General features: G+C 37.5%; 4 protein-coding genes and 1 long non-coding RNA gene across 5 annotated transcripts in view; 3 read left to right on the top strand and 2 right to left on the bottom strand.

Annotated features, from left to right (window-relative positions):
• The window catches only part of LOC139710694 (alpha-2,8-sialyltransferase 8B-like), an 8,170-nt gene extending 3,897 nt beyond the window's left edge, over positions 1–4,273 (top strand). The window contains exons 2-4 of the mRNA XM_071622617.1: positions 17–113; positions 424–957; positions 3,488–4,273. Of these exons, the coding sequence (XP_071478718.1) occupies positions 17–113; positions 424–957; positions 3,488–3,782 (926 nt within the window). The 3' untranslated portion in view covers positions 3,783–4,273. The remainder of the gene's footprint in view (positions 1–16; positions 114–423; positions 958–3,487) is intronic.
• Positions 4,274–6,712: 2,439 nt separating this feature from the next.
• LOC139711081 (uncharacterized) lies at positions 6,713–11,928 on the top strand. Its single transcript, XR_011709495.1, has 3 exons — positions 6,713–6,793; positions 7,101–7,232; positions 8,071–11,928. It is a non-coding gene; the product is annotated as an uncharacterized lncRNA (long non-coding RNA).
• Positions 11,929–40,871: 28,943 nt separating this feature from the next.
• LOC139710705 (signal recognition particle receptor subunit beta-like) lies at positions 40,872–55,651 on the top strand. Its single transcript, XM_071622628.1, has 5 exons — positions 40,872–40,998; positions 47,649–47,743; positions 48,909–49,069; positions 50,425–50,616; positions 54,287–55,651. The coding sequence occupies exons 1-5, from the start codon at positions 40,872–40,874 to the stop codon at positions 54,501–54,503; spliced, it is 792 nt and encodes a 263-aa protein (XP_071478729.1). The 3' UTR covers positions 54,504–55,651.
• A 10,929-nt stretch (positions 55,652–66,580) lies between these two features.
• Positions 66,581–100,057, bottom strand: LOC139710717 (solute carrier family 12 member 9-like). Its single transcript, XM_071622639.1, has 12 exons — positions 99,369–100,057; positions 81,271–81,405; positions 79,842–79,976; positions 79,042–79,344; positions 77,634–77,741; positions 76,327–76,438; positions 75,217–75,374; positions 73,689–73,774; positions 71,068–71,192; positions 70,041–70,233; positions 68,662–68,986; positions 66,581–67,484 (listed from the first exon to the last, which is right to left on the bottom strand). Exons 1-12 carry the CDS (start codon positions 99,697–99,699, stop codon positions 66,640–66,642), a joined length of 2,856 nt encoding a protein of 951 aa, XP_071478740.1. The 5' UTR covers positions 99,700–100,057; the 3' UTR covers positions 66,581–66,639.
• Positions 100,058–109,184: 9,127 nt separating this feature from the next.
• LOC139710728 (carotenoid-cleaving dioxygenase, mitochondrial-like) lies at positions 109,185–127,040 on the bottom strand. Its single transcript, XM_071622648.1, has 8 exons — positions 126,893–127,040; positions 117,037–117,440; positions 116,229–116,373; positions 114,197–114,705; positions 111,263–111,371; positions 110,521–110,621; positions 109,793–109,904; positions 109,185–109,503 (listed from the first exon to the last, which is right to left on the bottom strand). The coding sequence occupies exons 1-8, from the start codon at positions 126,975–126,977 to the stop codon at positions 109,355–109,357; spliced, it is 1,614 nt and encodes a 537-aa protein (XP_071478749.1). The 5' UTR covers positions 126,978–127,040; the 3' UTR covers positions 109,185–109,354.
• Positions 127,041–144,179: the final 17,139 nt, after the last annotated feature.

Here is a 144,179-nt window from a genome sequence, read left to right on the forward strand (position 1 = left end):
AACATGTTTGGTCCAGATCGTGGTCCTGTGGCATCAAGGCAATTACAGACGACGGCAGCAACAAATACTAGTACACGTATATCATCCATGACGAAGGACTTTATTGAGGCAAGGTAAAACTCATCACTTGAATTGCGTGTGATTGTCCTACGGCATCCTCTTTAAATGCTGTGCAACAGTGCAAGTAAATCATAACAACAATTAATTGTTTAATAATAACCACACAACTTTAACTGAAGCTATTCAGGTGGTCCAAGAATACCATTCTCTTCATTACATTTCGCTGTTCAAATGCAATGCATATAGGCCCTACCTAGTTCCATCAACATTGGTGATTGACTTGTAGTCTTCGAAAATATGAGTCAACGATATGTATCAACATTATTATTCGATTTTTTTGTTCTCTCTCTCGTTCCACCAAAGGAAAAAGTTGACCCGCAAGAAGATCATCAAGATATTTCTCCCTGGAATACGGCCGAGTGAAATGAAAATAACCAAGTCTCTGACTGCCTTGGCGCGGAACAAGCAGACCAGGTCGATCCCGCTGGTAGATTCCTGCGCACTCGTGGGAAATAGCGGCATTCTATCGAATAGCAGTTGTGGTGACGCCATCGACATGGCGGATCTAGTTCTGCGAATGAACCTCGCTCCCGCGGGAGGGGAATACGCTCGTGATGTTGGATCAAAGACTAATGTAACAACGATTAACGGCGAACAGAGCAGAGCGATATTCGCGTGTGCTATGGATTACACGAATACGTCAGTCGACAACGTGACGGACGATTGTCGATGTCTGTTGAAACTCATGCAGCGTCAAAATAACACTATAATTTGGTGCATAAAAGGTTTTGCGCTGATGAAATTCATCAAGACAGGACTGCAGTTCTACGTGAAGTATCACGACCTGAAAGTTCTGTTTGCCTTCAGTCCGGCTAGTCCAATTGGTCCAACAGGAATGTGTGTATATTTGCTTTTTTTTCACAGTAAAACCATTCGTGGCATACTTTTCTTTCTCGTTTTTTTATTCATTTAGATGTTTATTGTCTCCTGACAGATTGCCGTCCAATTGCTTGTTAACATGGGATAAAGTATACCCCGCTCTGAACAAATTTTCAAGAACAAAATTCGAGACATACTTCTTCTTTCTCAGTCATTAATTTCTTTGAAAAAGAAATGCTTTGTATGCCATCAATGTTACAAAAATAATACTTCTACTTGAGATCGCTTCGCCTGTAGACTAATGATATAAAAATATATTAAAATGTTTATTGTAAGACCGTTTCGTTGGTCCAAGATTGACATACTTCGTGTTTCGCATTCTTTGTCGGTATCTTTGTTTCATGGCTCATCATGGACTTTGCTCTTCGCTGATATTGTCTTGTTTTGTTTTTGTCTTTTGGTTGATTTTTTTATACCCCCACCGACACTTTGTGTATATGGGAGTATACAGGAATCACTCTGAGGTCGGGCGGTTGGGCGGTCGGGCGGTCGGGAGGTCGAGCTATCGGTCCGTTGCAAAAAATTGTGGATCGAACTACTCTCTTATCTTTTTGAGGAATTAACCCTAATTTGGCATATGTGACCGCTATCAAAGAAAATATGGAAGACCACTTTTTCGTCAGTATTCCATAATGCGTTGCCATGGTAGCGGCAAATTTATCAAGAAATCTTACAAAATGTTGTGGAGAAAACTACTCTCCGTTTTATAGTAATTCACTTGAAATGTGGGATATACGATCAACTGATCAATGTAATGTGTAGTTGTGCAAGACGTCTGTATTTTGTGCGTGAATAAATCTGTTGCCATATTCTTATGGCAACGACAGTTTTTTATACCAATCATACAAAAATATGTGGATTGGCCTAACTCCCTGAGTTTTTGAATTTTGGCACATGTGACCACTACAGTATGAAGATGTGCACAAAACATCTTCTGTCGATGTTGAACAACGCGTTGCCATTGGATGGTAACATCATTTTTTCACTAAAAATGCATATGAAAATATTGTGGATTCAGCTAACTCCCACAATCTTTGAGCATTATACTTTGAAATTTTGCACATGTGATGGTTATGGTACGTTGATATGCAAACTTAATCTTTCGTCACTGTTGAGCAATGCGTTGCCATGGTAACAGCATAGTTTGAATGAAATTCATACAAAATATTGTGGATTCAGTCAACTCCCTTAGTCTTTGGCCGCGTTTATAAGATTTTGCGTGCCTATTATCACTGTTTTGAAACATTGATTCGAAACACTGATTTGAAACACGGTTTTGTCAGGAGAGCATAAGATTTTTTCCCCGAGCGTGTCGGGGCTCTCGCTCAGACTGTGCCATTGCGCAACTCACTCTGCGCAGTTTGTTCCTCAGCAAAAGGTCAAACAGGGCGCGCGCAAGGCATTGTGACGTCATTTAAACAGTGTTTGAAATCGCGGTTGCGTTTATAAGATTTTTGAAACACTGTTTCTACAGAAACACTGTTTTGAAACGCACTATTTTGTGCGTTTCCAAACAATGTTTCGAAACACTGTTTCAAATCACGGTTAGCGTTTATAAGATTTTTTTTTTTCTTGCTAGAAACACTGTTTGGCCAGAAATAGTGTTTCAAAACATTGTTTCTGGCCAGAAGAAAAATCTTATAAACGCACCCGAGCATTTGGCTCTAAATTTGGCACATGTGACCGCTACAGTACGTAGATGTGCAAACTTAATCTTTCGTCACTGTTGGACAGTGTATTGCCATGGTAACAGCATTTTTTCACTAAAAAGCATACAAAATATATTGTGGATTTAGCAAATTCCCTCCGTCTTTCAGCATATAGATTGAAATTTGGCACATGTGACCACTATCAGGGACTATGGTACAGAGATGTGCAAACTTAGTCTTTTGTCATTGTTGAATAATGCGTTGCCATAGTGACAGCATATTTTGATTGAAATCATACAAAAATGCTGTGGATTCAGTTAACTCCCTTAATCTTCGAGCATTTAGCTTGAAATGTGGCACATATGACCGCAATAGTACATGTATTTGCAATTTTTTTCTTCCATCATTGTTGAACAATGTATTGCCATGGTAACATCATGTTTTGAGTGAAAATCATGAAAAAAATACTGTGGATTCTGTCAACTCCCTCAGTCTTTGAGCATTTGACTTTAAATTTGGCACATGTGACGGCTATGATGTATAGTTGTGCAAACTTCATTTTTGTTATTGTCAAACACTGTGTTGCTATGGCAACAACCTTTTTTTCAATAAAAATCATAAAAATTGATGATTTATTTATCTTACTCAGGTTTAGAGCACTTGAATTGAGATATGGCACATGTGACTAGGACCCTATCAGTGAGCAAAATATACATTTATTCAGTGTTGAACAATACATTTCTATGGTAACTTTTTTTTTCTCAATGAAAAGCATACAAAGTAATGATATTGTATGTAATAATAAGTAGTTCTAGTTTTTTTGCTGTTGTTGTTGTTAGGTGGATGAAAGTCCGACATGCAACGACGGGCGCAGCGTTGTACCTTGCAGCTACCACATTTTGCCGAAGGATAACGCTGTACGGGTTCTATCCTCGCTACGTCGACCCCACGAATCGGACACTTCGATATCATTACTACGACAACGCATTCGTGAACTATTCGAAGAGCGCACACTCTTTCAACAAGGAGTTCGAGGTGTTGAAGTCGCTCGAAGATGACGGTCACTTGAAGATCATCAACGATTGTGCAGGAAGGTGGGACAAGCGTGACTACCGCAGACTACTTGGTGTATGAACTGAAAAGGATTAAAATCACACATAATATGTATTTGTATATTTCATTGTTACACAACTTATTTCTAATCGGAACATTCATTTATGAATATTCCTCTTTTGTTGTTATCTTTGTGGTAATGGGTGCGTTAGGAAGTACTTTTATATTTTTGACTTAAGCCATCATAGTTTGATTTCAATTTTTCAATTTCAATTTCAATTTTATTTTCGTATTTCTCGATGAAGAATACATGATATAACAAAATATGATAATACAGAATGTCCAGCTTGGATACACATAAAGAAATAGGAATACAAACATAATACATAGCGGTCGATGTGTCATTTTCAATCAAAGTAAAGGATGCAAAGAGAAATACGATGGAACCTATTAAAAAGCAAAGCTTGTTGAGTGTAGGTCCCAACAAAAGCCTAGTGTGGGGTACAGGATGAGGAGCACGGGAAAAATTAAAGACCGAAAGTAAGGATAAACAAAAGAGAATGACTATTAATATTCGGGGGTACAGAAGATTCTTCTCACATATATATTATATTAATATATTATTATTAATATTATATATTATATTATATACTCTCTTAATTTCTAGGACTTAAATTTTAAATCTTTCTTACGACTTAAAATATTTTAAGTCTTTAAGACTTATTTTAGGTGGCTTCGATTAAAAGTTGAGTGTCGAAGCTGTTCGCAATCTAAATCTAACAAGGACTTAAACTTTCAGCCAATCAGATGACTTGTAAATGACGTCATGCGTTATCTTGAACCGCCTAAAACCGGAATTGGCGCTGGCCGTCACTTTGCTTCATGCGATGCAAGATAGCGTAGTCATACACACACATTCAGTGCACAATATGTACATTGTACATGTACTATAGTACTTGTACCTACCATCGACCATTGATTTGCAAACAAACGCTATTGACTCGAACAGTTGAGTTGGTCTTGAAGGCAGAAGTCATGCAGGCCGGAGTTTTTTAAGGGCATAATCTGACGGAAGCTTGACCAAGTTGCTTAAAGGTGAGCATATTACTGTATGAATGCTTAAGAATGTGTTTGATAACTCTGGGACTCAGTAGCCAAAGATAAAAGATGTTAAGATGTGCACTAACCGCCCTACATTTTTGGCGAGTTTGAGCCTTGCCGCTCTATACAGCGCTGTCCATCCCTGAAGCGCCAGTGCTAACGTTAGCTGTTCATGGCTAATGTGTCTATCCAAACATTGTAACAAGTTACATGTAGGCTAACGTTATACTAGTATTGTGGGGGCTCTATTTCGGTGAAACTGCAAGTACAAGTGTAATAATACAGGGACTCTTATACAGCGCCCATTCTACCTAATGATTTACGATGTTGGTGTCTTGACTGAAAGGTAAAGCTATGGGCATAACACAGGCTACTGTAGCGTAGGCCTAACTGTCGTCTATGTATTAAACACTGAGTAACAGTAACAAGTTAGTGTCAGTTCACCCCTTCCTACACTCTTGTAAGGTTTAATTTATCAGTTTCTACGTAGAAAGGCACAGTTCTAGGCCTTATCATGCCCCACTATGCTGTGATAAAATGTAGGGCATATGCTGTTAGATGGGTTTTATTTTTAACGTTGTGTTTAGGCAGGGAGGTGCTCCCTGGTTTAGGCCACCAATAGTACGTAGACCCTATGGGCGCTACAATAGAACTGCGACCAGCCCAAACACGAAGCCCCCTGTGTGATGAGCGCCCCAGGGTTTAGGGCGCCAATGTTGCAATGCCAGTGCAGTGGCGTCAAGCTCTGAACTGTAAAAACTTCTATCGCATGGGCCATATTGGCTGACATCACCAATTTCCATTGACTCCCATATTAAAATAGGGGGTCTACAATAAATAAACAGTTTCTGTTCCATTGCATGACTAGGTCTCTACTGAGTCTGATGTCACAATAAACAATTACCTTTGGCGTGTGCACTCAACACTCTTACAATGTACTATCAAGCGTGCATCATGTCACTCATTTTACTGGAATAATCAACTTCAATGCTACAAGTGTACTTGCACTCGGCTGCGTACATGTGTATGTAATGTGAATGTGCTACTGATTTGCATTCCATGAAAATACTTCTACTATTATTACTACCACTCAGTAGTAGGCCTGGACACCTAGGCCTTATGGTTGCCATTTCTGCACTGAATTCAAGACTCTTTCTTGAACTAGTAAGTCTGTTAGTGTTATTGTTGAAGGCGTTGTATGAAACAAATAATGTATGGGATTAACTCGTGCAGTGGAACAAGATTTCGCACCTGGATAAAGGTATTCTACTCCAGTCTTTCTCTTTGTAGCATAATCAATGTGGTGATCTGTGTTTGAGTAGAAGGATCTAGACTTAAAAATTCTACATATCTACACTTCTGGCTGAGATGTATGCATTAAGCATCACATACACCCGTGAGAGAATGTAGTGAAGTTTTACAATATATGAGGCCTTTTTTTTTATTTTTTACTTTTAATATTTTTTAAGATAAAGGGAATGCAAATTATCTGTTATTTGTATAATTTGTACTCCAAGGAGTACTCTGTCAGGACTATCCCTTCTTGGTGTTTAGATATGCAAGACATCCCTGGTATTTCTAAAAATTGATTTTAACAATAACATCTGAAACAAAAATCAGAGATATCGGTCTCATTTTTTCCTCCAGCATGAAATACAACCCTCGAGACCAATAAGAAATAATTAATTACATAAAAATCTAGAAATGTGGCTATGGCGACCGTTTATACCCCCGAAGCATATTTGTTTTCTTCCTTTTTTTTTTGTCATGCGTTTCTGTTTTTCATTTTCCACTTCCTTATCACTGATATTTCACAGTTTTTGTGTTTATTTTCAGATCAATGCGAACTTTGCCCAGTTGTACCGAGAAAAGTGCAGGAGATGGTGAACAGATGGGGGCCATTTTACGTCAATAGAATCTTGCACTTGCCAAGCGAAACCACCCTTAGTTGCGAGACATCGTAAGAAGATGTGAAGACATGGATGGAGACAGTAAGTCCTTCCGCCAATCCTCATAGATCTTGTGGCATTGATTATATTTTAATTACTGGAACAATTTCTGTCCAAAGTGTAAGAGTAAAACTTACTCATTTGTTTATGCTTCATTGCTATTACACCTTTCAGGAAAGTGAATGTGTACGATTTTGCTCTTCATAGACTGATATTGATAATAAGTCGAAAACGTACTGAATGTTAGGGATTGTCAGAGCTGATACAATACGTCATATCTAATATGTTAAAGAGAATGGGTGAAATACTTAAAGTTGAAAAAAAAATTGTATTGTGTTCCATTCTATAGGAATTTTGTGGAATGTCACTACTTGCAGCGATGCTTCACAGACCCAACATCCCCATGTAGAAGAAAGGGAGAGGACCTCTCGTGCTCCCGAGGGATGCCCAGCAGTACATGGTGCAGAATGACTATGTGCCTGTAAGTACAGTATATGCTTAATGTTTATAGACTTGAAATCAGTTTATGATCAAATCATTGAGCTTCCAATTTTGAGAATTATCAATATGCATGTTTCATTGGGCTTTTAAGTACCAGCTCATGTTTAGAGAAGAATATTTGAGCTTCGTATCTTACAAAGCAAGACTCGTGTAGAATCTGCATGTACTCAGTAACAGGTAGAATTTAAAAATCTGAATTTCTCATGCTGTCGTGAGAAATGCAAAGTTTTCTTCTCTGATATATCAGTGTTTTTGAAGCGATTCTTCTCAAACAAACTTTAGAACATTCAGCAATGAGTATTGTGTAGGGGTATCTACCGTGTTTTGACAGTTTTCTTTTAAATTCATTAAATTACGGATTAAAAATGCATGCTGACTTCTATTGATTTGTAATAATATGTACATCAAATATCTTATGAGTCTGGAACATGTAAATATCAAGTAGGCCCCACCCCGATGATGGCAAAAAGTAATCTGATTTCTGGGAATTTTTTTCAAGGCTTTGAGGTTTACCAGATGAGACAAAATGTTTTAAAATAATATGTTCCGAAATATATCAGAAATATTTACTTGTACATCACAAACTAAAAGTTATGTGATGAATATGTTATTAGTACATTGTATTTAAGATCAATATGTAAAATTATATTTTAATATTTTTTCCCTCCAGAGTGCCCTCTCACTGAGAACTTAACTTCCCTCTATGTGATGCAAAGTTTATTTGATAATAATTGTAGCCTTTGTCATTTGCTCAAACGATTCAAGTGAAATTTAGTTCGAAATATCAGTAGTGCTATACATGTTTAATCTCTTTTCAGGTAGGAACCAATGTTCATGGCATTGCTGATGCAGAGACTCCAACCCCAGCCCCAAGCATCTTCTGATCTGGAGATTCTCCCACCTGAAAGCCCTAGCAAACGGGAAACGCCAAGTTGATCCGCGCGAAACGTATACATCACGAGCGAGAAGCGCGAAGTTCAGTGATGCTAAAGATGCCACCTTCAGCCAGCCCTGCTTAGTCAGATAAGGGAGTGACTAGACGTACATCCAGTATTTTCTCATCCTGGACAAGACCATACTAAGTCCAGGCTGGAGATGACCGGAAGCAAGAATTTGACAGACTCTTTAAAGCCCACTGTGTCTTCATCGTCAAATATGCTTGGGTGCTTGAAGCATTCTTTGATTTTGTGGCGGCATATTCATGTACTGCTACAATCCCAAGTGAGGGCTTCGTTCTGGGCATTAGCCACGAACTTCAAGAACACGTCAGTGTATGATGCTAGTAAGATTTTCCGACATTGTGCCACAAACCCATGCACACAAGAAGCATATCTGACTTGCCCTGATGTGCAGCAAAGTTTTCTTAATTTTCGGTGAATTCTTAAATCAAAGTAACACAGGTAAAATGCTGCAATGTTTCCTTTGAAGATACTATCATGCATAATGTTTGACTCATGGATATTGAGTTATGTTATGTGTGCCTCACTTTTCCATTTATATTGAGCTACAAATCCATGCACACAAGAAGCATGTCTGTCATGCCCTGGTTGTAGTAAAGTTTCCTTGTAATTTTTTTTGTGTGCATTTTTAAATGAAAATAACACAATAAGGAAAGTTAATGCCGCAATGTTTCCTTTAGAGGTGCTATCATGTATGTGTGTGCCTCACTTTTGCATTTGCATTGCTACGTGAACATTTAAACAATATTTCAAGTTTTTATACATGTCCAGTTTCAATTTATTTATTGTTCATCTTTGGCTTGTTTTCTGTATATTATGTCTGGTTGATGATGAAAAAAAAAAGTAATGCCAGATCCGCATTGATTTAAATTGAAAGAAGAAAGTTTAAGTTCCCCTGAACACTTTTGTAATTATTCAACGATTACCTAATTTTCATCACTCCCACAGTGTTGTTGAGCCATTGTCCATCACATTTATTGAGCGCTGATTTGTTGCTATTTTCATTATGACGTTGTGGCTAAACACTTTAATATGAAACTCTCTATTTATAAAGAAATAAACTTTGGTTTTCCAGCCAAAGTATGTGCTTGAACCCACGAGGAAGGATAGATTCAGCGCAGATGGGCACCTTAAACAAATTTAGAGCATTTGACTTGAAATTTGGCACACATGACCACTATGGTATATAGATATGGAAACAATGTGGTGAGCAATGCGTTGCCATGGTAACAGCTTTTTTTAAACCAAAAAACATACAAAAATATTGTGGATTCAGCTAACTTCCTTTAGTCTTCGAGCATTTAGCTAGAAATTTGGCACAAAAGACCACTGTGGTATGTAGATGTGTAAACGTATTCTTTCGTAAGTGTCGATCAATGTGTTGCCATGGTAACGGCATATTTTGAATGAAAATCATACAAAAATATTGTGGATTCAGTTAACTCCCTCACTCTTTGAGTAATTGGCTTGACATTTGACACATGCAACAACTTTAGCATATAGATGTGCAAACTTAATCTTTCATCAATGGTGAACAATGCGTTGCCATGGTAACAGCATCTTTTCACTAAAATGCATACAAAGATATTGTGGATTCATGTAACAACCTCAGTCTTTGAGCATTTAGCTTGAAATTTGGCACACCTGACCACTATGGTACGTACATGTGCAAACTTAACCTTTCGTCATTGTTGATCATTGTGTTGCCATGGTAACAACATAGTTTGAATGAAAATCATACAAAAATATTTTGGATTCAGGTAACTCCCTCAGTCTTTGAGCATTTGGCTTGAAATTTGGCACATGCAACCATTGTAGTTCAGAAATATGCAAACTTCATATTTCATCATTGTTAAACAATGTGTTGCCATGGTAACGGTGCATTTTCAATGAAAATCATACAAACATTTCGATTCTCCTGTCTCTGTTTAGAGCATTTTGGCTTCAAATTTGGCACATGTTACCTCTACATTACCTAGATGTGCAAAAAATCTTTTGTCAGTGTGGAAAATGTGTTGCCATGGTAACAGTATATTTTGCATGAAAATGATACACTAATGTGAATTCAACTAAACCCCTCACCCTTTTAGCATTTAGCTTGAAATTTGGCACATATGACGGCTATGATATAGGGCCTATAGTTGTGCAAACTTCATTTTTTTCTTAATGTCCAACATTGTGTTGCCATGGTTACACAATTTTTAGTAAAAACCATAGAAATCGTCAGTTTATTTATCTTGCTCACTCAGTTTTTGAGCACTTGATTTGAGAGGTGGAACAGTGCATTGCCATGGTAATTTTTTTCTTTATTAAAAAGTAAGAAAAAATAATCCTGGTTGAGCTAATTCCCTCAATTGTGGGTGGGGGTATATTAATCACAATGAGTGATAATTCTAGTTAAAAATTCAGATTGCATCACTTCAACATAGTGCTTTGTTACGAGATATGACATCAAAGTAATTAAGAAACTAGTGGTCCATCTCACTTGAACAGTCTCTTGAGATGGTTCCCTGTCATCAGTTGAGATGGATTCTTAAATATCAATAGATTAAGCAGGAATTTGTATATTCTTTTGTCAAACATTTTGTCTACCAAAATGCAGTATGGAAATGTACTTATGTAAATCCATTTCAGACAATCGATATTCAAGGAATTTTAGAAGTAAGTTTAGAATGTTAATTGTTATTTGAGCTTCTTAATGTTTTAAGGTGAATTTACTTCAGAGTTTACATAGATCTTGCTCCCTATTGTTGTATGTAATACAGTTTGGATTCAATTGTAAATTTTCCCTACGGAATAGTGGAAAAATTAGGGAAGTCTGGTAAGAAATAAGGAAATGTAACACGTTTTCAGAAAACATTTCTTGACTAGTCCGTATGAATATGCAAATACATGCAGGTGAAAAGTGTAAAAATATTTTGAAGGAATGACATCATCAATTCCCTCATTTGGACGTTCATAAAGACTGGACAAGATCTGTTTTCTGGAAATGTGTGAAATTGAAAAGAGGCATATCTTCCTTATTTCGTAGCTGATTTTCATAGTCTTTACACCATTCTGTGTAGGGAAATTTCTTCTCTTTTCTAATTTGATTACACTAATTTTGGCCTTTACTTCCCTCTTGATTAAATTTATACTATGCATCATTCCAAAAAATCAAATAATTCTTTAAATTGCATGCATGGGACGTACAAAGCGTGTAAATCTAAACGTCAACTTAATGGAGGCTGTATTGTTTATTACACAGCATCATTTCTAAAATTTAAGTTATTAGAATTTTTATTTAATCTTATATTTGTTCATAGTTTCCATCTTACGACTTAACGATGCTCACCAGGGAAAGAAATACATAAAATGAAAGTGAATCGAGTCGTATGGAGTCATCTTGCAAGATTTAAAAAAACAAGTGAAAAAAAGTAATCTATTTGGCAATGAAGGTTCCAGTCGTCTAGTAACTTGTTTACAGAACACAGTGAAAGAAGCATCAGTAACATGAATGTGAAGATGTGACCATCTGAGACTATTGCAAAATATGCTCTGTTTTCATCATGTCGTATTTCATTTTTTCTGGAGCCTACATGTGTATGACAATCATCTGTATATTTTGTAACTTATCGATGTTTGTGAAAAATGCATCAGTTTGATTTTGTTAAAATAAATAGACCTTTACATGTGAAGAAAGTGCATCAATTGGCTGTCATTTTCAGTAGTCTGAGTTTAAATCCATGATGGATTCATTTGAAATAAATCCAAGGAAGGCTTAAAATAAGTCTTTCGTCGTTTAAATCCAAGCTGGATTTATTTTAAAAACAAGTCTAAGAAAGATTTAAATGTAATCTAATAAGACTTAAAAAATAAATCCTATAGACTTGAAATTTAAGTCGAACATAGACTTAAATTTTTAAATCCTACCTAAGACTTACTTTTAAGTCCTAAGGTTTTGTCTGTATTTACAGTCCGCTAGGACTTAAAAAAATAAATCCTTAGGACTTAAAAATAAATCCTAGAAATTAAGAGAGTATGTATGTGTGTGATATGAGAACAAGTAACCACATGCTGCACACTATAGCAGTTGCTCTAATAGCAATTTTGACATGGGAGTGATGTTGTGAATACGACATACTGTTAGGGTTTAAACATTCCGGCTTCCGTAGACACGGGGAAAGATTCGAAAAATGGAAAACATGAACAATTGCAATTCCTATATGTGATATACCAGCCAGCTGCAATGCCGCATGAAAAAAAAGGAAAGAAAGAAAGAAGGGGAAACTATGGACGCTATGCGACACGACCAAAGGTCTTACTAGAAGTGGAAGGAAAAACACCGATGGGCAGGAATTTGAGAGAGCATGTAACTAAATGTATATATGCATATTAGTCTGTTCATATGGCAACAACCGAGTAGTATAACAGAACAGCCATGAGCATAATAAAAAGGAATGTTAGTGTACTTGTGTGTTGTAGTTATTCAATACATGCTGTCTGAGTTTACGCTTAAAGGACGATAATGACAAACAGCTTTTAACTTCTGTTTGGAGATCATTCCAATATTTTGGACCTGTATACATAATTGTGTTTTTAGCAAAAATTGTTCGAGTACGTGGAAGGTGATAAGCGTCACTCTGGCGAGTTGGATAGTGGTGGACAGAATTGTTTCTTATGAACATCTGTAAAAAAACATCAGGAAGATCTTTTGAGGAAAATTTATACATAAAAATACCTAAGTTATAATCAAACAAGTCTATCAATTTAAAATCTTATTTTTCAGAAATAAGGCGTTTGTGTGAGATAAATACCCAGCATGATTAATAGTTCTGATCGCTCGCTTTTGAAGAAGAAAAAGCGAATCCAGCAAGTATTTGGATGCGTTACCCCACGCAAGAATTCCATAGTTAAGATATGGGGAAATCATGGTTGAATATACAATCTGCAAAATATGGTTGGGCAAAAAATGTTTTAGTTTGTTTAGGATTCCTGTGTTTCGTGACAAAATTTTGCTTAAAAAATTAAAATGAGTTTTCCAGGAGAGGTCGCTATCGATGTAAAGTCCTAAAAACTTGGTACTATCTACTCGGGTTAGATTAACATCATTAATCTTAACATCATCAGGAATAACTTGCAGAGAATTGCTAAATAACATATAATGTGTTTTATCAACATTTAATGATAACTTGTTAGCGTAAATCCAGGACTGAACAGATTTCAATTCATTATTCATTATGTTTACAAGGGTAGTGGGATTACGGTGAGACAGAAATAAATTTGTATCATCAGCGAAACAAATAAAAGAAAGAATCTGTGACGAATTTTGGAGATCGTTGATGTACAGGATGAATAAAAATGGGCCAAGAAGAGAACCCTGGGGGACACCGCAAGAAATTGACGTTATACTAGACTCATAACCATTTATGTAAACAAATTGTTTTCTGTTTGTGAGATAGTCTTTAAACCACTCTAAAGCCCTCCCACGGATACCGTAATGGCTTAACTTATAAAGCAAAATGTAATGGTCAATGGTATCGAAAGCCTTCGAAAAATCGAGAAAAACACCGATGGTGTGGGAAGCATTGATTCACTGCATTCCATGATATTTTGGAGCAATGATCAAAAGACTCTATAGCTACTTGTGTAAATATTATTCACTCATAAATTGCGCAATTTTACCACCTTAATCGGGACAAAATGCTTGTTTTAGATATCCTTCAATGTTATTTTATTTTGTAAATATATTGCACAAATGCAGAAACAGTATAGATGAATGAAGTGACGTGAATTTAATCAGGCAATATTACGTAAAAACCTTCCAGATGGAACAAGGTTCGGCGGAATTTGAATTTTATTCTTTCTTACTTTACTAATCTACTCTACAAATTTACTTTTTTAATTTACCGTTCAGCATAAAAAACATCAAATAATGACAATGATAAGCAATCAAGACTAGTATGTACAGAGTAAGATTGAGAATGTAGATATAGATATAGAATACATGATGTATGATTACCTGGAAGGAAAGCAGTCAACAAGGAATTTAAGTTTCCTTAACCCATTCCATACTCAATTCTGAAATACCCATAGACTTAATACGCAGGCCACCAGGTTCCCGTACAAAACTGGTTATAGAGATCAGGCCGACCAAGATAAAGCAGTGAAAAAAAAAAGTATTAGCGGTAATCATTGTCATTTTTTTTTTTGTAAAGAATGAGATGAACTAATATATAGGTACTACAGATGGAAGACCATAACATCATCATCATCAACAACAACAAAAAACATACAGCAATGATACACAAGCATTACATTTACATCACAGAGTCAGTAAATAACAAAGCGAGTTACAATCATTAGAAGAAATAACGCCAGCCACTAATGTTGAGAACTTATGGACGATAATTTTGTATAAAATTCCCCCTATGAATTTTAATTTTTGATATATCAAAAGAGGTAGCTTCACGAATGTCATCTGGTATTGAATTCTACATGAGCGGGCCGTGTTGAAAAAAAAAAAAAACCAGATTTCCAAAATAATGATGTCCTTACTTCTTACTGCATTTCTGGTATGGTATGAGGATGAAAGTGAAATAATGCCGAGAAATATTCGGTAAAAGCTTTCTGTGCCATGCAAACATGAGATTACCTAGTTTGTTTGTTTGGTTGGTTGGTTTTATTTCTTCCTTTCTTCAAATTCACACATAATAAGACAATACATACATTTTGAAATAACATTACACATTAAACATAAGCTATAGGCATCTGTCTTATAAATTCATTCAAAAAACACACACAACTATTTACATGGTACTATTCAATGTATTAGGAGGAGAGCATAACATCACAAAAGAGTTCAGAAGGTGTAACAACTGTAAATTAACTAAATGATGATTGCTTATTCATTCAGAATATGCTATGTAATCACAGTAACCAAACTTTAGAACAAAAAATAAAAGGGGGTTTAAATGAATTGGTTTTAGAGTTGTGTATTTCTAGACGTCGTAATAACAGAAAAACGAGAAGACCGCAATCATAAGCAGCTGCTTGACATGGATTGAGGCCTCGGGGTAAAACTCGAGTTAATATGATTAATATAATAGTTTAAAACACATGTCTACAAAATAGAATCCATAATCAACTCCAAAATATCGCAATAATTTGTTTTTAGTATTTTTTTAAGTGTTATTTTATTTCCAAGAGTCATTGTCCCGAATAATTAACGAACAAACTATTATAAATATTAAACTGTGCTGAAGTATGTGCTGTTCTGTGCGGTGCAGTGCAGGGCGTGTAGTACTGTTTTCTTAATTTAACGCTTGGACATAATAATTAAAAAGTTGGGTTTATTTGAAGTGTATTTGTGTGTCATGTGTGTGTCTGTAACACATTTCTGTTTGTAATATTAGTTTTGAAGTATAATCATTAGTATCATTTTAAAGACTCATGCAGCAAGTTTTGAATCCTAATATATACCTACATTAACTGTTTTTAAGACCTAACATAAAAACCCCAATTTTTTTGTGGTATCATAAGTTATCATATTTCGATAAAAGATAACTTTTCATAAGTGCCTTAAGAGTATAAAATTTAGTGATTGCCTTTATTTGCTCAGGTAGATTATTCTAAACATCTGTTCCATGGTGTCTCATTGACTTTTTAGATATACACGTAATTAGCTTGGGATTGTGGAGGAGATAATCTTTGGAATGTAGAGTTGGGTAAGCGTGGACGCTGGAATTCACGTTGAACACACAGTTAAATGAGGATGGGTGAGTGTTCGATATGGCGATATTTTGTTCATGAAATTTCCGCACTGCAATGTGTGGATACCGTTTATTTTTAGGGTTTCAAATTTACAGAATAACGGTTCAGAGATTGCCAGATAATTGAATTGATGCAAATACGGAGTGCTCTCTTTTGGAGGAAGTGAACTGATTTTTTTTCTTTCTTTTTATTCAAGAGAATATGGCAATCTTATATTGCAGTATGTGATGTATGATAAAAACAGTGCATTGTACAAAATAAGAGACCCTTTTCTAAAACAACAAGAACAACAACTTTATGATAAGATAAAATATTACATTTCTAGATATTTTGATATTTATGTTATTCATAAGTTCATTCCAGGTAAGGTTGGCACCAGTTGTTACGCCTAGAAATTTAGTAGACTTTCTTTTTCTACAAGGGATAACCATTCAATACATAAATTATCTTCCTTATCGGGCAACTGAACATTAGTTTTGTCAATGTTTAAGGATAATTTATTACACTAAACCAAGAAGAAACTTTACGTAATTCGGAATCGAGTGTGCGGATAAGTGTTAGGGGGTCTTCGTATCAGCAGAATATATTTGTATCGTTTTCACACAGAATGTAAGTTAGAATTGGTGAACATTGGTTATATCATAAATATATATAAGAAACAAAAGAGGGCCTAACATAGACCCTTGCGGTACTCAACAACTGATTTCTAATCTCCTGGAGGAACATGAATCAAAGTCTAAATATTGCTCAAGGTTGAATAGATAACCGGTGAACAATAGCAACGGTATTCCTCGAACGCCCTAATGTTTTAATTTTCGAATAAGAATTTTGTGATTAATACATGTAGTATCAAATGCCTAACTCAGTCCATAAAAACTCCAGTAATATGTTTCCTGTTAATAAAGGCTTAAATTAATTTGTCACAAAGTTGAATAATGGCGTAATAAGTAGAATAATTTTTCCTAAATCCGAACTGGTTTGTAATAAGAATCTTATTTTCTGTTAAAAAAAAAGGAAAATAATCTTTTATAAACAATTTTCTCTAAAATTGTTGATATGCTGGGAAGAATATAAATTATTAGGCGATAATTTTTCATTTGTGTTTGATTTCTCTTTTATGGGTGGGAATCCCTTTTACGATTTTCAGCGAGTTTTGGCAGCGGCCTGAATTGAGAAAAATGAAAGTTGAGAATGTGTGCTGGTGGGGGTGCGATGAAATGAATAATCTGTTTAAGAAAATAACACTTAAACCATCGTAACCGAAGGCTTACTGGCTATGCGATCTTTAACGATAGTAACTATTTAATGTAATGAAGTTGGCGAGATTAACAAAGAGAAGTACAAATTGATTCAGAAAAAAATCTGCATAAATTACTATTGGTTTCATTTATAGAAGATGCTAAATTTGGTCCTGTGAATTAACGAAATAAGACTCATTAAAAGAATTTGCAATAACATTTAGGTCGGTAATTTCATATCCATTTCAATAATTTTCGAACAGGTGTTTTGTTGTTGTTCTTTCCAAAAGATCCTTGATTATCTTCCAAATTGAGGTTATATTGGATAAACTGCATGGATTCAATATATTTTGAATGATAAAATTTGCGGGACAATCGGATAATATCGTTAATACATTTCTCTTTTTTTTTAATGTCCATTAAAATCAGCATCTACGCGCGTGTGTAACGCTTTCCTGTAGAAATTATTGCGTGTTTTATTGAGTGCATAATACCCTTGGTAATCCATGGTCTTCGAAGTCTCCTCCTCTTTTTATTCTTACAATTATTATATGAAAAAGAAGCTTATTTTTAAGTAGTCCGTACGAACTGTTTGCATCGGATTCACTGAAAACATCATACCAAGACTCAACTGCCAAATCAGCAATTAATCTATCAGTATTTTGTTTCGTTTCTCATTTAATATCTTTACGTTTTTTATTTGTGCTTATTTCTGATACTATGAATCTTCTGAGAAATAACAAAAATAGAAGGATGGTCAGATACATCAAAATATAAAATACCATTGAACATTTCAGACTCATGAACATTGGAAAATACATTATCGATAAGGGTTTCAGCGGTACTATCCTGATTGCTTTATTGATGTGTACATGTGCATGATGTGAGGAGGAAGACTATACGTAGACAATGTATTCAATAAATTAAAACAGTATCAAATTTAGACGGCAGGATATCAATATTATAATCGCCTATAAGATATATATATATATATATATATATTTATTTATTCAAGATTTCATGCGTGTTCACAAAATAGGAATGCATACAAATGTATGCAAGTACATCTCATATAGCCAAGATAGAATATATACAATAAGTATACATTGATAAGAAGCAGTTACATGATAGTATACAATTCCACTTAGAGAGCTACATTATTCAAGGTAACGAACACGCAAAGGAATTGCAACATAAGCTTAAAGCTTGAAAATCGTTGCAACCCCCGTGCACACAATCTATATGCTTGCAAATAGTTTAAATAATACTTGATAGGAGTTGGGGGGGGGGGTATTTACAAAGAGAGCATGGGAACATGAGGGGGAAAGAAGAAATGCATGTGTGGTGCCTATTTGTCCTGTCGGACATTGACAAGAGAGAGCAAGAAAAAGTTTAAAGTTGTACTGATTAAATTGATTAAATTTCTCATAAATCCCATTCAAATGTCGATTTCAGGGGAAATATATGATCACAGCAAGTTTAATAGTTGATAGTATCCAGGAGTTCAGCGTGAAGCTGATAATAGAATATGTTTGATCGACCTTTTGAAAGTAACTATTTTTTGTAAATTACGAACATGCTGAGGTAGCGCATTCCAGACATCAGGACCGCTATGTCTGACTGATTTATAGGCTAGTGCAGTACCAGGATTCACTGAATGTATATCTGATGCTTGTCTCGTGGGATACGAGTGAACTGCACTGTTAAGTTGAAACATTGTCGAAAAAGAGACAGGTATATAGGTCTTGCTTAGAACGAAACATGAAGAGGGCAGTCTGTAGGAAATGTATATCATCTACTTTGAAACATTTTAATTTCAAGAACAATGGGTCTGCATGTTCTAGGAAATCAGACCCTGTACATATGCGAACAGCTTTCTTTTGCAACAAAAGGATATTATCTGTCAAACTCTTTGACGTTGCCCACAGAATATTACAATACGAAATATAAGGTAAGATAAGAGTGTTTTATAACATCAAAAGCACTTTGTCAGAAACAACAAATTTTTTACTTTATATAATATACCAATATTGCGGGATATCGGTGTAGCGATATGATTGACATGGTCACTCCAATTAAGTTTATCATTAATATATACGCCAAGGAACTTTGTACATGTTTTCCTTTCAATGCGGGTACCATCTAGATTGACATTAATTTGTTGAGCACCTGAGCATTTCCTCCCTTTGAAGTGAATGAAATTAGTCTTCTGCACATTCAGAGATAGTATGTTACTTCTGAACCATGATGTTAGCTTTGGTAATTCTGAATTAATAGTGAGTTCAAGGGTTCGAACATCACGATGAGATAAGAAAACACTGGTATCATCAGCAAATAAGGTGTAGGTCAAGATTGTTGAAACATCACAAATGTCATTTATGTAGATGAGAAATAAAAGTGGGCCTAGAATGGATCCCTGTGGAACACCACATTTCAGATACAGAATGTCAGAATTAACAGAGTTGCAGTGAGTAAACTGTTCATGTTCAAGGTTCATGTTGATTATTTATGTAAGTTGTTGTGTAAAAACGTTGGAGTTATTCACAAATTGAAGTACCTCTTCCCCAAGCCAATATTGCATTCCCTCTATTCAACTCTATTATTACCTTACTTAAATTACGGAATATTGGCCTGGGGTAATTGCTCTAAGACTAAAATCGATTCGTTATTTTTGATTCAGAAAAAGGCCTTGCGGATTATAAATCGTGCACATTTTTTGGATCATACAGATGAATTGTTTGTTTCCAGTAAATTACTAAAAGTTTCTGATTTCTATTTGTATCACGTTGGAATTTTTATGTATAAGTTGAGTATTGGCGATCTTCCTAGTTTATTTTCCTCAATGTTTGTTAAAAACAGTGATATTCATAATTACCCTACAAGACAAAGTGGATCATATCACTTTTCCCCCGTTCGTACAGTTCTAGCCCTTAAGACAATTACTTCTACCGGTCCTTCTTTCTGGAATGAGTTAGATTCTGTTCGGCTGCAATCAAGTTCTCTAAGTTCCTTTAAGCAAAATCTAAAAGCCAATTTTTTAAAATCTTATGTATAGTTACTTGCTGTGACCATTTTGATATATCTGTTCTTATTCTCAATGATGTCTCGCTCGGGTGTCTTTATTTGACTTCATTTGATCACATTTCTTTGACTAATAGTGCAATTTTATGGAGCATTGAATCCCTGAGTTTTACCTTGACCATCATAAACTATTTCGTACATTCTGTAGAGTTTATTATTATCTCGACATACCGATTTTCGCTTGTGTTTCGTCATCTTTCGTAATTAGCATGTTGTACTAAACGCTTATATTGTTTCTTTGGAACCTACATTCTACAAGCATTGCTTTTTAGTAGGTTCCTCATATTTACACATCATTTTATCACATGTCCTTATACATTTGTGAAATTATGTCTAAAATTGAATGTTGTGTTATACATACTTTACTCCGAAATCAAATGGAATATGGAACTTGAATTAAAAAAAAAAAAAAAAACTGTCTTCTCATTGACAAGTAGCTAGAAAACCACTGATAAGCCACACCCCTTACACCATAGTGACAGAGCTTAGACAGGAGGATCGAATGGTCAAGTGTGTCAAATGCCTTACTAAGATCCATAAACACACCAATAACATGCTCACGTGCAGCTAGAGCACTAGAGACACAATCATAAAATTTCAAAAGGGCATGGTCAGTTGAATGAGACCTCCGAAATCCATACTGTTCAGGATTTAGAGAGTTATGTTTCTCCAAGAAATCATAGAGCCTGTTATATACAATTCTCTCTAAGATTTTAGAAAAGGCAGGTAAAATTAAAATTGGTCTGTAATTCGAGATTAACATTCTGTCATCTTTTTTGTGGATAGGGATTACTTTGGCTAACTTAAATGAGGAAGGAAATACTCCAGTCACCAGAGAGAGATTACAAATATGAACAAATAGGGTGATGATTGGGCCAATGATTTGTTTCAATAAATATGTACTTATTTCATCATGTCCACAAGAGTGACTAGATTTGAATGCAGTAACTATTTCAAGAATTTCAATGCAGTCAGTAGGCTGCAAGAAGACTGAAAATTCTGAAGGGCCTTTCAGATATTCCCTAAAATTCAAGCAATTCCTATCAATCTTTTTAGCCTGGTGAGGTCCAACATTTGCAAAATAGGTATTGAAAGAGTTTGCAACGTCATCAGGAGAAGTAATTTCTTGTAAATTTTCTAAGATTTTCTCTGGGGCAGAAGTATTGCCATGATTGCCTAAAACGCCCTTTATGACCCTCCAAGTGGAGGCAATGTTGCCTGTAGTTTTTTCAAATTGTGTAGAGTAAAACAGTTTACTAGAGGATCGAATAATTGATGTTAATCTATTCCGATATTTTTTGTATTTTTCAATGTTTTCCAGAGATGGTTTCTTTATACTTCTTTTATAGAGCATTTTTACGTGTCAATACATTTAAAATAATATTATTTAAATTTTTCTAAAAACCAATCTATTGAGCTGTGTGTGTGAGGGGGGGGGGATATACAAACCATTTCAATGTAATGCTTATAGTAAAAAGCTGATGCTTATATCTGTCCTACAGCGTCAAATTCTTTTGTGTGTTTAAAACATTGGAAAGTGTGAGATAAATAAGTTGAGTTGATTATTTCTATTGCACATTATTGTCAGTGAAAAACTCTGTCAAGATTATGTATTTGCAGCACATCCCCAAACAGAAAGACCCTATTATTCTAAGAATGAAGCAATAACTGCATTATCTTTTAAAAAACAACCGTGGGTAAAGACTTAATTCGAAAGGAAACATGCCAATATTTTTATTGAAATCTTTTTGCATTTATATCTATGCGATCTTTCCAGATCAATCTATTATCAATCGTTGATCTTTAAAATATCCACAATACCTCATATTCAATCATGCTAAATGAGAAGTTGCATCCTTTAAATCAATACTTCTCTTGGGGAATATCATAAAATATGTTTAATTTGTATTAACTGGTAATAAATTCATTCATATATTACCATTCATTTTTTTCGTTTCCATTTCCATTCTTATCTAATTTGTATTATGCATACAGTATGTATATACCTTAAAAAGTACAATATGTTATTACTCATGATCACATGTATTTTGTTCATTTACATTTTTGAATTATTACAAATATGTTCTGCTAATGAATTGTATATGATTTTCCCTGTTTATTTAACGGAAATTAAGATAAAGTTGAAATATACATACAACTGTATGTATGTACATATATATGTACTGTATATAAATATAAATATAAATAAATGAATATATATATATATATATATATATGTTGATAAGGTAGTCCACGTGTTGGCAAGATAAAAAGATAAGTAACAAAGCTGCAACAAAGTTCATGCTGTATTCACCAACGGTTTATTTCTTCACACAAATTTTCGGGCGTCTCGCCGCCCTTTCTCAAGTGTTGATACTGAGAGAACAATAACAAAATTAAGCCATAACAATATATTGCAACCGTGTTACTAATGCGTTAAAGCGCGCATCCTTAGTAACACGGTTGCAATATATTGTTATGGCTTAATTTTGTTATTGTTCTCTCAGTATCAACACTTGAGAAAGGGCGGCGAGACGCCCGAAAATTTGTGTGAAGAAATAAACCGTTGGTGAATACAGCATGAACTTTGTTGCAGCTTTGTTACTTATATATATATATATATATATATATATATATTTATATATATATATATATCATATATATATGTTTGTGTGTGTGTGTGTGTGTGTGTGTGTGTGGATAGGATAATGCCCTGATCTAATCTTCAAAATCCCCCAAGCTGACAGAATTAGCGCAGACAATCGTAGCTTCGTAGAGCGTGGAGTGTTGCGATATCAAAACAAACAAGAGAAAGCTTTGTTTCGATTCTTTCACTCGCCATTTTTTGTCACTGCATCTTTGCGACTTTGCGAACAACTCGTTCATCTTGACTGTTTGAAGATAGCTTGAACGGGGCTGTTATCAAGAGAGGAATCTCTTTCTTTGTCGTGAGGTACGCAATATTTGGGCTTGTGCGTGTCCTGTTCTCTTTTTTATGATGATCTGGAAAGGTGTGTTGAGAGTTAAACACTTGTCGCAGTTTTTCGATGGTGGTTATAATTGGCCTTGCAGCACTAACCGGAATCACTTTTAGCAACACATAGTGTGCATTGACTATTAAACAAGGAACATTTTGCCTCATGACTTGTGATTTTCAAAATTTGCAAAATAATCATACCTTGTATTAGTGCCATATTTGTACATAAGACGTTAACGAAAGTGCTAAAGATTGACATGATACTGTAAAGAAATGTCATACAGAGAATAAATAAGATCAAATCTAATGGTCCTATACGTATCAATGAGTAATTATGACCACAGGCAATTAAAGGGCAGTTCCATGGGTGAAGTAGCTCCTGTGATACGCTTATCCTGCAGCATTACTCCTGGAGTGATAAACACATTCTGAAGCTTATTTTCTGATAAAAATATAATTGAAATGTATGTCATGAGAGAATGATAGAAAGGGAAAGAATTCTTTCAAAGGGACTGTACAGTACTGGTTGAGATGAGGATTCAGCTTGTAACATTTTGCGAGATATTCAGAAACCACATTACAAATGTTAAAGAGCATACAATTCTAAGGGGAATAAAAAAAAGTTTATTTAATAAAACTCGGTTTTGAAATGATCGAGATATCAGAAACAAGGTTAGGCAAAGAGATCCTAATAAAAGTCGTGGCCTGTCATTTTGATTAGGATCGCTTTTTGGAAATCTCAGCCAGTTCAAGACCAATTTTCAGCAAATAAACTTTGAATCCTTCTTGAAATACTCTTTCATATTTCATAAGAGGTTTTTCATTATCTCTCTAACACACACACACACACACACACACACACACAAATGTTATAAACCTGTCGTTAGGTCTCTTCTAAAGACTATACGATCGCTTAAATATGAAATAAACAGGACATCTATCAACATAGCTATAATAGAGAGAGAGATGACACAAAGCAATTCCGTCAATATTCCAAACTCTACCATGAAGTCATACATGCAGTGGTATAGGCCTATATGTATATATGAAGTTATAGTCATATCAATGACCTCAATTCATAATTCTCCGACAGTGGCCTCTGATTTCTGAATTCATTACTCGTCATTATATATGTTGCGTGGGACTATGCATGACTACGCAAATACACAAACCTTGATACAAAGAGAGAAAGAGTACAGAAAATAGTGGCGCGTATAGGCAGGCTGTTAATTCAACCAAATAGCAAAAAAACAAAAACAAACAAACAAAAAACAAACAAAACTAACCACCATTGAATGAATGCAGGCAAGTTGATTGTCAGTGTGTTTCGGATGAACAGCAGACACCACCATGTATGCCCATGTACATTTTCTGTACTTCGCAATTCTTTGCAACAATTTGCATATCATTACTTGATTCAATATCGTGAACTACTAATCCCCCACCCAATTTCACATGTTTATGTTATATTGTCGTGTTGTTGTTGTTTTTTGCAAGTCAATTGGGAATATGCCGGCACCCGGAAGAGTTTACAAAGTGATGATCTTGAAGCCCATTTGTTTACGCAAATTATGATAACTCTGAGGGTTTTCTTGGGAACCAGGTTTGTGGGAATTCAAGATGTAATTCGCAGTTAATGAACAATGTGAAATTCAGGAAGCATGGCTTTGCGATTAGAGACTTCATATTCCCCAACTTAAATCACACTGCATGTTATACTTAGATAAATATTATTTTTTGTACTTAAAGCAAATATCCCTGACTTTAATTATACCAAAATAATAAAACAATGTATTCAATAAATTAAAACAGTATCAAATTTAGACGGCAGGATATCAATATTATAATCGCCTATAAGATATATATATATATATATATATATATATATATATATTTATTTATTTATTCAAGATTTCATGCGTGTTCACAAAATAGGAATGCATACAAATGTATGCAAGTACATCTCATATATCCAAGATAGAATATATACAATAAGTATACATTGATAAGAAGCAGTTACATGATAGTATACAATTCCACTAAGAGAGCTACATTATTCAAGGTAACGAACACGCAAAGGAATTGCAACATAAGCTTAAAGCTTGAAAATCGTTGCAACCCCCGTGCACACAATCTATATGCTTGCAAATAGTTTAAATAATACTTGATAGGAGTTGGGGGGGGGGGTATTTACAAAGAGAGCATGGGAACATGAGGGGGAAAGAAGAAATGCATGTGTGGTGCCTATTTGTCCTGTCGGACATTGACAAGAGAGAGCAAGAAAAAGTTTAAAGTTGTACTGATTAAATTGATTAAATTTCTCATAAATCCCATTCAAATGTCGATTTCAGGGGAAATATATGATCACAGCAAGTTTAATAGTTGATAGTATCCAGGAGTTCAGCGTGAAGCTGATAATAGAATATGTTTGATCGACCTTTTGAAAATAACTATTTTTTGTAAATTACGAACATGCTGAGGTAGCGCATTCCAGACATCAGGACCGCTATGTCTGACTGATTTATAGGCTAGTGCAGTACCGGGGTTCACTAAATGTATATCTGATGCTTGTCTCGTGGGATACGAGTGAACTGCACTGTTTAGTTGAAACATTGTCGAAAAAGAGACAGGTATATAGGTCTTGCTTAGAACGAAACATGAAGAGGGCAGTCTGTAGGAAATGTATATCATCTACTTTTAAACATTTTAATTTCAAGAACAATGGGTCTGCATGTTCTAGGAAATCAGACCCTGTACATATGCGAACAGCTTTCTTTTGCAACAAAAGGATATTATCTGTCAAACTCTTTGACGTTGCCCACAGAATATTACAATACGAAATATAAGGTAAGATAAGAGTGTTTTATAACATCAAAAGCACTTTGTCAGAAACAACAAATTTTTTACTTTATATAATATACCAATATTGTGGGATATCGGTGTAGCGATATGATTGACATGGTCACTCCAATTAAGTTTATCATTAATATATACGCCAAGGAACTTTGTACATGTTTTCCTTTCAATGCGGGTACCATCTAGATTGACATTAATTTGTTGAGCACCTGAGCATTTCCTCCCTTTGAAGTGAATGAAATTAGTCTTCTGCACATTCAGAGATAGTATGTTACTTCTGAACCATGATGTTAGCTTTGGTAATTCTGAATTAATAGTGAGTTCAAGGGTTCGAACATCACGATGAGATAAGAAAACACTGGTATCATCAGCAAATAAGGTGTAGGTCAAGATTGTTGAAACATCACAAATGTCATTTATGTAGATGAGAAATAAAAGTGGGCCTAGAATGGATCCCTGTGGAACACCACATTTCAGATACAGAATGTCAGAATTAACAGAGTTGCAGTGAGTAAACTGTTCATGTTCAAGGTTCATGTTGATTATTTATGTAAGTTGTTGTGTAAAAACGTTGGAGTTGAAATTGAAGTACCTCTTCCCCAAGCCAATATTGCATTCCCTCTATTCAACTCTATTATTACCTTACTTAAATTACGGAATATTGGCCTGGGGTAATTGCTCTAAGACTAAAATCGATTCGTTATTTTTGATTCAGAAAAAGGCCTTGCGGATTATAAATCGTGCACATTTTTTGGATCATACAGATGAATTGTTTGTTTCCAGTAAATTACTAAAAGTTTCTGATTTCTATTTGTATCACGTTGGAATTTTTATGTATAAGTTGAGTATTGGCGATCTTCCTAGTTTATTTTCCTCAATGTTTGTTAAAAACAGTGATATTCATAATTACCCTACAAGACAAAGTGGATCATATCACTTTTCCCCCGTTCGTACAGTTCTAGCCCTTAAGACAATTACTTCTACCGGTCCTTCTTTCTGGAATGAGTTAGATTCTGTTCGGCTGCAATCAAGTTCTCTAAGTTCCTTTAAGCAAAATCTAAAAGCCAATTTTTTAAAATCTTATGTATAGTTACTTGCTGTGACCATTTTGATATATATGTTCTCATTCTCAATGATGTCTCGCTCGGGTGTCTTAATTTGACTTCATTTGATCACATTTCTTTGACTAATAGTGCAATTTTATGGAGCATTGAATCCCTGAGTTTTACCTTGACCATCATAAACTATTTCGTACATTCTGTAGAGTTTATTATTATCTCGACATACCGATTTTCGCTTATGTTTCGTCATCTTTCGTAATTAGCATGTTGTACTAAACGCTTATATTGTTTCTTTGGAACCTACATTCTACAAGCATTGCTTTTTAGTAGGTTTCTCATATTTACACATCATTTTATCACATGTCCTTATACATTTGTGAAATTATGTCTAAAATTGAATGTTGTGTTATACATACTTTACTCCGAAATCAAATGGAATATGAAGCCTGAATATGGAATGTGGAATATGGAACTTGAATAAAAAAAAAAAAAAAAAAAAAAAAACTGTCTTCTCATTGACAAGTAGCTAGAAAACCACTGATAAGCCACACCCCTTACACAATAGTGACAGAGCTTAGACAGGAGGATCGAATGGTCAAGTGTGTCAAATGCCTTACTAAGATCCATAAACACACCAATAACATGCTCACGTGCAGCTAGAGCACTAGAGACACAATCATAAAATTTCAAAAGGGCATGGTCAGTTGAATGAGACCTCCGAAATCCATACTGTTCAGGATTTAGAGAGTTATGTTTCTCCAAGAAATCATAGAGCCTGTTATATACAATTCTCTCTAAGATTTTAGAAAAGGCAGGTAAAATGAAAAATTGGTCTGTAATTCGAGATTAACATTCTGTCATCTTTTTTGTGGATAGGGATTACTTTGGCTAACTTAAATGAGGAAGGAAATACTCCAGTCACCAGAGAGAGATTACAAATATGAACAAATAGGGTGATGATTGGGCCAATGATTTGTTTCAATAAATATGTACTTATTTCATCATGTCCACAAGAGTGACTAGATTTGAATGCAGTAACTATTTCAAGAATTTCAATGCAGTCAGTAGGCTGCAAGAAGACTGAAAATTCTGAAGGGCCTTTCAGATATTCCCTAAAATTCAAGCAATTCCTATCAATCTTTTTAGCCTGGTGAGGTCCAACATTTGCAAAATAGGTATTGAAAGAGTTTGCAACGTCATCAGGAGAAGTAATTTCTTGTAAATTTTCTAAGATTTTCTCTGGGGCAGAAGTATTGCCATGATTGCCTAAAACGCCCTTTATGACCCTCCAAGTGGAGGCAATGTTGCCTGTAGTTTTTCCAAATTGTGTAGAGTAAAACAGTTTACTAGAGGATCGAATAATTGATGTTAATCTATTCCGATATTTTTTGTATTTTTCAATGTTTTCCAGAGATGGTTTCTTTATACTTCTTTTATAGAGTATTTTTACGTGTCAATACATTTAAAATAATATTATTTAAATTTTTCTAAAAACCAATCTATTGAGCTGTGTGTGTGAGGGGGGGGGGGGATATACAAACCATTTCAATGTAATGCTTATAGTAAAAAGCTGATGCTTATATCTGTCCTACAGCGTCAAATTCTTTTGTGTGTTTAAAACATTGGAAAGTGTGAGATAAATAAGTTGAGTTGATTATTTCTATTGCACATTATTGTCAGTTAAAAACTCTGTCAAGATTATTTATTTGCAGCACATCCCCAAACAGAAAGACCCTATTATTCTAAGAATGAAGCAATAACTGCATTATCTTTTAAAAAACAACCGTGGGTAAAGACTTAATTCGAAAGGAAACATGCCAATATTTTTATTGAAATCTTTTTGCATTTATATCTAAGCGATCTTTCCAGATCAATCTATTATCAATCGTTGATCTTGAAAATATCCACAATACCTCATATTCAATCATGCTAAATGAGAAGTTGCATCCTTTAAATCAATACTTCTCTTGGGGAATATCATAAAATATGTTTAATTTGTATTAACTGGTAATAAATTCATTCATATATTACCATTCATTTTTTTCGTTTCCATTTCCATTCTTATCTAATTTGTATTATGCATACAGTATGTATATACCTTAAAAAGTACAATATGTTATTACTCATGATCACATGTATTTTGTTCATTTACATTTTTGAATTATTTCAAATATGTTCTGCTAATGAATTGTATATGATTTTCCCTGTTTATTTAACGGAAATTAAGATAAAGTAGAAATATACATACAACTGTATGTATGTACATATATATGTACTGTATATAAATATAAATATAAATAAATGAATATATATATATATATTTATATATATATATATCATATATATATGTTTGTGTGTGTGTGTGTGTGTGTGTGGATAGGATAATGCCCTGATCTAATCTTCAAAATCCCCCAAGCTGACAGAATTAGCGCAGACAATCGTAGCTTCGTAGAGCGTGGAGTGTTGCGATATCAAAACAAACAAGAGAAAGCTTTGTTTCGATTCTTTCACTCGCCATTTTTTGTCACTGCATCTTTGCGACTTTGCGAACAACTCGTTCATCTTGACTGTTTGAAGATAGCTTGAACGGGGCTGTTATCAAGAGAGGAATCTCTTTCTTTGTCGTGAGGTACGCAATATTTGGGCTTGTGCGTGTCCTGTTATCTTTTTTATGATGATCTGGAAAGGTGTGTTGAGAGTTAAACACTTGTCGCAGTTTTTCGATGGTGGTTATAATTGGCCTTGCAGCACTAACCGGAATCACTTTTAGCAACACATAGTGTGCATTGACTATTAAACAAGGAACATTTTGCCTCATGACTTGTGATTTTCAAAATTTGCAAAATAATCATACCTTGTATTAGTGCCATATTTGTACATAAGACGTTAACGAAAGTGCTAAAGATTGACATGATACTGTAAAGAAATGTCATACAGAGAATAAATAAGATCAAATCTAATGGTCCTATACGTATCAATGAGTAATTATGACCACAGGCAATTAAAGGGCAGTTCCATGGGTGAAGTAGCTCCTGTGATACGCTTATCCTGCAGCATTACTCCTTGAGTGATAAACACATTCTGAAGCTTATTTTCTGATAAAAATATAATTGAAATGTATGTCATGAGAGAATGATAGAAAGGGAAAGAATTCTTTCAAAGGGACTGTACAGTACTGGTTGAGATGAGGATTCAGCTTGTAACATTTTGCGAGATATTCAGAAACCACATTACAAATGTTAAAGAGCATACCATTCTAAGGGGAATAAAAAAAAGTTTATTTAATAAAACTCGGTTTTGAAATGATCGAGATATCAGAAACAAGGTTAGGCAAAGAGATCCTAATAAAAGTCGTGGCCTGTCATTTTGATTAGGATCGCTTTTTGGAAATCTCAGCCAGTTCAAGACCAATTTTCAGCAAATAAACTTTGAATCCTTCTTGAAATACTCTTTCATATTTCATAAGAGGTTTTTCATTATCTCTCTAACACACACACACACACACACACAAATGTTATAAACCTGTCGTTAGGTCTCGACTAAAGACTATACGATCACTTAAATATGAAATAAACAGGACATCTATCAACATAGCTATAATAGAGAGAGAGATGACACAAAGCAATTAACCGTCAATATTCCAAACTCTACCATGAAGTCATACATGCAGTGGTATAGGCCTATATGTATATATGAAGTTATAGTCATATCAATGACCTCAATTCATAATTCTCCGACAGTGGCCTCTGATTTCTGAATTCATTACTCGTCATTATATATGTTGCGTGGGACTATGCATGACTACGCAAATACACAAACCTTGATACAAAGAGAGAAAGAGTACAGAAAATAGTGGCGCGTATAGGCAGGCTGTTAATTCAACCAAATAGCAAAAAAAACAAAAACAAACAAACAAAAAACAAACAAAACTAACCACCATTGAATGAATGCAGGCAAGTTGATTGTCAGTGTGTTTCGGATGAACAGCAGACACCACCATGTATGCCCATGTACATTTTCTGTACTTCGCAATTCTTTGCAACAATTTGCATATCATTACTTGATTCAATATCGTGAACTACTAATCCCCCACCCAATTTCACATGTTTATGTTATATTGTCGTGTTGTTGTTGTTTTTTGCAAGTCAATTGGGAATATGCCGGCACCCGGAAGAGTTTACAAAGTGATGATCTTGAAGCCCATTTGTTTACGCAAATTATAATAACTCTGAGGGTTTTCTTGGGAACCAGGTTTGTGGGAATTCAAGATCTAATTCGCAGTTAATGAACAATGTGAAATTCAGGAAGCATGGCTTTGCGATTAGAGACTTCATTTTCCCCAACTTAAATCACACTGCATGTTATACTTAGATAAATGTTATTTTTTGTACTTAAAGCAAATATCCCTGACTTTAATTATACCAAAATAATTATGCACCAAGAGAAAAACTACAGGAAATACAGAGACGCACAAAGTGGTTGTTGATAAACAAACAGCACACAAGGAACCATTGTTATGAATGCAATAAAGTGTATCTTTCTCATTCGATTCAAGGATGAAGTTCTCACCAGCGGAGCAGCAATCACAACACGGATCGTCTATGCTAAATGCAGGAAATCTCCCACCTACATGGCGTATATGGGTTACATTATCAATCACTGTCATGACTAACCGCAGCAGCGACCCCATACGGACACATACGTACCGTAAAGGGGTCGCACAGCAAACCTATCCTGTCACGGAAGCACCTGATATGGCTAAGCATTTACGTGACCAGAGACCAAAATAGAGGGTTTTATACCGAAATTAGTGGCCTTAATCTTAGATAAGATACTTACAATCACGGCAGGCGAAGTCGATTTACAATATGATCTGTTTTGAGAGCCCTGTGAAAGAGTTTATCCGAGGTTTTTATAGTCCTACCGCATTTCGTATTGTAGTATGACTTACACAGCGCATGCCCTAATATGGATAAAACGTAGCACATACTGTAATACGCAGTGTATGCGTGTGGAAAAAAACCGGACGGCTCGCTGAGAACTGAAATGAATATTCATGAGACGTAACAAATAGAATGCATGCTGGGCGATGATTTACTATCGGGCCTACCGGCACTTATTTATTTCGTTTTTAAAGCGCATTTCGAATGTGTGGTTCATTATTTATTTGCAATAAAGGAAGTGCACACATAATGAACATCTGGAGATGTGAAGGATTAAGAAAATAATAGGTGATTTTCATGATAGAGGGTATGTTTTGTTTTGTTTTTATTTTTTCCCCAGTCTGCAGAGGAAATGCCCCAGATGTCTCATCTATGTAGATCAAGTTTCCTTTCACACTGTACATTATAGTTTTATTAAATGTTGTACATTCACAATGGGCTCCACTCACAAGCTCTGCTTCTTGGGGACTCATATTCATGTTTGCTTCATGTTCATTTTCTACTGTGATTTGAATTGAATACACTTCTGTTACATACATGTTTTGTTTATTTCCAATAGTTGAGAATTGTTTGATTATTTATTGAGAGACCTCCCCCCCCCCAAGACTTCTATCGCATGAGAGGAGATCCTTCCTGTCTTTCTTTTTCTGTCAGGCTTGTCATAGATGGAACACGCTTTCTTCTTTGCTGCACATATGCACCATTGACCAAAATGTTGAGAACTTCAGCTTTTATAAGTTTGGCCACCACTGTGAATGGAAGGGCGAACATGGTGAAGTGTTTGTGATGTTAAACTTAAAGACGTTTTGCCAGTGTGACCGCGACTTATGTTTCTCTGTTTGAATTCTAAGAATCAAAGAGCAAGAAGAGTGGTTATAATCTCAGCATCCTTTGTTTTACTGCTTGTTGCCTGCAAGTCTGCATCTTTTTAGAAGTCCCAGATTTTATTCTTGCTTATGTTCATTCAGTAGCATGTAGATTTCAAGTCTGCATATTTTCATGCCTGCTTTTGGCAGCTTGTTCATTTCACATCTGTTTGTTGCCTGCTTTATATAGTAGCAAAGTGATGATGTCACAGTCTTTTGTTATAGCTTGGGTGGAACCAGGGGACCGTTTCATGAAACTTTTTGTCAGTGATTTACACTGACAACTGTTAAAAGCTACTGAAATCCTTGCGTATGATTGGCTGATAGCAAATTTGTCGGTGAAAACCTCCGACGAACTCATTGATGAAACGCCCCCCAGGTGCAAGCATGGTTAGCAACAATAGTAGGGGGGTTCACATGTACACCAATTAGCGGGATACAAATCTCGAGATTTGCATCGCGATCGGTATCTCAAGTTTTTTTGCACGTGTGGACAGAAAAAACCCGACAATTACCGCGATAAGCATCGCGAAGCTAATCCCAAGAAATCTTGCGCTAGTTCATGAATTAGCGGGAAGATTCGCCCCGCGCTGGTATGTGTGAACGGTTGGGATTAGAATCTCGAGTTTTTATATCCCATCATACAATGCGCACATCACAACAGCGAGGCCTCTGCGAAGAGGTCACAACAACAGCGCGCGAACCACACCACTGACGCGCAAACAACAATGGGCAAAGAGAAGTGTGCGCAGGCAGTGATAGAGAAGGGCTCTGTGTGACCCAGTTTGCAGGCTTTGCTGTTATCTTGATTGGCAATTAGCGGGATAATTCTGTACGTGTGAACAGTTGCAAAAAACTCGAGATTCCGAGAGCGATCGTTATCCAGCTAATTTGGAGCATATGGACAGTTGCGAAAATTTCGAGATATGGAGCGCGATCGTCATCCCGCTATTTTGAACGTGTGAACCCGGCTAGTGTTCACAAACTGGGCCAGGTGAAGTTGTTTATAACCAGTTTCCATGGGGATGAATGGCTATGTCATCACATTTTGGTACTCTTTGGACGTGGGTTGAAGTATGCGAGGCTCTTTTCACTTTCTGATGTGGTACAGTGTGTATCTTACCCTAGGGTACTGCTAGAAATTCTCCATCTCGTTGAATTATTTGTTGTTGTTTTTTAGCACTGTACCTTGGGTTGCCAAGAAAATGAGTGAAGTTATTTTAAGTGCTTTCTTCAAGAAGATTGTGTTGTTTTAGTGATCTAATCACAACAGTAATAAATGCTTATTAAAACAGTAGTCTATGCTTAATCAGGTAGTGTCAGAAAGAGTACTTCTTACCTGATAAAGTGGTGTACCCTGTTAACGAAGAGCATGTTTCATTCATGTCACAGATATCACACACTGATTATTCACCTATATGTATCACACTGACAGCATGGTATGTCACTACACAGCCACAACTCATCTAAAAGTCACACAACAACCTTCGCAGATAGCCCTGTTTTATGTAATCGTTCCAAGGAGAAAAACATTAAAAACAAATTATCATGTAATACTGTACCCTGTAAGCTCATTTTATTTTATATTATAATCAATGATACTGCAGAGAAAGATAAGAAATTATGCATCACTCCTTAAACAGATGAAATGAGCTGGCCCAACTTTTTTATTTTCATATTACTCCCTTTATTCACTCAATGCACACTTTTCTATCTAGGATTTGTAGCATAATTTACTGCATCAAGCCTGGAGTCAAGTTTACAATGTCAATTCTGTTCTCTCTTTCACAGAAACATGTCACCTTGATGACGATCGTTTGTGCAATTCTGCAAATGTGTGCCTTAGTTTGGTAAGTCGAAACAAAAAGATTCAGCTTGAACAGTGAATTTGATATATATTTCCAGAGTAGAGCTTAGGAGGATATATATTTGTATGTATTATGAATTCAAAGTACATGCGATATTTAATGGTGTGTGAAATACATCTTGTGAGTTTAAAACATAAAAAAAAAGAATAAAACTGGGACTCAACAGCCAGAGGTAGGAGTACCGTAGTTCTCATCATATGCAAGAACTATTCCATGCTGACAATGAAAAATTTACTGCTATTTTCAACAACCAAAAAGCAAAAAATACCAACAAAAAACAATCATCTATATGATAAATTAATAGCAGTATTATATCATATGAGACTTTGTTTTTTTCAACTTGCCTTAAGAGTGAATTATTGGGAAATAACTTCCATTTTCTCCACATAATCATGAAACATTTGATCGGTGCCTCATACTGAAGCCAGATGTAGAATTTGTATTAGTTCTTTTATTAGTGCTTTTGAGATTTTGGGACCTCCTTGCATAAATAGATTAAAAAGATATAGTTGAACTTATTTATAATGGTACTGATAGTTAAATGTGTCATCAACATAACTATTTTCAAAAGTAATAGTTACATGAAAATCCTGGCAGTTGAATTTCGCAAAGTCATATAAAACTCATCAAGACGACTGTTAGCTCTGACTTTATTCAATCATCAATTACTGACTTAATGATAGAGTGTCTTAGTTTCATATGGTTCATCTTTTGTATATCACTCTGATATACTTAAGTTTGTAACTTTCCTGTGTGCCTAGGTATGTCATGAGCTACATTCCAGGAGGACAGACTGGACTCAAGTTCTTCACAAAAGTGTTCACATCAGTAGCAGGGAAGGCTGTGTCTAAGTCCTTGCCGGTCTGAGAGAAGGAGCCTCTATTACTGAAATGCTTGTCAACTGCATGCATGTATGCTTGGGCTAGACATCTGTATACGGGCACACTGGTGCTATCCATGGAACAACGAGTCTGTAGCTGTAATATGAAAAGCCAACTAGCAACTGGCAGTATGTGTATATGACATCCTTCATGAAATTAATGGGAACAGACCTGAAGTCGAACTTGCATTCTCATGAAGTGTGTTAAAATGAGACTTATTATTATGGATGAAGCTACAAATATCATGTTTTCAGAGAGAACCTACATTGTCCCTTTCATCTTGTAACATGGAGTCTAATTCATAGTGAGAAATGAAATTCTATGCCCATTAATGGGACTGTCTTAAAACCTTTTTAAAGCTCTGCATATAAATTAGAACTAAATTATTATTATTATTTTTTCTGCATTAGTTTAGATGGGTCAGCTGTTTCTCCTTCAGTGTCTTTTGTTAAAGACAGCTGAAACAAATGAAGAGGTCTTTGGCTTTGTTGTATCTTACATTCAATGACAATGTCATTTACCAAATGATGTGATGATTATGAATTTAGTTTTTATACACCAGTTTGTTAGCCAGCCATATATTAAAGCAAGAATGCTCTTCTCAAGTGGCCTTAGAAAGTCCACCAGTAGGAATGCTATTCAGTCTGATGAACAAGGGCACATCAGATGAACCCAAACTGATGCTGTACCCAAACCATCATCAACAAACCAAGTGCTCTCACATGTTCCTAATGTGTACTGCTATCATTTAGCCTGTGTCCTTGGTCAGGAACATTTAATAATCCAGGTTCAGGTTATGGCCAGCTTGCTTGTAAGTGGGTAAACTGTTTCACCTTGGGGCTTCATAGCCCACACTTTGAGGCATTGCCTCTGATCAGATCAGTGCAATCTTTTACCATTGAAAGATTTGCATTTCTTGTCAAGTTGTTTCAATAGTGTTTCCAACGAGGTGATTGATCTCTCTTTTTAGTTTCTTCAGGCCTCCTGCAACATTGATGAATATCGTCTAATGTCTTATGATACCCTGATGGTCCGGATGTATGTAAACTAGCTTTCTAGTCCGTAATGGTAAAACATAATTCACAAAAGGGCTCAAAATTCATCTTCTACTATTTCAAATTTGCTTGCAATACATGTGTATATATCTAAATAGTCTATCAAGAATCTTGTCTGGCTGACAGGATTTGCCAGGATAATGAGTTGTTTTAGAGTACTGTATATTTTGAGATCATAAGTGTAAAATAATTTCTGTCATGTCCACAACTTTTTATCCTATGACATGATGATCGATCGTTCCCTAGCAGTACAGTGCACTCCCGTTATAACGAACACAGTTTTAATGAAATTCCGGTTACAATGAAGTAAAAAATTAAGGCCACAACATTTTCCGCTCTTTGTGGTTTTTTTTATTGTTCAGTTATAATGAAATTTTGATATAACAAAAGAAAACTGCCAGACCCGAGAACTTCATTATAACAGGAGTCCACTGTAGTATTTCCCAACAAGTGGAATGTGATTCACTCTCATGCGATAGAGCAATGGATACTGCTATGGCCTGATTTGTAATCGATCCTCATAAAATATTACGTAGCAGCCACGATCGGATACACTCTGAGATTGCCATACTTTCAGTGTACCTATTTGGCCATTGTTTTGCTTTTTCGACATTACCCAACTGAAATTGTGTTTTCACAGCATTGTATTTCACACATTTGTTATACCTGTGTGTCCATTTTAGAGCAAAGATTTGGCAATTACTGCAGGCATATGGAAACTATGTTCTACCTTTGAATGTACATATTACATGTGTTACACTGTATATATGCAAATATATGTTTGCGTGTATGTGTCTCATGTTCTTGGTTATGTGTTGCATGGTTACAACTGTTACCTGATACTGACTTCTCTGAAGCCATAGTCATACTGAAGTGGTTGGGCAATTCCTCAAATTTATCTTGTTCTTTTCTGGAATACTAGCAACAGTGATAGACATGTTTTATAACAAGCAATTGTTGACCAGGAGACAGCTTATAAAGTCAAGCCTGTCTATATAGTGGCCACCAAAGGGAGACACACAAAAAAGGTGGCTGTTAAAAACAGGTGGCTGCTATAGACAGAGTCTTTCACATGGCTTTTCCCTCATGGGTATTTTTTTTTTAGTGGCCGCATAGGGCAGGTGACCACTATACACAGGCGGCTGCTAAGGCAGGTTTGACTGTAGTTGAAATGATTTGATTGTATGTTTAGATTGGGGAGTTTGGAATGGGCTTCAATGCAGCTGATCATGACATTTAGGGCCATCAATTAACTGATTCACTTTCAAGACTTATGGCTGAACTTGCCTATCAGTTCATTTTGAAGGCCTTCATTATTGAGTATTGAGGAAAATGTTCAAAGAACATTAAACAATATCAACAGTTAACATTTTATCATCCTGCAATTGTCATATGTGTCAGAGGGGACTGAAGATACCAATGTGTGTGAAAGAGTGCAAGTGGATACTGGTACTTTCATAATGTAACAGATTTTATACAGTCCTGTGCATATATGTATATACAAATGCATATATTTGGGTATTCAAGCTTGGGTCTGCCTGAACCGCCATGAGGATCTCCGTGGCCGAGCGGTTTAAGGTGTTGGCGTTCCATGCCAAAGACCCGGGTTCGATTCCCGGCGGAGACCAATTTTTCAACTCTTGCGCTTCTCCGAAAAGGAGGAACAGTAAAAGAAACAATGATGTCAAAAGTACTCACCGATTTCTCCTTCCTTTCTCATATATCACATATGCATATATATATATATATATATATACATATATATATATATATATATATGTATGTATATACATTGTATATGTATATGTATATGTATATATATATGTATATATATATATATATGTGTATATATATATATGTGTGTATATATATATATATATATATATATATATATATATATATATAATCAAAATATGATCAACATAAAGTGTCAAATGTATTGACTTGACAAAGCCCTATGGGCGAAAATTCGTCGAATTTACGTCTCTAAGGTAGTTTTTATATTGACCTACTGTTGTGAATCTATACTTTCTTAGGACTCTGAGCAGAAACTGATTATTGCAGTTATTAATATATATACATATATGTATATATATATATATATACACACGAACACACACACACACACATAATGCTACATGTTTGAAACATTGTACCAAAATTTTTCTTGACTTGATGTGAAGATTTGTGGGAGCATGCAGGAAAATCCAAGAATAGAACTTTTGTGTCACATTTTTGGTCATATTTGTCTCCTGAATGTAGCTATAACATTGATACCCTGCATGTTGTGGAAATTTGATAAGACTCACAAAAGAGAGATACTTTCTGCACAGGTTGATGAATGGTGCTAATATGACCCCTAAAATGAAAGAGATTAATCATGGGGAAGTCTTATCTCAATGACTTGACTGTTTTGGGGTGGGTTTTTTTAATGAAAGTGTTTGTTAAGACAGTCATGATGCATTCATTGTGCCAGTTCAGTGTCATATATGCATATATTGGAATAGGAATGCACATTTCCAGATGTAAGTCGTGCTATGTTTTTTGGTATATTGTGCAAATGCACATGTACCTGTCATGCTGCACATGAATTTCATGGCTTTTCAAGTGCTTTTGAGGTTACAGATCTTGGCCACATACAGTAATGTTAGTTTGTAATTCCCTGTATGTAACTTGAAGCTGTAACACTAAATACCTGGAAACACACACACACACACACACACACACACACACACACACACACACAAAACACCTAATTATACTATTCTGAGAAAAAAAAAGTGTTCTAAAAAACTGCTAAAGAATGACTTCCCATTTGTTTTATTATCCCAAATTTTGAAATAATGCAGAAGAAGAATTGTTATTTCAGAAAATATGAAAAACTCAAGACCTGTTTCACCTATTTTGAGTCCTTGCATAAAATCAAGGCATGCAACTTTTTGTTGTTTTGTGATGGACAGTGACATATATATTACTTTAATTATCAAGAGCAGGTCTGCAAAGAACTGTTTTCTTTGGAGAAAAATGAAATTGGTAATTTTTGTGTGTGTGTGTGTGTGTGTGTGTGTGTGTGTGTGTGTGTGTGTGTGTGTGTGTGTGTACGAACTGAATGAAGAGCTTCTCAACACCTAGATCACACTGAGTTGTCAATTTGCCTTACTCTCGAAACAATCTTATTTGTGTCAGACTTTTCTCCAGTGTTTTGCTGATATATTTTATTCATTTGATTTAATTTATTAATTGTCCATAAAATGGAAAATCTTCATGACTCGAGTGGCTTACATGGTTACTCACGCATAAAATAAACAATTGAAAAATAAGATGCAAGAAGTTGTCAAAACAACACATATCACATAAATACATTATACAAATAGCTAAGAATTCATTCCATCTCAATCCTTGGCGAAAATATTGCACTGGTTGTTTCTATACTTCTCTGATATTTTTGCTTTCATACAAAGCAACACAATATCAGGATAAGCTGTTTGATGACGTAATTTTATCAGGTTCCCGAAGAGTAACGTCAGATAAATTCTATGAAATTTGCTTCTTACGTGGCAGTTGCCAATTCATGACCTCGGGCCCCCCACTTTTTGTGCATCATACAAACGAATACATAAGGTGTCATCACTTTGGGCCCCCACTTTTTTAACCCGGAGGTACGTAAGTGGCACTAGAAAGAAATAGATAGAGATCTTGAAGTGTGAGCGCGGTAATGTAATGTTTTTCCGCTGAAGACCCTTTTTTTTTTTTTTTTTTTTTTGCTTGTCAGCTGAAGAAACCCAGAAGTGGAAGGGGGGAGAGATGAGCTGAGGACCTTTTTTTTTTTTTTTTTTTTTTACATAATATTTTTATTACATTGGCATCGAACAAGCGATCACACAGCAGAGAGAGGGCAACTGGCAGAGGTTGGGGTATTTACGCCCTCTACAGTTCAAGTTTTCTGTTTGGTACACATGGTACAACATGTACGTATAGACTCTTCGATACGTCTATCGTATACGATGTACGTCTAATCAGGGAGGTGAGAGCTCACCTCCCTGGTCTAATAGGTTTCAGGCGTACACGATATATTCGCCAAGATGTCGGCTGCAAGAGCTGTTGACGTGTTACAAGGATATTTTGAAAATGTCACGTCCGAAGTATCCAAGCAGGATCCTATCTACATCGGAGTGGGAATCGCACTGATTGTAATATTTTTAACTTTGAGTAAGTATTTATTTCTTACACATGACTACGTAAATTAATACCGTATGTGTGTACTAAGCGTGACTGCTGCCCAGCTTTAGCTCGCTGAACATGCGTTACAAACACAACGAGGTATGTATGGGGGCATGCACAAATGACTGAACAGTCAGTACGTAAGATGTATACGAATGCCGCATCTACGTGGATTCGATAGTGTTGCATCTGTAGGAATGACCTGACCAGCAGAGAAAGTTCCCCAATTTTGAATGTTGTTGGCAGCTTTTAAGTGCTTGTATCATGTATGATAATATAGAATAATTAAACCAACAAGACACATGTTTGGATTTCAATTAGACTGGTGTTCGACTCTAACGTTAGAGTTCTAAATCTATCTCTTTGTGACTTTGAACACTGTTTTAAAGGTGCATGGTCCCGGTGTTTTTTTAGTCAAATGCGTACACGGGCGCACAGCGCAAGTTTCCTATAGAGACCTACGCTATCGACTCCTCTTTAGCGCTTACGCTTTGGCCCACTTCCCCGAGTCTGAAGAAGTCCGAATCACTGTAGAATCTAGTCAGTGGTCCGATCACAGTTCGGCTCATGATTCGGCTGAGGGGCCGATGACACCTTCAGCAAACTTCTTTTGTGATGTCATAATAAGAAGCACATATGCACACACCCTGGCATTACTACAGACTGCGCGATGTGCAGAGAAGACAACGAAGGCAACGTTACTTAGCAACACCTACGCACTTTAGTATTTACTCTTGATGACAGCTCAACTTCGATAATCTTCGTATCAATGCTAACGGTGATCGGCATTATAATCAACAGCGCCCTCTACACTACCAGGACTATGCACCTTTTAGGCTTTAATGAACTTGCCTTTCATCCACTATTCAATTCAGCTTTATGGGACCAAGGAGGTTCGAGAGATGGAGTTACAACTGACTATAATTATTCAATCAGCTGTCAGTGATGGACAAAAGAATTCCACAGGTGCATTTGTGCCTTTGATGTTAGATGCTTGAAGATTCATTTTTAACGCTAACATAATATCGGGTATATGCTGCTCGTTTAGGCCAAGTAAAAAAAGAAACCAGTTTCTCGTCCTCGCGCGCATCGATTTTGGCCGCCGCATCGATTTTTTTACTATTTACTATTTTCAAAATGGCGCTGAAAATACCAAGAAATTCATAATTCTCGTCCCAACCCGCTCCCCGCCCGCATCGATTTTCAGTTGCCGCATCGACTTTTTTGATATTTACTATTTTTTCGGCCGCCGAAAAAAAAGATCGACAATTCACCTACCAATCGTGACGTCTCATTTCTAATTTTTACGCCTTGCGTCCTGTAGACTGCTGTAGACTGTAGTACAGCTGTAGCTTCTGTGTGTAGTGTGTATGTAATAACGCATGCATTTCACACTGCGAGCTCGGCCGATCGGCAAGAAGGAATGACCCACAAAGCGTCGAACTGCACTGTAGTTGGATGGGCGGCGCGGCGGGCCGGCCTACTGGGCTGTGATGTACAGCGCACTCGGTACGTCGTGAACGCGATAGCGGCAACATTTTTGCGAACAATCGCTGATATTCCACGCATATTTCGCGCGTTGTTCATATTTTTCCCCGTTTCTGATATTTTAAGCGGATGAATTGTACTGTACAAATGCTTGTTAGGATTGTACGGTATCGAGTTTGTGTACATTTTCATGTCATTGTGACTATGTGCATGTGTGTGCAGTGTCAGAAGGTACGGTGCCAGCAGGGAGGTCCACACCTCCCTGGTGCCAGTGCAGTGGCCGTGCCGCACCGTATATCGGCAAAGTGTGCTTGTTTTGTAGCTGTCCAGGGTCCCCATCCCCTGGTCTGTCACGGCGATACATTCTATTTTGAAGAGAAAATGAATGCGCTTTTCCAGCAAATGTAGAATTATTAAATGGGTGTATCTACAAAATAAATAACTTTTCCACGGATTCTGGTTTGTCTCGTATTTCTGCGGGATACAAAACGCTACTTTTCTTCACGATGTAAATTCACGGACACAGCCGTGAGTGGTATCACCTGTAAGATATAGTGTACTGTTATACAATCATTCATCATCCAAATAATGAGTGATTATCAAATGTCTTTTTAGAACATGAAGAAACATCTTTAAACGTTTAATGCTAGAATGCCATATCAGTATCATTTTGACATCCATCTGCAATTGTACAAGCCAGTTTCCAGTTGAATGTGCTACAATTGTACTGTGAAGAACTGCAGATATACATACCAGCTGTGTGGACACAAAAAGTCACAATCACCAATAAATAAAGCAGTGTTTTGAATATCATGGAATTTATTTCAGTCGTACATTTGTTGAATGACATGTTTTATACCTGTTTCAATTAATAGCACAATACATCAGAATTGCAAGTACACTGGTATCAGAAAAGCCATTACAACACTAAATACCAATTAAAGATGGTCATGTTCCCTTGACATCTGTAGTGGAAAGAAAAAGCAAATGTATTTCTGCATGCATGAAGTTTCATTTCAAGTATGGCACATATATCTATTTGTTTGAAAATGCACAGAGTGCAGGCAAGACGTACACTTGGGACCTGGTCCCTCATAACACAGCTACCAGAGTGACATTTCATTTCATAAATTGAATATAGAAAATTGTAAAGCCCTCTCTCGTTACCTTTCTCAGAATTACCGGACGAGAAACACATATTACTTTCATTTTGACGATCCTTGAAAAAATAGTAAGATATCAAATAGTAAGGACCTCCCTCATCGCCTTGCTCAAAAAACCCGGACGAGAAACTACTTTCTTTTTTTAATTGGCCTTATATATCAAATGCAATGAAATTTCACCCAATGATAAAGCATACAAAACAAAAGTCAACTCCATTCGAAAATATGTGCAAAAGTGTAAATTTGAGCTGTATTTTGTGAAAGTGTTTGAAATTCTACCCTCATGGAAAGCCGGTTTTATCACTTTTCTCCTTTTATTTCCGCAAAATGAAACTAATATGGTATCATCTTCAAGTATAGTTCTTTATAAATTAATATGTCAGATTAGCGTACAGACACGTACAGTCGAGTAATTTTGATATCTATTTCAGCAATATTTGAGCAATTTCTATTTGCGCACCCCCGTGCCTTTACCATTGTCTACCACCCATCGTTTGTAAGTAGGGGTAGCGAAAAGTACTTGCCATCACAAAGACATATCTTCCTTGGAAAGTGGCTGGTGATTATGCAATGAGACACGAGTCAATTGTCTTCGCATCTGAGCGGCAGATCCAGTTTGACACATACAGTTAAACTCGCCTAAGTCGACGTTTCATATGTTGAATAATCGCGCAAGTCGATGATTTTAAAAAGTCCCGATTTTTTCCCATTGACTTACGTGTATTAATTCACTCACAAGTCGAATTTTGTAAGTCGAATGCTTGCCTAAATCGATGAAATTCCAAGAACACTTTCATGGAAAAACCACTGAATTCACTGTGCCTAAGTCGAAGAAGATTTTATTGTGTAATAAATCACTGTCAAAATCACGAGACGCCAGTTTTTGTGTACATAATAAGACCTAGCCCGACCAGACGCTGTTAATACGCTGTGCGAATACAGCGTCTGACAAACGAATGGGCACCTTCAAAGTGGGGAACCACAGCACAACTACAAAACTTATGAAAATTTATACGTTCTTTATAAACAATGTACACGTTACCAAACGTTACTCACCTTAAGTGCATGCTTGTATTACAGAAGATTCGTAAGTCCATTGAGAGCCCTCGCGATAAGTCCGTGGAACAAAAAAATGATACTTTCTGGTGGATTCCTGACACCATCGGGGTTCAACGTTGCAGAATTCAAAATGGCGCCTTGATCTCTGCGGAGATATCTTTTGCGTGCGTGCGATGCGCTGCTTGAGTGTTGGTGTTGCAGCACGGTCGACAGCGTGACCTTTTGAAATGGAATGGCCTGGCGTGAAAGACGATGTACCGTTCGCTAACCGTTCACACATGCTGCATATAACCATCATTACCTCCGCCAAGGGGGGGAGGTTATGTTTTCGTTACCGTTGGTTTGTTTGTTAGTTAGTTCGTTTGTTTGTCCATGTGCAAAATAACTCAAAAAGTAGTTGACGGATTGGAATGAAACTTGCAGGAAAGGTTTAGAATGACACAAGTAACAAACGATTAACTTTTGGTAGTGATCCGAGAATTTTTGGGGCATTTATGAAGGATTTTTGATATTTTGGCAGGTAGGGTCAATGAACTTGGGAGTTCAGGCTGCGCGTATTTGAGATTTGCATGCGTGCAATAAAGTGCGTGCTCTAGTTTCTGCCAAGGTAAGACACGCCACACAGCTGAGGGTTTATGACGTAACAAAGCTTCTATATTGGGAAATCGAGCGACTTTCAGCACACAATGCTATAAGTATTGTATAGGTGCAAATCACTGATATCTCTATGGAAAAAAAAAGATCGGCGGTGGAAAGGAGCTGCATGCTTGGCGGAGGTCTGCGCTCTCAGAGTGTTTTTCTAGTTTTAGGTAAGTTGTTAAATTTAAATTTCAATATTGATAGCATAGATATGAAGTCTCATTATTATTTTGTTTGTCAGATGAGTTTGAGGTGACAAAAAAATGATCTAAAGTATCAAAATTCAAAGCGATCGCATGCGATCGTTGAACTCTCTTCGTGTTTGGAGGTCCGCTGGTACAGCCCTGTCGCGATACGTATGTACAGCGACTGGGCTGTGTATAGTTGCATAAGACCCAGACTTCATGACGCTTCTCTCCCTATCTTTCCCCCTCTCTCCTCTTTCGACTCTTGCTAACTTTGGATGGAATGTGGTGTGGGAAAGTTGAGGTCTTTTGTTTTCGCACGCAGCCTCGCTGAAGGAACACTTTTCACACTTGCTCCACTCGCAGTTAAGGCGTTCGTACAGTACACATGCATTCATTTACATGTATTGAGCTTGCAATGTAGCTTGGCATTTGCAGCGCTGTGCAGTGGAGTGGTATGGATGAAGCTGCTGAGTTTTCAAAGCGGAAAGTAGGGGGAAAGTTACGGGCACGGGTAAATCAGAATTACACCTTTACATGCATTTCAAGCCACGGTATGGTAAAGTGGAATCAATCACTGCTCAAATATCGTTCATATTCACTTCCCCAAGGTTTAACAAGGGTGTAAAGTAATCGGACCTGTGCCAATACTAATGCACTGTCCATGCAAAGTTAGCCGCGGCCCTGCCGGGCGACCCGTGCTGCGGCACACCGCTCCAGCTCTCGGCTCCAGAGTAGACAACATACATGTACATTATACATCACAAGATATGTACGTGTGGTGTAACTGTAAGTCGATTTTTTTTTCGACTTTAATACGCACAAGTCAAAAATCGCCTAAGTCGATGTGTTTTGCTCAGTCCCGAGAAGATCGACTTATGCGAGTTTAACTGTACTTCAAATATTTTTGAGTGGCGGCTTCGAGCATGGGATCAAAGCGAATAAAACTGTTGTGACTCCATTTCTCGAACCTCCTTGATGGGACTGATTCGTGCGTGGAGAAGTGAGAGCTGCAGAAAAAAGCAGCGAAAATATTTACTCGGATCAGACCGCTAGGTGCGGCAGCCTTGCATTGAGCGAACCCGCTGGCGCCTGTGTTTCGATGGGTCGCTGTGCATCAGTTGTTTAAAACTTGATTTTTGTAAAAAAGCGCAGACAGAATTTTTTCTTCTTTTCATCATGGAGAGTGGACATGTTTGTGTAACAAAAAATCACTGTGCGAAGTTGCGACAATTTATATGTCAGATTTGAGATGAATGAAAAGTGAACAGGGAGCCTCATGAGTCGCTCTCCTCGGGGGCCTCATGAGGCCTGCGGAGAGCCTTATGAGGCGGAGGGGTGCTCGTGCGGGTGAGCAGACCTCATGAGCGGGTTTCCCAGACTGACATGGCATAGACTCACTATTGCTGTGACCAGCTGGCAATTACAACATGTTGTGAGCATTTTCAGAGTTGAAAATTGGCATAATCCATGTACGTTTAAACTAGCATTGTGACTTCTGTCCTAGATCCATCATGTCAGTACTGAAACCAAACACACTGTCCATCAGTGGGAAAAAAAAAAATCCTGGCTTCATTCAAGTCTGACCACCACCAGAAGTAAAGTTCATTGACCACTCTACGGAGGCATTTCATGAAGCATTTTGACGGACAAAGTTGTCAGACAAATTTGCTTTCAGCCAATCAGATGCAAGAATTTAATTAGCTTTCCTTGTACCAGTTTCTCAGAAAAATATCCAACCAAAACACTTCATTTTCGTGAGTTGCCACTAGCATTCAATGCATATAGTGTAGACAAGAACTTTCATGCATTTTAACTTTGCGAATCTTGGCTCTCGCGAAATTTGCGAAATTAGAATGCACGCAAACATTCCTCATTTTACAATATTGCATGTCACTGTGTTCAGTCAAAGTTACTACCAAGGATATCTAGAAATTATCGATGAAATTGTCAAATAATCCATTGTAATACTTTCGATCATTGTGGCTGAAGTGTGGCCATACCTAGTTTTTACTGTTGATTTGTACAGGAATATGATGTGTGATCTTCATTCTATCTGCTTTCAGAGTCTGAGTTGCTCAACCATTTTTCCTTTTGTTTGTAGTTATCCTCAAGATTTTCTCTGGAGGGAGAAATAACAGACGTTCAATTCTGTTGGTTGGGCTATGTGAGTCTGGCAAGACCATGCTCTTCAGTCGGGTAAGTGAAGTAGATATTACTGACAATCAAATCCTTTGTACACATGGGCATTGCTCAGTATTAAACTGGCATACTTAACTTCCAATATTAGCAGAGCAGAGGAGAGCAGTATCCACTTACTTGCTAATGGAATATGTAGCACTGAGTGAATTTCCAACATAAATGACTGGATATATTAAAATTTTGAAAAAACAACAACAACATATTTGGAGTAACATTGAACATACCCTTACAAAGGGAATGTAAAGAAACAGTTTAGCAATAACTGCATATAAAGATTTGAGCAAGTAAGACAAATTTTTCAGGAAATGACCATGTGAATGTCAGTCAATCATGTTAATGTTCATTTCGTGAGAACATCAAAATACAGTAGCTGTGTCATACATAAAATACTGCTTGTGTATTTAGTCTTTATTAATATCAAGTTTTTTCTCATTTGGCCCTTCAAATGTTAACCTGATGTTAACCCGTTGAGGACAAGCTGATTTTGCTACAACACAGATTTCCCATACACACTTGCCTGAGTATACTCAGGACTAGTCTTCAACAGGTTAAATAGTGAAATGGTAATAAGTTTCCAGTCCGTCTTTGTTTTCTCAAAATCTCGTAAAACAGCTTTGTGAAGTATGTCAGAATTGCTTAATTGCATGAGAATTCCATTTCCCACGAATGCACCTAGCAAATGAAGAAGTTATTCCACAAATGTGCCGTTAGTACAGCCCTTGCTTGACAGCATTCTTTGTTGCATAATCCTGTATGAAGGACCATGTTGCTCAGTGCTGAATGAGAGGTATGACTTTCTAGAGCATGGTAAATCAAGTTTGTAGTGGATTGTGCTGCATCTTTTACACATTAAAGAACATTTTGATGTAAAGATTTGTAAATAACATCATTTCATATTTTCAAAGCAATCTATTTCATCAAATCATGATGCATAGCATTTTTAAAAGTTGTTTTAAACCTGATGTTTCTGGAGTCAGTATTGTTGTTTAGGAATGCTCCTTTCAGTGTAATGTTTGCCAAATTTTGGAAAATTTTCTTCCACCAGTATATATCCACAGCAGTGTATAGAGGGAATTCTTCCTGATATTTCTAGCCTGAAACAGTTTGGTGCAGATTCATCCATGGTTACATTTGGATTTTGTTTATATTGATTGTATTCCAGCTTGTTTACAAAAAATCAGTAGAAAGCTACACATCAATCAAGGAGAATGCAGGCCCTTACCTGGCAATAGGTCAAGGGTCCATGTCCCTAGAAGTCATTGATATACCTGGCAATGAAAGATTGAGGATGCAGTTTTGGAATCGCTTCAAGCACCAAGCCAGGTAAATATATTATTAATTGTGGTATGGATATGACATTCTGATGTTCCATTTTGCCATACATGCCATTCAAATGTTACAAGTTACTTTTTAGCACACTTGAGCCAAAGACTCATGGGAGCTATTATGATCATTCACCACCTGGCATTCATTATCCGTTGTGTGTCATGCTCAGCATAGGGAAGTAATGTTTAATTATACTCTTTATATGCCATGGTGTAAACCCCCTGTGTGCCACATTCTTCTCAGACAGCAGCGTAGTCATGCTTTTGAAAAACATTGTTTTTCAAATCTTTGTAACTTCCATAGATTTTTGTTACAGTGGACATGTAATAAACAAAAAGTTGTAGAGAAACTGCCAAGCTTTGCTTAGATGTAAATTGTGTGACAAAGCTATGATTGTTTTTTTTTTTGTTTTTTTGTTTTTCCAAATGACCAGTAGCTACATTATTGTAGAGCCATGACTTTTGCGCACAAAACAGTGACAGAAACTTAGAATTTACTAGCAAATCCACTAGGGAATACCACTTGATAGTCAATCAACATGTAAAGTGCAAGGTACATTTGACAGGCATGGAATCTTGAGAAACGCTTTCAATGTATCATGGCATTTGGCAAGTTATCGCTCGGTTTGGGCGGGTTTGTGCGTTTGAGCAGAATATGCGAACTTGGCACACTGTTGACCGAGTCAGGCGTGCGAACATGGCACATAAAGAGTTAATACAGTCAAATGAAGAGCATGCTTACTTTGAATTAAGTGAACTAGGTTGGCCGCCACATGTCTGTGTCCTACTACTCCCTTGGGTCTCCTTACTGTTTGCTGGTTGCATCAGATGCCCTTTCCCTGCTTTAGCTCCAACTTGCTCCAGTGGCACTCTTGACACTTGTCAATATCCTCACCTGAACTTCTTGTATGCTACGGTATGTCAAAAGTTGGTTCTCCCAAACCCCTTTCTTCTGCCCTATTTTATATGCTTGACTCCCCAAGTCTTCTTCACATTGGGCTGTTTACTGCCTTCATTTCAGATGAGGCATGCCAAGCAAAACCAAATTAGGGTCAACAAACCTCATACATGTACTGTACTTGCCCTCTATTGACTAAGCCACTTACTGAATCCTAAATTAGAATGAACCTCACATACTTCTCCACCTCCTTATGCTAGTTAGAGTCTGGTCCACACATACTCAGGTGCACCATGCTCATGCAAATTTCTCACCTGAGTTTGTGGCTGCTAGGTCGAATTATGGGCATTATTTGTGTAATTTGCACTCCTTTTCTGTTCTCACTGCTGCCTATTTTGAAGCTATTGCATTCTAACATCTGCTGTTTGTCATTGTTTCTCATGCTGTCATCCCAGGGGTGTTGTCTTCTTGGTGGATAGCTCAAGTATCCAGAAGGAGGTGAAAGAAGTGGCAGAGTATCTCTACTCTTTGCTCAGCGATGAGGCCACTACCAAAAACTCTACACCATTCTTGCTGGCCTGCAACAAACAGGACATTACAATGGCCAAGTCCAGCAAGATCATACGTACACTGCTGGAAAAAGAGATGTAAGTGAAATTGTATCAATGAAACATCAACTGTACAACCTTTTCTCATACATTTTATAATTACCTACCCTCTGCCTTGACCTGTAAAAAGGGGAGGGAAATTGTGAAAAGATGTAGATTTAGCCACCGTCTCATCCTGTAGGAGGAAAAATGGTGATTGCAAAAGGATAATGATATGGAATAATCTATTCCCATATTAGAATGTCAGAAACAACTTGAGGAAGAAGTAGATTTTAGAGCGTTGATGTTAGTTTATATTACCTGAAAGAAGACAGTATTTCACATAGATTCATATGATCACAAAACTTTAAAAAAAAGTGCAAAATGCTGAAATACTAAAACTTCATAAAACTCGAGAAAAAGTAAGAGATTCTTTCAAAAATAAATGAAAGGAAGAAAAGTAATTGCACATGTGATGTCTACTTTAAGTTACCATGTTTGAAATTTTTTTAAACATTGTTTTAAATGCGAGTTTGTGGCAATTTTGTTGAAAGTTTGCTGATTCATGTGATCCCAATACAGGTTTCTCCCTACGCTTCTGAATTGAAGAATGATATACAGTTAAAAACGCCTAAGTCGACATCGCATATGTCGAATGATCGCGCAAGTCGATGATTTTAAAAAGTCCAGATTTTTCCCCATTGACTTACGTGTATTAATTCACTCACAAGTCGAATTTTAAGTCGAATACTCGCTTAAGTCGATGAAATTCCAAGAAAACACTTTCACGGAAAAACCATTGAATTCACCGTGCCTAAGTCGAATAAGATTTTATTGTGTAATAAATGACTGTCAAAATAACGAGACGCCAGTTTTTGTTTACATACAGTATATACCAAAAGAAACTTTGCGTTAATAAACATTAACGTTTCATTAACGCAAGCGGTTTCACCTGAATCGTTAGTAACGCAAACTAACGATCGGGAAAATTAACGTTTGAAGTAACGATGAGTAACAATCCCAAGCGCAAATTAACGATGTTTCATTGACATTAACGATAGGTAACACAAGAACTCACGCGAGATTTTGGTTTCCGTTACTGAGACCTGGTGAAAGGACGACGTAGCCCCTGCCGAGTGTAGCGATCTATGCCTTATATTTAGCGGAGTCTTTCCGCGAATCGAATCACGATTCAGCCTAGATTTCGTGAATAGTTAATTTGCGACCGGGGTCACCAAAAACGCACGCCGGGCCTCCGAAAAAGCCGGATGTTTGCCTTCAGTTTTGGAAATGAACAGCGGTAACAATCGGCTCCATAAGATGCTAGAATAAATGTCAGATGTTTGCTCTTAATTGTGGAAATGAATAACGGTAATTTTCGACTCCGTATAATAGTAAAATAAATGTCGGATGTTTGCTTATACTTTTGGAAATGAATAATGGTAAGATTCAGTTCCGTACGGTGCTGAAATTAATGTCAGATATTTGATTTTGCGTTCGGAAATGAATAAGGATAAGATACGGCTCCGGAAGATGCTGAAATAAATGTCGAATGTTTGCTTTGACGTTCGGATATGAATAATAATGATATTCAACTCCATACGACGATGAAATAAATGCCGGATGTTTACTTTTACGTTCAAAAGTAAATAACAATGACATTCATCTCCGGAAGATGCTAAAGTAAATGTCGAATTATCCCTTTGACGTTCGGAAATGAATTACAATAATAATCAACTTCGTACGATGATAAAATAAATGCCGGATGTTTACTTTTACGTTCGAAAGTAAATAACAATAACATTCAGCTCCGGAAGATGCGAAAGTAAATGTCGAATTATCCCTTAGATGTTCGGAAATGAATAACAGTAATAATCAACTTCGTACAACGATGAGATAAATGTCGGATGTTTGCTTTTACTTTCGAAAGTAAATAGCAATAACATTCGGCTCCAGAAGATGCTAAAATAAATGTCAGATGATTGTTTTTACGTTCGGAAGTGAATACATGTAGCAGTAATATTTTTCTCCATACGATGCTGAATAACTGTCGGATGTTTGCTTTTAAATTTCGAAATGAATAACAGTAACACTTAGCTGCGTTTGATGGTAAAGTTAATGTTTGATATTTGCTTTGACGTTCGGAAATGAATAACAATAGTATTCAACTCCGTCCGATGATAAAATAAATGTCTGATGTTTGCTTTTATGTTCGAAAGTAAATAGCAATAACATTCAGCTCCGGAAGATGCTAAAATAAATGTTGAATATTTGCTTTGGCATTCGGAAATGAATAACAATAGTATTCAACTCAGTACGATGATGAAATAAATGCCGGATGTTCGCTTTTACGTTCGAAAGTAAATGACAATAACATTCAGCTCCGGAAGATGCTAAAATATATGTCGAAAGATCCCTTTGACGTTCTGAAATGAATAACAATAATATTCAACTCCGTATACGATGATGAAATAAATGCCGAATGTTCGCTTTTTTACGTTCGAAAGTAAATAGCATGTAACATTCGGCTCCGGAAGATTCCAAAATGAATGTCAGATGATTGCTTTTACGTTCGGAAGTGAATAGCAGTAACATTCTGCTCTATAATTAAGATGCTAAAACAAATATCAGACATTTGCTATTTAACATTTCGAAATGAATAACAATAACATTCAGCTGCGTTTGATGGTAAAGTAAATGCCGGATGTCTGCCTTGACGTTCGAATATGAAAAACGGTATAACATTCGGCTCCTTACGATGCTGAAATGATTGTCAGATGATTCATTTCACTTTCGGAAGTGGACAACAGTAACATTCGGCTCCTTAACGATCATAAAATAAATGTCGGGTGTTTGCTTTTGAATGTGGAGATCGAATAACAATAATATTCTGCTCCTTACGATGCTGAAATAAGCAACAGATTGTTTCTTTGACATTTGGAAATGATTAACGGTATCATATCGGCTCAGATGATAAAATAAAAAGCGGATGTTTGCTTGCACGTTCGGAAATGAATAAGGATGATATTCAGCTCCGTAAGATCCTAGAATGAATGTCAGTTGCTTGTTTTTACATTTGAATATGATCAATGTGGATAAAGTGTCTTGCTGAAGGGCAAATATCGGGCACACCGCTCCAGCTCTCGGCTCCAGAGTAGACAACATACATGTACATTATACATATGTATGCGTGGTGTAACTGTAAGTCGATTTTTTTTTCGACTTACGCACAAGTCGAAACTCGCCTAAGTCGATGTGTTTTGCTCAGTCCCGAGAAAATCGACTTATGCGAGTTTAACTGTAGTTACGCTGGTTAGAATGACCTGTCATATAGTTTTGATATAAGAATTCTTACTGTTACATTAATAGTGTACCATCGGCTGAAGAGGCATATCCCTCCATTGCAAATTCTCGCAATTGCAACTGAATTTGTTATCAGAAGTCATGTAGTATCAAGCTAGCATGTCTTAAATTTCAGCACAAAGTATCTATCCACCTGACTACCAATAACCAGAAGTTCTGACAGCTTGCCTGGTGATTTCTTTGTTACAGTGATGAAAACTTCTTAGCAAAGCTAGGGGCCAATAGAGAAAAAGTTATGGTCACACTCCACTTTGTGTGTGTGTGTGTGTGTGTGTGTGTGTGTGTGTGTGTGTTTGTGTGTGTGTATGTACATATGTGTGTCCTCCCCTCTCTGTTTATGTCTTGCACTCTCCTTGTTTTTACGTAGGAACACCTTAAGAGTGACTAGGGCAGCAACCTTGTCCAGTACGGATGGCTCTACCAGTGATGCCCAGGCCTTCCTTGGCAAGCAAGGGAAAGACTTTGACTTCTCACACCTGTCCAACACTGTTGACATGGTTGAGTGTAGTGCTAAGGGCACAGGAGGAAGTGAGGACGAGGGTGACTTAAATACTGTCACTGAATGGATTGCTGGTCTCATTTGATGACCACTTGGCAAAGAATGCTTGAATAGCAAAAACAGGACTGATAGCAACACTCTTCCTATTTTATGGATCTATACTGCTTGGTTATATTTTTTCCACATTTAGAATAGTGTTATCAGTTATCACTAGTTCATTTTGAAAGTAGTACCCTGTACTAGTGAATGAATGCAATATAATTTTTTTTTTCTCTCTCTCTTTTGTTAGGAGTGGGGTTTTTGTTTGAAAGAGGAAAATAAAGATGATGCAAGGTTGTGCTGAAGCTCAGCAAGTACATTTATCAAAGTTATAAATGTTCACTGTCAACTGCAGAACGTTTCAACTTAATGTGTTTTTTTTTTCATTTGGTTTCTAGACTGCACTATGACCATTTTCTTGCCCAATGAGCTCTAAAACTAGCATTCATTTGTTGACGAGCTCTTATTCCTCTCTAATGTAAAACTGTTTGTGTTGACACCTCAGAGTTACCAATAGCTCTACATTAGTAAGTACTTAGGGCATTGGCAATGTCTATAAAGTGAGAATGAAGTCTTCTCACAATTTTTGTGATTTAACAATTTTTATTGTAGCTTGTTGACTCTTATACTGGCCTTTAATATGGTAAAGTTACAAGGCAGCTCTCGCAAGTAGGACAGGAACTAATGTAAGAGAACAGTAAGCTGACTGCAAAGTTAATCTATGCTTGTGCACATAACACTGACTCACCGCATCAGCAGTTTTCAGTTTCTTCGGTGATTTTTCTTTTGCACATAGCTCAGTCTGGAAACTGGGCAGAAGCAATATGGTACTCATAAGATTCTGGTATCTATGGAAGTACTGGGCTGGAATTTCACACAAATATCAGTTTGATGAGTAACATTTTTACAAATTGGAAATATTGAGTGTAAGAATTGTGGTTTATGATGACAAACAAGGAAATGAATGGGTTTCAAACCTGAATTGAGAATTCTGATGTTGAGCTGTGTCCATCTGTGGGTAAAAATAATGAGATTATGTACTGTTCATTGTCCTATGCATTGTACAGGGGAACCTCGTTATAAGAGCTGCTTGGAACCACTGAAATTTCCTGTTGTTATATCATGGATTATAAACAAAGATATAAAAGAAAAGGGGCGTGAAAAAGTACCTTGATATATACAGTATCTCATTATTGCGAGGTTCCACAGTATTGGTGTCTGTTTCTTATGAAGTGCAACAATTTTTCAACTCTAAAAAACAAGGAAAAAAATCACATGCCCTGAAAAATGAAAGAAAAGCATATCTGTCGTGATTCACTTCCACACATGTATTGCATCTAGATCAATCTAGCCTCTGTCCAGTATGAAACAAGTGGAGAGACGGAGATGATTGGTTGTACAGCATAGTCAGGCAAACTGTCTGTCCTTAGTTACAGGCTTCCATCCTGAAATGAAAGCTCTCTAATATCTACAGTCTATGAGATCAGTGTATTGTAAATTTTCAACATTTACACAATGGGCTAGAGACAAATATCAGTTTAATGGAGAAGTTAATGGTCAATGCAGTAACTTTAAGACTCTTTATTGCATTGTACTGGAAATTATGTAGTCGTTGTGATTAATGTTGTATGATTTTGTTTTAGTTTTTTGTTTCTTCAGGCAGAGCAAGTAGCTTCAATTTGTCGTATGCGATGACAATACATGAAAAGAGGAATTGAGATTTTAAATGTATGTGCTAATTTCTGAAGCATTAACCTTCATGTATGAAAAATAATGCATTTTAGTTTTATGTTTGACTGGTAAAGAATGTTGATGCAGGATAACATGCTGATTATTGACCAATAGAATTTGCTTATTTGAAACATTCTATGTAATTATTTGTGTTCCCAAGCATGGACTATGCATACCTGGCCTGTACTGTATGTTTGTTTTCTTCCCCCACCATCTGGGTGCAGGATATTTGTGTTGCTGTGAAATAGTTTGTATGAAATTTGTGTTTCTGTCACAGGAGATCAACCGACTTACCCTTGTTCATTTTTGTTTTCTCTAGAAACTTTTGTTGTCGCAGCAGAACAGTGGAGAGTTCCTCCCTTCACCCTTTATTTGTTTGTTTATTTTTGTGGGGTTTTTTTTTGTTTGGTTTTTTTGTAAAAATAAAATATGTTGAAAAGTCATGTGATTGATTTTCGACTTTAAAGTCTGTTTGTAGGTTTGTTTGTTTATTTCATTTCCTGTTGTATTAAAAGTACAAGCGTATGTACTCCAAGGTCTGTTGTAAATGGAGATGTGACAGCAGAATCCTTGTAGCTTTGCCTCAGCAGCGGGAGTATGTGATCTTTAAGGTTATCATTTCATCTGAAAGAAAAAAAAAATGGAAAAAAATGGGGGAAAAAAAAATATATATAATGCTATTTCCAGCCATAAAGGGGAAATGCGGAATAAATGATAGTTTGGGGGATTTTGATAAAAAGGTATGAAAATATTCAGAAAAAATGCAAATATTGCCCTTTTAAAAATATTATGCATTAATATGGGCTCAGTGCAGAATTGAAATGACAAGAGCACAAAATGCATCTTATACCACTTAATTCTGTATGTTAATGAAAAAATACAACTCTTTTTTTCAGAAAAAGCAGATACAGTGTGTACACGTATACATGTACCTTAATTCCCCCAATAACCCGTTTTCTGTGCACATCCAATATACACTGTATACAGTGCACTCCCGTTATAACGAAATGCTCGGGACCGACAATTTTCTTTCGTTATAACGAAATTTCGTTACAACCAAACAAATACAATATATAATGAAAACAAGGAAACCATGTATATATATATATATATATATATATATATATATATATATATATATATATATATATATCGTATTCTATTTGCTGAATACTCATCATACACTGGAAAGCTATGTGAAATGTGATGGGATAACTGTATTACAATAATAAACGCAAGTTCCCCTCAGAAACTGTGCGTGACACAAGGAGCGAACACACAGTGGTGTGAAGCGTTCACCCATGCAGAGACGCTATAAATGCTTGTTTTGCTACGTATTTTCGAAAGCAATTTGCATTTCCTTATAACAGAGCACAATTCTTTTGTTTTTCTTTTGTCTGTGGCGCTCGAAAAAGACTTCGTTATAACGGAAATTTCACTATAACCGTGTTCGTTAGAAGCGAATTTTGTACCATAGACTTTAATGGTGATAATTTTGGGACCAGAAGATTTACTTCGTTATAACTGTGTTTGTTGTAACGGGAGTGCACTGTACACCCCCCCCCCCCTTTTTTTTTTGCATCCCTGCCAATCTCCCTTAAATTGTATTGATGGTACAGTCCTCGATTTAAACACACTATGCCATCTGTGCTGTGCCCTACTGTGGAGTAGTCCTGAGGCCCTTGATCAATGATAAGACTTTGAAAAACATTGTCAAAAGCTTAAGGGGAATCAAAAAATTCCCCTTTGGAAGGAATTCCCCTTAAGATACCTCATTTTCATGTTCCCCCATGGACGCTTTTATACTTATGTAATAAATATCTATATCTATATTTATATCTATATGTATTATATATATATATATATATATATTTTTTTTTTTTTATTCTTTATTTTTTCAACATAAGCCTCGAGGACCTGGGCTTCATTTCACAAAAAAAGTTGCTACAAGACCAACTCTTGCTGCAGTGGCAAGCGTCCTCCTTGATTGGGAGCTGCTACATGAAGTTTCCACACGAAAAAAAAAAAAAAAAAAAAAATTGTAACATATTTTATGAATTGCTTGAAGGTTTGCATGGTGAAGTAAATGAGGGAGAAAGGCTCACGGTGACACCATGTTTATGAAGTCCTTATCCGTATCGTTGTTTGGCAGAAGAAGAGCCTAGAAAGAAGAGAATTGAAGAGGGAAGCGACATATGGGGGTTGCAGAAAACAGAGAGAAGAAGAAAAAAAAAGGAATGAAAGTCTTGTCTCTGCTCGACTTCTCTTTCCTTTGCGGGATTATTCATCCTTTCTCCATTGATTCCGCATTCCATAGTCCACATTGTTTGCCGATTTCGTTCTTCTCTTTGGTTTCATGAATCTTCACTTCTCTCTCCTATCTCCATGATTTTCCAACCTTCAACTTCTCCCTCTTCCTCTTCCCTTCCATTTCATCTTTCTCCTCCTAACAATGTGCGAATGTCTTACTTGATTCTCACTCTATTCTTGATTACCACTCTCTCTGTTTCTTTCACTACCATCTCGGCTAGTGCAACTTCAACTTCTAGCCCATTACTGTCCCCCACTCTTCACTTTTTGCCCTCCTTACAACCCCCATATGTCGCTTCCCTCTTCAATTCTCCTCTTTCTAGGCTCTTCTTCTGCCAAGTATCAATCTGGTTAAAGACTACACACACATGGTGTCACCGCTAACCTTTCTCCCTCATATGTCATGAAATGACACCCCGAACTACTTGCGGTCAACCTTACATGTGATGGAGTGTGGGCGTGTGTGAACGGTGTGTGTTTCTATAGCTTGTTCCTACCACTTAAATTTTCCTACTCTGTGTGAAATCATCAATAATAATGTGAATTCTACACCATCCTTTCATACACAGAGGTTGATACTGCGAGAGATGTGTAGGAGTCAGAGAGTCGGGTGGTTTCTTTCATAATGTTCTTGAAATGGCTCCAAAGGTGAGCTTTACACAGCAATTCATAAACACAGATAGGCAAGGTATAAATACTGCCAGAGTCAAAGACGAGGTCAGCATTGGAAATTTCAATGTTAACACTATACATGTACTATCATCGGCCTGGTTCATGGATAGAATACATGAACATGTAATTGCAGAATACAAACCAATAGTGTAGGCCTACAGGGTAACATTTGAGCACGGCCTGCTCACACACTTAAAATATGTGATTCTTATACATGTACAGGCCCGTCAGTCAACATTGCATTATATTTTGATATTCCACCTCGCGCACTGCAATCACTTTTCGTCATGCATTGCCTTGGAACTTAAAGATAATATGTGACCCTGCACCTCAAAACAAACAAAAAGTCGCCAGACATGAATTTTTAGTTAAGACCATATTCTGAAAGAGCAGACTTTAAGCTTTAAAATGATGTATAACTCAATTCAAATGGACTCTCCTAACCTAACTAAATATTGGAAAGACAGCACAAACTCAGGAAAAGTGTGAACTGAGAAAAGAGGCTCTGAAGTACAGTGTCTATTCAAGCGCTTAATCTTTACCAAACTGTGCTGGCTGTGCGATGAATGGGACAAAAAACAGGAAGTAAACCACCAGAGTAACAACAATGAAGGGATTATCACGTTAAAGTGAAATTAAGCATGCCTCATTAACACATTCTGTCCATAATTAATGCCAACTTTCAAAGCAGTAGCTCTATCCTTTCAAAAGTTATTAGAGTTGGAAGTGAAGAGTGTGGACAAGGTTTTTTCAGAAATGAAAAAGGGATTCAAAGACACACCTAATCACACTATTCTACTAAAAATGTGCGAGATAAACTGCTAAAAAACACACTTTCCTGCCCGTTTTATGATACCAAATTTTAGCATAATGTAAAAGAAGACCCGCTCTTTCAGAAAATATGAAAAAGTCAAGTTCGGCTAGGTTGACCCATTTTACTTATTTTCAGTCCTCGCGCAAAATCAGTGTGTGCGACTTTATGTTCGTTTTGAGGTGCACGGTCACATATAAAGTTTTGGTACCTAAAAAGTTTCCCTGAGTTTCCTTGTCTTAGTTTGTGTTTCTGGTTAAAGTACCTTTCATACAACTAACACTGTGAGACTTACTCGCCCCAAAGTGCTCTCGTGTCTTAGTAATCATGCAATAATGGTTTCGTACAATACGTGTATATTGATTGTCGCGGGTACCGCGTCGAGTCAAACTAACGGCTCGTTCGAATTTTTCAGAGCCCGCTCTGCTCTGGTACGAAACCATTATTGCATGATTACTAAGACATGAGAGCACTTTGGGGCGAGTAAGTCTCACAGTGTTAGTTATATGAAAGGTACTTTAACCTGAAACACAAACTAAGACAAGGAAACTCAGGGAAACTTTTGAGGCACCAAAACTTTATATTATCTTTAACACATTGTCCTTTTCTTTAAAAATGCAAGGTAACAATTTGGAAAAAATCAATTCATTGGGACAGGAGATACAAAAATATACAAATGGATCAGGGAGCTCCCACATCAAATTCAAAGTTCTTATTTTCCAGATTCAAACTGGCATGTACAATTGTATTCCAAATCATATTGTGTTTGTATCATACATGAATCAAAACAATGCAACTTATCATGGAAATGCGAAGTGATGGACCCAAGGGCACCTGAGAAGACTATTTTCACCTAACTAAAATGTATGAAAATAGTTAACCCTAACCATGAAGGGGGAAAAAAAAGAAGAATCACAGTCAACTCGGTTTATATATGATTGAGGTCAACATTATTTCCTAAAGAGGCCACCATGGAAATTTTGATTACTACAATAATCTGATTTTTTTTTTTAAACAAATAAAGTGTAGGATGAAACTGTTGTTTATAAACATACATGTACACTATTATGTACTTTTCAGCAAACAACTTGAATATCAAATGAAGGAAAGATATTATTCAGAGGGGTGAAGGTTCCTGTGCGAGTTTCTTCACTTTGTCTCCCTCTACAAATTAAATTTGTTAAGATCACAACTGCTGATCTGTAAATTAGCAAACATGTCGGAAAAAAGGAACCAGTCAAACCTGTCATCTACTACTTTCTGGGCAGTGACATGTTTGCTAATTTACAGATCAGCAGTTGCAATCTTAACAAAGTTAATTTGTAGAGGGAGACAAAGTGAAGAAACTCGCACCTAAACTTGAATATTCTCTATTTCTATGGTCCTGATGAATGAAACAATTCTATCATAGGGTTCTACACAAAATACAGACAACTTGAATCAATTGAGACAACTTGCATTTTATTTAAAATACATAATTTCCAAGTTATTATACATTATATGTACTAAAACTGAAAGCTTTCATAGCATGAAGAGTAGGATTATGATCAGATTGCCATCTTAGAATTTGCAAATGCTCACTGGAAAACAAAAATATAAAAATAAGAGTTTTGGCAATATAAATAATTACATCGTAAGTAGTGAAACTCCAGCTGAAATTCCTTGGCCATTATCTGTATGTGAACTTAATTTTACATTTGAGGATGTGCGAATGCAACACACATTTTTCTTTCAAAAAGGCTACAGCATACTTTTTTGGCTACTCAAATATAAAACAGTGATACAATATGTCATTCCTAGATAATGGACATGGCTCAATATATTTCATCTTTTTCTCCAAGCTCAAATCAAACAGGGGCTCTGAGGAGCTTGGGGTCAGTGCCATCTTGATGCCAGTTTCCTATCCTAAAAGTGTGTCATAATTGAACTGTAGCAACCTCTTCAGGGCCCTATGAAGAATATTCTGCAAAGCACAACACAATATGGACCAAATACAAAACAAGAAGTCTCAGCATCTCATTTGAGCCTTCAGAGAAGAATGACGACAATTATTTGGCAATTTAAACAATGTCGAGTTATCGTGGGGGTTCTATCACTGCAATTACAGATCGTCTAATGAACATCTCTGCCATAATACACCAATGTGTGTACCAGTGCAGTATCATACTTTCTGCTGGGAGGATTCTGCAAAGCAAAATGGCAGTTACTATGAAAATAAATTCTACCTCTGTTCTCTAAATAGTAAAATACTTGTCTTTAATGCAGTGAATCTTGATACAAATATGTGTTTGTGAATCTATGTGTGTCAAAGTCTCACAATTTTTAAAGTACAAATACCGTAAAAGCTGTTAATATTTTTGCACATGTGGAGGTCACAGACATTTCCGCAAGATGTTGTTGTTCCATTTGATACCAAGGCTACTGTAAATGCACTACTGCCTGTGCGTTCACAGTAATTTTTGTGTTGTTCAACTTGCAGCCCAACACAGAGATTCCCAAAGTTCACAAACTTTAAACCATCGCAACAATCCCTCAAGCTCTTACAGTAGCCTTTTTATCAAAACAGAATGAACATTTATCAAACTATAGCATCAACACCTACAAAAAACAAAAAAGATTAAATTGCACCACTGCACTTCACATGCAGTATAGCTCTTGCATAATCTACTGGCCATGTGCAGTTTACTATGCCGTATAACTTGGCTCTATTGCTTCATTAACATGATACCATGACATAAATGATGAACAGCTCCACCATAAGATTTAGACCAGACCTCCACTACCCTAGTAATTACTCTTTTGTGTGCAAATTGCAGTACAAAAAAGTCCAATAGTGCTTCAATACATTGCACAATGTGATAGATAATCAACTCGAATAGATAAAAATTCCCCAAAGCAGCACAAACACCAGACTTAAATGGATGTTAGTTCATATAAGATGCCCATGCTTGTTAAAGCAGTACTTCCTTTCTTGAACACAAAAATCTGTCAAACACACTGACTCCTGTTGTTGACCCTTACCATACAAACCACAAGAAGACAGAGATATAAAATATTTGTTTAACTATCTCCAGTACCCTCATGATAAAATTGATGTATAACATCGGCCAATAATTTCAAGATATATACTGATGTTCAATCCAAGGACCAAGAAAAAAAAAGTAAAGCAATAGCATTATCTGTATCATGAGACAATGAAATGAAAAGAAATATCCCTCCCCACTTCCTTTTTGTGTTTGCCAAATCTGCCATCATAGAACCCACTCCGAAATACAAAATGTACACTATTGAAATAGCTACCCTGAAGATGCATACTCAAATACATTGTATATGAAATGTTTCACAAAAACGGCACACTCTAGATGTCAGATGTGCAGGAATACGGTAATACCTTGGTAACCATTCTGAGAACTGTTGGTCATCTATCATGGTTACACAGGTCACATCTGCTAGGTCTGTCTGGTCTATTGCTGATACTTTTGAAAAAAAAAAAGGAAAGGTATAAAAGGGAAATCGTGATCAATTTTAGATGAGTCACAAACAGCTCTCCTGTCATAGATTATTACACAACATCTGTCATAGATTTGTCAAGTAAGACTTCTTTCAAATTTTGCAGCGCCCCATTGTATCAGCCTTGATTTTCATCAAAATATCTTTATCATGTTAAGTAATTTTTCTGGCAAGATTCAAAACAAAAATCATTTCTCACAAAATGCAATGGTCTCATTGCATACCTTATTTCTTTGGCTTCATCAAATTTACAATATCAATGTTTCTGTGTAAGAGCAGCCATCAAATCTGTATCTATTTCCCTAAAAGGCTGATGTTTATCTTTAACCCTGTAAAAACACACTCGACATAAAAGCTCAGAGTATTTTCTACATTACATAAGGCATAATAGCAAGAAGGTCTCATCATCGAAGTCAAAAAGGTATGGGAATAACAAAAATAGAAGACATGATACTCAATCCAGCCTTACAGCTCATTCAGCCAGAATTACAGTCATAATATGGGACCACCTCGCACCTCGGACAACAGTCTGGGTTTAAAATTAGGAAAATAGATCTAAAGGCAATAACAAAGGAAAATAGCTGAAGCAGTAGGGCTGAGGTTTTGAATAATTGGTAAACAGCACTCAATAAAGTAATCACAAAGTAATACCCAAAACATAATCATTTCAAAAGAATTTTCATCTACATTGCATACAAATACATGTACATTAGTATATCTCATGCGCATGTTCCCAATGCCCATAATCGTAAAGGTCACTTTAAGACCATGTGCATTGTCTGCGGCTAGTGTTGTCACGTTCAAACAAATACTAGTAATTGAATTGAATTTTACTCTCAGAACAAAATGTATGCATGTCACATATTTTTGAAGTTTCCATCCAGAGTTGTTTGACACACATTACCTGTGTTTGTACAAGGCATGCTTGGGAAGGACAGACAGCCTTTGGAAAAGCTAAATGTACAAAACACTGTAACAACATGACTACTGTCAAGTCTGGCTCACAGTCATTGACTTGACACCATGAAATGAAGATAAAAGTGATCAAAATTCCCCAGTTCAAACAATCACAGAGATTGTGGATCTCTTTTTTGTTTTTGATGTGTATGTGTGTAAAAACTGCAGTACTGTTCTACTTGTGCTCAAAAGCACGTAGCAAAAGATCTACACTATGCATATTTCGATTGCATTGTAGTATTATGATAAACAATTGCTGTATCTTAGAAGACATAAACAACAAAACCTTTAGAGTTTACAACTACACATCCCATAATGTAACATTGCTTGTGAGTATAGTCCAGATCAAAAAGAAGAAAAAAAAAGATTGGATGATTATCTTCAATCATATATTGTTTTGATTCCACAGCAATTTGGTTTTCGGAAAAAATGTTCCACGAGCATGGGTGTCTTGAATTTAGTGAATACTGTCGTTAATGCTATTGATAGTGGCAGGTATTGTATTGGTATATTTTTAGATTTGTCGAAGGCTTTTGATACTATTGACCATTCGATACTCCTGTGTAAGCTTGAGCATTATGGTATTCGTGGAGTAGCTCTAGCTTGGTTTAAAGATTACTTGCAAAATAGACAGCAATGTGTAACGGTAAATGGAGTTAAATCACAGTCGAGGCAAGTAACATGTGGTGTTCCACAGGGCTCAGTCCTAGGCCCTTTATTGTTCCTTATTTATATTAATGACATTATCAATTCATCTAGCTTGTTTACTTATTCGCTTTTTGCAGATGACACTTGCTTACTTGCCCACCACAACTATTTGTTACCCTTAATAAACTCTGTAAATGATGAAATTGGTAATATATTTGAATGGTTTTGTTGTAATAAACTATTATTGAATACTAGCAAATCTCAATATGTTGTATTTAGATTAAGAGGGAAAAGAATCCAAAATGACATTGTTCCACTTGTTATAGGCGGTAACCAGATTGATCGAAGCCAAAATGTACGATTCCTAGGCGTTATAGTCGATGAATATTTATCGTGGAAAGACCACGTCAGTTACGTCTGTACTAAAGTTTCTCGTAGTGTTGGTATCATATCCAAGTTACGTCTCCATTTACCAAAAGAAACCTTAATTACTCTGTATAATGCCATAGTTATGCCTCATTTAATGTACTGTAATGTAGCTTGGGGAAATACTTATAAGACTCATATAGATAAGTTGATTGTTCTTCAGAAAAAAGCTGTAAGGTATATTACAAATTCAAACTTTAGAAGTCCAAGTTTGCCATTGTTTATTCAACTTCATATTTTGCCATTTGAAAAATTAGTTATCTTGAGTTGCTTGATTTTTATGTTTAAGACACAAGGTGATCCGAAATCTTTCATGAAGGATGCGTTTGTGTTAAATTCTACCGTTCATGCTTATAATACGCGTAAAAGTAATCTCATTCATCAACCCTTTGCAAGAACTCAAACTGCCCAAAATTCATTTGTATATGTTTGTATTAGAGAATGGAATAATTTGCCATTGAGAATTAGGTCAGCCTCATCACTATCCAACTTTAAACGTACATGTCGCATTTATCTTGAGGGAAATTTGTAAAACAAGAATGATCAGGGAAGCTGAATTTAAAAGTATAGTAAAATAGAAAGTATCTTTCTGCAATTTCATGTAAATTATATGTGTGTGCATGAGAGTTTTTGTGACACGTGTTTGTATGATTGAATGTGTGTGTGTGCGCGTGTGTGTGTGTGTGTGCTTGTGTTGCATCTGTCCTATGTAAATATGTTACTATTATACTTCTTGTTAATATGTTTAAAACTTTAGTATGTTTTGCTTTGTTTTATATGTTTATGCGGGACCCCTTTTTTTTACAAGCTCTGCTTCTTTTGGGGTCCCAAACCATTCATTATTCTTAATGCTGTATCCTTTTGTAAAATGTCAAATGTTTAATGAATTGGTTAAATAAACTTGAACTTGAACTTGAACTTGAACAAGTCACAAGTGGAAGTCAAATATGCAGTTATAAATATCATTAGCTTAAAATTACGTATTTCGTTCTCAGGAGATGACATTGTTTCATCACAATACTAAGTGAGATATTCAATAAAAAAATTGGACAGGATGCAATGTATAGGATCTTCCATTCTTCCTCAATGAGTCCCATTTATGGCTCACAGAGACACATCATAGAACAGTAGATGTGACTTCACTAAAACCATGAACAAGGACAGTAGGGGGTAGATTCTGTGTTAGTAGATCAAGATGGTGGAGGTAGGTCATGTGGTACTGAGGATCAGCTGGTGGGAGGGGAAGGTAGCAGAAGACAACCGCAGTGGATTTGGTGTAATCAGACACCATCTGGTTGAGAGCCTTCAGGTATTCCTCTGACACTGACATGACGAGACTGGGTGCCACATCACCATTGGGTGTGTGCATCTGGTAAGTGTTCAGAGAGGTGATGTGGTTCCAGGGTACTGTAACAATTTCGGCATAAATGCGCAGGTCACGCAGGAACTTGTTCAGCTTGTTCTTCTTCTTGGTTGTGGACTGGTAGTCTGAGTCCACACAGAGGAAGACCCTCATGCGTGTGTTTCGGTTCCATTTGGGCACCATGTGGAGCACGCAGGCTAGCTGCAGCAGAAAAATACAGGTGGTATCTAGGTATCCAGCTAGCTCAGGTTTCAGGAAGTTGATTGGCCAGACATCGATGTACTTCTTGCCTTGGCTTTTGAGGATGTCATCACGGTCCATGTCTGGAAAGTGTCGAGCTAGGCAAATGTTTTTGTGAAGGCGCACTGCATCACTGATCAGCAGCACATACTGGTCAGCTGACAGGGCTTTGGACTCCTCTAGGGTGCGTAGCTTGGGGAATTGGGCGAGTACATGGCCCATCTCCTGATCTTCGTCGCTGTCTGGTGGTGCAGTGAATCGTAGGCGCCTTGTTGAGTTGGAAGGTTTGTTCTCCTCAAGTGAATTCCTGGGAACACTGTCATCATAAAACCCCATTATGACAGTATTGGGCTTCATACCTGCAAGTTTACAACATGAGAGAAAAGGACTTTGGTAACACCATGGGCACAACAAATCCTAAGGATTCCACATACAAGAGCATGAAAGGAATGACCTCTAGGGCATAGCTATAGTTAGATTCATGCACATAGTGTGTGTGCATGTGTGTGTGTGTGTGTGAAGTATGTATCTCAAATTCAAATTAGGAATGACAGAAGAGGCTCTGTGCTAGTCCAGAGGAAAATGCATACATGTATAAACAAACCAATTGAACTGAACTGAGGAGGACAAACAATCATTAAAATCATAAAACAAACTAAGGCAATTATATAAATTATTGCAGAAAATGGGTCCTGATGAAGATTTTCATCACAATTCAAAATGATATCACCATCATCACTCTGCCATCAGTCATACAGGGTTTATACAAGGGCCTTACTATGAGAAAAACAAACAAAAGAAAATGCATGATGCAAGCAGCAAGAACACATCATCTACATGTACCTAACAAAGGATCAGGAACAATGGGAAGCAATATTTGGGTTTCAAAACTACATCATCATAATCAGTAAGCCACACTACCCTGACAGTGACTCAGCCACCACAGAGAAGACACATGACCACATGTTTTCTCTTATAAACAAAACTTGATACCATCCTGTGGTTAGAGAAGCAAACTATCAAGAAAGAATTAGTGAAGAGAAGGAATCACCCTTTTTATGCTAAATCTCTTCTCACAGTTGCTTGACTATGTATCATCCACACATGAAATGCAATCAGTTTTTTTTTATCACTGTGTGTGTGCGTGTGTGCTCACATGTACATATATAATCCAGTGAATGGAATATGGAAAACACAAACAGAGTGGGCAGAAAGAGGGTTTTGTCATTGTAAGATTGCTGCAGGCCCCTTGGGCAACCCCCTCCCATGTAGGCTCCACCCTAGGTGCCTATCTGGGGGCTTTGGGAGTTTGGGCCCTTTGACCTAAAGGATTTTTTTTTTGCCAAAAACGTAGTTAGTGCATCTACACCTCACATGCCTGGCTAGTATAGGTATCCAAAAAATCCATAGAGCAGTTTTTTCTGAAATCATGACCAAAAAAGACAAACAGACGAATAGACAACTCTGCATCTGGCACCCTTCAGGACAGAGGTATCAAATAACAAAAACAGACAAACCCTCACAGCCAATACATACCTCCTAAACCAGAGATGCGCATTAGGTGTGTGGCACCTTCACGGACACTGGGTGCTAGTGTCAGTTCTACAAAGGCCTTGACCTTCAATGTCTCTACAAGGTAGAGCCAGGCAGGCAGCTCACGTTGAATTGGGTCTGCTGGAAACTCATCCAAGAGACCAGTTTTGACATGGCCCAGGATGTAGAGGCCACTTTTCTTCATATCATTGACAAAGCGGATCAGCTGACTGGAGGCCCGAGGGTTGGAGATCAGCAGCAGCATCTGTGGCCGCCAGAACTTGACATGCTCCTTTCTGATGTCTAGCAGCAACAGGTACTTCCGCACCTGGTAATTATAGGCAAATATTGGGTGGAAGATTTGATATTTAATGACACAAAACATCTTTATTCAAATTATGCATCTAGTTATACATCACAGGTTTTTCTTTTGTCACACTCACAAACAATTCCTGTGGTGAAAAATCATGTAACCAGACACAGCTATAACATAAAAGAGTGTACACTTTCCTGTATTACAGAGTGAAGAAAACCTAATGACATGGCTGCAAATTATCATTCATTGAGGTATTTTATCAATACATCACTCTACATGTCAGAATACTATAACTGTATTAATTATCACACGATATATTCTTTTTCATGTTGTTCACACATGTTTATATCAGTATACTGATATTGGACATTATTCTTTCCAGTGAAAAAAATTGCCCAGGTCTTCAGAAAACTAATAATTTCACTGACTATTCCAAACAGCTATCTATTAACAATAAAAACTGATTTTATCTGCTATTCTTGAACACAATTTGGTGAAAATGTGGAATTTTTTTCAGAATAGTGCTTACACTACTAGCAATTTGAAGAAAAGTATTCATCACTGCATATGCAATACATTTCATATGAATAATATTTCCTGACCTACATTGTAGGACTTGTAAGACAATTCTGCTAGTGGATGAATTTGCAATTGAGAACCACAGAGACGGAATGAGAAATAAGTGTGTCCCTTTTCCAGTGGAAAGTTAATGATTTCCCATCTTGGAGACAAATACAGTGCATTTGTGTTCCAGGGAGGAAATTTTATTTCACAAGTTGTCAATTTGGTGAATATCAGTCCATTTGCGAAACAGGCAGAAACCAAAACACTGCAAATATTCCACACATACAGCACATGGCATCCCATATTATATGCCATAATCTGTAAGATCATGAATTGTACTTCCTGGTATATTAGCAAGTCTTGTTTTCACTTGTAATTCACCTATTTTGTATTATACTAATGTTTAATGTTTTATAATATTGTAGACGTGAGGACTGCTACTATTCTCATATTCCTGAGGCATGATTAGTTTTGATAATTAGATTGTATTCTTTTGTTCTACCTGGTGAAAGATAAGGGCCTGTGAGATGTAGCCCCACTCATTTTCAGGCCCCCAGATGATGATAACCACAAGGAGAAAGAAGAAGAGAACGATAGCGACGAAGGCCCAAAAGGGTTCAATCAGGAACAGCATGATGACACAACCTATCATTCCAATCAGAGCTGTGTGCCAGGAGAAGTACTTGAAAGATGGCCTGCAGTGATGACAAGCAATAAAGGGCAAAGACCGTCATTTACAACAGAAGTGATCATACTGTCAACCTTGCTTAAGCCAAACCAATTTGACTGAAGAAATAGCTTATAAATAAACCACTTATACGTGATTAGAATCAATAAAATATAAAGAGAAGAGGACTTTAAAAGTCCTTCAACTTGGCTGATTATTTGTTTTATGCGATGTTGACTTAAGCAAGGTTGACTATAGTTTCAAATTTGAACCAAGGACATACATCTTGGTATGAACTATGAACATCATTCATGCAATCATTTTACCACACAAACCATTACATACAGAAATATTCTCTATCACATTATGATAACTGATGTGAGCACCTCAGAAGTGTTGGGATGATTGTAATAATGCTTCATTTGGTCTTCAAATAAACATGAAGAGTAAGATTTGAAGTATACATGGTCTGTGTAGGTGTGCCTTTGATATGCAAGAGCATTGTGTATTCATCATTATGGATGTTCTCTGCTATACAAATGTGGTCACAAGCCTTGCAATCAGCCTGCTTTAAACTTTGAATTTTTCTTTTTTTTTCAGATAAAAAATTCGAGTTTCATGCATCTTTCGTTGCTAAATCAGGTAAATTTTAGAAGAATCTTGCATAGTTAATTTGGTTGTTATGGAAATCATATGCAATAGAAACTTATATGCAACATTGGGCATTGTTATGGTCTGCTGCTTTACACCTCATATAAGACACTGTTTTAAAATAGCCGTGCGGGCACAATTTAAATACAGAAGTAAACTGAGCATCTATTAGTCTATAACATGAGTTTTAAAATCACTCATTCCGACCCACCTGAAATTTGGAGCAGAAGCCACATCCAGGGCAAGGCAGGCCAAATTGACACAGGCATACGACAGAAGGAAGAAAACGGACACCAGAGGACCAATGGCATTCAGTTCTCCAATGAATAAAACCATCTGTAGGTGTGCAAGAGTGACATGTCTCAATTACTCAAACATTATATCTTACAAAATTGGGACTAAAAAAAGTTCCACATGTCCTAACTCAAAACAACTGCATGATTCACTAAGGAATTATAGAACGGGTCGAGAAAACTTTGCATTTTCATCCATCGAGAGCTTTGCCTTGGCATCTACTCACCAGACATTATAGGTCACACGATTATTACGATCACTGATGATGGCTACAGTAAACATGCTATAGCACACTCAGGTCACTGCCATAGGTCATTGTGCAAGATGACTGTGGCAGCTCCAGTCAATTTGAACTTTGGTCTGAGGGTGATATAACAGCTCTACTCACAGACTGGAATGCCACAAATACAGTTGTACTAAAAAACATTACATTTTTACACTCTACATTGGAGAGTTTTGCTAGGATTAAACATTTGGATTTGACTATTAAAACTTCTCTGTTCATGAGTTGGAACTTTTGCCAACTCATTCTATGCATAAATATGTCAAAAGGATGGTTCCTTGTATACTCAGGAGTCCATTCAATGCATTTGTTATGGTGTTCAACATGACTTTCTTGACGATCACAATTTTGACATCTGCAACAACACTCAACTTCCTGAGAGTGTTTTATTTAAACTGAAGTGAGAGGAACTGGGCAGTGTTAAACACAAAGACCCAATTTCTCCTGCTGACTTTGAGATCATAAGAGCAAACGGATTACACCATCTGGTGAGGAAGTGATACTTCGGGTATCACACTTTGAGCCATAATGTACCTTGCATGCTTTTAATGATTTACAGGCTGGTAGCATGGTCAGCTAGTTGACTGTCCTCTTGGGTAAAAAACGCATTCCACTAGCATTATAGGGGCCTACATGAGTTTCATTACATTACATTGTCACTCAAAATATACCCCTATCCATAACTCACATAAAACTCCATCATCAACGCTGTAACATAAAATCCACTCGTAAATCACTTATCAAACATATTACACAGAATGAAAAAAAGAAAAGAAAAAAAAAACTAACCCAAAAAAGGAAATGTGGTATAAATCAAAGTTAGCTTCTTCACAATCATGTGTAAGCTTAGATCCCAAAATGGCACGGAAGTGGTGAATGACTGTTTTACTAACCAGGGATATCATTGCACATTGTAAAGAAAGATGATTCAGATTTTCCTCTCCTGGCAGGATAATCAAACACATGTATGAATGTTGGCACTGCTCTCTTATCTCATGAATCACTCTCTTTTATTCTTTCTCCTTGTTCACAGTGCATGACAGCACTCATATGACACTGCATATGTGTAATGATGATGATGCATTAATGACTGTGAAATGGAAAAATACTGCCTCAATGTTCAGCATCTCCCCATAAGTCTTGTGAGATTTTAGGTGATGTTGGAAGTGCCAGTAACATATGTAACCACTTCCCACCTCCCTGATGTGACCCACTACAACAAAAGGATACGAAAGTCGGGGGAGGACAATTTTCTGAAAATGACATGACATTATTCCCTTACTCTTCCACTTTAATTCCATATAACATGACTCCTAAAAGTACTCGGCTGCGGAGATATCAATAATTTTATTAGTGCATGTTGAGTTGTTTAGGAAATCAGCGTTTTGAGAAAACCGCTTTCAAAGTTTTCCTTCCAACGCTATCATGATCAAGGGGAGGCAAGACAGTTTCACCACTTGACAATAGAAGGTATGCTCCTAGCAACCTCCGCGATGTTCATTCAAGCTTAGTGCCAGCGATCTCCGCACAACCAATCAGTAATCAGGATGCCATGCACTGACCAATAAGATCACTCCCTCGTTGCTAGGGGCGGAGTCTAGCTGTGGCGCTAAATTCAAATCTTCAGACATGTTTCTGTTCCGTCGAAAGTCAGAAAATCATGGCCCAGAAAAATATTATTTTCTTGCCTTTCCTTTGATCATTTAGCTTCGAAATTTCGGCAGATGATAGACGATACATTAAACTACAAAATTATGCCAAAAACAGAAATCTGATCATTTTGAACAATTTTGATGGTCCAACTTCAAACTCAATTTTCTTGGCTCAGCTGTCAGTGACTTCAGGATCCTTTTGTTGGAGCAGGTCACATACATCTTTGACGATGTAAAAAAGAAAAAAACAACAACTGCTAAAATGTTATTTCTAGTGAAGCAAGAAAGAACAGATAAGATCTGAAGGAAATATAAAAATACTGGTATATCCATGTGTATACAATTTTTTTTTTCCTCCCACAGTGCAATCAAGAATGTCCTTGGTGGCATTCATTATATATTGGAAAGTGTTTTTTCTTTCTTCATTATTTTATGTGAAGGTAGTAAGATAGCATGCTGTTTCAAAGTAGGTTTCAATTTGATTTAGGATTGATTTTGACTGCATTCCATCTCAGCCTCAGGGTACTAACCCAAAGAGAGAAGAAGCTCACATAAAGTCAATCTCTAGCACTTTACAATGACATAAATAAACATCATCTTTACCTGAACCATGAACCAGCAGACTATCAGAGCTACAATGGGGTTGCCACCCTTGGTCACCCCTCTGGCAATAGGATTGGTGATAGCTCCTGGAGACAAAGGGCATACAAGAGCACATACATGTAAAGGTATCCAGGCACAAATTAAGACAAGTACACTCCAATCACTCTAAATAATAATACATTTTACATTACTTTCATTTAGAAGTAAAAAATATCTGCACTCTACTACCCCTATTTAATCTTGAAATAGCAAGAGATATTTGTAGGAAAATTTTCATCAACAATGACAACAACTATACAAAACAAAGATAGAGATTAGAACAAGAAGAAAACGTATAATGAATGCGTTTTGCCACAATTCACGATGCAATTACAATCTTACCAGTGCATAAATCATAAACAATCTGGTGAGATGATTATATTTTGTTTCTTATGATTCATATGGCTGATGATCAGTGATAGAGATTGGTTTTATGCACAGTAGAGGCTATAGAATTACAGTTGAACCTCTCGTATCTGGACAAGTCGGGACCGGGGCTCATCCGGATAAGGGATTTGGCTGGATATGGGAGACTCAATGCTTTATACATATGCATATACGTACACATGTACTGATGTAGCCCATTGTAGTACCACATGTAGTAATGTGTATACTGCAACCTTTTCATTGTTACATGTGAGAGGACTCAAGCACATAATCTGTCCATGTTCTTGCGATGATTTGGGGATGTTTGGGGATGTTAAGATGTCTGAAGGTAAGCAATTTGGAAGGAAATTTGATGTAATGTATGTTATTCATGTTGGAAGTAATATGTAATTCATGTGTGTTTGTGTAGGAGTTCTCAAGGAGTTGGGAATCCCCCTTTCCTCCCGTAATTATTAAAAAAAAAAAAAAAAAATCACGGCGAGAATGTGTCCGTATAATAGAGAGATCCGGATAAAGGGAGGCCGGATAAGAGAGGTTCAACTGTATTGATGTGTGTGAGTCATATTGAAATGTCCTATAAATCTGACCTGCTTTCATCATTGCAAGTGTCCTTCTCAAATATGGTCTAAAATTACTAACATATGTAGATTTTTATGCTGATTGTTAAGAGGCCGAGCAATATGACACAAGCAGTACTGAAGTCCCCATGCAAAGTTTGCAGCTGAAATGAGTTTCAGTGTTAATTGTTCTCGTGTGAATTTCCTTTACCTTTGGCAACTTTTACACTACCTACTGTACAATGCATAAGGCAAGAGACAGTATTACAGTTAATCTTTAGTACAGTGTAAATTGTCACAATTTTTACATAGAAAAAGAAAATACAAATAACCATAGTACAAATACAATAAAATCTAAAGAAACCATGGCATGCTCAATTTGAAACTGATTGTGGTGAAGACCAAAAGAAACTCTGCCATAGTCAATTTGAAACTGATTGTGGTGAAGACCATAAGAAATAACATAGCAAATTAGAGATACAGATGCTATAAAGCATGACTGGGAAGCTCTTCAGGTAGAAGGAATGGAAGAGAGTAGAACCTACCAAATACCCTGTCCTTAGCCAAGGCTAGGAGAACTCTGGAGCCTCCTATCAGTGTACTCAGTGATGTGGAGAGAGTGGCACAGATGATGCCTACTGCAATCAGAGGTCCACAAACGCTGACATGCTGCAGGAAATTGTAGTCATTCACCAGCAATTCCCTGGTGGTTCAAAGATTAACATATACTTTGTGGATTCATCTCACACATGTATGCATTGTTTATTTTATATAACTGCTGTCTACTTTCATTCTGTTTTGCTTTCAATTGAGTTGTTGTATTCTGGATCACCTGTGTGCAAATATTTCATATTTAATATATGCAGCATATCACACAGAAAGATGACATCCAAATATGTTTCAGATCAATAGATTTGTTTCCCAATCAAAATGTTAGGAAACAGCATAATCCTCTGACTGTACTTAACACTCGTATCACCACTAATATACGCAGCAGATTTCAGTTTGATTACAATATTGAAACAATGCAGCAGCACCACAATGTATTGATAAGACTCCTGATTTTATGAAGGGTCTAGGTTCAAATGTTGGACAAAACGTTTGTCCACCATGTCCCTCTTGACCCATGAGTATACAAAGTGTGAATTGGTACCTGCTGGGGTAATAATAATGACAGGGCACTCTGGTAGAGCAGTGGTAAAAATGAAGAGGTTGTAATAAGACCATTATTGTCATTACCCTTTGATCTATGAAGATATCATTATTGGTTGAATACTGGCAGTATTATAGTGTATGCATGCTATACTTCTATTATGTATGGTAACTACACTAAAACAAGAGTCCAGCATCACATCATGATATCATATGAAGGATGGTAAGTGTAATCATGCATTGTGCAAGCCTCTGTATTGACAATGATTCATGGAGCAATAATGTCACCTTTAAACTTTAAGTTCTGGATATCAAATAATACATAAAGCTCAGTCCAAAAGGCTGATTGTCTTCTGTTCAAACATAAGTATTTGAAGAAGTTCCAAAGTCTATTCAGATGAACAATGATATAAAGATGGCAAAAACATGGTCCATTCTTGTGCATTGCATGCTCACACGGGCCAATCCCTCCTCCACTCGAGATACAAAAGTGGGTGATTTACCTGCTGCAAGAAGCAGCGACAAGAAGGAAGACAATAACATAGATGGCTGCTGTGTAGGCACATCCCCCTAGGGTGCCCAGTGGTATGGCTTTGCCTGGGTTCCTCAACTCACCTAGTGTGTTCAAACAAAATTAGATTACATCATTTACATTTCTGACCATTCAACACAACAAGGCACAAACAATTTTCTACTGCATGACCAAACTAACATAAATATCAGATAGGTGACATACTCTGACACTCACACTGACATACAGAAAGTAAACATATAATATATATGTATCTTTCTTGCAAGATCTTTGCCACTTGGCTGAGCATGATATTTTAGCATGCTACAAAATTCTATTTTCACTACCACTGCTGACAACTATCATCACATCATCGTAGTTAAGATTATCAGTTCAATCATTATTTTTAGTATTATTGTTATTACTATCATTATAGTTTTATCACTATTATTATTTCTATTACTATTATTTATTTCTATTATCATTATCATCATTAGCATTATGATCATTAAAAGTTATATCATGTATTTGGCAAGAGCATACATGTTTCAAAGCGATTCATCAACTTTATACACAAACATCATAAATAAATATTAGACATTAAGACACACTTGGTTGTACAGACACAGCTAATTCATCGTTAATGAAACCTAAAATAAAAGCAGATTATTCAACTTCCTATTGTGTGAGGGTCCTCTTGCATTAGATATGACCTGTGATCAAACTTAAGTCTAATCTGCACAAAAATACAAACATACTGTAATTTATGACGGGGCATCATGCACGATGCAATCTACTAACAATTAATTACAAGTTGTACTTGATTTCAGCAGCTCAACATAGAGAATATCTGTGAGTTTAATAGCCTAATTAGACTAAAATTGCAATTATTTCACGAAGAGGAGTTTTTTGTTTTTTTTGCATATATAGATGCTGGTACTATCAGGATACTGTTAGACAACATTCTTCATTTAACTAGAATGAACAACATCAAAGAAATATTCACAATGCATAGAATCCGCTAATTAGCCACCACTAGCCAATTACACATGTACATGCCATCATATCCTATAGGTGACACTGACAAATTAACAAAAGACATTATGATGTTTTTTGACATTGACCAGGTGAGTCCAAAGGTTCTGTCAAACTCAGGTCGAAGCGCACTGCAAACAGATCCTATCTCAACTTATCTTATTGCATATAATGGACAATTTGTGACTCTCAAGATCATGCAAGTGAGTGCAGATAGGTGCAGAGAATGTTTGTAATGAGAGTAAAGACAGAAACAGCTCTTACCAGACATGTTGGCCCCAGCCATGATACCTGTAATACCATTGAATACAATGGCAAACACAGTCAGGAAGTTCTGCTTTTCACCCGTTGTGTAGTCCCATGTATAATTGTCTTCACAAAGAGATCAAAGGAACATAAAAGAGGCAAGGAAAAATTATGAATGTCAAAGCTCAACAATATACTTCTGAAGTAAGTGACAAAAGTTTGCTGCACATAGTTATCCCAACACATCATGCCTAAACACCTTTTCTTTGAAAGTGACATTGTCAAGCAGGAAAAGGAAATCATTGTTAAATACATTATTCATATGTAATGCAATGTCATAACTTTTTATATTTTCTATGTTGTCTAAATGTTTGAAATTTATTGTGTGACAAAGTCAAATTTCCATGTAATATTTTAAGACAGAATCTGGACAAAAAAAAAGTAAAGAAAAGAAATGAAATAGAACATTCATTTCACTCTAGAGACAAGACTCTCAGTCTTATCACTATCAATAGTTCTCATTCTTTTTTATGTCATCATGATTTCAACCAAGTTTCATCTGATGATAGAATTTGGTTTCAGCATGAACATGATATTGTTCTTCGTTGCCACAAGATATTTTAAATAAAGCTCCATTACAGTGTGTCAAATCTTCCATATTTCACTATAACAATCATTTCCTCTGCCACAAGTGAATGAAATTACAGCAAGCTGATAAGAATTCCAGCTAGTAATGCTTTTTAACAGTCCTGAAGCTGCTTTAACCTCCAAAAGTTTACGATGTGGTGTAACTTAGTACTGTAGGCTGAGTCTCAATAATATATTTTGTTTTATTTTGTTTTCTATCACCAACACCACTCAATGAGAACACACAGAGAACCTTAAAAATAATAACAATAGAACATCTGAATGACTGTCATACTTTTGCTCTGAAATAGTATCAAATGTGTAATCATGACTTTACATGACTTCTTTACAAATGATCCTCACAGTTTAGAATTGGTGGCATTCAAAGCTTATCATACTAGCACAAAACCCCGTACAATCTACACTAGAACAACACATTTTAAAAGGTTGTGTGTCCCTTTTGAAACCCTGAAAAGTAGTTTCCTTCCATAAGCTGATATATTGTCAAGGTAGGTAATTCAGACCTTTCTGCAGAATCACAAAACTGGAAACTTCTTTATGATGGAGAGGAAAATAATACTATATCGATTTCCAGTGAATTCATTAAAATCCTGAAAGAAATCTAGCTGTTGTTTTCAAAGCAAAAGTGGAGCATTTTCGGGTGACATTGGGTTAGTTCTTCATTTCATTCAAAAAAACACTCTGAGATGTATAACTGTAACATTTCATGCACGATGTTGGAAAACATTATTTTGCAACCATGTAAAATGTCATGATGCTTCTTTAAATGGACTCATACCAAAAAGGTTGGCTCTCAGTGTGTCCAGGCTGAGCCCAGTGTAGTTTGCTGTGGAGTTTGGTTCAACAAATCTATTGGATGAAGGCAGAGGAACCTCGAAGGGCTCCCGGACAAAGGCGTTGACGATGATTGTTACAATAGCAGCCATCACAGTCAGGAAGATGATGCCAGTGGTGCGGGCAAACATCTTGGCCCCAATGACACAGACCAGAAAGCAGAACATGAGGATGGCAGAACTGTACAGGAATGTCCACCATCTCTTGTTCTCCCCACCAGTAGGAATGCCATTCTTCACCAGTGAACCTTGGGGGAAGAGCATGCACAATAACACTCACACAATAATAAGCAATAGTTATTAGCGATAGAAAAAAAAAATTGCACTTGTGAGCCATGCAAATTCCTTACCATTTCATCAAGGATGTTTTATAATTCAATAAACCCTCAATAAACCTTCCACATTTAAGAGGAATATAGCTATGAGTTTATGAATTTACCAAATTCGATTAAAGTCATTAGAATCCGTTGTTTGTTTGTTTATTTGTTTGTTGTTGATATTTTTTTTTTTGGGGGGGGGGCATCATACAACCTTAAAACTCCCGGAGAACAGCCTGAGATCCCTAGGATCTAGGATGATTCCATTTAAGTTTAGTTGGAATTTGCACAATTTTTTTTTTAAAAATAAGAACAAATCAAATACAACTATTGCCTGGAACAAGAAAAGGAATGATTATAATAGCTCACTCAAGACTTTGGTTGGGTTGTAAGAATACTGAAAAATTATCTTCTCTTCAGTTGCTCACCTGATTCACCAAAATTGTCCTCCAGAATCTCTGTGAAGGCACTACAGTTGAAGGCACAGGAGAAGACATTAGCCAGGTAGAAGATGAACCCTATGCTCCCTCCAAGTTCTGGACCTAGGGCACGGCTGATCATGACTACAATGTACATTTGGTTGTCAAGGCAATAAACCACATCACACCACTACAAGACAGCACAACAGCTTATTTGTATATCAGTGAATAAAAGCAAATGTAAGATACTTGAATAACCCCTGGAAAGTGTACGTACACATACACACACCCATGCACACAATTATGTAAGTCCAGTATCCACATACATTTCTAAACAAGAGTCAGTGCCTGGACAGTTTTGGACAGAAAATTTCAAAACAGGTGGATTGTACTACAATTACTACAAACAAAATCTTCTCATGACATCAGTATTGAGCAAAGAAATATATGTCACATTGGTGCAACTATCTAGTTTTCATACAATGTTATGTAGTTAAGAATGTATGTCATTCATTGTTTTCATAACACTTGTAGCTGACCTACATGATGTCCAAAGGGCCAACATGAATTCTCCGGCGTATCACATTTCATCAGAGAGAGGAACATCTACGTAGGGTCTTCGAGTCAAAACTCTGATGGAAATAACAACAAAAATGATTTCCCACATATTCGTACATAATTGTAAATTAGATAGATACAATATACATACTAACTGTACATATATAACAAGACCTACACATGTACCAATGTACCAGTACATACATGTATGTACATATGTATGGCTGGTAGACCTTCACAAGATATGTGACAAATTTGCAGTAGATTTCATCGTTAAAGATGAAAGTGCCCCGTACAGATTTCTTTTATTTTCCCTGTATCTCTGTGCATCTTCCATCTTCTTTGGCTGAAGAGATTTCATTTAATAGGCAAACTACACATTGTCATCCCATGATATATATTGTGTAGGTGTTTACTGCACTAGACATCATACATCTTGTTCAAGAACACTTGAATTGTGTTCTCAATCAGGGCTTCAAGTTACTGTAAAAGTGGAAATTTTCATGGTGTTGAAATTTTCGCGCATTTTGCGCAACCAAAACTAGCGCGAAAATAAAAGCACACAAATATTTTTGCCTGCCATATGTTCCAGTAGTTTAGATCCTGATTCCGCGGAATTAAAAACATGCGAAACTCTTCTTATCCCGCTGAGCGTGAAAAATTAGTCGCGAGAAAATATCCACTTTTACAGTACTGTATTACACCTTAATGAAAACACAAGTTAACTCTGCTGTAATTCCTTTGTTTGTACACAGAGTGTTTAATCTTTGGACTTTTCCCATTCTTGTCTTGATAGGAACACACAGTAATCACTTTCACTTTCATCTACTAGTTTTAATGGAAGTTTTTACAAGCTCAATTATTGTGTTGCTAAGGATACAGTAGGCCCCGCCTCCTTCAACAGCTCCATTGGTGGAAATGGCACAGAGTGAAAGAACCGTGAGAAGAACGATGAAGTATCCCAGGGTAAACATACCAATAGTCTCCAACAAACCTGCATGCCCTATGGCAAAACCTGACATTCAGGAAGAAAGAGGGGGAAATAAAAACAACAATTGTAACAATACTTGCATGCCTCATTCAATGCACATATTTCACAAACAAAATATGCAATTATGACGAAATACAGGAAATGTACCATGTAGGAATACGTAGATTGTTGCCACACCACAGATATTGTAGTTGCCTTACACTTACGTAACGATTCTTGATAAGTCTTGGCATGTCTTGAAAGGTTTGGTGTGATGTAAATTAGTACATGACACTTTCATGAAGAAATCTTTTCACTTGATGCCTATAAAAAGAAACTTACTACTAGCACATTTTCATATACCTAAAATATCTGAATATCGAAGTGATACAATGTTTTATTGTGGATTGTTTGATTAGAGCAGCCCTGCCCCCCCCCCCCCCCAACACTTTTGTCAACAAGTTCCTGGTTGTATTTAACCCTCCACAAGCACTTCATTACTTCTGGTAAATGACCAGCCTTGACTTGTTTGTGCTCAGCTACCTAATAAGAGTCCTTGCGTAAATGATGTATAGGCCTACATCTCTACCACAGCAATTCATCATGGCCAGAAAAGCTGCACACTCTGCTTCTCACTTCAAAATTTTATGTACAAAATGTACTATTCACAATGTATGAAATTGGGGTCAGTTTATGCAAGTGGTGCACTACAGTTCAACAACAAAAACACTGAGACTTACAGTGTATTGTTGATGAGTGGTATATGATACGATACGACATAATTAGCTCAAATACCGAGCAGTATCACCTGCAATGTGTATCAATGATGAAAGATAGTAACATAGTGACTGAACAAAGCATTTTATCATAGCACAAGTTTCTCCTGTCAGTTTCACTTCCATTAAACAAACAGCTCACATCCACTCTTTGTTATACTTGGTATATCATCCCCAAGTGTGTCCAAATGGTAAAAAGTCTTGTACATGGCCACAAAACTATGGAAGATTCACGAGTTTCTACATGATGATATCATTCAACATGGTACATGAACTGATGTGTTGGCTCAGTAAGTAGAGCGGCTGCCTCACAATCGGGAGGTCGTGGGTTCGAACCCCGGCCGCGTCATACCAAAAGACGTTAAAAGACGGGAGTTGCTGCTACCTTGTTTGCCGTTCAACAGTTGAAAAGGTTAGAGCAACGTTGATTTGGCACTGCTCAGTGGCTGCCGTGCCCACGATCAATTGGGCAAAAAGAATTTCCATTTTCGGACAATAAAATTTGGAGTTTATATCCAAAACAATTATTATTATTATTATTAAAAGAAATTTCTGCATTCTACTGCAGTAGAATATGTACATTGTATGAAGGCAATGATCTCAAATTGTAGCTTCCTACATGATGAGGGATAATGATTCATTCCTTTGGTATCATACATGTGTGCTGTTTTAGTTAAAGTGCAGTCTGCATGTCCAAAATTGATTTACTACCAATCAGTTTCTTTGGATAGAATTTAATTGAAATACATTGTAGAGAAGACTAGCAAGAAGGACAAGCATTGAGGACACCTAGGTGAATCACGTAGGGACCCAAGTCACATCCACATCAAACAGCCTTGAGCAGAGATTATCAGTTCATCATGGACGATAGAAATTAGAGAGATAACAAAGGTCATAGAACCAGGTTGGCTCAATAAACAATCATATCACTGTTCTTATCACTGTACAGTCATGATGTTTGGCTCAAACAGTGGACAAGTTCCCTAAGATGAGGATGATGTACACACATTTCCTTCTTGGTATGATTCCTTGAACTCTAATCACCAAGTACATATGATTACAATGTCCAGATTTTTTTTTTTTTTTGACCACAGAGAAAGACATCATGTATACAAAAACTTCAGGGAGAAAAAAATTGTAAGCACATTGTACTTGTTCAGTTGCATTTTCATACACTGCCACTTTAATTTTGATTTATAACCGTTTAAATTTGACTCAATTCTGATTTATAACCGTTTAAATTTGACTCAAACCAAATACTGTGTCTAACCTATTATTTTCGTGAGGGTTTAATTTTTGTGAATTTCGCGAATCACATTTTGGAATGCGAATTCAACACCAAGCGAAAATGTCACCATACACTAAGCTAAAAGTGCTCTTATGAAGGCCTCTGTGTCCATTCAAGAAAACAACATCTCGTGAAAATGTCTGTAACCTACAGCTTCTTTTGTGGATATACCACTGTACGTGAAAATAACAGTATACAGCTGTATGTGACCGTGCACCACAAAACGAACAAAAAGTCGCACCCTATGATTTTAAATGAGGACTCAAAAAAGGTGAAACAGGTCAACCAAGTCAATCTTGAGTTCTTTATATTTTCTGAAAGAGCTATTCTTCTTCCACATTATTACTAAGTTTGGGATCATAAAATGAATGGGAAGGTATGTCTTTAGCAGTTTATCTACAACTCTTTTTTGTAGAGTAGTGAGATCAGGATATATGTCTTAGATGCCCCTTTTGATTTCTTGAAAATCCTAATTTGCACACTCTTCACTTTCAACTCTAATAACTTTTGAAAGGATAATACTACCACTTTGAAAGTTGGTATTAATCGTAGACAGAATGTGTTTATGAAGCATACTCAATTTCAGCTTAATCTGATAATCCCTTCATTGTTGTTGCTCCAGTGGTTAACATCCTGTTTTTTGTCCCATTCAGTACACAGCTTGGGCGATTTGGTAAAGATTAAGCGCTTGAATAGGCCCTGTACTTCAGAGCCTCTTTTCTCATTTCACACTTTTCCAGAGTGTGTGCTTTCTTTCCAATATTTAGATAGGTTAGGAGATTCCATTTGAATTGAGTTATACATCATTCTAAAGCTGAGAGTCTGCTCTTTCAGAATCTGCCCTCAACTAAAAATCTATGTCTGGCAATTTCTTGTTGGTTTTGTGATGCAGGGTCACATGTACAGTAAATAGTAGATCTATGACAGGCCTCCAAACTCTGTTTCCAGGCATGAATACTCTTACTGCAAAATGAATTTACTCACTTTGGATTCATTCTCATTTTTAATCATTAGATAATAAGTCTACCAAATGATTCTCTTAGTTTTAACCAAAAGCCTGGAATCCATCTGTCTTAGAAGACATGATTGTTGTACTTAGGGTGACCCATCTGTGATTTCACTGTATATCATAAAATCTATGTGAAGATTGATTACACTGTTGATTGCTGCAGCTTGTTTGCAGAAGACTATGATTCTGCTTTGTGTAAAATGATCTGCCTAATGGGCAAAGTAATCTATCAGATGTATAAAGCAGGGAGTAAAACTGACAAATACAGCTACTAGGCACTCCCTTTTTCAAAGAGAGGAACTGAGATACAGTATAAAAGATGGTAATTCTATACCTACAAAAGTATACCTTATCATATCCCTCTCTCTCGTGTGTGTTTCTGATTTCGTTTTGTTGTTGTTGTCACTGTTTGTTTATTTGTGTTTTCTGGGGTTTTTGTTTTTGCTTTGTTTTTTGTTTGTGTTTTTCTTTTGTTTGTTTGTTTGTAGTTTGTTTGTTGTTGTGTTTTTTGTTTGTTTGTTTGTTTGTTTGTTTTTTTTTGTTTTTTTGTTTTTGGGGGGGAGACTTTTCCACGGCTGGTGCTATGTTTCTGAAAGTGGGGGGGGGGTATTTTTCATTGCATACTTGTAAACTGTACATCATGGCTGAACACCAAAAATTGTCTGAATACAAGTGATTTGGCAACTGGTTTTATGACAAATAAATGAAATCCTAATATCACTGCTGCTTGTATAAAATGAATATATATGCATCTTTCAGTCATAATTAAGCCAGACTGGTTTTTGTCTTCTTTTTTTTTTTGTAAATGTTGTAAGTCCTGCCATTTTCAGACTGAAATGCAGTAGAACTGGGTAGTCCCCACAATGTGGTTCTGAATAAAGATACAAGCAGAATGTACACATGCGACTGCCCAAGGTTGCTGACACACTGAACCCTTGCCCTAAGTGGTAAATGAAGCAGACCAATATCAATATGACTTCTATTGTCTTCTAGTGAACACAGAGTTTCAATGTAAAGAAGAGTCTCTTCTGTTTGTTTGTTTTAGCCCTCACAGATATAAGCCTCATGGAAAAGCTTCATCCAATAGTCCAAGTCTTGAGTTTTAATGGAATCCAAACCCAATAAACAGTGGATAAAGTCAATCTAGAGGTGAAGTTTGAGAACAACAACAACAAATGAATCAGTGTAAATTTGAACACAATTGTGAGCATAACAGTTAATAACTTTTAAAGCAAGTAATTTGGGAGGCTGTGTTCAATTCCCATGGATTACTGCACATCTACACGTAATTGACAATTGCCCTTCATAGATGCAAATTAACACGTAAAATTGCACGGTGTTTTTTAGTAATAGCATGGTTATAGCTATGATAAAAAAACAAGGCAAGTGCCTTAATGTGTCTCGCCCACAAATGTACAACACCTTTTTTTTTTGTTTACAAATGGACCTATGGATCAAAAGTTAGGAGTCATAATTAAATGCACAGTATATTGGGCCATAAAAGTTCATTGACCCCTGCCTGTGATCTTTGACCTTGTGCTGACCATCAACTCCCCAAGGTACATCTACCATCCAAGTTTGGTCACAAATAGACTTACGGATCAAAAGTTATGACCCACAATCAAAATGCACCCTAAAAACATAACATTGGGCCCTAAAAGTTCATTGACCGCTGGCTGTGACCTTTGACCTTGTACTGACCATCAACTCCCCAAGGCACATCTACCATCTAAGTTTGGTCACAAATAGATTTACGGATCAAAAGTTATGGTCCATAAACGAAACACGCCCTAAAAACTTACCATAGGGCCCTAAAAGTTCATTGACCCCTGTCTGTGTCCTTTGACCTTGTGGTGACCATCAACTCCCCAAGGGACATTGTACCACCCAAGTTTAGTCATAAACGGACGTATGGATCAAAAGTTATGACCCATAATCGAAACGTGCACTAAAAACTTAAAGGACAAGTTCACCTTCATAAACATAAGGATTAAGAGAATGCAACAATATTAGTAGAACACATCAGTGAAAGTTTGAGGAAAATTGGACAATCGATGCAAAAGTTATGAATTTTTAAAATTTTTGTGTTGGAACCGCTGGATGAGGAGACTACTACAGCTTGTGAGTCATATGCGTACAACAGTATAAAGAAAATGTAAAAGAAAATTCAACATATTTTCACTTTTTTCGCATAATAAAAGAGCACTTGACTTGCCTCTTTCTAAAGGCAGGGGGAATAATATTACCCATAACATTTGTCGGTAACAAGTCGGGGGAATGTGTACTTTTTTCAAAAGATGGAATTTTCTGAAATTCTCTTTATATCTTCCTTATATTGTTGTACGCATGTGACATCTAAGTTATTCATACATTGCAGTAGTCTTCTCATCCAGCGGTTACTGCACAAAAACTTCAAAAATTCATAACTTTTGAACGGATTGTCTGATTTTCCTCAAACTTTCAATGATGTGTTCTACTAATATTGCTACATTCTCTCAATCCTTATGTTTATGAAGGTGAACTTGTCCTTTAACATTGGGCCCTAAAAGTTCATTGACCCCTGCCTGTGACCTTTGACCTTGTGGTGACCATCAACTCCCCAAGGTACATCATAGTTTGGTCACAAATACACTTACGGATCAAAAGTTATGGCCCATAATCGAAACGCGCCCTAAAAACTTAACATTGGGCCCTAAAAGTTCGTTGACCCCTACCTGTGACCTTTAACCTTGAAGTGACCTTCATACTTTATAAAAGGTACAACTTTGTATGACCACTTTTCCCTCCAAGTTTGATTCAAATTGAAGCCCAGAGTACAGAGTTATTCAAGTTTTTATAGCGTTACGGACAGACGACGGACGGACGGACGGACGAACAGACGCCGCAGGTGATCCCTTAGTCTCCCCTCACCTCTGGTGGGCTCGACAAAAAAACACTGAATAATTGGTGTATGTACACTGTACAATGTACGTCGATGAAGGGCAACCAATAGTTGTCAAATGGTTGCAAGAAAAGCAACTCGACCCAAGTATTATTAATTTGAATCCCCATGGATTGTACATATCACAATGTATGTATTAGATCTCTGTTTCTCTACTTTTCATGTGACCAAGATTGCATCTCCTCTGAAATAATATGGCATGCTCCTCCCCAAAACAAGTATTATCCTTTCGACATACCTAGTATCAAGTTGCACCATGAATGCTTTTCTAAGAAATTAAAATACAAGCTGTATGTGTACTTACAAAATGGATGGATAACACAGTGCAACTTGTTCCTAACTTAATTTTGCCTTCTTGTAATTGCCCAGAAAAAATGACTTTCTCATTTGGAGCAACTATTCTAATGTACAATTTTCATTGAGCATGCGTTTAAACTTTAAGAATCTAATGAATAAGAAGACTTTTAGCAACTGATTGACAAACTGCCCTACATCAATGCAAAATAGCACTGAACTAGTCAGTGTCTTTAGTAGTAGCCATGATAAAAAAATCAAGATGTTTGAATGACTTTTTTTTAAATCATCTACCTTGTAAACACCTTTTTCTCATTGATAAAGAATGATTTAATTGCAAATAAGGAAAGTATGAAATAAGCAATCATTGCTTATGCCAACCAGAATGTGACGTAGTATCGCTCGATGTGCATTGTACATAAAATAAGTTGCAAAGTTACAAAGTGTACATGCAAAGGTGACATCATCAGGCTTCTCCGGAGGAGATTTACCACAAGAGCATCTTACTATTCTTAGCAGACAGCTTACCCAGGTGTCCTCCCGAGGCTACCCTAAGTCTACCCTGGACGGTCTGAGGCAAGATATATACCGTGAGGTTCTCTGGAGGTTATCCAGAGGATGTTCACCATGTTGCCTCTTAACAGATATAAGGTAATGTACGTTCTCTGGGACGTTGTGTCCTTCGGAGACTACCTAGAGTTTTGTGGACTGTTCTTGTGGACAAGGTATGATTTTGTGCACAATGTATCCATGATGTCACAACAATGTTGCAGAGACCCATGGCAACCAACTTGCATCATTGTGGAGACATTGCAGAGATGTCTCCACAACTGAAGATGTCATCGTTGAGTTGCTTTCTTTGTGAGAACGTAAACCATTTTTAGAACTTTTGAGTTGTCCCAAGCTAAGTGTACTGTAAAAGTGGATATTTTCGCGTGACTAATTTTTCGCGCTTGGCCAGGTAAGAAGAGTTTAGCATGTTTTTAATTTCGCGAAATCAAGGCATCAGCTACTGGAACATATGGCACGCAAAAATATTCGCGTGCTTTTATTTTCGCGCTAGCTTCTGGATGCACGAAATCCGTGAAAATTTCAACACCGCAAAAATTCCCACTCTTACAGTACCACGATGTGGCAACATCTCCTCCAGTGAGACAGGCCCTTTCATAATTTTGACTTTGTGTACCAGCATACCAGGGAGCTATTTGGAATTTCAAATTGCAATGCAGTATGAAAATTACATGTGGACATGTCATGATGAAAGCAACGGTACATGTATAAACAGGATGAAACTTATGTCATAAAGAATTTGATAAACATGCCTTCTGACTCTTGTTCTGTCAATCAACCACTAGAAGTGACAGTAGAACAGAAACTAGGTAGATGACATGACCATAAAATATTGCTACATCGCACCGTCCTGAGACTAGCTATCTCCCAACTGATGGACTGAATAGGAAGTTGGTTTAACATACAAATTGTATTCACAAGATTGTTTGCCTACACCAAGACAGGAAGGAGCGTTTGAAGAACTTCCTCATTGTCATTGCAAATGTGTTTTTGCACGAACAGACTACATTATTAGCGGTACAGTGTGCGGAGTGCCTCAAAGAGTGAATGGGACGAAGGGCATTATCCAAGTTGCAACAGATGCTGTACACTGTATATTATTTAAAGCTACAATGTAGGTCCACAATGTACACGTACACTGTGGCCAATCAAGTTGCCAAGTCAATGCATGTATGGCATATGATAATACCATCAAATTGCACATAGTTCGTGTGTATATGTATCAACTTGTTAGTACAAATAACTTCTAAATGTACAATTAGGGGGAAAAAAACATGAAGGGTTGAACCACACCTTTTTCTTGATTTATCATCCAACACAATGACATACCCACTGTAGAATACATTGTAGGAACATGAAAATGTTTATGATATTCATGTTTTCCAACTTGGGCACAACTTTACATCAGAAGGGCAAGTCCAAGATAACGCGCACGTTACGTATGGGACATTCAGAGACTTTTACGACCTGAAAAATAGTGTTAATGGCCTTTGATCATATTGAACTTCATCATGGTGATTGCTATCTAGGAGAAGTATAATCATGTAAAAAATTGAGAAAAATGACCGCGACAATTATATTCTAGAAGAGAAAATATGTGCCGTTACGTATGGGACCAGAAAAATTTTGTTTTTTTTTAACATTTTTTTCAACCTCAAAACTCTCTGAAAGTATATCATTCTACAACTTGTAACTCACTGTGATGAAAGTCACAACACTCAAGATTATCACAGGTAAGTTTCATGTCATTAGGCAAAAAGCTCTAATTACAGGTTCTAATTAAAGACAGACATGACGTATTACGTATGGGACAGTCACGTATGGGACAGTTTGTCCCCCATTCATTTAGTGTGTGAAGAACCATGTTTATGGGTATTTTGCATAATTATTGAAGTAGAATCAGTTGAAACTACTCAAATACTGATCCAGATTGTCAAGGAAACAATATTCCCCAAATATTCACCATCATAATCATATTCAATCATATTTTCATATTTTTATGACCAACCTGGGTATGCATGCCCTTTATCCCCCATTCGTTTAGTGTGTGGAGAAGCATGTTTATGGGTATTTTGCAAAATAATTTTGCAAAATACCCATAAACAAATATTTGCATAATTATTGAGGTGGAATCAGTTGAAATTACTCAAATACTGATACAGATTGACAAGGGAACAATATTCCCCAGATATTTACCATCATAATCACATTCAATCATATCCTATTTATTATTTTTTTATGACCAACCTGAGTATGTATGCCCTATTTTTATCAGGATAGTTACTACTGAAAAATTGAATACCTGGTAGTTTAAAGTGTTTACTTCCATTGATGAAGGGCAGTTTGCCATTTAGTTTCAATAAAAAACAACTTGACACAAGAAATATTAAGTTTAATAAATAAGCAATACCTGCTGCGTGGAACCCCAGTGATCGAGTAGATATATGATGTCTGTCTAGCAGTCAGGTCATTGATTCGAGTCACACCTCAGTATGTATACCCATGAATTTTGTTGTGGCTACTACTGAAAATTGAATAAGGACAATTTGTGTATCACTTGCAATAAAAAAAAAATAATTTTACTTTTTATTTTTTTCTATAGTATATATATCACAACTATTTCAAATTGGATCTCCATCACATAAACTTTGAATTCCTCTAGTCTTAGGATTTTATGCTCTTAAAGGACAAGTTCACCTTCATAAACATAAGGATTGAGAGAATGCAACAATATTAGTAGAACACATCAGTGAAAGTTTGAGGAAAATTGGACAATCGATGCAAATGTTATGAATTTTTTAAATTTTTGTGTTGGAACCGCTGGATGAGGAGACTATTACAGCTTGTGAGTCATATGCGTACAACAGTATAAAGAAAATGTAAAAGAAAATTCAACATATTTTCACTTTTTTCGCATAATAAAAGAGCACTTGACTTGCCTCTTTCTAAAGGCAGGGGGAATAATATTACCAATAACATTTCTCGGTAACGAGTCAGGGGAATGTGTACTTTTTTCAAAAGATGGAATTTTGTGAAATTCTCTTTATATTTTCCTTATATTGTTGTACGCATGTGACATCTAAGTTATTCATACACTGCAGTAGTCTTCTCATCCAGCGGTTACTGCACAAAAACTTCAAAAATTCATAACTTTTGAACGGATTGTCTGATTTTCCTCAAACTTTCAATGATGTGTTCTACTAATAGTGCTACATTCTCTCAATCCTTATGTTTATGAAGGTGAACTTGTCCTTTAAGTAATTCATATAATTGGTTTCTAATCATCTCTTTAAATGTTGAAAACTGAATCCCCATTTCTACAAAAAACTATACCATCCCTTTAATGCTGATTTTTCATTGTGTATTTTGCCATTTTCCCCTCCCCCTTTCTGAAAATTGTTCAGTCAAGTTCATGTATTGTTTCAAGTGTCTATAACTCAAAAAGTAGCTACAATGTTGGGATGCTTTCTTCAGGATGATTGACCATTTGTGTACTGAGAGACCTTCCCAGCTAGCTACATGCATTCACATGCAATATGTATGAGGATGTCCCATACGTAACGCATTTGTCCCATACGTAACATTATTTCAATGCCTAATAAAAAATATTTCTTTTACTTTTTTTTCTTTTTTCTCTGGTATTTAATTTCTCTGAACAATAAACTAGAACTTTCCAAAAGGGCATTAAAATAACCTTAGCAATTTCAGAAAAAACCTAAAAAAATGACCTCATTTTGTTACGTATGGGACATCTCATGATAGGACACGAGCTCATTTGCATAATCATTTGCATAATCCCTAAGTTTTCATACCAAGTTAAACTATGTGATGAACTTTTTATGTCCACATATTAATCAAATATTATTTGCTTTCCTTTGAATTTTATCTAATGAATTTTTATAAATGTCCCATACGTAACGCTGTGTTTCACATATATGCAAATGAAGCCCTTGAAATTTGCATAAATTTACATAATATCATTTTTTCCTCCACGGAAATCTAAACTTCAACTCATAAGCTTCAAAATGATACCAAACATGTCAATATTGAGCAAAGATGAAATTTTGCCTTCTGAGGGGACCTTATCTTGGACTTGCCCAGAAGAGGAAGTTTGTACCAATGTACAGTGTAAAGGTTGAGTATGCTTTAAAAAGACAGTATGATTGTCCTACAATAACTGACAAAAGCCTACAATACCCACCTTAGCAGGCAATATTTCATGGCTAAACACATTCAGTACAACTGTAGAAGGCCAGTCCTCTGCTAATGACGAGACTCAAAGTCCCCACAGATATAATGTTATTTCAATGTAGTTTGTGTAAATTATGATCTGATGCTCTGGCAGCAAAGGCCAGATATTGTTGTAGCGAATAGTGGATAGTGAACATGAAGTGGTCATGAACCCACCTGAATACTCAGGATACCTGACCACCCTTACAAATTTCAAAATAGGTCATGTCCAATTTCACCCCTGGATCTGGGGTCACTTTACGGGGTGACTTTGGACACCACAAAAGTACCAAATGTTTGACGGCTATGCAATGTTTTTTCTTTCTTTTACAGATGAAATAGTTAGTTAGGATGGGGGAGATCATGTAAAAGACGATCTGGGTCAAGAGACTATAGAATCTCTTCAGAAGAAAGCATGAAAGATGCTGTGAAAGCTTGCAAAAATGGAATGTCGATCAGGAAAGCATGCGCAGAATTTTTTTTTGAGGGACTTTGTGTAACAGACTGAACAATTGGCACACAGGCACACAAGATTTCCAGTAGATATTGGTTTTCATTTTGTGAACCTAGGTCCAAGAATTTAAGCAAATATTTCCTGCATTTGGTTTTACTTTTGTGATTCCTAGGGCAAGGAAAACCTTGTATTTCAAATAGACATTGGTTTTAAATTTGTGATATTACTAAACTAGGGCCAATAAAAACCTTATGTTTCCAGTAGACACAATTTTCTTCTTTCTTTCCAAAGGCATTTAAAAAAGAATAAAAATGTGTTATTTTGCAAACATTTCAAACTGACCTAAAGTTACAATGAACAACATTCAAAGAAAATTACAAAATTTTCTTGTAGAACTACATACCCCGGTACTTGAATCTGGCCAACCTCATGTGCACATGCATTTCTTGGGGTAAAACCCAAAATTATTCTTTAAAATGACATGAAAATGATCCATGACCTATCTAAATAGTAGTTCACCTTATTAATATCTGTAGAATTTGACAACTCAATGATGGTACATGTACATTGTACAATACATGTACCTCACTTATCCAGTGTGATCAAAGTTGCTTACTATCCTAATTGCAAGAAAATTCATGCAGTGCCTTGTAAGTAGCATCCTTTTTCATTTTGGTTCTAAACTATAATAAATATTTAAGTTTTTTGAAAATTCAGATTTTCAAATGTAGGGGTATCAGTAATTCTAGTACTAGTATCTTGAAAAAAATTGTGCAAGCAAATATATCTCTGTGAATGCCTCTTTAAAGTGAAATTCTTCAAATGTTCATTACAGCAGAATTTTGCTTCTAAAAACCACCATACACAATGTATAATTCATTAAAGGGATGGTACAGTATTGGTGGAGATGAGAACTGGGCTTTTAACTTTTTGTGAGATACCAAGTAAACACTTATGATTTAGTACAGAGCATACCATTTTAAGAGGAATTCAAAGTTTATTTGATGAAAATCGGGTTTGGGATGACTGAAACATCCAAAAACAAAGTAAAACAAAGCGATCTTGTGTGGGTCCCACACTTTATTAGAATCACACTCTTTTGGATATCTCAGCCATTTCAAAACCAATTTTCATCAAATAGACGTTGAATTCCTCATAGAATTACATGTTCTTTCATGTTTCATAAGAGGTTTCTCATTATCTCACCAAAAAATGCTAGGAACCTGAAATTAGGTCTCAACCAAAACTATACGATCCCTTTAATGTGTATAATTTTGTATTTTGTATTTATTTGCTGGTTGTTATGAAACATTTCAACATGTTAGAGTTGTTCAAACTTTTTAAAAACTTGTTAGTAGTCAAAACTACCTCCATAGGGAGTTTTCCTTGGACACTCAACAATCCTGCAGGGTATATTGACAAGGTGTCTATAGTTGTCCAAAGTTGCCCCGAACCCCAAGGGCACTTTGGACAAACTTTGACCTAAAAAAATTAAGATAAAATAGAATAAACTGAAGAAGTCTCTATATGGCATGATATCCTCTTTATTAGTACTTGTTAACCCCCACATTAACCCCAGAATTCCTTTGTTCTTAATGAAGATTATAAAAATAGTTCAAATTTGTCCAAAGCCACCCCGGTTTACGATAATGCATAATCCTTTCAAACTCACTTCTCCATGACTTCATTCGGCTAGATTCAACCTGTAAAACGTTCAATTAGTAGGCCTACATGTAAATGTAATTTTGCATCACACAATTTTATTCACGTAATCACCTTTGTCTATTAAAGCATACTGCATCAAAAATATTGGTCTTTTATAGTGTTTGCTGCACAATGAACAATACAATATCTACATGTATGTCAGGATAAATACCAATAGAATACATGTACAGTTCATGGATTATGACATGAAATTATATTGCATGCAAAAGATGATAATGTATAATAAATCCATAAAGACATCAAAGTGGCCCCGCAAAGGCTGCAACCTACAATCTCTAGATACAATATATACAAATGTAGATGAAGACAAAGGAAAATCAGACTGCTGTGTTACAAGTAGAATAAAGAGAAGCAAAAGTAATAAAAACCAGTTCTAGGTAGTCAGAGGGGGAATATTCAAATGTAATTGCCCTGTTATGTACGGATTATGACATTTTTGGATTAAATTGGCTCAAAACCTACATGTTCTCACGACGTTTGGACTCCATGTATGGGACCATAAGTATGCATGTACACACATGTCATATGACCGTGCATAAAAAAAAACAAATCAGATTTTTCATGAGGACTCAAAATAGGTGAAATGGGTTAACCTAGTCAATCTTTGTGTTGTTGTTGTTTTTAAAGAGCAATTCTTCTGCTACAAAATATTAAAATTTGGGATCATAAAACAAATGTGATATTTTATGTGATGTTGTTTTTTTTTATAGAACAGTGTAATCCCCCATATTAGTACATTGTATGTCTGAGGCTCGTCAAGTACACTGTACCTCTTTGGTCTGAGAGAACCCTCTTCATTCCTTAATTAAGAACCATGCACTCTTTACACTGTAATAACTTCTGAAGGTAGTTATGCTTTTAAAGTATGCAATAGTCTTGCATAGAATGTGCTCAGTGAGTGTGACAAATTCCAGTTAATTTGATAATCTCTTTATTGAGGATGCTACAGAGTTCTACACTGTATATCCTGTTTTTGTCCCATTCATTGTACAGAGCACTAGGACTGTACTGCAGGGTGAGGTTTTAAGCACTAGAAGAGAACCTTCATTTCAAAGCCTCCTTTCTCAGTAATCACTTCTTTTTTCAGAGGGTGTACTTCCTTTACCTGATCAAGATCAGTTAGTAAAGTCAATTTGAACCGAGTTAAATGCAATTTCAAAACCTAAAGTCTCATCAAGTTAGGAATCTGCCCTTATCTAAACTTCCATGTCTGGCAACTTCTTGCTTGTTTTGTGATGCAGGGTCACATATAATGTATCATTACATTCAGCTGATAATGATTAATTATCATAAAATCATGCATCCATCTCTGTCTGAAAAAAAAAAGAAAAGAAATTATAATAAATGGAATATTAACAATAATAAAGAGACAACAGGAATTTGAAATCTTACAATTTTCCATATAATTATATATGTCCCATCATCAATGCTTGTCTTGTTCTGTAACACAAATGTTACAGGTTATGTAATTAGGTGAGTGGGTTCAAGCATGTCATTGTCACCTTATATTTTAAACCATAAATGATGGTTTGGTTGGTTTTCTAGTATGAACACATAGATGGAATGGCTTTTTTATGTTTTTTTATTGCAAGATTTGTTGGAAGGGGAAAACACATACTAGACAGTTCTAGAGTAGGGGAATAGAGAGACTTACAATTGTACTAGCAAGCACTGTTTAGAGCAACAGCACTAGTCCCAATTTGGGACTCTTTTTCTTTTTATTCGCCCTTTTTCGAGACAGTTCACGCAAAACACTTTACACACCCTGAGCGATGGTACTTGCATGTACACTTTTTGTATTGCTAGTATACACACGACAGTCTATGTGGATTCCTCTGACTCTGTGATAGAGAATAGATCTAGTGCTATTCTTGACACCAAATTAGGGCTCAGACTCAGTAATCTCAACCCAATGAGGACGGGCTGATTTTGCTATAACATGAATTTCCCATAGACACCTGCCCGAGTAATTTTACTTGGGACTAGTTTAACGGGTTAACTAATGTCAGTCCTTCTTACTGCATGTTAGAAATTTGTTTTAAAGACACCTTCTTCTTGAACCTCTATACTGTGCAGCCCTCTTTGCTGAGTATTGCCGTACATCGGAGAGGTCGCGAACCACAAGAACACATGGCATTGGCATTGGGTGCAGTAACACTAACTAAACTAGGTGCAAGTAAAAAGCATCTCCACCCTTAACCTTGGGGCGCTCCTTGTACACAGTTATACTGTGGGAGCGCCCCGAGTTGAAAGAGTGCTGTCACTGAACGTTCGAAGACAAACCCAAATTTTCGCGGCTCTATAAGAACATATTTCACCAGCAAAAGGCTTACTTTTATACTCTACATACATGTACATCTCTTATCTAATTTATACTTGCCATTCACTTGCAAACTTTGAAACTGATCCTATGGTCTTGAAAAGATGTTTTTCTTTGAGCACCATCTACTTTCTCCCCGTTTCTCCTATTGTTTTTTGAAACAACCTTTGCAAAGGAACATAGCGCATTGGCGATATGAATATGCATGAAAGGCGCAATGTTTTTTGCCTTTGGACAGGGCCCTTTCGCTCTCACGCTGTCGCGCTCGGCTGGGATACGTATATTGCTTCTTCAATTGTCCAGAAAGTAATGCAATACAGTGAGAAGGTCTTGTGAAAAGGCTACATTGCACTCCGGTTAGCGCATGTGCCCAGGTTTCAAGTCCGTCAAATGGAGCAGTTGTCATTCTCACAGATTCCTCTTGACCGGATCATTTAAAGTCTTTAATTTTTACAGGAGGAGCAAAACGTTCCACGGCAAGTGTTATTAACAATTGGACCAAATCTGTAAGTATTGAAATTGAAGCAATTTTTAGTACATATGCTGGAATTTATCTGCGATACTACCCCATACCGTGACTCAATATCCTTCCATACACAGCCCAAACGCTTCGTGTTCGGGCTGTGTTTCGCAGTTACTCCAACCTGAAGAGCTAACGAAGGATGAGTGGTGTTAGGCAGCTCTGGAAAGAGTCAATCGATGAAACTGACACCACTGCTGCAGGTAAACCATTCCATAGGCACAGAGAACCCAACCCCAAGCACCTTCTGATCTGAAGATTCTCCCGCCTGAAACCCCTTGCAAACGGGAGACTCCAAATTGATTGCTTATTTTTCAACATACGATGACACTACATGTATTTTTAAGTAAGAAATCATTTCAAGCGCGAGACACAGAGCCAGGGCGGGAGAAATTAAATCTCAAGCGGGAGAACGGGAGATTTTGCAAAATGGGCTTTGGGCGGGAGATCTCCCGTCGAAAGCAGGAGAGTTGGTTGATGAAGACTTCATGGATCCCCTCCTACTGCTGAGGAGAGCGATAATGTCAAAAAGATAAAAGACTCCTCCGGACAGACGGATCTTTCTCACAAAGTTTCTGTCTGGAGAGTTGGAGCCTCTGCAGGCAGATGACGTTGTTGCAGTGTTGTTGTTTGAACTGAAGGTGATGTCCTCTGGTTTGGTCAGAAGAAGGATAAATTTACAACTACAAGAAAGGAAGATCATGTGTTCCCGTTGACCGAAAGATCGGTCTGTATCTGTCCATCAGGGAATGTTCCGCGGAGACTGCGTCTGGCTTCACGGATCCCCTCCGTGTTATTATAAAAGAGTCCTCCCGACAGACGGATCTTTCTGTCTAGTGTTCCCGCAACTGCGCCGTGTAACATAGACACTGACATCACTGTTAGACACTGTTAGACACTGTGTAGTACAGAGTAGAAAATACTTAATTAATGTAAATTTAGGGCTTAACTTCACTTGACAAGGTACATCAGTTCGGGAAACCCACTCACAAGGGGGGCCCCCCCTTATAAGTAACCCCGTCCCCCTTGTAAGTAACCCCCGGGGCACCCCTTATAAGGAGTCTCCACGCTTTTTTGCAATGCAACGCGAAAATGAAAGGACTGCGGCAATTCGCTTGATTATGTCCATAAAGCTTCACAAGTTTCCTAGTTACTCACGAAATTTGAGCAAAATCGGTTTGAGGCATCATATCTAAAATCATGGATTTAAATGCGATGTCAAACGACCCATGCGAATGCTGAAATGCGAGCGATTACTGGCGTGAGTGTCGCCAGGCGCGGCGGCGCGGCAAATGCTTGAGTGCAGACGTGGCGACTGTGTACATGTACCAAGTACTCAGTCGCCACGTCTGCACTCAAGCATTGCCGCGCCGCCGCGCCTGGCGACACTCGCGCCAGTAATCGCTCGCATTTCAGCATTCGCATGGGTCGTTTGACATCGCATTTAAATCCATGATTTTAGATATGATGCCTCAAACCGATTTTGCTCAAATTTCGTGAGCAACTAGGAAACTTGTGAAGCTTTATGGACATAATCAAGCGAATTGCCGCAGTCCTTTCATTTTCGCGTTGCATTGCAAAAAAGCGTGGAGACTCCTTATAAGGGGTGCCCCAGGGGTTACTTATAAGGGGGACGGGGTTACTTATAAGGGGGACGGGTTACTTATAAGGAGGGGCCCCCCTTGTGAGTGGGTTTCCCGAACTGACATAATAACAATTAACATGTATTCTGCAGCTATTCCTAAATTAAGTTTCATGCCTAATCATATGAAATGGGACGGATCGGCGGGATAACCCCGGGCCGGGGCGCTGTAAACCAGGCAGTTATGAGTTAAACTTTAAGTAGTCTAGTTTAGAAAAGTAAATTAATAATTCACTCACCAACACGAAGAAACAGAATTGCGCTGAAGATTGAAAGTACACATGGCATAAAGCAACCGAAAAAGGTCGACAAATTTCGGGCATTATTGGCGGGATTTACAGCAGACACACTTCTATTAAGCTCGTATCGCAAAAGTGGAGTATTCTCGTCTCCTGATATGCCACCACCTCCTCCCCCAGACGTCGGTCGGGTTCCGTTCAATCTCCCGGCGGGGCTTGTTGCGCGACTTTCCATGTTCACAGCTGCCGCTTCGCTTGTCATGTTGTCTGGGCCACCGTCCACACCGTTATGGCATGCATTCTTCTCTAACTGTGAAATAGCATCGGTCATGACCGGAAATTACGCTTTTCGGCTGCTGACCTTTATGGATAACGAAGACAAAATTACAGTTCAAAGTCAGCTGACTGACGCGAAGGCCGGGCCTAAGTTCGTTCGTAACTCTCAGGCTCTCGGTTCTCGGGCTGTGGCATGTGTACACATCACATGAAGTACGAAGTATTGCGCTCGTTGTCGTTGTGGGACAGTCCAGTTCCGATTGTTGTTACATGTTTCGTGTGTTTTCACGATAAAGCTCGTAGCATCGTAATACGAGGTACTACTAGATCTAGGGATAGTGTACCAGCATACGATACACACACACATGCATGCTCGTACGGTCTGAATGAGCACAGGTAATCAACAACAAAACACGAACAGATGTGCTCGTCTACCTCGTGACCACTTCACCTGGCTCAAGAGTGTCACCTGACTAGCTTGGACTACAGCCGCCAAACCTCGAGATGGTGTAGGGTAAGCACTATTTGGGCACCCGTCCCGCTTCATCATGAATATTCATCAGGCAGTAAGATACTGTACTAGTAAATGGCAGAACGCTGGATACGTGCAAAACGTATGGCCGGGAAATGTAAAAATCTCGAAAAATTGCATCAACGGGGAATGTTAAAACGTCTCCCCGGGAGATGGAAAAATGTTCAGTTTTGCCGAGAAATGTAAAAACGCTGCCGGGAAATGAAAAAAATATGTATTTTAACGGTATTACGGATACATGTAGATGATGAATATTCATGATGAAGCGGGACGGGTGCCCAGATAGTGCTTACCTTTATAAACCCGCTCTGGCATCCGCAAAGAGTTTCTATTGAGTTAAGTACAACAGGGCCGGCGCAGTGTTTTCAAAAGTGTGGGGGCCCACTTCCGGGTTTCATGAGCTAACAAGCACTTCCGGGTTTCTTCAGCTGACAAGCAAAAAAAAAAAAAAAAAAAAAAAAGTCCTCAGCTCATTCTCTCCTCTCCCATTTCCAGGTGTTATAAAAAAAGGTCTTCAGAGAAAACACTTAACCTTACCGCCGCCATACTTCAAGATCTCTATCTATTTATATTTTAGTGCCACTTACGTACTTCCGGGTTGAAAAAAGTGTGGGGGCCCAAAGTGATGACACCTTATGTATTCCTTTGTATGGTACACAAAAAGTGTTGGGGCCCGAGCCCCCACGGCCCCCACGGCTGCGCCAGCCCTGTACAAGATGTAGTGAGAAGATCCGAAGCGCTAGCGATAGACGCTAATAAAGAATATCTCTTTGAGAAATCTCCCACTGTCTGCTTCAATCTCTCGAGTTCTTGGTTGCGATTTCCTTGTGCTCTGGAAAAAAAGGTGAGGGGACATGCAGGGCAAATTTACGCACTCATTCCAACGCATATGAATTAGCTCTGAGAGCAGGCAGAGACTCCAACCCCAAGCACCTTCTGATCTGGAGATTCTCCCGCCTGAAACCCCTAGCAAACGGGAGACTCCAACTTGATGTGCGCGAAGCGCGATGTTCCTTGTGGCCGGGGTCCAGCTCTAGGGCACTAGATGTTATCTCGTGCTATCTACACGTGTAAGGCTTGTTTTTTTTCAGCATACAATGACACTAAGTACAATCATTTCAAGCGGGAGAAATTAAATCTCAAGCGGGAGAACAGGAGATTTCGCAAAAATGGGCTTTCGGCGGGGAGATCTCCCGTCAAAAGCGGGAGAGTTGGAGTCTCTGAGCAGTTAGTTGTTGTCGTTTGTTAATTTTTGGTCAGCGATTGGTCAGGTTCGCAGACTATCATGACGGCAAAAAAGTGCAGCATGAAATAGCAAGACGACAAAAAGGACAAAATATGACCCTGATCATGAGCAGCAATTTTCATGCTCATGTTCTCAATAAACCGCCCAGTACAGAAAACATAAGTTTGTTAGTCACCGCATCCAGACGATGGAGTAGCTGAGGGGCAAATAAGGGCCCTGTTTCATAAAGCTGTTCGTAAAGTTACGAACAACTTACGAGCGACTGGTGATCAGTTCTGATGTGCTATACTTATCAGAATTTCCATAATTCAGCACAAGAATTGATCAGCAGTCGCTCGTAAGTCGTTCGTAACTCTACGAACAGCTTTATGAAACACCCCCCAGTTCTGTATAACTTTAATGCCCACAACCAGATATGTTAACCAGGTATAACTATGACAAAAACCGTGTCATATATTAGGTCCGATCTCCTTGGGTCAAACAAGCCCCATGCATGTAATACAAAAGTTTCGGGGCTGATTATACGACTATGCCGCAGTCAAAAATGTTGAAAAGTAAATTATCACTTTTGTCATCAAGTATAGTGACTAAATATGCACATGTAAACCGCTGCTTACGGTAGTCAGATGCTTGATTTAAAGTTATCAAATTTATGAGCAATAAATAATTATTATGTTCTGGAGGCTGCGGGTTAAAATTATCCATCTAACCAACCAAGGAACAGGGAAAGAGCAACATGAAAAAGTCAAAATACACATTTTTTTTCTCTTTCATTTATACCGAAATGAAATAATGAACACAATCAAAATGGAAATTACCACAGGTGTATCTGTATGTAAATAAACTTTCTTTCTTACAGTGAACTGAAATAACAAACACTAACTAAAATAACCAAGATGAATAGGCCTATGATATTAATAAGCGTAATACTTGTGTAAAACTTTGAAAGGGACATACCTCCTTATTTGTAGATTGAATTTAGTTTAAAACAATTGTGAAAAACAAACAAAAAAGTAAAAATTTTGTGAGGTTGCCAAGTTGTCCTGTAATATTGATCATAGTCAAAATAAAAAGTGTGTTGCAAAATCCTGACATCTATATACATGTAATAGTTCAAATCAACTTATTTCCACCATCAACAAAAATAATACATAAAAGTATACCTGTATATCAGTTCATGAAATATTGAGAAATTTGAAACAAAATAAGTGCAGATCCTTAGATACGATACAACATACAGATAATTCTATATCCGGAAAATAAGGCACACTTTACAACAGAAACCAAGAAAAACTGAAGTAAAGGAAAAGAACGATCTACTAAGAAACAAGGTTGAATACACTTTAAATCATCCACTGGAGAGAACAAAAATATTTTTAAAAAATATGCAAAAACGTATATCTAAATTTAGAATAGATATGATATTTGAGATGTTTAGGTTATGATGCTAAAATCATTCATAAAAGTTACTTGTTATAAAGTACAAATACACGCAGACATAGAATAACATGGTAATACATGTATGTGGTACGGACACTGTCCATTTAGCCGTGTGTACCACGAAAATATAGTGACAAAACAACACTACCCACATAGTACACAAACGTTAGCACGCAATCATGGAAATACGTGCCTTTTTTTCCTTTCCTACTGAAAAAAAAACAACGTTCGTGTGTAGATGCTGATGTGGACAAGTCAATATCATACTCGATCATGACAATGTTAAACGTGACCATTATTATTAAGGTGACAAGATTACATCATCATCTATAAAGTTTGGATAGATGATTGTTAGCGATATCAGTATGTTATAGAAACATTCTGAATAATGAACATTCCATAAATAACTTATTTCTTTGTCGAATACTGTGAAAACATTAGATGCTCATTTGTTTTATTCTTTACTGCCGTGCATTTCAAAACATGGAATGGATGTTTTCTTTCTTCATTTATCTGTTTTGCAAAGAAGCTCTGAATTTTTCCTTCTTTGCCACAATAGCTAAAAGAATTGACCAGATACAATAAACGTAATAAATTCAGTGATTATTTACAAGGGTTTAGGTAACGTCAAGCATAACTTGCTTAAGAATTGCATCATCTTATCTATACGGCAAGAGATGTCATAAACTACCTATAATATCAGTTGCAAACTGCTACAATATAAACAAATGCACTATTATATTAATGAGAGGACCTCAATACCTTGACTAAAACTTTTTGACTTTTCGAAACGTGGCCTGGGTTTTATAAAAGTGAGATATAATTAGGTTAAAGACGCGAAGATACTGACACAAACAAACCTACTGCTGACTCCATTACATCGAAATGAGATGACTAGGCGAATTAATGCTGCTGCTGCTGCTGCTGCTAATACTAATAATAATGATAAAAATAATAATGAGAATAATAATGAGAATGATTGTTATTGAATGATTGTTATGATTGTTATATATATATACGTTCACAAGCGCCAAACACCAAACTCGCTAAAACTAGATCTGATATCTTCTTGTATATATATATATATAGATATTATTATATGGCATGATATGATTATTATATGGCAGCATTATGATATAAGAATCTATTTATATTTTTTTGGACATATGATGTTATTCTGATGATGATTTGAGGTTAGATTGGATATTTGTATTGAATTGAATGATTGATTTGTGTATATAAAGGAAATGATTTAGAAGATTGGTAATATGTGAAATTGTATTATGTATTATATGACACATCAGGTTATTCATATGATAATCATTCTGTTGGTAGGTCCTGACGAAGGCCCAATGACGGGCTAAAAGCTTGACAAATAAAAGGGAGACTAAGATGGGGAGCAACGTCCCGCCTCAGTCCAATTCCTTTCAATATGCAACCAACAATGCGGCACCGCGCACGTTCGGGACCCAGGGAACTATCTCTTACATTATACATACATATATATATATATATATATATATATATATATATATATATATATATATATATATATATATATATATATATATAGTGTGATGATGCTGATATTCCTACCGTACGCCTCTGTCATCTTAAGTGAAATTATAGTTGAGACAATGTAGATAACAGAAGATGTCGCATGAAACCGGCAGAGTTGTGAAGCTTTCGACCGTGGTCTCCCTCAGCTTCCTCATCCAGGCAACTCAAACGTCTGCTTAGCAGGATTATTTAGTTTATTTATGATATATGTTTGATAATTTTTATTGTATGATATGTTTGTATGCTACATATACTAACTATATACTCATTTACAGTTATACATTGTTGAATGTGTTGCAAAGTGCCAAAAAATATTGCCAAGTATGTCATGTAACTATTAACTCATGCTAAACTTATATTTAATATATTGTGTTTATGACTTCAGATTTGTTATGCTCAAAAACATATATTTCGTTTCACAAACAGATATCAAAGCTGAGGAAGACCACGGTCGAAAGCTTCACAACTCTGCCGGTTTCATGCGACATCTTCTGTTATCTACATTGTCTCAACTATCTATATATATATATATACAACTGTAAGATGAAAGTGAGAGAGAGAGAGAGAGAGAGAGAGAGAGAGAGAGATAAATAGACAGAATGAGAGAGATAGTCGATTGCAGAATGAGTTATCTTCGTTCAGGCGCCTGCGGCTGTGCACCATTATGATTATACCACCGCTATCACGCGGCGCATGCAGATTATTTACACTTCATACATAGTACATGACGTATTAGCCCTAATGCACTTCCCCTTCACCTTGCCGTAATCACCACGAGCATCATCGTACCACTCTTGCAACAACACGACTGTATTGTCTTCATCACCACCGCCATCATCACCACAAACACCAGCCATCTTCGTGCGCAGTACCAACATCGGTTTCTCATGCCACTCGTCAAACCGACAGAAATAGATTTACAATGGACAAATAACTTCGTATATTTGCCATCGATATTTCCTGGTCAACACCACAATCATCTTCAAGGTATATTATTAGGTAATACTTCATTGTAAAAACGGTATATTCTAATTCTACGTTTGCATGTCACTTGCACGAAATAATATCATGAAATATCAACAGAATACTCTCATTCATCTCTCGCCTGCAGCACAGTTACGCCATCAAAGTAGTTCGAGTGAAAAGAGTGAAATGGAATGACATGAAGACACATGATTGTTTGCAGTACAAAGTGATTTGTATTATATATATCAATTCTTTCTATTTACATTTCTTGTTTCATGAAAAATAAGTTAGTTCAATTCATATGAAATATAGGCTACAACCACCACTGTAGCAGTATTCACGCTTCCAAAACGATAAGAAAGTGGGTGAGGAAATATTTTAGCGACAGGGAAAGAGGGCAGTAATTTGTTATGATCGTCCACACACACAAACAGTCTTATAGCATTCAGTTGTAACATATTATATATATAATTTCTACGAAATTTTGGAACCAAACTAGTCAGCGGTATGGTGTAGCATAAACAGAGTATGCGTATCCTTGAATATTCACTGGCGTTGAATACAGAATCTGAACAATCATTCAACAAGTGAAGAGATTTAGAATACAAGAAAGCATTTCACAATGATAGTCGTGCCAATCAACTTGATAGACAAAACGTCAGAAGCAGCAAAATAACAAATATTTCCCACACTCATATCGCAGCCTGTCCAAACGAAAACTGAATACAGTGAATAACATATTTCATATTCGAATTAACTCGGATAAAATATACAAGACTTTAACACGGCTGCGAATGGTATGCGACAACAGCATTTACGTGCAAATAATTTATGTCTATAATTCATATTCTAGTAATCATATCATAGTACTCTATTACATCATCCATGCGCAGCATGAGAAGTCAAGACGGCAAGGTTTGCATAAATAACATCTTTCATACCTTTCCTGGCAAAAAGCTGATAAATTGAATAAAATAGAGGAAGAAATGTTGATACCCCGCGGAAAAGCGTTCCATACATTTCCTTTAAGTCAGAACTGCAGCGATTATGATATCTTATCCTACATGGTGAGAAATTGCATAATGTGAATCTTGCATAATCCGAATAATGTGGGAATTAAACAAAGAAATGGATCAAACAGTACAATGTAGCGCTGTGTAATTTTAGTTGCATTTGGGTTATGACATGGATTAAACGTGTTTCTCGATGAAGAAAATACATCCATGTTCAATGATATATGTCGTTCTATGTTGTATTGTTCTCCCCTGAAACCACGGATTACACTGAGAATCGGACTTCCCTTGATGTCACTGGGAATACACAATGGTCATGAATACTGGCTCATGAAGTTTGAGCTACTTAAAGACAGAATGCAAGGTACAAATTACACATTAATTTGGGTTTGAGGGAAAGGGGCACGAGGGAAGTTCGAGGCGAATGAAGGCACAAGCAACTACAAAATAAGATCAAGCGCCCTCTCGCGCTTTTCATCAGACAGATGATGAGAGTAAGCATAAATAAAACAATACATACCTGCAAACACACGTGGTGATAAATGTGAGTAAAATTGAATTTACATTTCATTACATCATGAAATCAGTCTAAACTGTGTGATAACGATATTACCAATGTAAGGGAGAACAACTCCTTTGTCAAAATACACAGTCTTTCTTTACATTTGTTGGTCCAAAACTATCACAAATAAAAGCTCCTTGGCAGTACAGTATTACATTGTCACACTCATCATTAGCTATTGGTTGTTTCTTATACTTTTGCGTGTGCTTCATAACACGTACCCGTTACAATGACTCCAACCATTGCAATGACGAATATGAGGGCAACTTAATGAATATCGTTTTGGTTCAGTTGAGTAGTTATAATTGAATACATGAGTGGTATACCCTATTGTTAGTAAACCACTTATTTTGTTCTGTCTTTGATTACCCCGGGTAATTACCAGATATCAATTTTTTTTTTAACCAATATATTAAGCATCACATTGTGAGTTCATTCACAACTTGAATATCTAAACATCTATACACAAATATTGTGTATACCAGCAGCTTAGCTGAATATGATTCTGTGAACAAAGTGGGATAGTCGGCTATGAAAAATTAATGAAACCATATTCCGACACATGGAAATAATCATGAATGCAAGTTAGGCAATTCATCTGAAGAGTAATGGGGAAGAGAAGCATCTGCGAGTAGACATATAACAGTACACCCAATAACCACTGTGAGTGTAATCTGAGATCTATACAGAAATTAACACAAAATTACCAAGAAAAATACATAATTATATTCAAAGTTAAACACACTTTGAGGTAGGGAAATATTTTCGAGTTGCCATCAGCAACAAAACGAAACACATAATGAATACATTTTGACACTTAATACGCCTCCATCCTACGAACCACAGGTAGAGAGAGGCGAGCTCGATTTTGCTTTCTGGCAACAACTCCCATTAAAGGCTCTACGATGTCTGCTCCTTTGATCTCAGCAAAATTTGACTAGGGCGACTTATGATATGCTGGCCTTGATAAGGAGAAACATGCAGAATAGCAGTCATAATAAATACAATAATAGTTTTACAACATCAACAGCTGCATCGTTTTATGGGGCTAATAAATGATGTTACATGGACAATATGTCTTTACGAACTCCAAAGTAGTGTTAATTACATTTTGGAAGTATTCGATTAATGGCATAACTATATTGCACGGAATTGTTTGAAGGAAGAGAACAGGGACAATTCCGTTTAAACTCTTCACTTATACACGTAGTAAAAACAAGCGAGGAATGACATCATCTTGCAAGACTGATTAGGCTTTAAAACGTGAAAAGCTATAGGAGCCTATCTTTTCACATTCAGCTTGGTCTTCTCGCAAGAACATCATAGTTCTTTTCAGTGACTTCGAGGACAATAAATAATGGACGGGCTTTAAGTTTGACTAAAAAGTTACGATCAAATTAAGTAAACGCTTCAACGGTAAAAACAAAACACTCTACTGACGTTATATTGTAATTTCACTCAATTCTATCCTTTCTCGGAGTAACAACCCGATGACCTTACAAACAATGCCCTTAACTAGATAAATTACATTGGAAGACCTTAAAAAGACACACAGTGATGTGAGGCCAATGAAGCTTGTTTTCACACACTAGTTACCAACCCTCAGCACTTGGGGGCAGTAAAATGTCCACGATCTGTTCGTTTGCAGCTATAACAGAACGTAACGAATGTCGGCAGCTCGACATGCAAGATTATACTTAACGAATGTGTTCAGACCTCTTTGTCTGACAGCTCAACAAGTTACATCCCACACAACACGTGGGTTACAGAGGGACACCAGCAGTAACGATGATTTCAGGAGACACATACGATACCTGTATCCACCTTGCCCCGTACAAGTGCCGATCAATGCAGTTTGTAGTCAAGAATGCAGAAGCCATCTCACAGACTGGCTTTTGGCAAACCCGCATAATTTTGTGCATCCATGGATATGCAAGTTTACAGAAGAATCAAACATAAGTCCGTTTGATAGAGGAAGACGACAATAACTTGGCAAATGGTGCTGCATGAGTTATCAAGACGTGATGTCGCACTTAGATGGTTTGATCGTGACCAAAGACCGACATCGATGAGGTCAGAGTGTCTTGGAAAGGTCACGATTATTTGCCGTGGAAAGACTTGAAACTCTATATAAAAATATAACGACGAAATCATGTAATTGGTCACAAAATCGTTTCTTTACTCGATACCGGACCATGGGACCGTTGAGATTTCACGACACACAAGACATCCAGCAATGTTCACACTCCTCCATCACATTCCGAACTTGGCAAGATGCAGTCTAGAATTGATATCTCAGTACATCCGCGACCTCGTGGTCAAGGTGATCAGGTGGTGTACAAATATCAGTCTTGGAGGATTTAAAGTTTTGTGTGTAGAAGAGAGTGGGTGTCAGTGGAAGAAGCCGCCGTGGAAAGTGATTGGACACGTCATTTTCTCAGGAATCTCAGCCCGCGCAACTTCCTCTAGTGTCTTGGCATCAAGGACCAGTAAGAACGCCCTCTGTGTCTCACTGCTGATAACGGTGGACAGTAATACACCTGTTGGCAAAAAAACAGAAACAAAGTCGTAAACTCGTTGATTTCATCATGCAAAATTACGACAATGTTCAATGAATGTTGTCTGTTGCATACCGATTCTGGTAAGTAAACATCACATCTTATCCACATACGTAACATACTAGTATTCGTCATCAAATTGCCCACATGTAAAGACATGCTAATGAAGGTAAAACCAGACAGAACACATCACACATTCACATTCTACACAGACCCATACGCACAGCGAGTATAGTTGATATCTACGTGGACTTTGCTGCTCTACACTTACCATCATCTTCGTCAACGGCGTCCGGCGCTTCGACGAATATTGGTTCGGACGGATAGTGGTTTGGTTTGTGCCAGGACTTGCATGCCTTCGTTCGCATGTTGCACTTTACAATCTGCAAGAAAATGAAGTTTTGTAATATTCAAAATTCTAGATTGGCCTATCAACTTCTTTTCAGAGTATAAAGATGGTAATTTCAGACGAAGACAGTATACAGAATGTGGGTTGGATCTCGTTGCCTTAGCTTACGTTAAAGGGGATGGTTAGTTGCTGATGAGTGGGAATCAGTGGGAATGCTGGGGGATATGGCTAGTTACTGATCAGTGGGAATCAGTGGGAATGCTGGGGGATGATTGTTCCAATCCTTGTGGGATTTATTTAAGAGTACATTATATATCTATTGTTGTGTGAAAATTGTTTGCTTCAGAATGGTCTCATACTTATGTAATGTGCACATTGCTTGAATATGAGACCATTCTGAAGTAATTAAATAAATCCCACAAGGATGGAACAATCATCCCCCAGAATTCCCACTGATTCCCACTGATTAGTAACTAGCCATCCCCTTTAAACGCGTATTGCAAGAAAATTTACTCATAATCTACTGAAGATACTGACATGATCTATTATCATTCGCCTTATCTTTGGGCTAATGTTAGACAGATGGTAGGAATTAGGCATACCATGGGGTGGATTTTTCTAAAAGAAAATATTTACGGGGAAATACTTACTGTGTTCATGAAATCTCCTTTGTGTTTTCCAGATGTGCCATATGCGTAGGTGTAGGGCCTGCCGTTGTTCTTACTGTGGTTTATGCACGGCATATCAATTCCTGTGTTGGTAAATTGCGAGGTAGTGAAAGTCAAATAGTTTTTTTGTCCTTTTGTGAAAATGGTCATGAATACACGAGTGCGAACATAACATTTACATTCATATACATTATCCCTGCGTATAGAATTAATGGACCTTGTTACAGCTGACTTTACGAGTGTAATATCTCAGTCACACGGATGTCGTGCGCAGGGGAAGGGAGGGAGAAATTCATTATGAGGGAGCTTAGGAATTTGTAGAAGTGGATTTCACCGATCTGATGCACACTTTGGATGGAATATTTGGAAAATCTTTAATCCAAAAGGTACCCCCCGAAATATTCAGAGAAATTGTGAATGGCACTCATGGCATCTGTCACCTCTTTACTAAATTTATGGAGGAGGAGCGCTCACCGGCGCTTACAAAACAAACGGCAGTGAATGCACGGTGACAGGTATCACAATAAATGCCAATCGTACTCTCAGAGATATCACTCTCGTGTTAAAATGAGCTGTATCTCTGAAGATTACAGGGCATCAAATTGACTTACAATCATTTATATTCTTCTGTTACAGTATTGAGACTATTTTCCGGAGATCATGATAAAGTATGAATCTGATATATTTGTAGCAATGAGAGACCAAAATCATGTTTTTATCTTACCGATATCAGAGGCCACTTCGTAGGTAAGATCAACCGTGCCATCTGGTTTGAGCATTGCCGAGGCCGAGGTATAGCTCAGAGAAACGAGGTTAGTGCCAACTGGTGTATTCTGTATACAGAAAAGTAAGACGAAAAATTAGTTTCTCCCAGATTCTTTGAGAATAATTTGCTGTAGCTGTCATTTCAACGGTTTACCATCCAAAACATGATCTACTAACTTCACTATGCTGTCAACTAGTACAAAGTTTTAATTTAACTTGAGATATTTTACAGTATCAAAAATATGTTTAAAGTTCAAACGACATTGATGCGCCTGCAATGGAAAACGTACAGTTGCAGTGTACGGAAAATAAATCAATATTACGAAAGTTAAGACACTGGGGCACTCATTATTTTGTGAGGCCATACAACGAATGCTAGTATCATGAGTGATGAATGGAAGGGCGTTGAGGGTAATCACAAAGTTATAGCTATGCGTTATATATAATCAAACACATGTAAGAATCAGAGATGGTAGCGACCCCATTCCTTGACTTTTCACTTCTATTCTGATTTAGCCTCCTCGAACCCGTTCGATACGCCACGTGTAGACAGATCGAACTGTCTGGTCTCGTTAGCTTCTCATTATTTAATGCCGCTTGGGCAAAAGCCATTCAACCCCAAGTGGAGAAAAATGCGTTGGAAAATTCCTCGCGATCGTAAGTGCACGTCTTCCCTTTGTGACTGAAACCTGTCACTTTTGTAATGGAATTCTCGCGCCTTGTCCCAGCTCTAATTGAAAATCGAAAAATCGATGGATTGGGCTGGAGGAATGTCCCATGTGCTCGTCGCTAGAGAGGTTGAAATGGCAGGATATAAAACCTTTACGACAAATGAGGTTCCGACATGTGTTTTGTGCAACACAGCGGAAAGTGTAGGTAGAGTACGAGGGTTTCGTTCCGTGATAATACTATTATGCTTGCATGTAATACTAAAAGCACGCTTTAACAAATTTTGGTCGTTTTTGTTGCTCGTGGCGTATCAATGAATAGTGAGGTGCTATCACACCCTCATTAAAAATTACGATGTTATAGGTTTTTATGTTTATACATAGACCTATATATATTTATATATTTTTATCTACATCTTCAAAACTCAGAATTTCTGTTCAATTGGATTCTCCTACTGTTCTGTTTGCCTTTTACTGAATACTCCCAGATTACTGACCCCGGGCGTCATTGAGGCCAGCTTTCACAAACCATACAATCTACAAAAGTTAACGTCAATCTTGACAAATAAGCGTCATATTTTGTACCCCTCCCCAGCTTCAAGAATATGACTCTGAAGTGCATCTGGTTTTCTAGCCATCCCTTAATATGCTACTAATCATGATGGCTGGTATGCTGTACACATTGCATCTTAATTCTGAATGAAGTTTAAGAAAATATGTGTGATCATACCGTCCAGTTGAACAGTACGTTTCTCTGATTATTTTGTTATAAAGAGCGTCTAGTTGGATAATTTGTCCAAGAATATCAGTTACCAATTTGTACTTTCATAATAATGTATCCTTCTAGACTACTCATGAGGACAAACACACAAACAAATGTAATTGAAAATCCACAAATTTTACATTCCGCATACTCGAACCACAAATTCCTGATAAACATTTACTGTGAGCAAGGACGTAGGACGTATACATTATTACACTGGAAATATACTGAGCCCGGAACATTATTGAATATTGTTGTAAAGCCTCAAGCCTTCTGCAAAGGTCCAAACGTCCGTTGTGATCGTTAATTCCAATAAAACGGTATTGTTCACATCACGGTTAAAATCTTGAGGAGGGGTCCCAGGTCGCATTCAGAACAAATAGTTTAAATAACTCATCTATTGTTAATGTTTTTACCATACCAGTATGTGGTACGAGTTCAATGAAACCGCCAACAATCCCACAGAATCATCTCCAGCGCCCTTTCTATAGCCCATCATATCGATTTGTTGGAGTATGGGTCGATACAAGATCGGATGTGGCAATGGAGGGTGCATTCACAAAATTGTGTCTGCTTGTTCTGTGCTACAAATTGGCGGCAAGTGCGATTGTCCTCATAGCATTCGAACTACACAAAGGGGTTTTGTTTTTGTTTCGTTTTATCTGGTTTTTTTTTTTTTTTTGGTCAGCGCGTGGAGTGGTCCAAGGATTGTCCCGCTGATGTGAAATGTCCCACGTTGCTGTAAAGTTATTGACCCTAGGGAATGGACAAGGACCTGGGAAATCTAAAGAATTTTGCAGAGCGCATTCGATGACTCTTACGTCAAAGTCACTTTCAGCGAGGTTTTCAAATTTTGGCGGTAAATAGACTGAAGGTCTTATGTAATGTTTTGGAAATAAATGAATCAAAACTGCATTCATTAGACAAGAGAACATACGCTTAATTAGAATATTGTTTTTGGGATCGTACAGTTTCGGTTGAGACCTAATTTCAGGTTTCTAACATTTTTTGGTGAAATAATGATAAACCTCTTATGAACTATGAAAGAGCACGTAATTCTATGAGGAATTCAACGTTTATTTGATGAAAATTGGTTTTGAAATGGCTGAGATATCCAAAAAAGAGCGATTCTAATAAAGTGTGGGACCCACACTTTATTAGGATCACTTTGTTTTACTTTGTTTTTGGATGTTTGAGTCATTCCAAACCCGATTTTCATCAAATAAACTTTGAATTCCTCTTAAAATGGTATGCTCTGTACTATATCATATGTGTTTTCTTGGTATTTTGCAAAAAGTTAAAAGCCTAATTCTCATCTCCACCAATACTGTACCACCCTTTTAATCTGTTTCTAAACGTTTGATATCAAGCAAATGAATTCATCAGTCAGAGAATTATGTCATCTGAAAGCATGTAAAACTAAAATTATTAGTCGGAGATTTGTGATATCAGAAGAACTGACCTCATCTATTCTTAAAGGCAAAACGTATCTCCTGACTTCTGTGATGGGGAAATGCCTTTTGCCATCTTGGTCGCCATGTCTCAGGTAGTCGAGGTAAAATTTCTTCAAGAGTTCATCATCGTCATACGAGCATATGTCGAACACTACGTGGTCGTCCTCCTCATACGAATTGATGACATGCATGCCGAAGAGCGGGCCTGCCTCGTACCGCGTCGCCAGTTTCTCACCCGTCTGCTTCTCGACGAGATGGAAAAGTGTCCTTCCCTCGCGGTCGAACTCGAAACACGAGGAAACCGGTTTCCCCAGCATCTGTGACGCCGCAAGACGAGCAACGTTGATGTGCAGTGTCTGCTCTGAAAACACGATGTAGTTGTCGGTCATCCCGAAGCTGTGAAAGTAGGATGGTTTGAGAGGGTTCCGGGCCCGAATGCTGCACAAAAGCTTCGCCGACATCGCCGGGCTAACGGTCGAGCAGGACGTACTGTCTGAATCTTCCGACAACGCTGAATCTGCGAAAATTTATGAAACGAAGAATCATTTATTTTTTTTTCTTTACCTTTCATTTTAAGCGAAGTATGATCTACATTTTATGGCAAGCTTTCACACATGCATTATATCAGAAATTAAAGCATGTAACGTATGTTACATTGGACAAATCCTTACATAAAGATTGAATATGTGTATTAAATGTGTCTGTTGTCGGGTTAGTTCGTGATTCATGTTTGCATTCTGTTACCGCATAGCACGAGTGCGTGGTAAAGTGATACGGCCACAAGGTGACTAGTGCATGCGATGACTGGCGGCACCCCAAGCCGTCCCGCGAAGACCACGACGCCTTCTGTTTGCCTCACTCAACCACAGACTTGTGGAGATCCTAGTTCGATGATTCAGACAGTTCACCTTCGGAGACCCGTCGTCTTGCGGTTACATAACATAGCAAGCTCTGCGTCGTCTAGGGGATCACTAGAGGTATTGTATTTTTACGTCTTTATATTTCACGAATATTCATGTGATTTCAATCGTGAGTTGGCAAGGTTATATATAGGGTGTAGCGTGTTCTGTTTTTCCTTTTTTAAGACTGCAACCCACGAGTGATCCTCTGCGTTCCCTATTTCAGTCTTGATGTACGATTACACATCGCCGTTAAAGTCAGTGTGATATTGGAGACTCAACAGGAATTTAATGATATGTGTTAAACATAAACGACAACAAAAAAAATCAAAAGACTGTGTTTGACCAAAGACTTAGTGGCAACTCTGTCCACGCTGGGCGAGTTCGCAACATCGATGCTTTTTTTTCTGTTTTTGGTTTGTTTGTTTGTTTGTTTGATTTTATTTTTAGTTTCGGGAAAGGAATGAACTTCCGTAATGACAAAGAATGAAATGCTGAGTCTGCGACAAAAAAAAAAACAAAAACCGAACTTTGACTGTCGCACTGTAAGTTTTCATCAGCTTTTACGAGTTTTAGACACTGTTAAAATGTAGAATTAGAGGTGCCTATTCAAGGCCAGCTCTCTGCCCTATCAACCGAGGCGTCCGCCTGTCCCACTAGAGTGCCTATGCTATCCACCCCCTGTTTCCTAGCTTTAGACTGACATTGCCGTGAGTGTTTAATCATACAGTTCAGTCGATTCCATTTTTATCTAGCGACTATTGTCTCAAGGGCAAAATTGTTGCGCACGCTAGTCAATTTCTTCACAAAAAAGAGTGTAGAGTCGATGATGAAACTTGAATCATGGGAGGTTGAATAACCCTATACTATCATAAGTTGAGGCAAAGTCTCCACTATGCTGTTATCATTGTTTGGATTAGTGGGAAAATTTTCTTACGTTGAAACACTTAAAGTCTTACTTCGCTATATGGAATGGCATACATCTTTTGACGGTCTCATCCTAAACTTGAGAATTAATCTCGTCAATGCTTCAGAGTCTTTCATTGCGCTGTGACAAGGCCACAAACAGTAGGCCTAACCATTATTTTGATGAGATATCAAAAGACAGGGGAATTAAGTATGCGCAAACTTATTTACCTACCTGTGTGAGATTTAGGGGAGAATTTGATAACGTTGTAGTAACATCCTGTCAGGTAGGAAGTTCCCATGTTATATGAGCAGCCGTCCCTGTCCGTCTGGGCGTGGACTGAAGCCGTCATCATCCCGAATGTCTGCAGCAAGTCGATCTAAACGAGGGCACGGTTGTAGAGCGAAAAGGGTAAAAAGCAGATCATACACGAGTTAATCACTGGATTACTGGTGCCACATGCCCTTTTTCTCAAATCATAGTATAATTTTCTCTCTTTAAATTTCTTCAGCGATGACTTCAGCACCAGGACGTGATTCAAGGGCGCAACAGCCTTTGAGATGATTAGTGTCGCTACTGTTTTACCATCATCAATAAATAGTTGCAACTATTTAGCTTCCCTTAATCTCCTAATTATACATCAAATCCGTCGTGATCATCATTATGGCGGCCACATCAGCATGTTAGTGATCTTAAAAAAACAAACAACGAACGGTAGGCACTCCTACGAGTGTTCAAGAACATAATAGTTCAAGGGGAAATCATGACAGGTACGATAATGAGGTGCTGTTTTCCCATCATTAAGCAAAAGAAAGCAAGAAAATAACATCAATGTGAGACCACCGCATGCTACAGGATGCGCAGGTGCCGTAACGTTTAAACAAAGATGTTTTGCTGCACGGTATTTTTAGATTCTTTAGTCACTATGAAACAAGTTTTGCTATTATTGGCCTCTTGTTGAAATGCAGATGCCTTTGAAGCCTAGCTGGAAGACAATAGGTCATGAGTGAGACGAAGAGCCTATCAATGGGGCGCCACCTACCGTTTGGTCCTCTGTGCTGAGGTCTTGAAGGTTGATCTTTCTCGGGGTGTAGGTCTCCGTAGCTGTGTAGACCTCATCCCCAAGTTGATACACGTTTATTAGATTATTGTCGGTAACATTGAGCGGTAAAAAGTGCGTAGCGAACCGTTCGAGGACGTTCTTGCATGGGTCGGGAATCCCGACAGTGCCGAATTCGGAGAGGATGATCTTGTTGTATTTCATAGCCTTCTTGTACGCGTTGCTCCGAAGGAATCGATTCTGATACGTCACCTTTCCGTTGTGGAAGGCAAACTTGTGCATTAGTGCCAGTCCATCAAACCAGTGCTGATAGGCCGTATTCCCTACTTCAAAGAGACCTGGTCCAATTCGCACAAGTGAGCCCAGGAGCCAGCCCGGGAGGTTGCCTGTGAAGAACGAGGAAACGCAGAACACCATATCAATCAAAATTCTGATCAAACACACTGCCCTTTGAGCTATAATTACACTGTACATGGCAATAGTCTTTAGCTGTGCTCTAATCTTTATACATAGAAACCGAACAGTTTCTCCTACAATACTTGGCCGGGGCACACAATGTATTAACATAAAAATCCACAAAAACATTTATGACCACTGAGAATTACTAGAAGGTTAAAGAGATGATAAAATTTCCGTTGCCCTGGACGAATTGATTGCAACACATTATCTTTCCGTCGTGAAAAATTGTAGCGCCACACGTTGTTATTTCCTAGGCCTTGTTAACTAGTTTTCATCTGTCTATTGAATCATTTCATATTCAGATTACATATCTTGTCTGTTCCTCTTCAATGAGATTGAAACCATTAGTTAGAGAAGATGTTACTGTACTGACGGTTGGAAGGACATTCTACTTCATACAAACAGCACCTACTATTGATACCAGACCAACAGCCTGTCTGGGTTTAGCAAAGTTTTGAATACCGAAAAAAGAAGAAATGCTGAATGCAGTGTATGATTATGAAACTATTGTGATACATGTGTTACAGCAAAACAGTAGTGATTTTAGGTTGTTTTTCTTTTTTGCATTATTGAGTCGCATTGTATCATAATTTGTTCGGGACACCTGCTGCTTCCAATTCGCGCTGAGCACGAGCTGCTGTTGATACATCACCAGCACCACTAATCCCCGTCTATTATCTATGACGCCTAACAAGATTATGCCCACATGTGTAAGGCTCCTCTTTAGCAGACAGTTGAGGACTTGTAGATTCTGCCTGGGAGTCTCTACCAAAAGAGAACTGCCTGTGTCAGGTGATCTGTCACGGCTAGTTAGCACGCGAGCAAGCGGTCACAATGGTCTCAGATTTATCAAGATATTCGCTCATAATTGTCTTGTCATGAGTTAATCCCACGAATTTGGAAGGATTCTATTTTGGTCAAGGTAAGTTAATGAGCTTACTGGTCCCGTTCTGGTCGAAGTTAAATGAAGGCGCCATCTCATCAGTGACGGAGGTACAGCTCCACAGTCTTTCAATTGCAACAGTGGAGTATCATGTACAACATATACCTCCTCAGATGATGAACGATACCTTGAGATGAACGCAAAATTTAATACCAGCAAATTTTCTGGTTGGGAGTGATGTTTATCAGCAACAATAGAGGAGACCACTCATGTGGCCAATAGGAAATTCCCAATCACTTAAATCGGACAAACAGCTCAGACATCAGTTCTAATTTCTCGTCTCGAATAGCTCCCCACCTGTGTTTCATTAAGAAAACTAGGACAAGTGCACGGCCTAATAATAATTTCCCCACCTCCAAACCAAACTACGGATATCGCCCTCTACGTTTATAATCTCTTCTCACTGAGAGTTGGCCTTTTGCAGCCAACAATGTAAGAAAAAACTGTGTCATATCGTGTATTTAAGACGAAATACAACATGGAACATAATGCAGGAAGTAAAAGTTCCTATCCACTGATGCTACTCTCTGTGACAATCCAGCAAAGAAAAGAGACTTTTGGTCATTGGTTATATCGAAAATATGAGATATATTCACATCATAGTAGCGGTTTGGTGGTTACAGTGAAGGTGCAGTCTTGTCCTTGCCCTGTTCCCGACTCATGCATCCAGACGCGTTATGACGTATCCTGTGTTCCATTATCTTAATGAACTACCATGTACAGAAAGCAACTTGTCAGCACAAATTATTCATGACGATATAATCCGCTGGAGCCGCTGTCTGAGCCTCTCTGTTTAAGAAATGAATGAATATGACATTATGATCTCTACCTAAGTGCCCTTGAAGTGTGTGGGAGGATGAGGCTATACTCGTACAGCAGTTTATAAACGTCGAAAAGTGCTAAATATAGCACAAAGCCTTGCAATTTAACTAAAGATATTATTATACCCCAATGTACACAGGAATATTAGTAGCTGAAATATATCGAATATTTATTTTAAGTATGAGTGTTTCCTCACTTCACATGAACTATTATAAGAACGAGCTCAGAACGAGATAAAGGATAAGCACAGTGAGCCTGTGCTCACTCTCATAACCCGATTTGAGTGGAAGGAGGAAGAGAACGTTAATTGTATCTTAGGAAGGAGACTGAGCAATTAAAACAAGAATCTGCTAGCTTTTCTTCGATCAAAACAGCGCCAGAAATCAGCGTGAAACGAGTCTTGGGGGACCAAACGTAATCTAATTTTCGATCGCGCGTCGAGTAGAATGTATTTGACCACAGCGTGTAAAGCTGCTTGGAACTCGGTTGTTTTGCCTGCTTTCCCAACAAGCTCACATATGGTTTCAGGAAGCAAATCTCGCCTCAAGAGCCCTGTGGTCTGGAAAGTCTTCTCGAAATTGGAAACGGAAGATAACTGTTAACCGTAAATGGAATCGATTGTAACTTAAAAAGCACATTGTAAGCACATTACATCTTATTGTTGATGTTATAATCGTGTTCTACGGTTAGAACAACCGATGAACACGGATATAATATTGTTGCCTCGTGCCTCGTTTATGGGTTTGTTCTATTGCACGTTTGCTCTTCTTTAGTGAGTTTTATTTTCTTGTAAGTTGTGTTTTAGCTGTTGTTGTTGTTGTTGTTGTTGTTTTTTTTTTTTGGGGGGGGGGGGGGGGAAAGTACATCTCTATGAAGAATGCCAATCGACATATTCGAGGAACTTGTGAGGAGGAAACCATCCGTCTTTGCTACCTTTAAACGCCCTGAGTGATGGTGAAATCACATGATTACAATGTAATCACTGAATTTCACTGAATCACATTGTGTGTTTCAATTCTTAGTTTTAGACTCCAAAAGCGATGACATGATTATGAAACAACATTTTGTGATTCACGTATAATATATCATCATGTTAGTACGATGAGATGATGTAGATTATAGCGTGTCTCACGTTTTCATCTTCAAGGAAGATAAAATGAGGCTGGTATTGTCACCTGTTCAGAGATTCGATGTTATCCAATATTTTCTTTTTTAATGATGCAAAGACAAAATTTATACATGTCCTTAGTCAGAAAATGGCTCATGAGTACACCATCAGGGAGACATCATAAACCTCATTGGTTTCCATTTATCAGCTTTTCACAACCTCAAAAACGTTCACGTGCGGTTTTTGTGTATAATTTATGTCTCAAAAGTCAGCCATGATCAAAATTTTCTTTACACTATCGAACCTCTGTTACACATCAATTTTGTGCAATCCATGCTGATTCTCTTACGAGCCACAGAAATGTCGCTTTAAATTCGTCGATTGTGTCTTTTTGATATAAACTGCACAAAAGGCAAGGTTTGATATCTTCATTTCTTTCAATGTCAATCACGCTAACTACTCCAATCCCTCCCTTGTAGGTTTGCTCTCATCGAATTTATTCGCATGACCATAAACGAGCAACTAAAGCTCTCCTCCAAAATGTCTTATGTTCATATATCTGGATTGATTTACTCATAAGGTAACTCGTTTGGCCGAATGAGGGTATCATCTTCCGAAGACCAGACGATGAGACAACACTCATGCTGCTCTCTCTTACGGAGATGATGACACCTCCGCTTTTCAGGGCCTCAGTCGTTCCGTTGCGAGCACCTTAATAGCTTATCCCACCCACAATGCGATCTCATTACCTAATTCCGTCGGATTATCGCCTACAGATCCGTATCTAGGGTAGGAGATTAGAGCGCGGAATCCGGGTACCGCACGGCGAGCTTGAGAATAACCTCAACACCTCGTATTGCAGTGGATTACTTATTTCGTCTTCCCCATCACCTAAAGCTTCCATGCGTCTTGAGAGCCAGCTCTTAACGTGATTAGCGTAACATGGTGCTCATAAAGGATATCGGCTGTGGGAGTATATACTATAGCACATCAGAAAATTGTATAGTAAATTTCTTTTGCAATTTAAACCTGTAGGAGGGGCGTGCTAAATTTGACATGTAATGAACCACTGAAAGGAACAGCCCCAATTAATTGACTGTGGACACAGCAATAATGTTGATGTCCTAAACAAAAAGACCCCCCACATATGACAACTAAACAAGGAAGTTTCACATCTTCACAACTTTTTTTTTTCCTCCTTGTAGTTGTACAAAAACATGGCAGTAACTTCCTGGCATCCTTTGCTCCGGCGTGGGAACGGACTTCTCCAGTGTACAAACCAAACATTTTAGAATGACAGGTACAAGGAAAGGATTTGCTATCATGGACACGAATGTGGTTGACGAGGAGACCTCACATAGTAGAGAGTGACGAACTAGAAAGGAAAGCCACTGTTGTGCGCCAGAAACCGCAGAATCCAGAAGGGCGACATCAGTGGTTTTGGAGAGCCGTCGGGAGGATTTTCCCCACACAGTTTGCGCAGTAGATCCTCAAGGGATCTCATCCTCTTTGCTGACTTCGACGACAGATAAAAACGAAGGAATACTACAGTGCATTGGTCCACACTACTTTGCTGTGAAGACAGAATAAACTTTACACAGGACAGCGAGTCTCACGAAGATGTTTTAAACTTCTTAGTAGAAACAGGCAGATCATTAATACGCCAGTTTACAATATAATAATATATGCAGTCTATATCTGTAGCTCCACCTATATAGTATAATATAGTTGCTCCATGGTATTACTGACAGAAAATTTTGTATTGTGTAGATTTCGATTCCTGGGTCAAAGGACTATACAAATAATTGAGTCACCCTTCATCCGAACGTGTTCCATTTTCAACTAGTTTACCGCATATCTACTGATTTATGTCGAAAACGTACTCCTCGGGTTTTTTTCCTCGTCCATTGCGCATTTGCGATATTGCCTCCCTAACCTTGTCGCGCTTAACCCATATGCATCCGATCCACTGATGATGCTTCATCGAGTCATCAAAGATATATCTGGTTTCTCATCAAGTATACGGGCCGGCGGGCCCCCTGTTTCCACATTGAAACTTTAAGAGGCCTCGTCGGTGCAGGCAACTAATTCTACATGACATTCACCGCAGAGTTATCGCACTTTTTCTCTTCATAACCATTGGCGAGCTACGAAAAAGAAGCGAAGGAATGGAAAAACCTGAACATCGCACACGTTATTAGTGAGTCAATTCTGAGTCATGAAAGAAGCTAACCAGACGGGCACTTCATCAGAAAGGGGATAAAATTTAGAAGCTAAGGACAGAGAGAGAGGGTGTGTATGAGAGAGGGAAAGAAGGGAAGGGGAAGAAGGGAAGGGAAAGAGGGAGAGGGGAGGGGAAGAGAGGGGAGGAGAAGGAGGAGGAGGAAAGGATGATTTTGGATATGGAAATACTGAGAAAACGAAAGTAGAGGATAAAAGTGTGAGAACAAAGAGCTGTCTCTACTGTTTGGTTTGCTCTGGCCAATACAGTGGATGTGGTAACAGACAGCTGGCATCTGCAGTCACAAAACGTGGATAATGTACATTGAGATATGCAGCCATTACGCGTACCTAACATGTCTTAATAAGGAAGAATGAGCACAATTCAAACATACTAGGCCTATGTGTTCTGTTTGTGAAACGAAATGGAAAATACCAGCACACAATCATGAAATTAACAGTACCAAATCAAACTGCTACAAAAAAAAAAAGAGCGCCGAGTATCGTGAAGAAATTAGATTGCAATGACATAGGCCTACGGTGTATTTACGGTAGAGCTCAACATACCACACATAGATTCCTGTCTTGCCTGTCAGGGCGCAGCATCAAACCTATACACACCATTCGAATACGACTCAGAAAACAGCCCTATACGAGCAAGACGCCAAGGCAAGAACTTGACAGTGTATATGTTCTTATAGTGAAACATGAAAAGCGTAATCAAGGAAGATAAGAGTGCCTAGATATCGCAGAGATGAGAACATAGGTCTTGGTATCACCAGGGAGGTGAGTATTGCGTGCTACAGACTGATGTAGATGTAGGCCTTCATGGTTAATGTGGAAAAGAAATCGTGTCGGAGAAATAAGGTATTTGGGCCACAATTTTACGATTTTGTCTCGACTTCTCTTGACCTTTCCTCCTATATGACGGCTTGCTTTAGGATAAAAAGTATAATGGACGTTACACGCAACCTGAAGGCAACGCTTACATAGCATGGTGAAGGTTGCCGGAGAAAAAGACACAAATTGTGGAATTTAGGGCACAATTTAACGGGCCCGTCTCGATTTATATTGCCCAGCTCTCTAGAGGCTTGACAAAAGAGGAGAAAGTCGCGCCTGCGGGTCAGACCACAACGGTTGAATTTCAACAACTTTTGCGATTGTCTTCTTCATTTCTTGCGCTCTACCGTGCGAGAGTGACGGTGTGCCTTTTATATGGGCGTGTCAATTCAAGTGAAAGGGGAATGAGAGCCTCTGACATGGAGGGAGTGGGTTGAAAGGACACATCGTCATGTGAGATAAGCAGGGAGACTGAAAGAACAAAACATACGAAAATAAGGAGATGGCGGGAGAAAAGGTGGGGAAATGGTGAAAGAAAGCCTGAACGAAATCCTAGAATCCTTTGGTTGGGACACTACATAATGGCACTCGGAATACATTAAAGATTTAAAAAAAAGGGAGACGACAGTCCCTGGATTTGACATCCCTTCGCAAATTTCGGCAAATTGGCCGTTCTTGTCGTTGATACAGTTACCCGATGTGCAGACGGGTGGCCTGGCGCACATTACTCCGGGTGGGGCTCGCCGTCATCTCACATCATATCGATGCTGCAGACCAGACAGTGCTTCGGACCCCACCCTCTCTACCACGCGACCCTTTCTCTGTCAGCCACGGGCAGGCCTGGCCATGGGTTTACCAGGGACTGCAGACGTAATTAGTGCCTAGTTTGAGTTTAGCCGATTCTCCAGCACGACCAAGTTATCATTGCTCTATAAAATGTATGGGAAGACGTACGGACCTTCTACAGCAAGACGAACGCTAACACCAGTTCGGATTTAATACTATCATATAATACTTGCTTGACCCTGTTGCCACGTGTTACCACTAATGCAACGATACAATGATTCTTCCCCATAAAGCCCTGGTAGAAACAACGGATCATCCTTGGTCCGAAGTTCAGATGTGAATTTAAGTTTAGATATGTGATGAATAGACACACGGGCAAAATCAATAGCTCTATTGTCTATTTGTCATTCGAATAAATTCCAATGCAGTTCAATGAACGGTAGCATGGCTAGACCTTGAATTGTGTACGAAATCATACGGGACTTGAAAGAGTGAGATAAGACAAGAGCTGGCGATAAGGGTGTATGATAGAGGTCTCTTGCCAGCTGATTTGCCATTCTCCTTCCTTCCATATCTTTTAGCACGCTGGATTCCCAGGGGCTGGTCATCACTTCGCCTTACCTGGTCCTATATTGCGCAAGATCCGATATGCCTGCACTGTTTCTATGGCAGTATCAAGGGGAAAAGACTGGTTGATCAAGATATTTGACACTGGGTAACGAGTGACACGGTATTTAAGTATATAACTTTATGAGCGCATATACGTACAGAGAGAGATAGGTTCGTATATGATACTTCTTTATATACGATCTAATGCTACAAAGTGTTTGACTCAAGTGACTTATGGAAACGTAGCTCAAAGTACACTTTTGACAGATTGAAAACATTGAATTGAGTAACGCTTGCAACCATAGCCATGATAAGGGTGAGTCCTGAATAGTAACAAACTGCTAAGGTTAGCGTTCAGTAATGCCTTATGTATGTGTAGATTTATGCGGGTAACCAAGTGCTGTACAAGGATGGCAAGGGCGTGAGCTACCTTGGGAGCGGCGGACGCGGACGCCGTGCATTCGCGTTAGCTGGGAAGAGTCCCCGCTAACTCGGTACGAGTTTAGCGCGTGGTAGGTTTGGACGGGACGGGGGTGAGTACATGTAATTCGATTTAGTCATTAACTGAGATACGCTGGCCGGCTGGACGCTTGCCAAGCGGTACACGGGCTACTATTGTTGTGTGGGATGTCCCGTACTGTGAAATAAAAAAAAAGTAATTGGAACAAAAGACATTGAACGGGCTTTGAAGTCAGGAAATTTCTTCCCACGTGGAGCTGGCCTCCCTGCTGCAGGCATGCTGTAAATCTTGGGCGTTCTGCATACCAGTACGTATTACAGACTGCAATGATATTCGGATCTTTCCTTTTCCTGAATTGTGTCATCTTTTCTGGACAGTCAGATGTCTGACTTTTTTAAGCGCCTGCACCACTGCAGATCAGACATTGTTTGATTTTCACACCCACCGTCGTTTGCCGGTCGGTGTAGATGAATGAGAATTTGCTGGACAAGGTCGCAATTTAACCGAGACATGGGAAAACGGGGAGGGGGTTAGCCCTGACAGTCACAGAAAGGCAGGGAAAGAGAGAGGAAAAAGTAAAGAAAAGAGGGAGGGGAGAGAGGAAAAGAGGCTCCAGACGACGAGGTTGTATAACTTTCGCGAGAGAAGGGGAAAAAATCACGCGCCTTGTCTGGTGTGGGTTGAATGAATGGCATGGTTTACGAATCAAATGAAATTGAAACGATGACAATGAAGTAATGACCTGGACCCTGTGCCCGAGTGTTGGAAGCTATGGTCCAGCTAAGTAGGCGAAAATGATCCATTTATTAATCATATGGTTAACCGATACCATGATAAAATTGGAACGTGGTAATCTACTTTCTTGGCACACTTAGGTCAAAATCGAGCACCCATTGAATTCTCACAGTATCATTCAAATACCAGCAGCCTCCATCAGTATTCTATCTGCCTGAATGTATAGTTCAACGACTGGAGGTGCACATTTCAAGATTAGTAAGAAGACGGCTGGAGTTATGATTACGCATATAGCAGGTATGCACCCTGGACGACAGTTGTATGCCAGTGTCAAGCAACGCAGAAAAATAGATGGATAGTCATGATGACAAGGGGAATGAGCGTGTCTTCAGAAGACCCTGGAATCGGGAGGGTTCAATGATAAAGCGAGTCTTGTTCTCACGAATCGGTGGATTCCATGCATGATCTGTCACCCAGAGTTGTGACTCTTGGCCCTGGTTGCGAGCATCTCCGCACAATTCCATCCTTTCTACAGCTCTAAACCGAAAGATATGAGATCCTCTTCTCTAATTGATGGAGAAGATAGCATCTGAGCAAAGAGGTTACAATGCCCTCTTTGACACCAACACGACCAGCTCTCTCCTGACCTGCACGGTCAGACTCCGAGCCACTTTTTTTCCTGTTATACATTTAAACCACGTGCATGTAAATCAAACACGGATTGCCGTAAGGATGAATATTATCTGAGGAAGAAATGTATCAGCAAGAGAGAGACAGACAGACACCGAGAGGGAGGGAGGGAGAGAAGTTAAAGAAAGAGAGGGGAGAAAATAGGGGTGGAGTTTTGCACCCTTACCTTTAACTTCTGCTTCAACAGGATCGGGGTATTCCCTTTGAACGGAGTTGAATAGACATCCAAAATTGGGATCCGAATTAGCCATACCGAGCACGTTACTGAAAAATAATTCACGATTAACAAAATAGGGGAGGTGGTAAAGCACAGATTTACACACGGGCTCAGCGAATGAAGCCAGAAAATAAAAAGTGAATGGTGAGGACCCAGTTTTAGTACTGCTGGAGAAGTTCGCGTTGGTGGGTTCCCAATCGTGTATGAGCATTGATCAGCTGGCGTGTCGGATTTTGTACCTTGTCGAGCGCTGCAGTGTCGCGTGCACTACACCCGGCTAGGAATCCCTTATAATACGTTTCATTCTCATGAATGAGTTGTCTCGCTCAAATCCCCTAGGGTATATTGCCCACAGATACACAGACACACACACAGACACACACATGCACTCACACACGTGCTCAACGGCCCACACACACACACGCACGCACACACACACAAACCGTACACCCCTCTCTCTCTCCCTCTCTCCCCCTCTCTCTATATCAGGGCTGTCCACCGGAGGGAAGAAACGCATATGCTCCTATTGAAATAGCGCCTTGGACGTTTAAGGTCATGCCGCCGGTTGCTGAAGTTGCCTCTGATAGGCCAAAACCGTGTGACGTAAACCAACCATACCGCTAACAGTCATGGAAGCTACAGACGGTGTCTACTGAGATGAGATCCCAACATCACACAGCACAGTCAGTCAGTGTAATTCTACCGGGGTATAATACGTCATACTAGATACTAACAAGTGAATGACAGTAGTATGTCAATACAACTCCCCTACAAGTGAATCACCTCAAGCGATTATTCAGTCGTGTCACAATGTTTTCTGTAGTTCTGTGCAGTCTGGAAATGTAGGTGTTCACACCAAATCTAATAGATGTATGAAAAGATGGCAAAGAGCGAAAAAGCACGTAAGTCCAAAGAGCAAATGAAAGAAAAGAAATCAGTCTACACATACAAGCATGAAATGAATAAGAACATACGTCTAACCACACGCACACTCACACACGCACACACACACACACAAACACACACACACACACACACACACACACACACACACACACATCATAAAACGCAATAGGCAATGTACACACACGACATTGATGTCCAATAGGTTGTTCTGTGCCCAAAGTGCAGTCAGTAAGCAGTATACTCGAATCGGACTTCTGCCATCCTTCTCCCCCTTTCCTCTACACGTTGTCTCTCCTTTCACCTGACCTACTTTACCCGCCTTGTTCTCTGTTAAAAGTCAATTTATCTGACGTATTCCTGAGTGAAAACATCCATCTCAGTGTAAGATCCAAAGCAGGTCAGTTTGTAGTGTAAAATCGACACACAGCGGCGAACTTGCCCGTGCCCCCATTCGTTCGCATGGATAAGAATACAAAGTCATCTTCCCACTAAAACCATTTTCTGTTGGAGTCACAGGCAGTGCAATTGCTTCTTCTTCTTCTTCTTCTTCTTCTTCTTCTTCTTCTTCTTCTTTTGTGGAGGGGGGTCTATTTGAATAGAGAGACACTAAGTACCAAGATAAAATAAATTTTGCTGGAATAGAAAATCCGACCAGTATACATGTTTTTTTCTGTCGATGTCACTTGTACATCTCTAACAATGAACTTTGACAATAATGTATTTATTGATGAATCTCACTATTATTTGCCATGGTTATCTCCATTTTCTGAAACAATTACTGTTTCAAGGCCGACTACCAACAATCCAATCATGACAAGATCGAAAGATTAAAGGGAAAGAAGGAGGGGAAGAAAGAAACAAATATATTAAAAAGATCAATGGATTGTCTTAGACCATTTTGTTATCAGACATTAACAATTCATCAAAGAGTGCAGCAAATACTTACCGCTAAAGACAGTAAACCAACGGTCGAATTTGGTGGTAAAACGTTGATGTATAGTCTCTCTTTATAATCGCGTTCGTCCATCGGGTAGAACGTATTCAAATGTATTCCTCCCCTCAAGCCCGTTCCACAAAGAAGATATGTAAATGAAGTGGATACGTTTCTAACGCTTCAAGACTATAAACACACAATGCCCATTGCTTTCATACCTTCTTTCTTTTCCTTTGACTGTTATTCCAAGCAGCAGCTGAGCATTTAGCGCTCAGATTTACCCTGCTCCGCAGACGACAGCCAGGCAGCAAAAAAGGCGGGAAGTTTCACGAAAAGTAAATACGGCTCCACCACTGAGACTCAGGCTTGTTTTTTGTGCAGTCATCGTTTGCTGGTCTCAAAGAAAATGTTGGCACAAATCTATTTACCTTGTAACCGCATATGTTATCATTTGGTTAAAAGGGAAAAATACAAGATTGGGAGACTGTTGTTGTGTTGAATCGTGGGCGGGGACGAGCAAATATCACTGAAAACGTCGTAGACACACGCTCAGGTGCGAGGGACACGCGTTGAGGTTGCAATGCACGCGAATCGCCGCATAGTATAATAGTTGGGTTTTTTTTTATCAACATTATGAATACAAGTCTTTCTATCTATCACTAGTTTGGTGGCATCACTGCAGGAGTTTTCTCTCTGCTACAGTCTTCACGGTTGTCACAATTACCGAACCAATTATGAAATGGTGGTTGATGACGGTCGGGTCATGGCTCATTCGCTTTAATTTGCTTTAATTATAGTCATGTTTTCTCATGAAATGAAACTCGGCTTCCATTCGTTCAACAGCGCTATCCTCCTTGCGGTGCTGCTTTACGTTCTATTCACATTACGCCTTACCAAATGATACACTCCCCCCCCCCCAAAAAAAAAAGACGAAGAAGAAGAAGAAAAGATGAACTAATCTTAACTGCTTCAATATTGTTGTTTCTCTATCGGTCAATGCGACGGAAATCATTTGAGTAAGTTGTCTGTTGTATGTTAAACGTTTCGTCTTTCAGTTTAATCACCATTCAAAAAACACCCGAAAGTTATCACCTTGATTATCGATTAAACCAGCCGGCTTCCTGTTCACCTCAAAAGGCGCCTACAACATGTGAGTGTGGACGGTTCCTCACGTGTTACTTGAATAACAGATTTAGCGTTTGCTCACATAAACATTTCCATCATGGCTGTTCCCATAAAGTGTATGAACATATATATATATATATATATATATATATATATATATATATATATATATTTATTTATATACATATATATGTATATACATTATACATATATATATATATATATATGTATATACATTATACATATATATATATATATGAGATTAAAACCTAAAATGGCATTAAAGCGCTTTATCCTGGCGAGGAAATTAAGCGCATGTTTTAGAAACAAGACACCAAACAGGTCAGTCATCGCATTCTTCATCAGCGACCAGGATGCGATATATATATATATATATATATATATATATATATATATATATATATATCCTTGGAGAGAGTACACAAAAACCCTTATCCTGCAGAGGAACGGGTGCTATAATTTTACCTTGTGGTAGGTAAAACATGAAAAAGTAAATCCACGCCCAGAGGTGGCCCTTTTATGAAGAATTTCATCTGAAAACAAACCGTTTTCATTTAAATTAAAAGGAACTCGGTATACATTATGAAACATATCAAATGAAATTTGACCTAAGTCGGATAAAGTTTCCACTCTAATTTTTGTGAGCTGTAAAAAGTGGAAGAAAATCAGACAAACAGTATAGTGAAAGTTTCATTAAATTTGGAAACAATGTAAAGATGCTATGTGATTTTGAAGTTTGAATATGTTCCGACCAAAATGACTGTGATATCATTATTTTGTTTCAACCATACAACGCACTATGATGAGAAGGTGATAACGCACTATGATGAGAAGGTGATGTTGTACTCATCTCACAAGTCTACTGCGATTTGATTGCAAAGCTTCCCTGAATTTTCTCTTCCGTCAGTGAAATCAATAAGAAAATGTATCCCATATCCCATAATTAAATTATTAGCCAAATAAAGTTCTATCAATATATTTGTGGACACAACAATAATAAGAGTATTGTGACGTGGGGACATCAAAGTCTCCACTAATACTTTATTATGATTCAATAATTTTTATCTATACCCAACGTCCTAATTTTATTAAACTTCCATTTTGTGTGCTTGCTAACATCATTGAATATAGTAAGAAAATGGAATGGCATTTCACGACATTGAATTATCAAGAACAAAGTAAACATTGCAATCCCGTGAGCATATACTTGGAGAACGTTTACGATTACAACTTCTAATAGCTGTATTTGGTCATCTTAACTGTTTAAAGAGAGAAATCGCTCTCTCAGTAACCCACTATATAGGTAATGCAACACATGATGTAAGAACAGTTTAACACTTATATGTATTATTTAGAGAGGGAATTAAAGCGTACACCTATATGGAAAGTTATAGTTGTGATGTACATAATATATGAAAAAAGTATAATCACTAAACGACAAACGTATGTTTTTTAATGTTTTTTTTTTCTAACATTGGGACAAATGCTATGCATATTTTGTCCTTGTAAACAGTCATACGATATAACACCATGGGCAGGCCAACAAAGATGAATCCATATCAAACCCAATTGTATTGAACAATCAATTTCATATGTATACAAAATATTTTGTTGTAATACATTGTACGTTTTGTTTTGAACTTGTATCGACAACAAAATATGTCATATTGGAAATAAAATTTAATTTGAATTGAACTGAACTGAATTCATCAACACTGTTTGACCATAATATAATCATTTTTTTCATAAAATATGAACATGATTGTATAGATTTATTTCATGTAGTCCATTATGATAATGAGAGTTTAGTTGCCCTATCACTCGATAACATGTGATTGCAATATTTTCTCTTTCTAACAGCATACAAAGAGGGAAAATTTAGGCCCCCTCGCCAAAAACGCAACCCTCGTAAATACTGAACACCAAATATATAGCTCGTATAGTCACATGAACTATAATTATATATAGTCAAGTTATACATGCATGACGCGGTGTTTCGTCGCAGCGAATCACATCAACATGAAAATAACGCCGTAAATTCATTCTGGCAAAATGGCGTGTACACGATATAATCGACCAGATAATGTATGGATACACATCCATGCACACATCCTATTGCTCCCGGATTACTGGGAATGGCGAATTCACAATCCAGCAAAACACTGAGAAACGACAAAACGAGTAAAACAAAGTGATGACGAGACTTGAAGAGCTCTTAAAAACAAAGAAACATGATACGATTGTCATATATGATATCATAAAATGTGCCACGCGCAGTCTTTTTTTTTTCCTCGTTGAGATTCATTGAAATGTAAGACATCAGTCCTTAGCTGATATGAACATCTTCGTAAACTCTAATTCCAGTCAAGAAGTCTCTACATATTTGTACGGATTCTTTTCTGCCACTGAATATCACCTTCGAGGAGAGAAACCTGACAGAATTTTAAGACGAAGGAAAGTATTTTTGGCGGGCACTACTTCTTAAGATAAACACTGAAACCAGTAACATGCTGAGTGTGCACTCGACCGTTACTTTCCGTTAGATATTCGATTTTCGTAGGCAAAGGAAGAAGCGGCAAGGGATTTCACGCTCAATGTGGCTCTCAACAATAACTGTTGAGATTATACTAGTTACATGTCACTGGATATCTGGTTGCAAATGAAACCTTTATATGTGAGGTATGTTCAGGCTTTATAAAATAGGAAACCTGGCCATAGATCTGCGCTAAAATGAAGTGGGGCTCTTCGTGTCCCCTCATGAATCTGCTCTCAAACCAGACAGTCCGTGACTCAAGGCATAACAAGTTTTAGAGACATTTTTTCCTTTCTCTTGTTTTTTTTTCTTTTCTTGAGCGCGATCAGCATGACCAGTGAAGAATTGCACATTAAAAAACAACAATTGATAAATGCCGCAAACTATCCCAGCGACAGACATAGTATAAACAATCAGAGGAGAATGCATTTATCTAAAAGATATCAATGCTTAATTTCCTCGAATTTTCTTCGGTGCATATATCGTGTGTGTGTTTGTGTGTCTTTAATTAGGGATGTGCATAAGCATTTATCTTTTCCATGAGCATCAACCTGGGCAGAATCATGCAAATCAAAAGCATTTCTCTCGCGAAAAAACACACAAAGAAGCAACAACAGCGTTAACAACAACAGAAATATGAGAGCTCTGTTGTCTTCTCAATCGATTGACCGAGATGATCATTGAATGTCACGGTTGATGATCAATTAAGCAGTTTGAATTTGTAGTCACAATAATGCTGTTGTTTTTCGACGTAGCTTTGAGTTTCAGTAAACATGCTTCCTTCGTGAGCTGCTGAGTCGTGGATGTTCCTATAAACAACCGGATTCTTCATGCTGGGGAGCGGCGCCAAGAAGAACAAATTCTGAACGTATGACAGCCCAATGATACAGGTCATAGACTTCTCGTTAGTATGGTGCACACGTGGACGCTGTGTATCTCGGAAGTATGTCGCTCGACTCTTACATTTTTCTGAATGGGTCAAAATGTTCGCGAATGCGTTATGCTTCTGTGATAGAGATATGCCATTACGAGACAAAGTATAACAGGAGCTATGAGCGAACGTCAGCCCTTGATTCTGTCATTCTGCTGGTCGTTACCGTTTTTAAGAGATACATGCATTAGATTTCAATTTGAGATTTTGCAGTGAAACTCATACCTAGCAGTCGTAACTGTTGATGGGAAATAAAGGCTTGATGTAAATCATTAGTTGAATAGGCGTATGCGCCACGTATAGCATCCTGATAACCATGGCATATCGGAGTCACCAATATGGCGAGGCAGGGCTTGTGACCTAAAATAATTTTCCTCAAAGTGTCAAAACTGCCAATTGATGTTATCTTACTGTGAACGAGCACATACATTATCCCCATTCCATTTGTGGTAATTTGTAAAGGTAATATAGTCCATGGGCCAGGCCACAGATATTGGTACCATCTGAGGTGGCAAAACCTTTTTGGTGTGGTTTTGTTTGTCGGGCATAGATATGCTTATCAAGCTATGATAGCATTTCCAAATGAGTAGCTTAGTCATAATAAATGAATTTTTAACCAATTTGGTCTCGTTGTTATATCCCTATACTTCTGAATCGAAACTAACCGCTATACAAAGAAGAGCACTGTCTTCTGTATGTTCCATAGAGCTGTAAAATGCAGCTCTATGGTATGTTCACAGGTGTTCTGTTGTAAACGCGGTGCGCTTGGTCTTTATTCAAGGCAGCGAAGGGAATATCCAAAGGTTATGATGTCCACAGCGCTTAGTCTTTATTCTAGACGGCGAAGGGAATATCCAAAGCGTATGATACAGTGTATATCCTTTTATCTAAAAACAACAACAACAACAAAAGCAATTCCTCGTGAATTTTACCGTGTTTTTCAATTATTTATCATTTTCCGACGAAAACGCTAATACCACGCCAATGTTGCGTTATTTCCCTCCAATGATATAAGATAATGCAAAAACAATGTACCGGTACACAACGATACATCATAATGAATAATATTGTAAATGAACAGAGTGATTTTTGTTTAAAACTGACGTATTTGTTGATAGGGTAGTATAAAAACAGTAAAGATAATCCCTTTTATGAGGAACTTTAGATATGATAACGGTACATTGGTCTAGATAAAGACTAAGCGCACCGCGTGACAGCTGTGGACATCATAACCCTTTGGATATTCCCTTCGCTGACTTGAATAAAGACAAAGCGCACCGCGTTTACAACAGAACACCTGTGGACTTACGGAAGACAGTGCTCTTCTTTGTATAGCGGTTAGTTTCGATTCAGAAGTATAGGGATATAAAAACGAGACCAAATTGGTTAAAAAATCATTTATTATGACTAAGCTACTCATTTGGAAATGCTATCATAGCTTGATAAGCATATCTATGCCCAACAAACAAACTGACACCAAAAAGGTTGTGCCACCTCAGGTGGTACCAACATCCCATTTTTCGGGTCTTGGCCCATGGACTAATAGTGCAGGAAACCCGTCTCGACACTTGCGCAGACGACGAGATTAACTTCAAGTCAGGGCGGGAACACTGACCGATAGGCGGGAAATGATTTTGCGATGGACAGTAAAGGAAGTTATTTTCGAAATGTCAGACTGAAGCAGTCCACAAAAAGGAGAGATATGGATATCTGAAAGAGAAGGTGGTGATGATGAGGGAGCAAAGAAGAAAACGGAAGTTGGGAAGAGACCGTGAAAGATAACGCGAACTAGAAAATTATTATTTTACGCATCGACGACAGTTTGCGAAGGATTAACATCGTATTTAGAGGAAACATGAGGAGATGTAATTTACCCAGTTTAGCCTCGTGTCTTCCTTTAGTCTACAAAGTCTGTTCAATTTCATCTTCATGTTTCCTTATTTAAATTTTAATAAATGCACGTGAACGCGAGACGTCTCGGAATGTTACTATCCAGTCGTGGGGACCTAAATCTGCTTACGCAGCCAAACATTCATTCGATTTCGCTGTCATTTATTAAAAGCACCAAGGAAGTGAAAGGGATGAAATTTATGTAAAAAGCTACACACAAACCATGCAGGATACGAATTAGGATGCAGTGATAGGAGTAATGTATTCAGGGTCCGAGGGAAACTGTTCAGTAATCAATCAGATACAAATGTAATTTATTATTATCATTATTATTATTATCATTATTACTATTATTGTTATTATCATCACCATCATTATTATTCATTATCATTGTTATTGTTATTAGTATTAGTATAAATTATTTGGCATTTCAACATAAAACACAAGCACAAAGAAAATACTAAATCATAATGTCTTGAACAGCGCGAAGAGATGCCTGCTATGATAAAGAGTGTGAATATTAAGAGAAAGGTAAATAGGGAAAACAACATTACAATTTATGATGTCACAGTAGGACAACGATATAGAGAAAATCACAAAGAGAATTCCGCAAAATTTCATTTTTTATGAAAAAACAACAACACATTCCTTCGACTTAATTGTTACTGACACACTGTAAAGGGTGATATCATTGCCCTTAATGCCTTCTGAAAGGGGTACAAGTCAACGTTCTTCCATTATGATTACTCTTTATATTCACTTTATATCGTTGCCCTAATGTGGCAACACTTGTTTAATCTGCTTATCCAGCGATGATGACCTATAATGATTTAACCAAACTACAGTGTAAAAGTTGCTAACAGCTGGACAGTCCGATTACCTCTAAACTTTGCTAATGTGTACTACTAATATTTTGGCATGCATTAAATCCATATGTATAAATCTGGGGTAAATCCCCCTTTAAAGGTATTGTTTACCATTCGGGGAGCAGTGATTTAAAAATGTTCGAGTTATCACATTCGATGCACATGTTATGTAGGTCAGTTATATCACAAAACATCCTACCATATAAAAATTTCGCAATAAAGCTTAAAATAATAACGAGATATCACTATTTTTTGTACCACTATTTTTCCCAATAAACCATAACTGTAGACCTTCGATGCACATGTTATGTAGGTCAGTTATATCACAAAACATCCTACCATCCTACCATATAAAAATTTCGCAATAAAGCTTAAAATAATAAGGAGATATCACTATTTTTCCCAATAAACCATAACTGTAGACATTTTATCCAAGAAACAATTTTGTTATAACTATTGTTCACATCTTTCTCATTTTTAACAATACTTAACATTGATTATACTGATTAACATTTTTACATTACATTTGTTGATTCTATCATTGACTTATATTCTAGAACTTCACGGTGTATTTTGACGCACCAAAGCTGGGTTTTGTTTCATCTGCGAATGGTAAATAGTCGTATAGATTTTGTTGAGACCTAACATTTTGGGGTGTTTTTTTTTGTGTGTGAGATAATGAAAAATCTCTTATGAAATATAAGAGAGAATGTAATTTCAAGAGGAATTCAACGTTTATTTGATAAAAATAGTTTTGAACTTGCCGAGATAGCCAAAGCATAGTGATCATAGTAAAATTTGGGACTCACCTTTCATTACTTTTTTTTATGTCTTACCATTCCAAAACCGATTTTCATCAAATAAACTTTGAATTCCTCTTAGGATGGTATGCTTTGTTCTATTTCATGAGTGGTTTCTTGGCATCTCGCAAAAAGTTAAAAGCCCAATCCTCCTCTCCACCAATTATATACCATTAAACTAGTGTTACCGGCAGCCTTTGTTCCAGTGTTTGTTTGTTTGTGTGTGTGTTTGTGTGAGTGTTCGCGATCGCTCCTGTAGTTTTGAGCGATCAGAAATTACAAAGTTCTATGGTTGCTTCCCTGGTCTAATTCATCCTTGTGCCAGTTCAAATAACTTAATCTATATACTTGTTACAAGGAGATCTGACATCCAAAGAATCACCAATGTGTCAATGTCAGCAGACTGCGTTACAATTAAAAACAATTATCCAAATAAAACAGCAAACAGCAGAACATTGGTGGCTGCATCACAGAGCGTTTGTACAGGTGTGGTCTGACGTCATAATGCAGGTTGAGTAACCCGATCGTTTGGCAACGTTTAGTCTCATTCACCAGACGATATGAACAAAATACCCAGAACCTAAAAAAGCAAAACACATATGATGACACAATTTTGCGAATATCAGCTCATTGGTGTTTTTGTTTGTTTGTTTGTTTGTTCGTTTGCTTTTACATCACCGCCCCACAAAATTACTCCCTCTACACCTTCAGACTGAAAAGTTCGCCTTCTTTGTTCGTCTTTAGTTCCACACCAGGGGAAGTGCGCGTACTGTTTGGAAACTCGTCAATTAAAGTTTTGTGAAAAGGTATGACATGCTGCTAGTCAAAATATTACTACCGCACTTATTCGAAGAAAACCGGCAACAGGCGTGGAACTTGACGACACAAAAATGTCGGTCAACTCTTCATGTCTTTTACACGACTCGAAGAAAAGCCAGCCATATTTTATGACGCCTCCACGATTTTCTCAGTCGCTTTTCTTTGTCCGCCACGCTCGAGTATTTGTTTTTGTTGAGTCTGTTTGCTTACCTCTTTCTACACACTAGTCTCATTGAATAAACCATTCTCTATTGGTCTATCCCCCCCCCCCCCCCCAAGATATTCCAATATTGATTCTTTATAGCTCCGGAAGCCGGTTTGTTTCGATTTACATGTGTGGAACGGGAATGGCTTTTTCTGTTCTTTTCAAGAGTTTTGTCATTTTGATCCTTGTCCACAGAGTTAATTTGTACAGTGCAAAGTTCTAAAACCTTTTGTTTGGGCGCAGAGAGGGTTTGACACCAATTATTATCGAGCAAGTGCTGGGCTAGAGGATAGACATTATACACACTTTGATCACACTATAGTTGCAGATACATTTCATTGTGATAAATTTGGTAAAGCTGATACAGTACAGGTTCTATCATACGTGAGGAGGTCACCATTGTGTGATGTCACGAAGGTAAAATATCTTGTATTCACTGGCAATTTAGTTCCTCTTATGAACGTATATGCAGGGCTCGACATTGGCGATTACTAAGTATATAGTCCGTTGGCCCGGGGCCACTGAAATATGATGCCGGGCCACCAAATTTCCAAAAAGGTTATCTTTTGGTGGCCATATCGGGCAACATAGATTTGAAATGGATTGTCATGTTCGCTTTTATTTTTTGACGATACATTTATTTTTTGAGCTTCCAAAATATCACATTCAAAGACTTTAGTGGCCCAAACAGGCTACCAAAGAAAATATTCAGTGTCGAGCCCTGCGAGTGTTTAAAGGATTTTTTCACGTACGCTGATATGACTTTCTGTCTAAGCAAGTCACATCCAGATCACATACGCCACTGTTGTCACAGAATGATTCTTCCTAAACGGTTATGGCGTTAAAGGTGTGTAGATTATAGAAAGATGCAGTTAATAACATGTTGGCTTGTCACTGAAGGTAACAATACATTATACTGTACATGATAGCTGATATCATTATATACTTGTAATGAGCTTGTGATTGATCTTGTGTCATTGCTTAAGTATAACATGAGTCGTGTGGACATCACATGCAATGACCTTGATGTGGGGAGAATAATGTTCGAGGACAGCAACCCAGTTTATCGAGTTAATTCTGGAAGCCAAGACTATTGCAAATTGAACTGTATGCCTATCTTATACTGTCAACACGTGCATTTATTTTTATTGTGATTTTTTTTCAGATAAGATAACAAACACAACTATTGACGGTTTTTCTTTTTAGTTTCTCTAATCCTGCAGGTAGGAAAGTATCTATTGGTTTGTGTTTCTTTTAAAGGAAGCCCTTTGTCATCATATTGTAAATAGTCGTGATGTGAGTGATCTTTTCTATGATACTCAAAGTCTCAACACATGTCACGGCAATTCGACATGACAGAAAATGTGCTGCAACTTCGAGGCCATATGAATAAGGATAGGGACATCACCATACGGCTACCAAACTTTCCAAAACTACAGAGGGATATCGCTAACTTTAGTCAGATGATGGTGAATATGCCCACTTAGGGGTGTAGTGAATATTTAGACAATCGTATGATACAATAAAAACTGTGATAACGCTGAAGACCTATTATATGGTAATGACTACTACACTGTCACGCCGTGAGACATGTTAATGTTTGATTACGGTTTAGATTGGTATATTCCTCTCAGGCATAATGAGTATGATTTTATTTTGAGGCACGATTACCAAAATATTTCAGAATGTTGAACTCAATTTCTTAGAAACATACAGATACCTCTGAAACTGCACGTATGCGTAATACACTTTTCAGCATAAAAGAGAGAAAAAAATACTCGTAGTGAAAGAAGTAATTAGAATTTCAACGCAATAATCATGCCAATGTACTTTGAATATACTGTATACGGGGTTTGATCTTAATGAGATGAAAAGTATCCCTCGTTGTGGTTTGGGAACATGTGCTGCTACCAAATCTTACATGAACGCTCGAATAGTGCCTCAAAGACAAGCAGTGATTATTTACAGGTTTTTTTTTTATAGAATCTGCATCGAAAATTATACGGACAACGTCGAACTGCAAAAGTGCAGCGTATGAGGACGAGAGATGGGAAAACACAACCCCGGGCAGACTAGACCCCGAATTAGTGGAGTCCACTGCTATATTGGAAACTGTAGCGTAATCGAAAATGTGTTAAGCCCCATGCTGGACGTGGTTATAACTGCGCTAAGCCTTAGGATGATTAATTGCGGGCAATGAACATTTGGATCATTTTCAGTTTTATTTCCACAAATTCTGCAACCGAGTTCGGCGGCATATTGTAAGAGCTTTGTGGCTCTTTGTGGAAATATGAGGGTGTTCTAATGAATTCGATATTTCCTGAAGTCATCGAGTGAACGTAGACGCACTTTTCGTGCGGGAAACCACGTTCGCGTGCCAGGATTTATATATAGAAGGGACGGATGTCTGTTCGAACCACTTGACTTAAGGTTGCTCCAGATGTCGATACATCGAACAAGGAAAAACTGAGAGGGGGACAGGAAGGGGGACGGGGAGGGGTATGCTGTTACACTCCTACCAGTGATGCATACTGGGATGTAAATTCAGTCCCATTGATGACATACCCAAGCTGAAGTTTGGCAGTGTCTTTGTCACAGACATCTCTCTACCTTTTCGTCGTCTGAGAAGGACATGGTTATTTTCAGATCAATACTATTCAATGATGTTTTTCTCTAATGTAAACTGTTGCTATCTAAGAATTACATCAAAGATGTGATGGAAACTGGTAATTTATTCAACTCAATAAAAGCACTGAAATGGACTTCTATTTATAAGACCTCGAAAAGGCGTTACCATATAGTCATACTATTGCAGTTATTGTATGCAATGCCGTATATAAATATTAATATTTTAGTGAAATAGTCAACGGATGAACATAATCAACAAACAGTCTTAAAGGTGAAGGAATGCTTGAAATTGATAGGTACACGTGTACTATATAATAAGAATGTTGGCCTATGTATATCCTGTGGGTACACACACGCACAAACACAAAGACACATACAAAAGTATTTTTTGTGATCTGTGATGCATACTGGGATGTGAATGCAGTGCCATTTCCGCGTCGAGGTGATACAAAACAGAATGAAAATTTAAAAGAAATACCCAGAGTTTGTGTTTTCAATTTTCAAAGTAGATTACGAATTCAAATTCTTCATTGTCCAAAATATGCTACATTTGTACTGAATTATCCGTAACACTTTTTATAGTTTTTGTGGACTTGACCAAAAATCAGCAATTACAATGTCTCCTTTCCTGTGAAGGTCTATATAGCATACAGGAGGTGTACTTCGACGAAAGTGATGTTGCATTATCATGATTATTAATTGTGCCCGAAAAGACGTTGTCCAAAGCGAATCGTAATTGCCACAAAGCCATATAGTTCGAGTAGGAACAGAGCGACAGCTTAATAAGATTACAGTGAGAAGGTGAAAGTCAAGTTTCATTTAATGTCCTCATTAAGTTAGAACCACGAATCACGAAATGAGGAAAGATGGGGAAAGAAAATAATAACAGCCGCTGACAGTGTTTTCACAGATCTGTCACAATTTGGTCAAAGGATCTTATCACATTAACACAAATTTCGTGACAACCTATCAGCTTTCCCAAGCGTTTCCGTCTGGTTCGTTGCACTCTTTTCAAGTCTCTGTTTCCCCCCTCGCTGTACCTCCCTCTCACCTCCTGCTCCCCCTCCCCCTCACCCTCTCTCTCACCCTCTCTCCCTCTCTTCCTCCAGGGGGGAATCCCCCGGTGAAAAGTATGTGCGATTCGACATCGTGTGCGCTGCTGACGGCTGAGTGAATTTTCGCCACCAGAATACGGCATATATCGTAGTATTATACGTATTGCTTTCTTATGCGACAACATGGTCACATTAATCACGTATACTACACGAATATGAGGCAAATGCTATCACAATCAACGCGTGAAAAGATACTTCATATTTTTTCCACTCTATATTGACCTTTGGAGGTAACAGCGTTATTCATTGTGTAAAATATACTTTTTGTTATAGTTTTCAATATACTCGTAATAGGCTCGAAAAATTCAAAGCAGTACTAGTACGATTTTTATTGTTGCTTTTTTTTTCTTGTCACAAATGTCATTTTTGCCACAGGCACTTGTTCAGTTTGAATATGATTGTCATAAAGGTGGTGAATCTCAATATACAAAGAGATTGATACTTAGGAGGTAACCTACTACAACAATGGACAGGCAGAAGGTACAAAAATGGACATTAAATTTAAAGTCAAAATGAGAATCATCGACAGACTGAATTAGTAACTTGGATTGCCTCTACAATCGGTTTTAAGTTATAGTTGATCTGACTATCATTGTGCTATCGTAAGAATAAGAGAGTTGTGCTATCGTAAGAATAAGAGAGTGAAATTAGTGTAATTAGTGTTTTATGTACGCATGGATAACCATTTGCGCGTCGAATTGTTACATGCGTCTATTGTTACCACAGCCGGACTAAAACAATCATGATAAACCATTAATGAAAACACATGACTGACCTTTTACAATACATGAAATTAAAACAAACATCACTATAGTCCATGTTTGCAAGGTGTCTCATTTCTTAAGGCAAGTAAAGATATTTGGGACAAATCGATAAACCGCTACCGAGATGTCTTGTCAGGTTGGGCATCTGACATCAATATCAAATATGTTATACTGACAGGTAAGTAATTGAGTTCTTAACAATAGCCATGAATGACGCATTTCAAGTGAATATGACTATCTGATGGTAATTACACTTATGTATAAATGATACTCGCCACTCTCGTCCGATCGCTGCGTTGATATCCATTACTAGTACTTCCTATAGCAAGGGAAACATGCATGCATTATCCTACTCATTGACCGAAAACAACTGCGCAGAAGATTTCTGAACGTCATGCAGCCAAACTGCTAATTTTGGAGCGTTTGTGATTCATCCTCCTCCTCGTTATAAGGAGTGATCTATTCTGGGCTAGCAGTTGCGTTGAAGACGCAGAGCAGCGGTTCTTGAGCTCTGTCGTCGTGGGAGGGAAGAGAAGGGAAATCAAGGGAGGAGGAGCGAGTCGAGAGGGAGGTCACATGGTCTAGAATATGTCAGGAAAATGATTAGAAGCCCATGACGTGTTTAACCTTGGCAGAATGAATGCACGTGCAGTTGCATGTTTGATAATAGTAGTTTATTATGTCACTCATTACAGTGCTCGCTGGGAAAGAACATGGAAAAGTGAACGTAAATTACTGTAGAAAAACACACCGTCGATGATTCTCCTTTTGACGAGAAATGTTGTTGAAACGATTTAAAAGATTATCTTGTTAAAAAAAAAGGGATTCATCAATTCAAGGGTAAAGGTGGATTTACGCATTCTGCATACAGATTCATTAGCATCAATCCGCACCAAAAATGAATGCGCATTTCTATTATCTCAAAATTATTATAATGAACTGCATTACCTAATAACAGGTAATTTTTAAAGCTTTTCTCCATGTTGCACGATGAAGAGATATAACTAAGGTAAAGTACGAACAGAACCAACAAAAGTTAGGTGACTCTGGAAATTTTGATGTCAGACTGTTATTGAAGTATACCATGAACAGGTAACTTCATTAAATGAAGCCTTGAAAGAAGAATAAGCCAAATTTATAATGGTTGGTATGATAAACAGATAATTTAGTATACAAGTATACTTTTTGACAATCCTCGCTGAGCAACAAATTAAAATAGAATATCTTATGTGGATACATGACCGTAAAAATGCAAAAATTATCAACGACGATTTCAGGTGACAAAATTAATGTGAATTCATGACTACAAAGCTAAACGATATACTGGCAAATTATCAAGGATATGAGGTGATTTACGTCATTCGTACTGCGGGAGCCGAAGAAACATCTTCTATCATGCAAAGGATTTGATATGTCATAATGGTCTTTCGTGCGATATTACACAAGCACAGTACATTTACAACGAAGAAAATATGAAACAATAATTTTATGGAGGAAACGTCTAAGTCCACATTTCAAGGTACGACAGAAGTAGTAGGCCTACTTTCAAAGGAAGTGACAGTGTGAATGTTCAATTCCTTATAATATTTTTGTTTTCAACAGAAGTTCAGCTTTTGAGTTTTGTTATATGAAATTTGTTAAAAGACATAAAAAGCTACACCAACCTACCACCCAACAACAACAAACAAACAAAACAGAA

Source organism: Diadema antillarum, unplaced genomic scaffold (assembly GCF_040938485.1).
Source record: "Diadema antillarum isolate AM-2024a unplaced genomic scaffold, OU_Dant_1.0 scf00000039, whole genome shotgun sequence".
Classification (NCBI taxonomy): domain Eukaryota; kingdom Metazoa; phylum Echinodermata; class Echinoidea; order Diadematoida; family Diadematidae; genus Diadema; species Diadema antillarum.

Bases quoted from the DNA above. Each gene is read 5' to 3' on its own strand.
- LOC139710728 (XM_071622648.1), bottom strand. From the start codon at position 126,977: ATGGCTAATTCGGATCCCAATTTTGGATGTCTATTCAACTCCGTTCAA. The intron at 117,441-126,892 runs GTAAGGGTGCAA...CGTTCTTCACAG, and splicing joins TGTTGAAGCAGAAGTTAAAG to GCAACCTCCCGGGCTGGCTC. The intron at 114,706-116,228 runs GTAGGTAAATAA...AAATTTTCGCAG, and splicing joins CTCCCCTAAATCTCACACAG to ATTCAGCGTTGTCGGAAGAT.
- LOC139710705 (XM_071622628.1), top strand. From the start codon at position 40,872: ATGTCGGCTGCAAGAGCTGTTGACGTGTTACAAGGATATTTTGAAAAT. The intron at 40,999-47,648 runs GTAAGTATTTAT...TTTTGTTTGTAG, and splicing joins TGTAATATTTTTAACTTTGA to TTATCCTCAAGATTTTCTCT. The intron at 49,070-50,424 runs GTAAATATATTA...CTGTCATCCCAG, and splicing joins CGCTTCAAGCACCAAGCCAG to GGGTGTTGTCTTCTTGGTGG.
- LOC139710717 (XM_071622639.1), bottom strand. From the start codon at position 99,699: ATGACCGATGCTATTTCACAGTTAGAGAAGAATGCATGCCATAACGGT. The intron at 77,742-79,041 runs GTATGAGTCCAT...CTCTTTGTGAAG, and splicing joins ACTGAGAGCCAACCTTTTTG to ACAATTATACATGGGACTAC. The intron at 68,987-70,040 runs GTAGAACAAAAG...TATAATTACCAG, and splicing joins AGGCCCTTATCTTTCACCAG to GTGCGGAAGTACCTGTTGCT.